Raw genomic sequence first — 144,179 nt, 5'->3', positions numbered from 1 at the left:
ACTCTGCAGTGCTTAATTTGTAAATTGCGAGGTCCCGGAACAAAGCGGGGTAACGGATCCGGCATGTGATTACAGGAGGGAGAGGTAATGGAGCACTCGCGCAATCACATTGGTCAGCAGTTTAAGTGATTGACTGCATGCATCAGTTGCTTTTAGGGTCTGTATGTTCATGAATAACATGGAAATGCCATGCAATTTTAAAACAACAATTTCCAGGCCTAAAAACGTTTTGAAAAAGTTGTGGAATTTTATTTTACAAATCCCTGTATAATAGAGTCCTAAATTTCAGTGGGGGACTGTGTAGCTATGTCGCATGGTTTTAATAATTCTCGCAGCTTTCAAGTTTATAATGAGGAAAATCCCTGCATTTATTCAACATAGCTTGTAGATTTGAATAATAAAATTAATCCACGCAAAATTTAAGATTAAATAATTCATTCGAAACCAGTCTTCGAATCCATGAACTCTCTCGCGCGCTTCTCATCAGCCCATCTCGTCTGCACAGTGACCTGCTGCACGCTGCGACACAAGACTTCACTCGCATCTCAGAATCGCTGACAGAACTGTCACTTGACTAATCGGGTCATTGTTGCATTGTCACAAAAATGTATAATTTGCACACATTTTTAAGTATTTTAAGCCATGGTACTCGCGCGCTCCGAAGGCTGTATTATGTGCCCTCACAGTCACATCCAAAGTTCACGCGTATAAAACCGCCTCGCGAGTAGCCTATTATATGAGTTATTTTTCATAGTTTGTTGAGCTTAAGCAATCAAATACACACATTATGATGTCTGTTGTGGGTGTTGACAAACAAAACTATTTCATGGCACACTCTACTTAAACACATGGGGAAAAAAATAAAGAAAAGGGGAAAAAAATCAATAATTAAACAACACTGAGTCGTCAGTGTTGGTATTGTATCGGACACTTGCACTTAACATGAGGCTATATGAAAAACAAGCTCAAATGGAGTAAACAGGTTTTTGCTGGCGAATGAGGAGATCTATGTTTTGTCTGTCAACAAAACGCAGGCATCTGAGGCAATTGCATCGCATTAAACGCTTTAATCAACTCTTACAGGTTATATAACGTTTATTGTTGCTGCCATAGTTTGACCAAACTCCCCGCCACAATCATTCCCTTTAAATAGATTCCATAATGGTTTGCCAGCTTATGATGATGATGATAACAATAGCCTAATAATAATAATAATAATAATAAAAAGAAAGAATAATAATAATAATACAAATTAAAAAGTTATGTAGGCTACTAGCTATTTTTTAGTTATGTTTTTGGCAGTTTTTGGCCTACAGAAATTTTTACAAAATTTAACAATAAATAGCTTAGATATTCGATCACTATGGTTGGTTACAAAGACTTTACTATTCTGAAAATAATAACGAGATACAAACCTGTAAATATTCAATCGACTTTTCTTAAATTCAAAACAAAATATTAATGCATTCGTAATTTCCATTTCTGAATAGTTGCTATATGGTCACGCAGGTTTGCGCATTAAACTCATGTCCCCGAAAAATAGTCTATCAACAATTATGTTGTTTCCCTGAACATGACCCCTCTCTGCCAACTTTTTGAACATTTGGTCATTTATTTATTATTATTATTATTATTATTATTATTATTTAAATAACACATAGGCCTAAATAGAAATTATCAGAAACAAATCCAAAGCTGATCCGCTTCAACACGTCAAGTTGTTTTTGATTCGGTGTATTTTAAGGAATCAAACGAGTGGATTGAACGCACGCATTAAGACAGTGTCTTTCTGCCACCTGGTGTCTGTTTTAGTTTCATATTAAATGTAGGTCTATCACTTCATTGATTCCATCATGTCATATTTATGTCTTCAAAATGTAAAACACTTCATAATATTTCTATGCACTTGTAGGCTAATTGCTGTGTAAATGCATTAAGATCTCTTCTGTATTAATGGCTCTGATGAAGCTCTGGTTGGATTTTAGTGGTAGGCTAACTGCCCTACAGTCTTATCCTCTAACTGAATTTATCGATGTGGATGAATGTGATGTTCATACATTTAATAAGGTTGCCCCTGGACATGAGTTTATGGAGGTAGGCTAAATATTACCACCGCTTAATAGAATAAAAAAAATGTTCGAAAGCATTGGTCAGTATGCTTGCGTCGACTTCACTGTAGCCTAAATCTGCCCTGCTTCCTTTCCGTGAGTTCTGACCGAAAAATGGAAAATATCAAGCGCTTCAGTCTCAGAGTCCCAGGGCTTAATTTGTGCCGCAACACGCTGGATCCGGATCCGGCACCTCCGAAATCCGATCCGGCACCTCATTTTGGCGGATCCCCCTCCTCCAGGGGCGGCGTTTCCATATGGCAGACAGAGAATAGCCAGATGTGCCGTGAAAAACTATCCAAAATTCATATCTCTATTATAATTCGTTATTATTATTTATTTTCTTTACTCAAACACTATGTCTGTAAAGGCTAATGTTTTTGTGTGTTTGAAGACTGGTTTTTCGCAAGCCAATATAGCCTACTTTTGTACGTTTTAAATGTCCTGTGCATAAGCGTTTAATCGTTTATATCATGAGATTTTGGCCAAGTGAATTAAACGACAAGAAAAACAAATCGCCCATATAGCAACAATAAATGTTATATAACCTGTAAGAGTTGATGATCAGTAAGAGTAGATATCACACTATAGAGACTGTGTCTGTTCCCCGAACTAGAAAATACAAACGTCCAAACCAAGTTAAGATGAACAATTTAATTGAGGTTCAACAAATAAAAAACAGAAGCAATATGGATAAACAAATGATAAAGCTTGGCTTATTGAATATCAGATCCCTTTCTACGAAAACACTTTTTGTAAATAATATGATCACTGATCATAATATAGATGTACTCTGTTTGACAGAAACCTGGCTAAAACCTGATGATTACATTATTTTAAATGAGTCCACCTCCCAAGATTACTGTTATAAACATGAGCCACGTCTAAAAGGCAAAGGTGGAGGTGTTGCTTCAATTTATAACAACGTTTTCAGGATTTCTCAGAGGGCAGGCTACAAGTATAACTCGTTTGAAGTAATGGTACTTCATATAACATTATCCAAAGAAACAAATGTTAATGATAAATCCCCTGTTATGTTTGTACTGGCTACTGTATACAGGCCACCAGGGCACCATACAGACTTTATTAAAGAGTTTGGTGATTTTACATCCAAGTTAGTTCTGGCTGCAGATAAAGTTTTAATAGTTGGTGATTTTAATATCCATGTTGATAATGAAAACGATGCATTGGGATCAGCATTTATAGACATTCTGAACTCTATTGGTGTTAGACAACACGTTTCAGGACCTACTCATTGTCGAAATCATACTCTAGATTTAATACTGTCACATGGAATTGATGTTGATGGTGTTGAAATTATTCAGCCAAGTGATGATATCTCAGATCATTATTTAGTTCTTTGCAAAATTCATATAGCCAAAATTGTAAATTCTACTTCTTGTTACAAGTATGGAAGAACCATCACTTCTAACACAAAAGACTGCTTTTTAAGTTATCTTCCTGATGTATCCAAATTCCTTAGCATATCCAAAACCTCAGAACAACTTGATGATGTAACAGAAACGACTCTCTCTTTTCTAGCACTTTAAATAAAGTTGCTCCTTTATGCTTAAGGAAGGTTAAGGAAAACAGTTTGACACCATGGTATAATGAGCATACTCGCACCCTAAAGAGAGCAGCCCGAAAAATGGAGCGCAGCTGGAGGAAAACAAAACTAGAGGTATTTCGTATTGCTTGGCGGGAAAGTAACATATCCTACAGAAAAGCATTAAAAACTGCTAGATCCGATTACTTTTCTTCTCTTTTAGAAGAAAACAAACATAACCCCAGGTATTTATTCAATACAGTGGCTAAATTAACGAAAAATAAAGCCTCAACAAGTGTTGACATTTCCCAACACCACAGCAGTAATGACTTTATGAACTACTTTACTTCTAAAATCGATACTATTAGAGATAAAATTGCAACCATTCAGCCGTCAGCTACAGTATCACATCAGACAGTGCACTATAGACCCCCTGAGGAACAGTTCCACTCATTCTCTACCATAGGAGAGGAAGAATTGTATAAACTTGTTAAATCATTTAAACCAACAACATGTATGTTAGACCCTATACCATCTAAGCTCCTGAAAGAGGTGCTTCCAGAAGTCATAGATCCTCTTCTGACTATTATTAATTCCTCATTGTCATTAGGACATGTCCCCAAAACCTTCAAAACTGGCTGTTATTAAGCCTCTCATCAAAAAACCACAACTTGACCCCAAAGAACTAGTTAATTATAGACCAATCTCGAATCTCCCTTTTCTGTCCAAGATACTAGAAAAGGTGGTATCCACACAATTATATTCCTTCTTAGAGAAAAATGGTATATGTGAGGATTTCCAGTCAGGATTTAGACCGTATCATAGTACTGAGACTGCTCTTCTTAGAGTTACAAATGATCTGCTCTTATCATCTGATCGTGGGTGTATCTCTCTATTAGTTTTATTGGATCTTAGTGCTGCGTTTGACACAATTGACCACAACATTCTTTTGCATAGACTTGAATACTTTGTTGGCATCAGTGGAAGTGCATTAGCATGGTTTAAATCGTACTTATATGACCGCCATCAGTTCGTAGCAGTGAATGAAGATGTATCCTATCGATCACAAGTGCAGTATGGAGTACCTCAAGGCTCAGTACTAGGGCCGCTACTCTTCACGCTTTATATGTTACCCTTGGGAGATATCATCAGGAAACATGGTGTTAGCTTTCACTGTTATGCTGATGATACTCAGCTCTATATTTCTTCACAGCCCGGTGAAACACACCAATTTGAAAAACTAATGTATTGCATAGTCGATATAAAAAACTGGATGACGAGTAATTTCTTACTGCTAAATTCTGAAAAAACAGAGGTGTTAATTATAGGACCTAAAAACTCTGCTTGTAATAACCTGGAACACTGTCTAAGACTTGATGGTTGCTCTGTCAATTCTTCATCATCAGTTAGGAACCTAGGTGTGCTACTTGATCGCAATCTTTCCTTAGAAAGCCACGTTTCTAGCATTTGTAAAACTGCATTTTTCCATCTCAAAAATATATCTAAATTACGGCCTATGCTCTCAATGTCAAATGCAGAAATGTTAATCCATGCATTTATGACCTCAAGGTTAGATTATTGTAATGCTTTATTGGGTGGTTGTTCTGCACGCTTAGTAAACAAACTACAGCTAGTCCAAAATGCAGCAGCAAGAGTTCTTACTAGAACCAGGAAGTATGACCATATTAGCCCGGTCCTGTCAACACTGCACTGGCTCCCTATCAAGCATCGCATAGATTTTAAAATATTGCTTATTACTTATAAAGCCCTAAATGGTTTAGCACCTCAGTATTTGAATGAGCTCCTTTTACATTATAATCCTCTACGTCCGCTACGTTCTCAAAACTCAGGCAATTTGATAATACCTAGAATATCAAAATCAACTGCAGGCGGCAGATCCTTTTCCTATTTGGCGCCCAAACTCTGGAATAACCTACCTAACATTGTTCGGGAGGCAGACACACTCTTGCAGTTTAAATCTAGATTAAAGACCCATCTCTTTAACCTGGCATACACATAACATACTAATATGCTTTTATTATCCAAATCCGTTAAAGGATTTTTAGGCTGCATTAATTAGGTAAACCGGAACCGGAAACACTTCCCATAACAACCTATGTACTTGCTACATCATTAGAAGAATGGCATCTACGCTAATATTTGTCTGTTTCTCTCTTGTTCCGAGGTCACCGTGGCCACCAGATCCAGTCTGTGTCCAGATCAGAGGGTCACTGCAGTCACCCGGATCCAGTACGTATCCAGACCAGATGGTGGATCAGCACCTAGAAAGGTCCTCTACATCCCTGAAAGACAGCGGAGACCAGGACAACTAGAGCCCCAGATACAGATCCCCTGTAAAGACCTTGTCTCAGAGGAGCACCAGGACAAGACCACAGGAAACAGATGATTCTTCTGCACAATCTGACTTTGCTGCAGTCTGGAATTGAACTACTGGTTTCGTCTGGTCAGAGGAGAACTGGCCCCCCAACTGAGCCTGGTTTCTCCCAAGGTTTTTTTCTCCATTCTGTCACCGATGGAGTTTCGGTTCCTTGCCGCTGTCGCCTCTGGCTTGCTTAGTTGGGGACACTTCATCTACAGCGATATCGTTGACTTGATTGCAAATAAATGCACAGACACTATTTAACTGAACAGAGATGACATAACTGAATCCAATGATGAACTGCCTTTAACTCTCATTTTTGCATCATTGACACTGTTTTCCTAATGAATGTTGTTCAGTTGCTTTGACGCAATTTATTTTGTTTAAAGCGCTATATAAATAAAGGTGACATTGACATTGACATTGATGAAAGCGTATAATGCGATGCACTTGCCTCAGATGCGATCTCCTCATTCGCCAGCAAAAACCTGTTTACTTTTTTTTCCCCCATGTGTTTAAGTAGAGTGTGCCATGAAATTGTTTTATTTGTCAACACCCACAACAGACATCATATTGTGTGTATTTGATTGCTTAAGCTCAACAAACTACGAAAAATAACTCATATAATAGGCTACTCGCGAGGCGGCTTTATACGCGTGAACTTTGGATGTGACTGTGAGGGCACATAATACAGCCTTCGGAGCGCGCGAGTACCATATGGCTTAAAATACTTAAAAATGTGTGCAAATTATACATTTTTGTGACAATGCAACAATGACCCGATTAGTCAAGTGACAGTTCTGTCAGCTGTCCCGAGATGCGAGTGAAGTCTTGTGCCGTAGCGTGCAGCAGGTCACTGTGCAGACGAGATGCCCTAATGAGAAGCGCACGAGAGAGTTCATGGATTCGAAGACTGGTTTCGAATGAATTATTTAATCTTAAATTTTGCGTGGATTAATTTTATTATTCAAACCTACAAGCTATGTTGAATAAATGCAGGAATTTTCCTCATTATAAACTTGAAAGCTGCGAGAATTATTAAAACCATGATTTAGGACTCTATTATACAGAGATTTGTAAAATAAAATTCCACAACTTTTTCAAAACGTTTTTAGGCCTGGAAATAGTTGTTTTAAAATTGCATGGCATTTCCATGTTATTCATGAACATACAGACCCTAAAAGCAACTGATGCATGCAGTCAATCACTTAAACTGCTGACCAATGTGATTGTGCGAGTGCTCCATCACCTCTTCCTCCTGTAATCACATGCATCCGGCATCCGTTACCCCGCTTTGTTCCGGGACCTCGCAATTTACAAATTAAGCACTGCAGAGTCCCTGTTTCATGTTTTTTTTTTTTCCACATTTTACAAATCCAGACCAAACGATGTTCTATGGCCATGTCCGGAATAAAGAGTAGCCTATCCATGTCACACAGTAAGATTTAGGATTTTGACCATATACCTCGCAGTCACAGACCGTATCAATGTCAGTGAGCTATACTAATTGTATTTCGCCACACAATAGGTGTCACTGTGGCCTCAACCCTTCGCCTTCGCTTACTCTGAGCTCGATTGCTATGTCTGAGGTAAACCACGCCCTCCTCATTACCCTACGCAGGAAGAAATGTAGAAATAAATAAATGAATAAATAAATAAATGTATAAATAAATAAATGTAAAAATAAATAAATGTATAAATAAATAAATGTAGAAATGAATAAATGTATAAATAAATAAAAGAATAAATAAATAAATATGGAAAAAAATAAATATATACATAAATATGGAAATAAATGTATAAATAATTATTTATTTTCGTTTTTTTGCTTTTCTATGTATATTTATTTATATATTTATGTATTTATTTATTCTTATTTACATTTATTTGTATATTTATTTATGTATTTATTTATTTTTAAAATTGGCAGCTTCGGCATTCCATAGGATGAAACTGAAGTATTAGACGCTGTAAAATCTACATTCGCTATTGTATTTCTATAATTTTATCTATTTTATCAGTGAAGAAATTCATAAAGTCATTGCTATTAAACGTTGATGGAATATTTGAATCAGGTGGCGCCTGGTAATTTGTTAATTTAGCCACTGTGCTAAATAAAAACCTTGTATTGTTTTGGTTATTTGGTCATGCAGTTCCTACAGTAGATCAATAAACAGCACGGCTTTTAATAGCAGTGGTTATAGAAGGAATGGTAATTATAATTGAAAGACTAATGAACTTTAATGAATTAAAGATTAAAACTGATAAACATTTCTATTAGAACATTTATTCAAAATTTGGTCATTAATTTGAAGCATCAAGCATTTCATATGTGAGTCATTGTACATACGTAACATAAGATAGTGTGTGTGTGTGTGTGTGTGTGTGTGTGTGTGTGTGTGTGTGTGTGTGTGTCATGCAGGGCTTAATTTGTGCCGGAACAAGCCGGTTCGGATCCGGCACCTCATTTTGGTGGATCCCCCTCCTCCAGGGGTGGCGTTTCCGTATGGCAGACAGATATGTGCCGTGAAAAATTTACCAAAATTCATATCTCTATTATAATTCGTTATTATTATTTTAAATCAGAGAGTTTTACAAATATTTAACCAATGATAAGTATTTAAAAGAGCTTGTCAGTAAAACTTCATTATGCCATTGGATCCTCAAGCTCTCGCGAAACCTCGTCACTCCCCCCGCCTCCACTCAGATTGACGCGCGCACAGCCTGGAGGAGACAGATCTCCGCTTATTCGCAAAGCAAGGGTAAACAATTAACTGTTTGAATAGTAGCTACTTCATTTTCTTTACTCAAACACGATGTCTGTAAAGGCTAATGTCTTTGTGTGTTTGAAGACTGGAGAAGTAGCCTACGTTTTTTGCCATCTAGCCAATATACTTTTGTATGTTTTGAATATCCTGTGCAAAATCATGAGACATTGGACAAGTTTACTAAACAACAAGAAAAACTAAGCGCCCATATAGCCACAATAAACGTTATAAAACCTGTAAAAGGTGATGATAGCATATAATGCGCTGCACTTTCCTCAGATGCGGACCAAACACAGATCTCCAAAGACCAAAGGCCAAAGACCTTGTTAACTCCATTTGAGCTTGTTTTTTATATAGCCTTATGTTAATTGCACGTGTCCGATACAACACAAACACTGACGACGCAGTGTTGTTTAATAATAGACACCCCCCCCCCCCTGTATTTTAGTAGAGTGTGCCATGAAACTGTTTTATTTGTCAACAACCATCAGACATCATATTGTGTGTATTTGGTTGCTTAAACTCAACAAACTACGACAATAATTATTATATAATACTCGCGAGTCCGCTTTTAAAAGGTGTGCAAATTATAAATTTTCGTGACAATGCAACAGTTCTGTCAGCTGTCCCGATCGAAATGCGAGTGAGTCTTATATCGCAGCTTGCAGCAGGTCGCTGAAGTGCAGACAAGATGCGCTGATGTGAAGCGCGCTCCGAGACAGTTTATGGTTTCGAATGACTGATTGAATCTTGTTTGTGTGGATTTATTTTATTATTTAAACCTACAAGCTATGTTGAATAAATGCAGGGATTGACCTCATTATAAACTTGAAAGCTGTGACAATTATTAAAACTACAGAAATGTAGGACCTGATTAACTATAACTATTACACAGAGATTTGAAAAATAAAATACCACAACTTTTTCAAAACGTTTTTAGGCCTGGAAATTGTTGTTTTAAAATTGCATGGCATTTTCGTGACCTTACAGACCCTAAATGCAACTGGTGCACGCTCTTAAAATCACTTAAACTGGTCCAGCAATGTGATTGCGCGAATGTTCCGTTACCTCTCCCTCCTGTAATCACATGCCGGATCCGTTACCCCGCTTTGTTCCGGGACCTCGCAATTTACAAATTAAGCACTGGTGTCATGTCAACCCCCTTCTACAGCCCACAGTCACGTGGTTGCAAGTTGGGATTGAGGGCCTGTTGCCACGGTGATAAACCAGGCAGTAATATCACTAAGCGCTACAGGGATTATTGTGCAGACAGATGGGTGAGAGAGAGCATCACTTCCTAAAAGATGAGCAGAGACCACGGAAGACTCACGCCGTCATAACTGTTAGCATCACCACCTGCAGCCACATGTATCATCTGATCTCCCACAGTAAAAGTAAATGTCACTTTACTCCATAGCTGTCAACATTGAACATTGAAAATAAGGGAGATTTCCCGAAATCCATCCCCAAAATAAGGGATTTTTTTTACACGATTCTTATCCACAAACTTTTAAAAAAAGCACTAATCATTAACAGTCTAAAGAGTTTGTAACTACACAATATATATTAAAGAATGACAGACCAATTGATATGTTAAGTGATTTATTTATGAACAAGGTAATATTATTAATAATTTAATATTAATAATAATTTTGTGCTGCGAAATGACGTTTTTCCTGACAACGACAAATTTAGCAGTAGGCATAATTTGGACCTACATGGCTGCTTGTCAGGTAGTGGAAGGTGGACTCCCATTTACTCAAATATCGGCATAATGTCCTAGGTTTTGGTTGGTGATTAATTCGGTGATTTTGGCATTCGGCGTCCTGATCCATCATCACACATCACACTCATTTACTCTACTCTCGAAGTTCACGTCCCGCTACTTTTTCCATCTTCCTCCCGCCCGCTGGCGCCACTGCAACTGTCTTCTTCTTCGATGGTAGCCTGGTAAGCTACTGTATACTGCCACCTGCTTTACTGGAGGTCTAGCAACCCAAGTGCAAGCCACTTCACAGACACAGATAGTTGCGTGTTCTGACTTAACACAAAGTGTAAAAATACGGGATATTTTACGGGAAAATACTACAACTGGAAGACAGGAGTAACTGGAAGACATCTCTCTTCATACGTTAATAGCATGGCATAGCTATCAATAAACTGTGCGCGTGGAGCAGTGAAATTATTATACATTCAGTAATGACATGTAGCTACATGCACTCTGCCTTCAGATACTACCTCTATTTGATAAACCCGTGAGCAAGAGAAATGGCTTCATTTGGAAGAACAGTTCTTGTGCTGGGGTCGAGGTGGAAGGCTCTGCCTGACAGCTCATATTTTCAGGACTAATAGATGACTAATAGATAGGTAATAGATGAAGAGGAAAGGGGTTTGCATTCTGGACCAAATGTTTTCTCCTACATGCAGAGTCTGTAAAGCCTGACATAAAAAATAATAGTTTGTGTAATTTTATTCAGAGGCCCGAACTGAGGGAAAATCAAGAAAAACTAAGTTGCTTCAGTCCAGGAAGTGTTCATCTTGAAACATTACTATGACTTGATTGCAAATTATTGCACAGATCCTATTTAAACTGAACTGAGATGATGACATCACAGAATTAAAATGATGAACTGCCTTTAACTGTCATTTTGCATTATTGACATTGCATTGCATTGTTTTCCTAATTCATGTTGTTCAGTTGCTTTGACACAATCCTTTTTGTTTAAAGCGCTATATAAATAAAGGTGACTTTACTTGATTAAAATATCAAATGTATTCTTATGTTTACTTCAATACAAAAGATTTCACAGACCAAACATAAATGTACCATACTTGAAGGTTGTCATTTTTACAATCACTCTAAAAGGCCTTTTACTTTAAAGTATAAACTTTTTAGAAGGTGACTGTAACAGAGGCCTACTGGTATGAGTCCTCTTGACCTCATAGGCTATAATGGTCTATATTGTCCTATATCTTATTCATAATTATTTATTGATTTTCAGATGAAACTGTGCCGTCCATATTTCACAATATTGACTATTTGCTGTCACACATTTATGAGCATGTTTCATGGTTAATCATAAACTCAGAATCAAATTCTGAGTTGACAGAGAAGACATATTATGTCTGTTATATATGATGTTTTATAACAAAGTTCGGGAGGAGCAGTCGCAGTTCATTAACCTGATTAACACAAGTGGAGACCAATCAGTAATCAACTCATGACAAGGTATAAATAACAGCAGAACCTACCTCTGTTCATTGACAGTTTTCAGCAGTCAACAGCTCTTCAGCTCTCCTCTCTGCAAAACCAAAACTAAGCTCTTCATCCGATGAAGAAGTAAACATCGCCCGGGATGCACCTTCGCATTCCGACGGCCACACGACCATCCTTCCTACGCCGGATGACGCACCTGAGCCCCAGTCTTCTTCTCGTGGCCGCACACCGGCCCGATCAGCCCTGGGCTCACCAAGATGACGAGGCCAGCCTTCACCACCCCCGGCAAGACTCCCATCTTCTCCGGCATCCTCCTACCGCTCAGCCACCCTGAAGATCCCACCTATTGGGAAATGGACCGTAGCTGGACTAAGGCAAGCGCTGGGGAATGCAGACATACAGGCTTCACGAAAATTGCACAAAGCGGAGCTGTATGATCTGTATGTTTCTTTACAATCAACACCCAAGACGACCCACAGCAAAGCAAACTGTTTCGTACTGCCCGAAACTCACCGGTCCAGTCACCACCGTAAAGTTCCCGCACAAGATCCAGCTCGCTTCATCAATCGACCCGCAGGAACAAGCCTTCAGCGAGCCCGGGCTGCGCCCCACAGTCCGCTATGGCAGGTCCACTTTGACTTCCCGACGAGGCCCAGCCATCCACCACTGCTTACGCCGCAGCAGCTCAGCATGCAGCCGGGCCCAGCAGCCCCCCCCACAGCTACTCGCTCAGACACTCCCGCTGTTCATAACCCTTTTCCCTTTCAGTGGCCTCCAGCTCCTTTCGCAGATGCTAGCGCGAAGCTATCGACGCTAGCAAGACAGGCTCAACTATGTCAACAATCCTACCCACCAGGTTACAACCCCACCCACTTCCAGTGGCCTACAGCTCCAGTAGCTCAGACAAGCGCGGGCCCGCCCCCGCCGGCAGCTCATGCCTACAATCCATCCTATCATCCTTCCTTTCCTCCACATCATCCAACTAACTTTTCTTTTCAAACCTCAACAGGTCATCAAAGCGTGAGGCCACCGACGACATTTAAAGACCCGGCGCATACCCTCCCCAGCTCTTCTCTCCAAACTAAAAATCAATATTCTCTTTTCACAGCAACACCAATGCCCATTCCGCCTAATGCTGTCGCAATTGGAACCACCTCCTGTGTCACAAAATATCCGGGCACAGATCCTCGCAGGTGCGGAAGTAGATATCTCATCTCTACTCTCTCTGCTCCCCGCAGCCCAATCAGACAGGCAAATAGACTGCAGGGATTTCTCCATCACTTTAAAAAACCCAATCACCCACTCATCCCGCCTTCTGTCATTTTCCGAATTTACAATCGCTTTCGCTCGATATACAGAAATTATCTGTTCAGCTTTCCCCCACAGGCAGCGCGAACTGAATGATTACTTGGCAATAATAGCAGAGCTCGCGCTGTCCTATGGGGGCGGGCATTTCTACACTTATCACAAACTCTTTGCAGCTAAGAGTGCAGTGCGTGTTGCCCAGTGGAACCAGTGCACATTCTGGGGGGCTCTCGACCAGGATCTCCATAGCAGGGTGTTTCTGGGCTGTTAAAACATTTCCTGTGCAGTCTGCAGGTCAGTGGCACACTCAACCATGTTGTGCTCCCAAGTTAATCCTTCTATTCCACCCTACCCAGGAACCAGCCAAGTGAGATCCACCAGCTACGTGCCACGTCCTGCAACCGCCGTAGCAAATCAAAAATTAAAAAAACCCTCCTTTGAAGGAAGCAGGCAGCCCTGCAACCAGTTTAACGCTGGCAAATGCACCAAATCGCGCTGCCGGTACCTACATGTTTGTAGTTTCTGCGGCGGCGCACATGCCCATTTCCTGTGCCCAGTGTACAAATCTGCTAATAAAAATTCAAAAAATTACTTATCGACTCCTGTAAATATTTCACATATGCACTCTGAACTAGCTCATCATGTGGACCCCGAATTTACCAAAACCTGCTGACAGGCCTCGAAAACGGCTTTAAACCCGGCTCAGAATGCCCGCTCTCACAGAACAGTATCTGTAATAATCTTCAGTCTGCCTTAACAGAACCTGAAGTCGTCAACAATCTGATTAAAAAAGAAGTCGAATCTGGTTTCATGATCGGCCCTTTCGACACTCCCCCATTCAACACATTTCGTATCAGCCCCATCGGAGTGGCTACAAGAAAATTTTCGAGTAAAAAACGTCTCATAATCGACTTATCAGCCCCGCATAATTCCCCGTTTCCAAGCATTTACAGCTTAATTCCTCTCAATGAATTTTCGCTTAAATATCAAGACATAGATCAAGCAATCGACATGATCAAAATCGCAGGTCGGGGCGCTTGGCTCACAAAAATCGACATTACTTCAGCCTCCAAAATTATGCCTATCCATCCGGATTCATGGCATCTTTTTGGAATACGCTGGCGCGGGAAATACTACTTTGCCGTGCGTATTTCCTTACAGTCCAAAAAGTCTTTTCCGAACTCGGAATTCCTATTGCACAAGAGAAAACGATGGGTCCCGCCAAATCCATCAAGTTTCGGGATTAAATTGGATTCAGACAAATTCCAAGCATCCCTGCTCAAAGAGAAAATCGACCGCATCATCTTAGTCTCATCTACCCTCCTTGACAACCCAAATTGTTCTAAACGTGAACTACTATCCCTGCTCGGCCACCTAAATTTCGCTATGCGCATCATTCTGCAAGGCCGCCCATTTATTTTGCACATCCTCTCGCTCACGTCCTCCGTCCACGCGCTAGAGGACCGCATTTCCATAACCCAAGCATGTCACAATGAACTAAAGTTATGGTTAACATTCCTAAACCAATTGAACGGCCTATCCTTTTTCTACCGCCACCTCGTTTTGTCCCCCGTCGATATCCGATTGTTCACAGACGCCGCCCCCTCAGTTGGTTTCAGAGAATTTTACAGCGGACGCAGTAAATACCTATTTGTCTCCTCTGTCAGTCCAGCGAGCACCAGTCTTCCAGCGGATGCAGAAATATCTATTTGGTTCCCCTGCCTGTCCAGCGAGCACTAGTCTCTCAGCGGGTGCAGTAAATATCTATTTGCTTTCTCTGTCTGTCCAGCGAGCCTTAGTCTCCCAGTGGATGCAGAAAAAATATCTTTTAGTTTCCCCTGTCCATCCAGCGAGCACTAGTCTCTCAGCGGACGCAGTAAAATACCTATTTGTCTCCTCTCTCGGTCCAGCGAGCACTAGTCTCCCAGCGGACGCAGAAATATCTATTTGGTTCCCCTGCCTGTCCAGCGAGCACTAGTCTCTCAGCAGGCGCAGTAAATACCTATTTGTCTCCTCTGTCAGTCCAGCGAGCACTAGTCTCACAGTGGACGGAGTAAACATCTATTTTGTTCCTCTGTCTGTCCAGCGAGCCTTAGTCTCCCAGCGGACACAGAAAATATCTATCGGTTTTCCCCTGTCTGTCCAGAGAGCACTAGTCTCCCAGCGAACACAGAAATATCTACTGGTTTCCCCTGTCTGTCCAGCGAGCCTCAGCCTCCCAGCGGACGCAGTAATATCTATTTGTTTCTCTGTCTGTCCAGTGAGCACTAGTCTTTCAACGGATGCAGTAAATATCTATTTTTCCTCTACCTGTCCAGTGAGCCTCAGTCTCCCAGCGGACACTGTAAATACTTATTTGTTTCCTCTGTCTGTCCAGCGAGCCTCAGTCTCCCAGCAGATGCAGTATGCATCCATCTCTTTCTGTTCTTCGTCCAGCGAGCCCAGTCTTCCAGCGGACGCAGGAATATAATTTGTTTCCTCTATCTGTCCAGCGAGCCTTAGCCTCCCAGCGGACACATTACGCATCTAGTCAATACATCATTACTTCTCGCAGGCAGACGGTGGAGCCTGTCTTCCCGACATCGCAACCGCTTCTTCCTCATCTATTAACCAACAGGGCCTGCCTGCTCCTTCGCTTCTGCCAGAGGCAACGCGAGATCTCCTGGTCAAACGACCACGCTTCTAAAACGTCAGCCCGCCAAATCTCTGCGTTTTTGGGGGGTTCGTAGTCCGGCGGCTGTCCTTTTGCTCTCTTGTTTTGGAGGGAGTACTCTGGGTTCAGGCCACATCCCGAGCTCGGAGCCCTCCACCCGAACATCACGCCAAATATGCATAACCTTACTGTATTAAATATACGTAGATGTGAACTTGTGAAATTATGTTTTATAACAAAGTTCGGGAGGAGCAGTCGCAGTTCATTAACCTGATTAACACAAGTGGAGACCAATCAGTAATCAACTCATGACAAGGTATAAATAACAGCAGAACCTACCTCTGTTCATTGACAGTTTTCAGCATCCCTCCTCCACCCCATTTCTCCTCACTTATAGATCCATCTACTCTTACCACAACCGGGGGGAGTACTCTGGGTTTGAGCCACATCCCGAGCTCGGAGCCCTCCACCCGGATTTATGACTGTCCATTGGTTCGATATCATTTTTAGCACCATTTTGTTGTGTATTTTAGTTTCTGCAAAACAATGAAGAGTTCTCTTTGTGGATAACTTTAGCACAGTGAAAGGTGAGAGACAACAAAGGGAGTGGAAAAACAAATGTACACAGAATAAATGGCAGGATCAACAAAGGCACCATGCTTAAAGCTTAAAATAGGTTGGTGGCTGGCATAAATAATACAGAGATGGAACAATTTGAGTTAAGAGAAGTTGAGAGATTTAGAAAGGCAGATGCTAAGAGAAAAGTGGATTTAGACCAAAAGAGCTGCAGGTTAAAAGAGACTGAATCAACACAGCTTCAGCTGCAAAATGGATTTTATTGGCTCTGTTCCAAAACCAGTGAGCTGCCTCACTGCCTACTGCCACAGACAGCTGTCTATCATAACTAAAATATAATTTCATAAGTGACCGATTTGGAATTCTTTGTAGGCAGCAACTGTATGTAATATAAATTGAATTTACTTTTTAATAAACATTTCTTTCTTTCTGTACATTTCTTCTGCTTTGTCTGCAATTTTGGATAATTTTTTATGGATATTGGATCTGCTTATTGCTTTCTCTACAAAGGAAACATTTGATGATGCATCAAAATGTAGCCAAAACAATGTTCCTTTTAACTTTTTGACATTTTGGAACAGCCTTTGGGTTAATTCAATTCAATTCAAGTTTATTTGTATAGCGCTTTTTACAATACAAATCGTTACAAAGCAACTTTACAGAAAATTATGTTTCTACAATATTTAGTAGTAGCTAGTAGTTTGTGCACGTTTGACAGGCTTTTAGAAAAATAAAAATAATAATAATAATAATACAAGACGTAGTCAGCTAGATGATGAACTATCAATATTATTAATTAATAGTAATTATAGGATGCAGTCACACATGTAGCAATAATTGTTAGTTCTGTTTGTTTTTTTTTGTGATCAAATGTTTATTGAAGGAAAAAGAACAACAAGATATTAAGCATTTTAAAAAACAGAAAATATGTATATATATCTATATATACACACATGCACAAAAACAAAGTATACACATACATTGAAATATACATAAAAAAACAAACAAACAAAAAAAACCCAAAAAAAAACCCCCCCCAAAAAAACAAGGGGAATAACTCGATTTCAGGACCCTGAATTAATGAATACACAGAGTAAACCAACTTGAATAAAATGAGATAAAGAAAAGAGATCATCTCACCCAGGCTTTTAGTGATTCAGAAACAGTATACCAGTTACAGAGAGCCTTTTCATTCGCACCATTAACTCGAGCAGTAGACAATTCTAGAAGAGTCACGTCTAAAAATGTAAGAATCCAACATTTAACAGAAAGTGAATGAGGAGGCTTCCATCTCAATGCAATCATTTTTTTAGCAGCTGTGAGGCCAGCTAGTACAGTGCGCTTATGCTGGTTATTAAGGTTCAACATTGTTAGGTTATTCAGTAACAGGACAGGCACCGTTACAGGTATCGTTGCTGAAACCAGATCGGATAATCTGGATGCCACCTGAGTCCAAAATTGAGCAACAGGTGGACACTCCCACATCATATGTAAGAAAGTGCCTGGAACCTTCAGAACGCATTGGGTACAGGTTGGATCAGTTAATCTCTTCATTAAATGGAGTTTACGAGGTATTAAATACGTTCTATGTACAAAGTTGAAATGTATCTGCTGGTGGTCAGGATTACGAGAGGCCTCCTTTATATTTACCCAAACATCCTCCCAATTAAATTCTGGATCCAAATTTGGGCAGTCACGTCTCCACAGCCTATCTAAAGGCAATTTGGCATAAGAGGCCTCTAATATAAAGTTATATAATATGGACACCAAGCCCCTATTATTCCCTTGAGCAATAATCAACTTATACAATGGGTGTACAAGCAAAGGTTGCTGCCAAGGAACACCATATGCTTTGAGGGCCGATCTAAGCTGTAGATAAAAGAAAAATGAGGATGCTGGCAAATTGAATGAGTTTGCAATGTCTTGAAAAGAGCACAAACCAGAATCATTATAAATGTCTTTCAAATGACGAATACCACTCCTACTCCAATGTGAAGGAGGAATGGGTCTGCCTCCAATTGTCAATCCTTTATTACTAAATATGGGAGATTGTGTATGCCACTTGCAAGAGACCTTGCATCTAGATTCAACTAACCTCCAGGTTTGAATAAGATGGGAAACTATGGGACCAAAGCGCAGCCGACATTGCTTATTTGATACATTAGAAAAAAGGATGTCTTCTAGATTCCATGGATGCACAATATGTTCTTCTATCTTGCGCCAAGAGACAGGAATATAAGGGTTAAACCATACAAGCAAAGGCCGAAGTACAAAAGACCAAAAATAGAACTTACAATCAGGCACTGCCAAACCTCCATCTACCCTCTTCCTTTGTAAAGTAGTCAGTTTTAAACGTTGTCTCTTTCTATTCCAGATGAATTGGGAGATATTACCATGGATTTTATTCCAGAAGTTGACAGCAGGGGAGAGGGGAATCATAGAACTAAAAAAATTCAATCGAGGCAAAATATTCATTTTTACAATAGAGATTCGAGCCTGCAGAGAGTTGGGCAGATTGATCCATCTGTCCAAATCTCTCTTGATGTCCTTGCCTACTTCTGAAAAATTGTGCGTCACAATGTGGTTCAAAGAGGGAAAAATTTGTATCCCAAGATACTTAAAATGCTGAACAACAGCGATAATGGAAGGGTACTGCAATATTTTAGCAGACTCATTTAAAGGTAAGAGGGCAGATTTAGACCAGTTAACCCTGAAACCAGATAAATGGCCAAACTCTTCACAAACAGCCAGCAGGCTAGAAATAGACTGTACTGGATTTTCCATGAAAACCAGAACATCATCTGCATATAATGCTACATGATGCAAAGTATTGTGAATGGAAATAGGTTTTATCTCAGTAGATTGTCGAATCATCTGGGCAAGAGGTTCAAGGGAGAGGGCAAAAAGAGCTGGACTTAAAGGGCACCCTTGTCGTGAAGACCTAGTGATAGTAATTGGTGAGGAAAGTAATTGTCCTGTGAGTACTAATGCTGTGGGATTAGAGTAAAGAACCTTAATCATATGTATAAAACCCTTACCAAAACCCATATTTTCCATAACAGACCACAAGAAAGACCACTCCATCCTATCAAAGGCCTTCATTGCATCCAGGGACAACACTGCTGAAGGAACCTTAGCATCCACTGCCGCATCTATTATATGTAGAAGACGCCTGACGTTATCCACTGCCAGTCTAGTTTTAATAAAACCTGTCTGATCACAATGGACTAGCAAGGGCATGTGATCCTGAATGCGCCGGGCAAGTACCTTTGCATAAATCTTTAAATCGGAATTTAACGGACTTAATGGCCTATAGTTTACGCATTCTGAAGGATCCTTATCTTTCTTTAAAAGCAGAGATATTAGGGCAGTATTGACATCTCTAGAAAAGCTGCCTTTTTCAATTGAAGTCGTTATCATGTCTAGAAGCAAGGGACCTAATTTATTCCAGAACACAACATAAAACTCAGGTGGTATCCCATCTAAACCAGGTGATTTATTCCTTTGCATAGCAAGGGCAGCCTCGTTCAATTCTTTTAAAGAAATGTGGCTATCAAGTAGAGTGGAAGCATTTGTTGCTAGCCATGGTAGATGTAACTTTTTAAGAAAATCACTGCATCTATTCTCTTCAGGCTGAGACTCGGATTTGTACAAATTGGAATAGAAGAGACGAAACGTCTCGTTAATTTGTTTGGGTTCAGTTGTGATAATGCCGGCTGAGGATTTGATGGAGGAAATATCGGCAAAATGTTCATTTGACCTAATTTTCATAGCCAAAAGATGACTAGGTCTGGACCCATGGAAATAGTAACGCTGTCTAGTTCTATGGATTAAAAATTCTGAGCGTTGCTTCAGAATATTATTTATTTCTTTCTTAACAAGGTCCCGTTCCACTGCTATCCGTGAAGAGTAATTGCTCTGTAAAGTGGAATCAAGTCTAACAAAGTCTGCTTCAAGAGCTTGCAATTTGGCAGATCTGGCTTTGCGAATATTTGAGCAGAACAGTGTAGCATTGCTTCGTATAAAACCTTTTACAGCCTCCCATAATATTCTGGGGTCATCAACGGAACCCACATTAAACTTCAAAAAATCCTCTAATTGAGATAGGAATTGTGTCTTATATTCATCATTCACCAATAAGGAAGTATTGAATCGCCACCTAGTGGCTCGCTTGGATAAACAGCCCAACGTAGCGCAGCACCATATTCCTTTGTGGTCCGAGAGGGCTATAGGCAATAACCCAGCATAATCAATTTTCTGGAAAAGTTTAGGAGATGAAAACAGAAAATCTATTCTTGAAAACGTTTTATGTCTGGAAGAGAAAAAAGTATAGTCTTTTGACGAGGGATTGAGAGATCGCCATACATCTACAAGCCCCAAACTTTTAGCCCACGAATGTAAAGCGGCAGTAGCCAATTCCTGGTCTCTGGAAGCAGTCGAATTTGACCGATCAATATTGACATCCCAGACTGCATTCATATCTGCTCCTATTATGAATGAATAATCAGTCAGATCTAACATCCTTTGTGTTAATGTATCATAAAAGCAATTATCAAATGTATTTGGTGCATAGATAGATACAAGAGCAATCTTTATGTCATACAGTTCCACTTTCGCAATAGCAATTCTTCCTGCTTCATCCGCCCATAAGTCCAACACCTTAATTTTGAGATTACGCCTGCAAACCATAGATACCCCTTTGGTTTTTGTACTAGCCGTAGAGGAAGCAATAGTATGATAATATTTATTAGCGATACGACCAGAATCCTTATTTAGCAAATGAGTTTCTTGTAAAAGCGCGAGATTAATTTTCTTTTGCCGGAGCAAGGTTAAGACACTTTTCCGTTTATGTGGTGCATTCAGCCCATCGCAATTCCATACAAGAATAGATAATTCACCCATAATCATCATGTACAGTTCTCACAACAACCACTGGCAATCTAAATATAAATTTTATTTTGCCAGAAGCTACACTCACTGAAATTGCAATAAAGGTTTCCTCACCAAATATTGCTAAGCGACGTGAATATACCCCAAAATACAATATTAATACAAAATCCAATGAGTTTCCCCTATAACACAAATACATCAACAACAAAAACAGTGAGAGAAAATAGGACAAAACAAAATCAAAGACGTAAATAAGAACCACATACAGATCGTATTGATCCGTGACCATTTATGGGTACGGGGCAGCAAAGATAATTCAACCCAGAATTGTGTAACCATGAAAGAACCGTTGAAAATACCAAGATTTCTTGACCACATAATAGTGCAATAGTACAAAAATAGGCTAAGTGAAATACATCACTATACTACTGAGCTTGTAGGCCTACCGGGACTAACAACTGTGAACAAGTGAGCTTACACTTAAGTTGTAGGCCTACATTATTAGAAACATATGTACAATAAAACAAAACAAAAACAAAAACAAAAAAAAAAGAAAAAGAAAAAAAAAACAAACAAAAAAAAAACAAAAAAAAAGGAGGGGGGGGGTAGTTGATCGCAGAAATTGCGTGTGCAAAACAACTTAATCCACGGCCTATACATAAATTAGAACGTCTAAGGATGAATATTCAAATAAATTGTGTAAACAGAATTAAACTTGAGTTTAAGGCCACTTATGGAACTGCTTCAATATAATAATCAAAAAAAAAAAAAAAAAATTCCAAACGGTCTACCCCATCGTTTCTGCAATTGTGTAACAGTGGCCCAAAAAGTAAGTTAAACAACAATACGGATCCCGACAAGACTCCAGCTTGAACAATCACTGGTCGTTCGATTCAGCATTTGTGCCTTCAGTTTCCACCGGGACATCGTCTGCATTCGAGGAAAGGGGAAGCACTGCCGGTAATGTGTGGATAAAATCCTCAGCATCTGTCGGAGACTGGAACGACTCTACTCGACCTTAATCTTCAAAACGGCAGGGTAGAGAAGGAAGAATTCCACGCCTTTGGCTCTGGCTTTATCCATTGCTTGAGAGAAGGCTAGGTGGCGTTTAAGGGTGTAGCTGCTGTAATCAGGTAAAAATCTCACCCTCCGACCATCAATAGTGAGAGGGTTTTTCCTGGCAGCCCGAAGAATTTCTTGACAGGTGGTAAATCGAAGGACATTGATAATCATTGTGCGGTTGTTCGCTCGACTCTTGTTGTCATTATACACGCGATGTGCGCGCATTATTTCACCCCGGAGGCTACCGAGGGAGGGAAACCACTTAGGGAGCGATTGCGTCAGGTATTGCACTGCATTAGACCCTTCCAGACCCTCTGTCAGGCCCGTGATCCGAATGTTACACCGTCGACTCCTATCCTCCATGTCCGCCAACTTGAGCTGCATCTGTTGTAACGTCGCTTCTTGAGTGGCTAGTAACTTTGAGTTTCCTTTAACATCCGATCGTATTTTCCCCATCTCCGCATTTATGGTTCCAATGCTGTCAGACAAAGTCACCAAATGGGTCTGAATAGCACACAATTTCCCTTCCGTATCCTTTCCCATTTGTTGAAGTTGGTCAAAACGTGATTCAAGATAGTCGCGCTGTCTCTCCAACACTGATTCCGCAATGGCTTCCATATCAGTCCGATTTCCCTTGTTCTTAGAGGCATTAGACGCTGATTTTTTGTTCGATTCAGCCATCCTGCTCCAAGGGTAATTATTATTCAAAAACGGTATAAAAATAAAATGTTTCAACGGAGAATTACCGACCAAATGAACAATTCTGGGTGAGGAGAATCAAACTACGCCGCCATCCTATCCAGCTGATCACGTGACTCGTTAGTTCTGTTTGTTGATTCAAGGTTAGCATCATCTGGGGTCCTCTGAGGGTCAGCATCATCTCTTCTCAGGTGTTCTGGATCCAGACTGGAGCTTGTGTAAATCCTAGTTACCACGGGATGTAAATCCCGTGGCAAAACATAGAAACAAAATAGAGACATCATTAGCATAGCTGCTGATCCAACAAAGTAAAATTAGTTTAACCCAAGCTAAAGAATAAAAATGCAGATGCAACTACACTCACAATTTAAGAGATACATTATTCGAATGCTTGGCGAAAGAGATGCGTTTTTAATCTAGATTTAAACAGAGAGAGTGTGTCTGAACCCCGAACATTATCAGGAAGGCTATTCCAGAGTTTGGGAGCCAAATGTGAAAAAGCTCTACCTCCTTTAGTGGACTTTGCTATCCTAGGAACTACCAAAAGTCCAGCGTTTTGTGACCTTAGGGTGCGTGATGGGTTGTAGCGTGGTAGAAGGCTAGTTAGGTACGCAGGAGCTAAACCATTTAGGGCCTTATAGGTAAGTAATGATAATTTGTAACTGATACGGAACTTAATAGGTAGCCAGTGCAGAGACTGTAAAATTGGGGTAATATGATCATATTTTCTTGACCTGGTAAGGACTCTAGCTGCTGCATTTTGGACGACCTGTAGCTTGTTTATTGACGAAGCAGGACAACCACCTAGAAGTGCATTACAATAGTCCAGTCTAGAGGTCATGAAAGCATGAATTAGCTTTTCTGCATCAGAAACAGATAACATGTTTCGTAGCTTGGCAATGTTTCTAAGATGGAAGAATGCGGTTTTTGTAACATTGGAAATATGATTTTCAAAAGACAAATTGCTGTCCAATATAACACCCAGATTTCTGACTGTAGAGGAAGTAACAGTACATCCGTCTAGTTGCAGATTGTAATCTACAAGATTCTGTGTGGTGTTTTTTGGTCCAATAATTAATATCTCTGTCTTATCCGAATTTAATTGGAGAAAATTATTTGTCATCCAATCTTTTACATTTTTAACACACTCTGTTAGCTTAGATAATTGGGAAGTTTCATCTGGTCTCGTTGAAATATATAGCTGAGTATCATCAGCATAACAGTGGAAGCTAATTCCGTATTTTCTAATAATATTACCAAGGGGCAACATGTATATTGAAAATAGAAGGGGACCTAGGACGGATCGTTGTGGCACTCCATATTTTACTGATGATAAATGAGATGACACCCCATTTAAGTAAACAAAATGGTAGCGATCGGACAGGTAGGATCTAAACCATCTTAGAGCCTGCCCTTGAATACCTGTATAGTTTTGTAATCGATCTATGAGTATGTCATGATCTATGGTGTCGAACGCAACACTAAGATCAAGTAAGACTAGAAATGAGATGCAGCCTTGATCTGACGCAAGAAGCAGGTCATTTGTAATTTTAACAAGTGCAGTTTCTGTGCTATGGTGGGGCCTAAAACCTGACTGAAATTCTTCATACAGATCATTTTTATGCAGGAAGGTGCTCAATTGAGCAGACACAACTTTTTCTAAAATTTTAGACATAAATGGAAGATTTGAAATAGGCCTATAATTTGCCAGTACACTAGGATCTAGTTTTGGTTTCTTAATAAGAGGCTTGATAACCGCCAGCTTGAATGGTTTTGGGACGTGACCTAAAGATAACGACGAGTTAATGATATTGAGAAGCGGTTCTTCGGCTACAGGTAACAGCTCTTTTAGTAATTTAGTGGGTACAGGATCTAATAAACATGTTGTTGGTTTAGATACAGTGATAAGTTTATTTAGCTCTTCCTGTCCTATATTTGTAAAGCACTGCAGTTTATCTTTGGGTGCGATGGATGAAACTGAAGTGTTAGACGCTGTAGAATCTACATTCGCTATTGTATTTCTAATGTTATCTATTTTATCACTGAAGAAATTCATAAAGTCATTACTATTTAACGTTGGTGGAATATTTGAATCAGGTGGCGTCTGGTAATTTGTTAATTTAGCCACTGTGCTAAATAAAAACCTTGGATTGTTTTGGTTATTTTCAATGAGTTTGTGGATATGCTCTGCCCTAGCAGTTTTTAGAGCCTGTCTATACATGGACATACTGTTTTTCCATGCAATTTTAAAAACTTCCAAGTTAGTTTTTCTCCATTTGCGTTCAAGACTACGAGTTACTTTCTTGAGAGAGTGAGTATTACTGTTATACCATGGCACAGTACGTTTTTCTCTAACCTTTTTCAATTTGATGGGGGCAACAGCTTCTAATGTATTAGAGAAAATAGTGCCCATGTTGTCAGTAATTTCGTCTAATTCATGTGTATTTATGGGTACAAATAGCAGTTGAGATAGATCAGGCAGGTTATTTGCAAATCTGTCTTTGGTGGCTGGAACAATAGTTCTGCCCAGACGGTAACGCTGAGACATATAGTTAATATCAGTTATACGCAGCATGCACGATACAAGGAAATGGTCTGTAATATCATCACATTGGGGTACAATATCTATAGCAGTAAGATCGATTCCATGCGATATAATTAGATCTAGTGTATGATTAAAACGATGAGTGGGCCCGGTGACATTTTGCTTGACTCCAAAGGAGTTTATTAGGTCAGTAAACGCAAGTCCTAATGTATCATTTGCATTATCAACGTGAATATTAAAATCTCCCATGATTAGCGCCTTATCAACTGTAACTAGAAGGTCTGAGAGGAAATCTGCAAATTCTTTTAGGAATTCTGTATACGGCCCTGGTGGTCTATACACAGTAGCCAGAGCAAGAGATACATTAGATTTCTTTTGCATGTCTGACAGTGTAACATTTAGCAGAAGTATTTCAAAAGAGTTAAACCTGTATCCTGTTTTCTGGGTAACATTGAGAATATCACTATATATTGTTGCAACACCTCCTCCACGACCAGTCTGACGGGGCTCATGCTTATAACAGTAGTTTGGTGGAGTAGACTCATTTAGACCAAAATAATCATTTGTTTTTTTTTAGCCAGGTTTCAGTCAAGCAGAGTACATCAAAACTATTTTCTGTGATCATTTAATTTACAATAACTGCTTTGGGTGTGAGTGATCTAATATTTATGAGCCCAAACTTTAAAAAAAACTTTAAAAATTGTTTTTGTTCATTTACTTTACATTTTTCTGGTTTAATTACGATAAGATTTTTTCTAGATCCTACATTATATTTTGACCTCACTATTCGGGGAACAGACACAGTCTTAATAGTTTTTACAGCACAAGTACTTTTATCATTTAAGCGGGTGGAACAAAACTCATCATAATAGTTATTAGAGAATTGTCTTACTAGTCACATGGAGCGAAGTGTCCTGGAGATGTTGTCAGAGAGCATCTCCGATCCGATTCTGCTGGGGTGTAATCCATCAGCGCGAAACAGCCTAGGACGCTCCCAGAAAAGATTCCAGTTATTAACAAATAGCAGTTTCTGTTCTTTACACCATGACAACAGCCATTCATTTAAAGCAAAAAGTCTACTGAACCTTTCGTGTCCTCGTCGATACGTGGGCAGTGGTCCTGACACGACGATCGTCGCCGCGGGCGTCGTGCTGCGAACCGTCTCGATCAGGCTGCTGAAGTCCCTCTTCAGCGTCTCCGTCTGCCGCAGCGTGGTGTCGTTAATCCCGGCGTGAAGCAGACCGCTCTGGGGCTCTTGTCGACCTTCAGGATCGCGGGTATCTGCGCAGAAACATCGAGAACACGAGCACCAGGCAAACAATGAGTGTGCACTTTACCTTCGGCTAACGTAGCACTTACGTGTCGGACGATGGAGTCTCCGATGATCACAGCGTTAAGAGTGAACCTGTGATTTCTTTAACTGCTGCATAAGTGACATGAGTAGTATTAGCTTTAGGCTACGTTTACATGACAACGTAGTCAAAAATGTAGTCAAAAACTGAAACGTTTTTTTTTCCCTTGCATTTTTAAAAAGTTTTACGTATGCACAACAACATTTTGAAAACGATTCGCGTTTACACATATCTGCGAAAAACTGTCAAAGATGCTGTATAACATATGCCAGGCCAATAGTTGGTGCTGTTACCTTGTTACTAAACAGTACCTGTAGGGAAGTGACGATTATATGTTGTATATGATGCGACTCTGCTGTTGGTTGTAATATTCCACACTTTGCTGAAGAAGCGTTAGCAAACCCTTGAGTAGCAACAACAGAACCATGTACTCCGCCATTGTTGTGTATGTTTGTTCACGTTTACCTTTAAAATCGACATGTACTGTGCATGTCTACAGTACATACCTAACACGTACTACGCACACGCAAGATGTCAGTGTTTTCAAAGATTACTGTTTTGGGTGTTTACACGGAAACAACAATGGTGGCGTATTCAACAACTTGCACTTTTAAAGAGATATATATTGGCTTTGAAACTTGTTTTCAAAAATATGTATTTTCAGTCCCCCAAATGCCGTTGACATGTAAACAAAGGCAAAACACATAGAAAGTTTCCCGTTTTTGACTGAAAACGTTGTCGTGTAAATGGCCCCTTAGTAAACTAGTACATGCCAATCAAAAGCAGTGTAGCATGCCACTCGTGCCTCACACACATGCACACTTCCCCCAGTCTGGCAGCTTGGCAGCAACACTATCACACAACACTGCGATGTGGCCATGTTTGGCCTGCAACACTTCCCAACAAAAGTAAAGCAGAACCACAGTGTGCAGTGGGCATGCCAAGACCCGGGTCACTCAACATCACCATCACCAAAGCCCTGAGCCATCAATATAGTTACAGTGACAGCCATAGCAGAGAGTGCACACAGGCTCTCCTGACAACAGTATCCCTTCCAGTCTGACGCACACACACACACACACACACACACACACACGCACACACACGGTTATGTAATCCTGCCTTTTACAAAAAAAAAATAACAATAATAAAATCCTGTCATTATAAAATAGTATAAAAGAAGTCTTTATGTAAGAGAATATGTGTGTCCTTGACTGTATTGAACTCACAAACATATGTTGACCATCATTTGTAATCCTTTCCCATTGAAGTCATTCTCTCAGGAGGACTAACAACAGTTGAAACAAGGACTACATGTCCTGTGTGAACATAGCCTAGGAGCTTTTCTGTTCACCTCTCACATCATTCATACGTACATGAAAATCTAACCACTGAGCAATGACACCATTAGAAGCTAAAGTGAACAATACTTTTTTTTTTTGGTTTACCTGTAAATAATTATTTAAAAGAGCACAATTGTATAAAGTCAAAAACACTTCTACAGTATTTATCTAAGCATTTGGACTGGTCATTTCTACCAAAAACATTATAAAATGCAGAAAAAATCTCATAGTCAGCCAGAACACCACCTAGAAACTACCAAGAATATCCTAGCAACACCCTAGAAACTGCATACCAATGGGCTGGCAACCACCATCAACAAACTACCATTGTAGCAGTGTGACCTTCACAGAGAAAAAAACTCTACTCACATTTTCAAAAAAAATAAATATTATTCAAGTTTTATTGTAACTTAATGTTGTCAACCAATATGTGCTCTTTACACTGTATTTTACACTGTATTTTACACTTTACACTGACTTGAGAAGTTGCGGATTGTTGGGCGTGGCCCACGGTAACTTGGTTCTGGAACGCTGTAGTTATGACCCTGTGTCCCTGCCATGCCTGGATGTCGCTGTAGGGGCATTTGGTTGCAGCCAAGCTCAATCAGCTGACCACCATAAGCCGTAGGGTACCTGGGCTCAGCTATAGGTAATCCGTGTGGCTGCGGCATAACCAGTATGGGCTTGAACCACGGCGGTGGATGACGGGCAGTGTCTTTCAATGGCCTGGCGATGGGAAGGGCCCCACGTGCTGAGTGATTAACTTGTGGCTGGCCCACAAACATGGCAGGAGCTGGGGCTGGCAGTGCTTCTTCCTTAATTATTGGAACCTCATCTATTCTACTAATAAGTGATTGTGCCATCGGTGAGTCACTAGGGAGACCTCATAATCTACCTATTGCACAGGTGGGCGAATGTGCCGTTTGGGTCGTGCACTGCAAGCATCATACTCTGGATGTAATTCCATCTCTGAAGTAAACCCAATAATCCAGCTCGAAGGACCATCAATGAAGTAAAGGTTATGGGTAGACGCTCAGTCTAGGTGCTAATTCTGTGTTTATCACCAGGTTCACTCAGGTGTGTCGGCCAGAACACCACTTAAAGCCAAATATTCCAGAGTATGAAATGAAGATCGGAGAAATAATTCTTATTATTCTGTTTATTCCTTCCTCTTTCTTGTATGAGTGATTTTAAAGGTGAGTATAATTTGAGTGTGGTTTTTTTCTCATTCACGCACACTCTGAGGAAAAATGTCACTCACAATTATAATCTAACCGACCAACGATCTCTGTCATACTAACTACTAAGTGTTTGACAACCGACTGACTATCTCTATCGTACTGCATACTAACTGCGGGACGTCAGATATACTATACAAACCGGCACGCGCTTTTGCTACCCTGTTAAAAGCACTGAATAAACGGAGTAAGCGTGAAACATAAAGCACGATATGGTCAACTGTACTAAATAATAGCAACACTAACATAACTTTGGGGCCTTTTCTACAAGCTGGTAGTCATAATTTGCTAGTTGTGCCACCCAACGCTGTTCTACTGCCCCCAACTTGGCGGTCTGCAAGTATACTAACGGATTATTATCTGTAATCACCATCACCTTGGCTCCCCACAGGTAATCTTAGAACTTCTCCACCATGGGAAACCAAACGGGGTGGTGAAGGCTGTCTTCTCTCTATCTCGATCGTCTACCTGCACCTGCCAGTATCCACTCGCCAGGTCCAATGTTGAGTACCACGCCGCTTGGGTGAGACTGGTGAGTGAGTCTTCAATCCGTGGCAACGGGAATGAGTCTTTCTTCGTTACGCTGTTAAGTTAGCGGTAGTCAACGCAGAATCTCCAAGCTCCCGTTTTCTTCTGAACCAGAACGATTGGCGCTGCCCACGGACTACTGCTCTCTCGGACGATTCCTCCCTCCAGCATCCCTTTCAACAGGCCGCGGAACTCGGCATAGAGAGTGGGTGGCACCGGAAGCAGACATCTTGATGCTCGTAAACCTGGACAGGACATACCGAGGAAATTTGGACCAGACGTTGGTGTCGATGAAGGAGCACGGGGTAAGGATGGGCGTTCCGCACCTTTACTGAGACTCGCCCTTGATGGATGACCGCCAGCCCATGAGCCACTTTGATGGGCTGACAGTCCTCATGAGGCTCCACCAGAACACAGGTACCCGACCCACGGGGTCCTGCAGGCACTCGGACCCAAAGAACGGTCTTGCTCTGAGCTGGAACAGACAAAGCGTACCGACAGGCAACTCGACTGATGTCTTCTCTCTCCTCCACTTGAATAGCTGCGTGCACTCTTCGGCAATCGGCCAGAATTCGGTCCCAGTCCTGCCTCGCCGATGACAGAGACGTCGGAGCCGGCCGGCCCCGGAACAATTCCTTGACCCACAGTGGCCGGTGGGACTAAAAAACCCCTTGAGAACCCCGACGGAGCCCACACTGACGTGTCCTGGATCTCCGCAATTAATACAGATGGGCCTCCCCTGGTCATCCCACTGGAACCGGGGGCCCATAGGACGTAGGGGGCGGTGCACAGGATCTTGCCCCTCCTCCGAATACGACCTCTCTCTCACCATCGATCCGCCCTCGACCCCGACGGAGTTCACCCAACAGGTTCCGAGATAGTTCCGCCATCTGTCCCTTGACATCCGGTGTACGAGTCATCTCTCCCTGATCGAATTCCAACGCCAAGGCCTCTTGTCGCAGAGCCTCAAAGGTCATAGTGGGGTCTCGTCGTAGCTGGAGTCGTATGGCCTGACGTACCGGCCCCTGGCGCAGCCCCAAGACAAATTGGTCTCGTAACAAGACATCTCCTTCACCTCCTCCATGATCCTGTCGTCCCTTCAGCTGGCCAAACTGCTCCCGCAATTTCAGGGAGTATGCCCGAAGAGCTTGCTTAGGCCCCTGTTGACAGTTAAAGAACTGGGCACGAAGAGTGGCCACCGGGGTAGTCTCTATATAATCCTGACAAGAAACCAAAGATAGTTTTCGCGGTAGCCCGTGTGGCTTCTGATGCAGAAAGAACTTCTCTTTTGGCTTCTCCTTCCAAAGATCCCAACACAAACTGTACTTTCTGTGATGCACACAGTCCCTGTAACCCAGCCAGATATTCTGTCTGCGCCTTCCAATCGTGCAAGCCTAACTCCGATCTTGGCCCTCCATAGCGCTGTGCCCAGGGAGCTCCCATAAAGATCGGCATGACTTGCGGACGAACCGCTGGTGCCTCTTTGTCCACCATCGCGTACCTGTGGCCGCTACAACTCACGGTGGGAACCCTGCCGACTACGCCACTTTATGTCACCGGGGCGGACTCGGATGACCATCCACCCCTGACTTAGACACCACCGTGAGGAGCCGACACCACAGGTCCGCAACAGATGGACAACGTAGACAAGAGATAATTTCAAAGGAATAACAATCTTTATTGAACACAATATATCAATGAGCACAAGCGTGATAGACTTCAGTGTCCTCTAGGTCTTCTTCAGCTATGGGTAGGTACTGATAGTACGTCGCAGTTTCGCCCTGATGGCGACTTCACCAATGGGACGCCTCACTTCAGGACTCAGGCAGTGAGTATACAGGTAAGGATGCTTCTCAGTTAAGGATACTTGCGTTGATACACAGTAGTGAGACAGGGGTTTAAAAGCTTACTTCACCAGCAATGCTGCATACTTCCAGGACTCAGACGGTGAGTAGACAGGTAAGGGTTCCTCACAGTAAAGAATACTTTCATCGGGCACATTTGAGAAAGAGTGATTTAAAAGCTTACTTCTTCAGCGATGCTGCATACTTCCAGATTCAGAAGGTAAATAGGGAGGTAAGAAGTCTTCCCAGTACAGGATACTTATGTCAGTGCACGTGAGTGAGACAGTGGCTTAAAAGCTTACTTCACCAGCAATACTGCATTCTTCAGGACTCCGACGGTGAGTAGACAGGTAAGGATTCTTCGCAGTACAGAATACTTTTGTCTGGACACATTAGAGAGAGAGTAATTTAAGAGCTTACTTCCTCAACGATGCTGCATACTTCAAGACTCAGACGGTAAGTAAGAAGGTAAGGATTTTCCCACAGCAATATGTTCCTTCCTAGAGCTCGCAAACAGAGAGTGGTTTAAGAGGAGATTTCAGCGAGGCAGTATAGTACTCAGAACTCAGACAGCCCAAGAGAGGATAACGCAAGAAGATACCTCTCCAGCTCAGCTGTATCACTCTGGGATTTTAACGGAGAGCAGGTATCATAACTTTCCACAAACGTGTAAGCAGGGGTTGGGGCTGCTTCTCAGCAAAAGCACACCGCACTCGTGTTCACTACAAATCCACAGCAATGAATCAATGTGTAACAATAAGGCAAAAGCACTGCAATTCACTCACACGATAGGGCTGATCAGAGGCCTTAATCCATTCGTTACACTCCCGTGGGGGATATTCAATCCTCAGTTCCTCTTCAGCACACTCTGAAACACATAGCTTCCCCAACAGTCGGATTTACATTCACTGCATCCTCTTCAAGCTTTTCGAATGTTTGTAAGTTGAAATCAATTCACTTATCTCTCTCTCTCCCTTCACAGTGCAGATCCAATTGATAAAGCAGTCCAGCAGATTCCCACAGACGAACTCTGTTCCAGCAGACATCAATGGGCGGCTTTCACCCCAACGAGGATTCACCACAGCCGATTACACTCCCAATGCAGACAACTTCAATAGGGAACCTTTTCCCCGTAGACTTCAACAGGAAACCTTCACACCCAGACAGCTCTTTTTTGATTTAATATAGGTTATTTGGTTATGCATAGAATAATTTTGGGAATAATATAGCAGCAGCCTATTATTGAGGGAGCGTCAGGTAAATGTAAATGATATGATGCCCAGTTTTATGTAGTATTTATTTATTTCTGTAAATTTTTTTTAAAGAATACATTTTTATGCTAAACCTGAATTAAATTCTGAATTAAACTGAATTAAGGTCATAAATGTTAGTGATACACATTACACAATGCCCTGATGTCATAATGAAGAAAAAAATTAATTATAAAAAAAAACCTTAAGTAGTTCAGTAGTTCAGAGAAAAAAAAACTGCTTAATTGCTTATTATTATTTGGGAAAAAAAAGTTTATATGACAAATCAAAATCTTGTGGTGCAAAACAAAACAAAGCAGGAAATAATATCATAGAGTGGAACTATGCAGACAGTGTTAAGTTCCATAAGTCCCTAAATATGGTACATATACAGGTGCTGGTTATATAATTAGAATATTCTCAAAAAGTTGATTTCACTAATTCCATCCCAAGCGAAACTTGTATATTATATTCATTCATTACACACAGACTGATATATTTTAAATGTTTATTTTTTTTTAATTTGATGATTATAACTGACAACTAAGGAAAATCCCAAATTCAGTACCTCAGTAAATTAGAATATAACTTAAGACCAATACAAAGAAAGGATTTTTTGAAATCTTGGCCAACTGAAAAGTATGAACATGAAAAGTATGAGCATGTACAGCACTCAGTACTTAGGTGGGGCTCCTTTTGCCTGAATTACTGCAGCAATGCGGTGTGGCATGGAGTCGATCAGTCTTTGGCACTGCTCAGGTGTTATGAGAGCCCAGGTTGCTCTGATAGTGCCCTTCAGCTCTTCTGCATTGTTGGGTCTGGCATATCCCATCTTCCTCTTCAAAATACTCCATAGATTTTCTATGGGGTTAAGGTCAGGCGAGTTTGCTGGCCAATTAAGAACAGGAATACCATGGTCCTTGGAAAATGAAATCTGCATCTCCATAAAGTTGGACAGCAGCAGGAAGCATTAAGTGCTCTAAAACTTCCTGGTATATGGCTGCGTTGAACTTGGACCTTGGAAAAAACAGTGGACCAACACCAGCAGATGACATGGCACCCCAAACCATCACTGACTGTGGAAACTTTACACTAGACCTCAAGCAACGTGGATTGTGTGCCTCTCCTCTCTTTCTCCAGACTCTGGGACCCTGATTTCCAAAGGAAATGCAAAGTTTACTTTCATCAGAGAACATAACTTTGGACCACTCAGCAGCAGTCCAATCCTTTTTGTCTTTAGACGCTTCTGACGCTGTCTGTTGTTCAAGAGTGGCTTGACACAAGGAATGCGACAGCTGAAACCCATGTCTTGCATACGTCTGTGCGTAGTGGTTCTTGAAGCACTGACTCCAGCTGCAGTCCACTCTTTGTGAAACTTCCCCACATTTTTGAATGTATTTTGTTTCATAATCCTTTCCAGGGTGCGGTTATATCTATTGCTTACTTTTTATACCACATCTTTTCCTTCCCTTCACCTTTCTATTGATGTGCTTGGAGACAGAGCTCTGTGAACAGCCAACCTCTTTTGAAATTACCTTTTTTGTCTTGCCCTCCTTGTGCAAGGTGTCAATGGTCGTCTTTTGGACAACTGTCAAGTCAGCAGTCTTCCCCATGATTGTGTAGCCTACAGAACTAGACTGAGAGACCATTTAAAGGCCTTTGCAGGTGTTTTGAGTTAATTAGCTGATTAGAGTGTGGCACCAGGTGTCTTCAATATTGAACCTTTTCACAATATTCTAATTTCCTGAGATACTGAATTTGGGATTTTCCTTAGTTGTCAGTTATAATCATCAAAATTAAAAGAAATAAACATTTGAAATATATCAGTCTTTGTGTAATGAATGAATATAATATACAAGTTACACTTTTTGAATGGAATTAATGAAATAAATCAACTTTTTGATGATATTCTAATTATATGACCAGCACCTGTATATAATGTGGTATGGTAATAGTGGTATTAAAATAAATAGTATATTTTTCTTTTTCAATACCATACAAAACCAATATATAAATAAATAACAAGTACATTTTTAAGACTTTGGCTTTTCTTTTCTTTTTTTAGCATTGACACTTTTATATGTTTTTGATTCTGAAATGTTTATGAACTCATTCAGCTTTTTACTACTTACTGGGTTTACTACCTAAAGGGTGCAAGTAGACATGGTTAAATTATCTCCATTGTATTAGGCTTGTGTCTATAGATTTGCTGGCCAGTCCGAATGGTTTCATCCAGACTCAAGAGGAAGATTCTGCTATGACTTCATGAGCACACACCAGACACACAAATTGAGGAAGTGGATCTGAGTGCCACCATAATAAACCATAATGGGCTTGAAAACCTTGGTAATCAACTCGTTTTATATAAATGAACACGTTTTGCATGAACTGTCATGCTTCTCCCGATGTCTAAGCCTTTGACCAGTCAATTATGTCAGTCTTTATTTGTCTTTATCCCGCCAAGCCAAATTTTAATCTTGTCCCATCTCGTCTGTCACAACTCATTTTGTGAGTTCCAGATCAAACCCATACCAAATTATGTTTATCTGTGCCACTTCTGTGGATTCAATTTTCTAAAATGTAAACATTACCTTATTCGGCTATCCTTGGCCTCTCCTGGCTTATTGCTTATAGGAGATGACAACAGTCATTTCTGGGACATTTTGGCTTATATTTTCTACTGTGGAAATAGATAGAGACATGTGCCCATCTTTGCATAGACCATAGAAGCATTCCCTTAATCTAACAGAATACAAAACATATGATAAAGTAGTGATCTCACAGCTGCCACTTGAAACATTTTGCTAAGGTGCAGTTTGTTCCCTGGCTCACACAAAGAAAATGTCTCTTCTCAGTGAAACAGAATAAACTTCAGACTCTCTCTCTGTGAGGATGTCCTGAAGTAGATGACTGGTTCATTGCATGTCTTCGTGTCTTTGGAGAAAGTCTGGTGGAGTTCGACCCGTCCGACTGCTCTCGAATCACTGTGGGAGGCCTCGCTGCATTACAGAACCTCAGGTCATTTAAACAGTCTTTAGTTTTTCTTTCAGGGCAAAAATTAAACATAATATATATATATATATATATATATATATATATATATATATATATATATATATATATATATATATATTTTTTTTTTTTTTTTTTTTTTTCCTCACATTGTGTTATTTTTCCCCCTCCACCTTAAACCCTCAGAAAGCTAAAGCGGTTGGATATTTCTGGACTTCCACAGCTATAGAATCTAGGACTGAATCCAGGGATTCTAATGGAGGAAATGCTGCCACACTGCCGGGTCAACTGGAGCTGAATACGAGCAGGGCCTGATCCAGCCAGACAGCCAAGAGCAAACAGAGGACCTTCATGAAGCTTCCACACACAGTGGACTTAGACATCTATGAACAATGTTGCTGCTGACAGTGGAGATTCTATATTATTGTTCATTATAATGCCAAAACCTGTGATTTTAAAGTGTTGTGCTCATGTTTTGTATATGTTTCTGTTTTCACTATGTATTGGATCATTATTTGAGAGACAAAAAAAAAAAGTGACAGGTTTCAAATCTGATTAGTCAGACTAAATCCTGTAATCCTGTTTATGGAGGTGTGAGGATATTCGATATTCTAAGTGTTGGAATTCTAAGGTGGATAAAGAAATTTTACTTAAGGTAATGTTTTTCCTTCATGCAAATATGTAAACGTTGACACAGACACTATTGTATTAACATTGCATTGAAAGACATGTTTTGTACAAATATAACAGTGTTTCCACCCAGTAGATTTGATCTACATGGTGCAGAGAAATATTATATAGAAATGTTATAGAATTGTATATAAACGCAATTTTCAGGAATGTCCAAAACGGCCAGGCATGCATCATTTTACTTATTTTTTTACACAAATAGTAAAATTGCTATCAAATTTTAACCGTGTCATTCATGGGTAAGTTCTTTAAGACTATCACTTAAGCAGCATCATATAAGCAGACATTATCATGCCATATGTAGCAGAGCGGGAGGAGATTAATATAGGACCCTAGGAATACTAAAACCCTAAGGTTTTATCAATGCGGACTACGCCACCCCTTTAAAGTGAGGGGAACTAACAAATTAACAGATTTTTAGACACAGGTTCATTACCAGGTAGGGCAGAGACTAGAAGGTATTAATGCACATGTTTATTAGGTTTACAATTATCAGAACACTTAAGACTAAAAATATAGCTCAATAGAGCTAAACAACTACGACTCAATACAATACACACAAAACAAAATGACTAAAACTTACCCGTGGCCAGGTAGGCTGGCTGTAAAGGGATTTATTCTTACCACACACACACACACACGTGAGGCAAGTGATCATAAGGGGCAATCCAATCTCAGTGCTCTAAACACCACCAAGGCTCTAGAACAGCCAGCCTCCTGACACCGGGCCTAACACACAGAACACCAATTATATAAAACATACACAATGCTTAAAAGCAACAAACAATTGTCACATATAGCAAACAAACAAAGCAACAAAACAGCAACGCAATCTTAATGTCGCTCCATATAGGAAAGGATCATCCCAACCACCATAAGATGGAGCACTCCCAACAGACATTGTTCGTCTTGCTAAAAACAAACTATTAAAAACTTACTTAAATCAAATCACTTATTTGGAAAATAAATTAATCATACATACCGACAATTAGTCAGCAAGACAAGTTAAATGGTTGATCACAGAATGAATCTTAGCAGTTTACTCAATGACTTGACAATCATATTCAGGTGAATAAACCAGGTGGAGGGTAATGACAGCCTACACACCATCGCGAAGTTGCGAACAAGATCCAATTCCAACTACAATAAGTAAATAAAATCATTTGATATGCACAAGTTCACGTCACATTTACCAAACAGCTAAAAACATACCTTTTAGGCGGGGATGGCTCCCAAGATGGCAGCGTTGTAGTAGGACGTGTGCTTGTCGCTCTGCGAGCAATTTCGAAGGGTTTATGATATTACTGCCATTTTTTTTTAATAATTTGATGGCAGAACCTTAAAAAAAAAAAACGAACATATAGCAAGACGTAGTAATTGTAGGCTACCACGAATGCCCAAGTCTAAAAAGAAAAAGAGGAACACTGAAAGTTCAACGATCTCTCTACATGTGCCGCCAAACATGGAAGATAACCAGTCTCAAGAGTCGGTAGCCCAGAATCCTTTGAGTGGAGACGAAATGTGCTGCTATGAAACCACCCCAGAGCCATTGTCAGACACCGGTTTATTTCCCATTTTGGCGGTGGAGACACCAGAGAAGCCTGCCAAGAAAAGGAATCGTGAATCTCAATCAGGTGGGCGAAACTGGGAGATGGCTAATGCTGAACTCATGGAGGCGATACGAGCCATGACCAGCAAGCAGGATGAAACACTCCGCAGAGTCTCTGGTATAGGCATAACTACTGAAGCTACTTCCAAACGTGTTGAGGAGCTGACAACAACTTTCAAACAGCTGTCACTGGATGTTCAACAACACAAGCAAAGACTGGAGAAAATGAAAGTTGCCAATACAAAGCTCCAAGAAGAAAATAAGCACCTGAGAGAAGCTGTTGCTGAGTGTCAACGCTTCAGTAGAAGGTGGTCGCTTAAGATGCACGGCGTAAGGAAGTCAAGGGATGAAGACATCAGAGGCAAGATAATCGACATCCTTGGGAAAGTGGCACCAAAGCTTTGTGAAGACTTGAAACAAGGCATTGACATCATCCATCGCGTGGGGAAACTGAGAGATGACGGCGCTGCGAGATCAACTATAGTTTTGTTTGCTTTGCGTCGCCTTCGTGATGCCGTCTGGAAAGAAGCTAAAAACTCTCAGTATTTGCAAGAGAATCGTCTCAGGATTACCGAAGCTCTTTCTCCGGAGGAAAGAGCGGCTCGGGAGAAGCTCTGGCCTTTGATCAAGAAGGCGCGTGATGAAGGGAAAAAGGCTTCATTCCGAGGTGCTTCGGCTGTCATCAATGGAAAAGTTATTGACTGTCCGGAATAGCCTCGTTGGCTGAGCATCTTCTTTTACCAAAGCCATAGGTAGGCATGAACACTCTGCCAGCGCCCGTTACAGACTGAGATGGTTGAGCACTTAATACTAGTGCTACCTTAACAGATTTTACTTTGTTTATTTTTTTTTCTCGTCATACAACTATATACGATCTCCTTGTTGGGCTTTAAATGAGATCATGCTAGTTTCATTTACTATAAGTGCAGCCGTCTCGAACATTCTTGATTCTAAGTTGAAGGCTACTTGTACAACAGGGTTCTTGCTATTTTAAGGCAGGTTATCATCACCTTCTTGTAAGGTCTTTGCATACTTTTTGCTTTCAATACACTTTCAGTTAATTTCTGTTCTATATCTCTGTTCCTTTATGGACTTTTTGTTTAAACGTTTTAACGTCTTGTCTTTAAATGTGAGAGGTATTCGGGACTTAACAAAAAGGAAAGCATTATTTTTATTCTGTAAAAGGTCTGAAGCTGACTTGATTTTATTACAGGAAACGCACTCTTGTGACTCTGATACAAGGTTCTGGTAAGCTCAATGGGGTAATTTTGTTCACTTTAGTCATGGTTCTAATCATTCTGCTGGTATCTCAATCCTAGTGCATGGTTTCAAAGGGGATATTTTGGAAGTTGTGCCCTCTAGTGACGGAAGATGGATAACAATAATAGTTAAGCAGGACAATACAGTTTTCATAGTTTGCAATGTATATGGATTTAATTCACACTTTGACAACAAAAACTTATTCAATACCATTACTGGCAAGCAAAGGGATTTGAGGGGAAAATACGTAAATGCCTTTATAATTCTTTCTGGGGATTTCAATGAATGTCCTAAAGAAATAGAGGATAGATACCCACCTAGAGCAGCTCGCTCCTCCCAAGGAAGCGATTTAATCTCTTCTCTGTGCTCAGACCTATCCTTGACTGATGCTTGGCGTTTCTTTAACCCAGACATCCAAGATTTCACCTGGAGTAATAGAAGTCTGACTTTGAAGTCGAGAATTGATTTATTTTTAGTTTCTTCTTCTGCTCAATTTGCTCAAAAACAATTTGTTAATGAGGTTAAACATGTTTGACCCGCAATCGAGCATAAGAGGTTATTGGAAGTTTAACAATACTCTTTTGAGTGATGACTCCTTAGGAAATAAAGAAAGAAAAATATAAGTCAGAACATGTCTTGATGAATAAGTTAACTCAATTAATGTCAAAAGGAAACATTAACCCAGAAGAAGAAATTGAGCTAAAAGCCATCCAAATTCAGATAGACCAAATATATACAGAAATGGCAAAGGGGGCATTTATTAGATCAAGGGCTAAGTGGCTGGAAGAGGGCGAAAAGAACACCAATTATTTTTTTGCTTTAGAAAAAAGGAATGCTAAAAGAAATTCTGTAACTGAGCTCTACATTGATGGCACCCTTTCTAAGGATCTTACTCACATTTCTAAATTTGTTAGCTCGTTTTATGGTAAATTATATCAGTCTAATTTTAACAGAGAAGAAAGTGTAAGTTTTTTAAAAAAAATTCAGCACAGTATCCCTATTATTAGTGAAGAATATAAAGCATCTTGTGACGCTGATCTCTCTTTAAATGAGGTTAACCCTCTCAAGGCAGGCGTTGCTGATTTGCAACAGTTAAAAACTAAAAACCTTAGTACTCCAGATACATATTTTATGTATCTGGAGTACTAAAAACTTTACTAAAGGTTACTAAAGTTACTAAAACTTAATTTGAGCCTGAGAGGGTTAAAAATGCTTTGTTTGATATGAAGAAAGGAAAATCTCCCGGGATAGATGGGCTAGGAGCGGAGTTCTATATTTATTTCTGGGAGCTTATTCAACTCTCTTTAATGAACATGTATAGGGAGTGTATTGATCAAGGGGAAATGACCACAACAATGAAGCAAGGCATCATCTCCTTGATCCCGAAACCTGGTAAAGACCCTCACTTAATTGATAATTGGCGTCCAATCACATTATTAACTATAGATTATAAAATTCTGGCCTCTGTATATGCAAACAGATTAAAATCGGATTTAAATTCAATAATTGCAGAACCTCAAACGGGTTTCATGAAAAACCGCCACATTAGCAATAACATAAGGCTCGTTTTAGACTTGCTTCACTATGCTGACAATGTTGATTCTGATGCCTTAGTTTTGTTTCTTGATTTTTACAAAGCGTTCGACACAATCGAACACCCCTTTTTAATACAAGCCATCAAGGCATTTGGTTTTGGAAGCCCTTTCATCGACATTGTCAGCATGTTCTACAAAGATATAAATAGTTCTGTTATAATTAATCAAAATACTTCTCCACGACTTCAGATTAATAGGGGGGTCAGGCAGGGGTGCAACATTTCTCCCTTTTTATTTATCTTAGTAACCGAACTACTAGCTATACACTTAGTAAAGGAAGCACATTTTGAAGGAATAAAGATTTTTGGAAAAGAAATAAAGATCTCACAGCTGGCGGACGACACCACCATTTTTTTGAACAACAAGGACCAGTTGAGCATTGTCTTTGAACTGGTGGAGAAATTCTCTTATGCGTCTGGTTTAAGGCTTAATCGATCCAAGTGTGAGCTGTTGCCACTTCATTGTTGTAGTGACTCTGCTATTGATAACATTCCAGTTAAACAGAATGTAAAATATTTAGGTATGCATGTATGTAAAAATATTATAGTTAGACAGAACTTAAATTTTTTGAATAGGATACAGAAAACCAAATTAATATTCAACTGCTGGCTACAAAGAGACTTGTCCGTCTTAGGTAGAGTATTACTCTCCAAGGCAGAAGGCCTTTCTCGCTTTGTTTACCCTTCTTTGTCTCTATTTGTAAAGGACTCAACTGCTAATCAAGTCAACAAGACTTTTTTAGATTTCATTTGGAAGAACACGTCTCATAGGCTTAAAAAGAATGTTCTCTCTAACCCTAAAGAAAAGGGAGGTCTAGAGATTTTGGATTTTATAGATGTGGTCAACGCATTCAAAATTAATTGGTTAAAAAGATGCATTCGAAATCCTGATTCTATTTTTTTCTTTATTCCGAACTTTATTTTTAATAAGCTGGGTGGGCTCTCGTTTCTTCTAAAGTGTAATTTTCTACAAAATAAACTACCTATCAAACTGTCCAACTTCCTTCAACAGTCCCTCTTGGCCTGGAAATTATCCTTCAATCACAACTTCTCACCACACAAATCTCTCCTTTGGAGCAGCAGCGACATTCTTATTAGGAATAAATCAGTATTCTTCCCTAAGGGTGTACTCACACTAGCCAGTTTGAACCGTGCCTGAGTGCGTTTGACCACCAAAGCGTGGTTCGTTTGACTAGTGTGAGTGCTCCGTACCGTGCCCGGGCGCGGCTCGATTGGCCGGCCCTGGCCCGCTTGGAAGAGGTGGGCCAGAGCACGGTTCAGTTGGACTCGGGCGCGGTTCGCATGCAGTGTGAGCGCTAACCGTGCTGGAGCACGGAACAGGACGCGTGGCGTCACGGTTTTGCGACGCTCCAAAAAGCTCAGCTGGTAGCTGGGACAATCGTACTCGGGCCCGGTTCATGGCAACCGTGCCTAGTGTGAGTACACCCTAAGTGGTTTGATAGAGGAATTAACCATGTACTCTGCTCATTTGATGATTCTGGCACCATGCTCTCTTATGAACAGTTTATGGAAGCTCATGATTTCCCAATACCTTTTAAAGATTTTAAATCTATCACTGATGCCATCCCTATTGGAATTAGACAATTAATTAAAAATCGTCTGAGCTATGGAAACAAAGATATCAGACAGCTTTCACTTATGTTGGATGGTGTAGAACTGTCTGATAAAAAATGTAACAATAAGCATATTCGCCGACATTTGCAAAAGAGTAACTCCATTGCTCCAAGGGGGATGTTTTATTGGAATTCCTTAATAAGTGAAATAAATTGTAAAAAAACATGGTTGATTCCTCACAAATACTGTATCTCTAATAAAGCTAAAGAACTTTTACATAACAATTACCCTACAAATTGTTTTGTTGCTGAGTTTCTAGACATTGACACATGCTGCAGCTTTTGTAAACAGGACACTGAAACCATTCCTCATTTATTTTTTAATTGTCCAGTTACCAAAAGGTTTTGGGAAGATTTGGGTACTCACTTTCTCCAATCTCAAAACATAACTCACTCATTCACCCTGAAAGATATTATCTGTTACTTTTGTTTCCCACAAGATGGCACCCTGGAGTTTGTATTAAATTGTATAATCTTATATGCTAAGTTCTTTATACATGAGCAAAAATTTAATAAGTCTTCCTTATGTTTTAAACATTATATTTTGGAACTTAATATGCTTCTTAAATCACACAAGCTTGTAAAGATCAAGAAGAATGGAAAACTTTTGTATAAATATTATAACCTATTTCCCAAATCCTCTTAATATTCTTATTTTTCCACCTCTATTTAGTATGTATGTTTTTTTTTTTGTTCTTTGTCTCTGGTATGGTATGTCTGTATAAATGTTTGATTGTATTTTGATGGTTTTACACGTTTGTTCCCAATGTTACCTTCAATAAAAGATAAAAAAAAATAAAAAAAATTAAACAAAAAAAAGGGACACAAAAAAACCAAAAAAACCTTTTAGGCGGAAGCCCGCACTCCCCAAGGGGCGGAGCTAGCAATGACGCATGCTAGGTGGCCTACTCCCAGCCCTTATATTACACATACCTGGTTCTGATTGGCTGTCATTTTAAATGCAGGGGAGGGAACTTAACCAATCTGCCACACATAGTTATACTTTTCTCATCGCTGTAAGAAAGGACCAATCACAGTCATTTGTATTCTATTTTTTTTTTTTTTTTTTTTTTATAAACATTGAAAGGGCATACTTTGTATGTCAGGCACCTATTCTTTACATGGATACATTTTAACGAATAAAGAGGTTTCGTCTGCAAGATAAAAATCGGCCTGAGATTTGAATGCGACTCAACGGAGGATTCGGCTCTCTGTCTGAGCCTCTTGCGCCCTCTCGAGGAAACTGCATATCCAAGAATGTTTACACCTATCAACATAAGCTACCCAATGAAATATTACTGACACACACAAGTTATTGTCCCTTCAATAAAACAGTGCTATCATCTCTAAACTTCATGTGTTTTAGAATTTTAGTACTATTTGAAAGCGGATAAATGTTTGTAGGTAATACTATGATTGTGTCTTTGTTTATATGAGTGTTATCAGACACAGTTAGTAATTAGCAAAAGAGAAAGTAGAAAGCTAATTGTGTTTCAGAAGTTTTTCCACTGTTTTAAGTCAAGTCAAGTCACCTTTATTTATATAGCGCTTTAAACAAAATACATTGCGTCAAAGCAACTGAACAACATTCATTAGGAAAACAGTGTGTCAATAATGCAAAATGATAGTTAAAGGCAGTTCATCATTGAATTCAGTGATGTCATCTCTGTTCAGTTAAATAGTGTCTGTGCATTTATTTGCAATCAAGTCAACGATATCGCTGTAGATGAAGTGACCCCAACTAAGCAAGCCAGAGGTGACAGCGGCAAGGAACCGAAACTCCACCGGTGACAGAATGGAGAAAAAAACCTTGGGAGAAACCAGGCTCAGTTGGGGGGCCAGTTCTCCTCTGACCAGACGAAACCAGTAGTTCAATTCCAGACTGCAGCAAAGTCAGATTGTGCAGAAGAATCATCTGTTTCCTGTGGTCTTGTCCTGGTGTCCACTGAGACAAGGTCTTTACAGGGGATCTGTATTTGGGGCTCTAGTTGTCCTGGTCTCGGCTGTCTTTCAGGACTGTAGAGGTCCTTTCTAGGTGCTGATCCACCATCTGGTCTGGATACGTACTGGATCGGGGTGACTGCAGTGACTCTCTGATCTGGATACAGACTGGATCTGGTGGCTACGGTGACCTCGGAATAAGAGAGAAACAGACAAATATTAGTGTAGATGCCATTCTTCTAATGATGTAGCAAGTACATAGGGTGTTATGGGAAGTGTTCCGGTTTACCTAATTAATGCAGCCTAAAAATCCTTTAATGGATTTGGATATTAAAATCATATTAGTATGTTATGTGTAAACCAGGTTAAAGAGATGGGTCTTTAATCTAGATTTAAACTGCAAGAGAGTGTCTGCCTCCCGAACAATGTTAGGTAGGTTATTCCAGAGTTTAGGCGCCAAATAGGAAAAGGATCTGCCGCCCCCGGGGTTGATTTTGATATTCTAGGTATTATCAAATTGCCTGAGTTTTGAGAACGTAGCGGTCGTAGAGGATTATAATGTAAAAGGAGCTCATTCAAATACTGAGGTGCTAAACCATTCAGGGCTTTATAAGTAATAAGCAATATTTTAAAATCAATACGATGTTTGATAGGGAGCCAGTGCAGTGTTGACAGGACCGGGCTAATATGGTCATACTTCCTGGTTCTAGTAAGAACTCTTGCTGCTGCATTTTGGACTAGCTGTAGTTTGTTTACTAAGCGTGCAGAACAACCACCCAATAAAGCATTACAATAATCTAACCTTGAGGTCATAAATGCATGGATTAACATTTCTGCATTTGACATTGAGAGCATAGGCCGTAATTTAGATATATTTTTGAGATGGAAAAATGCAGTTTTACAAATGCTAGAAACGTGGCTTTCTAAGGAAAGATTGCGATCAAATAGCACACCTAGGTTCCTAACTGATGACGAAGAATTGACAGAGCAACCATCAAGTCTTAGACAGTGTTCTAGGTTATTACAAGCGGAGTTTTTAGGTCCTATAATTAACACCTCTGTTTTTTCAGAATTTAGCAGTAAGAATTTACTTTTTTTATTGATATTATGACATTCGCAAGAGTGAGATATGTAATTGTGTCCTGCAGAGGCTACTAAAAGGGCAGAGGAGGAAGCTGACGCACCAGATCTCGAGGTAAATGAAGATACAAGTTAATTGTAACACTTACGTATAGAAATAAACATGAGGCTATAAGTAATATGTGTGCATAACATCAGACAAACATCAGACGCGTCAAACAACACGTTCATTAGACTTACCATAGACATGTACCATAGTAGTATGTACTTTTGGACTTGTACAAAGCTAATACCATGTTTTGTTTTGTTTCGTTGGACCTTGGAAGTGGCATGGTTCTTTTAAGTTCTCTATGTATTTATCAAAATACCATGGCATTACCATTAGACATTACAATAATAATGCATTATTATTATTATTATATTTTATGTAAAACCATTATCAGCTAAAATAACACAATAATAAAACTGCATAATAAATTATTTAATAAAATAGCTTCAGCCTGTGCCAATAATTTAAAAAAGGCCAAATGTCAGCTGCTATATTAGCCTTTTCTTATGTTTTTCCCCCCTCAACAGTATTTTTATTTTATTTTTTTTTCTGAAAAACATATGCATAGATAGGAGATGAATATGTGAACATGAGATATAAATGCTAGATATGCAAATATAGTAAACATCCACCATGTTCAGCATAGAAAGTAACCAGTTCATATCTATATCTTTACATAAAATAATAAGAATAATAATTATAAAAACAATATTATTTTGATATGCTTTTCTGCAGGGTGAGTCTGATGACAGCAGTGACGAGGGCAACACTTCAGGAGACACTGTGAGAGTATGTGTCAAAGAATCTGTCCTCAAAGTAAATTTAAATAAATCATTTGATCTTAACTAAAGTTAGATATGCTCCTTTTCAGTGGATTTCTTACACAGTCTCTTCTCACGAACTGTTGGCCTGAGTCCTGGAGAGAAAGTCTTGGATGAGCTGACCCTGGATGTGGTCGCCCGCTACATCCTAAGTGGCAAATGTGAGTTAACTTCTCCGATGAGACCAGTCTTTAAAAGTGAAGTGTGTCTATTTTCAATGTTAAAATACTTTACTACATTCAATTCAGTATGTACAGTCTGCTGCAAAAAGCCATTTGTACTTTGGCTTCCTGTCTAAACACTGTGGTGAACATATTGCACCTTTGTCTGAGCAGGTTATTTTTGAGTCAGCTAGTGAGATACTGTTCAGTAAATTTCATGTGTTTGTCTGTTTTAACAGGCAAGAACATTATCTGTATGGTTGGAGCTGGAATCGCTTCTCATAAAAAGCAGTTTTCTTAAATTAAGCACATAAATAAATAATATCTTTTCTTACAGGCAAAGCCTCTTTAAGTATAAAGTCTCACCTCAGTCGTGTTATTGAGGCTGGAAGAGAGCGCTGTACATTCACTCCATGCTGGTAGACTGAAACCTGCAACCCCTGGGTTACAAATCCAACGCTCTTATCATTAGGCCACAGTTGCCCAATATATAGCATCCTGACTATTGTTTTTTTTTTTTTTTGAAAATTTTATTTAACTTTTTTCAAATACAATAACAAACATCCAACAAAACACTAATGAAGCAACAGTGACAACAAAAACCACAACAAAAATAAAAAAAAAAGAATAAAAAAAAAAATAAAAAATACAAATAAAAAATTACAAATGGAGATACAATGAAAGACAGTTAGAAAATTAACTATGAAATCAAGACATGTGGTATATTTATATAATTCAAAAAGGGTTTCCAGATTTTATAAAATAATTCACCCTTGTTTCTCATTGAATATGTGATCTTCTCTAAGGGTACACAGCTGCAAATCTCCGACAACCACATTCCAATAGGCACGTCAGTGTCTGCTTTCCATTTCAAAGCAATACATTTTTTAGCTATTATTAACAACATTTCAGTAAGCTTAATAGCTTGTCTGTTTCGGAGATTAGAATTGGTAAAATTGCCTAATAAACATACCTCTGGATCCATTGGAAAGTCAATTCCATGAATCTGTGATATACTATTACATACTTGTACCCAGAACACCTTAACTTTAGGACACAACCAGGTGGAATGCAAAAATGTCCCTTCTTCTGTACCACATCTGAAGCAGAGGGGTGAAATACTGTTATTAAATGTATGTAATCTAGATGGAGTATAGTAAAGCTGGTGTAAAAAATTAAACTGAATTAATCTATACCTAGAATTCAAGGTTGATGTGACCCCATCTTTACATAATTCACCCCACAGGTCTGCATCTATTCTTACCCCCAAATCCTGCTCCCATCTCTTTCTGGATTTATCTAGGTCGTCTAAAGGCTGATTTGAGATAAGAGCTTCATATATTCTAGAGATAGTTTTATATAGTGGTTTATCGGAGTAACAGAGTTGCTCAATAAATGTCAAATCTGGTAATTTAGGATAAGTTTTTGCTTTGACTCTTAAACAATCTCTTAATTGTAGATAACTAAAGAATTCTTTATTACTCAAATTATATCGATTCTTTAACTGTTCAAACGACATTAAAACATCACCATCAAAACAATGCTCTAACAGTGTAATTCCTTTATCTGCCCATATCTTAAAATTTTTGTTTTGATGACACATTGGTAGCAATCTGTTCCCCCATAAAGGTGTTTTAGGGGAAAGAAAATTATCCTGTCCCAGCAGAGACCGCAGTTTTTTCCAAGTCTGAACTGAATGTCTAATCATGGGATTATTAGTTCTTGTTTTAATCAGTCTATCATCCCATGTATATAAAATATTGGCAGGACATTCTTCTTTTATCTCAGATATCTCCATATTCAGCCAAGAGGGAAAGGGGGTATTAGCAAACATCTGAGCTAAGTACCTGGATTGGGCTGCCCAATAATACATCTTAAAATTGGGAAGTCTCAGTCCTCCTTGCTTATAATCCAAAGACAGTTTATCAAGGCTGACCCTAGGTGTTTTACGATGCCAAATAAATGATCTTATTAACTTATTAAGAGAAGTGAAAAATGAATTAGGGATTAATATTGGAAGAGATTGAAACATATATAAGAATTTGGGCAAAATATTCATTTTAACAGCATTTATTCTACCAAGTAATGTGAGTGGTAGATCCATCCAGTTGGTTAAATCTCTACCCACCTTCTCTAAAAGACTGGCCAAATTGAGTTTATAGAGATTCTTTAAGTCACCATCTACCTGAATACCCAAATATTTAATTCCAGTAGGAGAGCACTTAAAGGAAAAGCCGTCCAGTGCAGTAGAGTCGAACCCTGATAATGGCAAAATGACACTCTTGTCAATATTCACTTTGTATCCAGAGAAAGTGCTATATAATTGTAACACACTCTGTAGATTTGACAAAGAGTCTATGGGGTCAGTAAGAAATAAAAGAATATCATCTGCAAATAATGATATTTTATGCATTTCAGGGCCGATTCCAAAGCCTTTTATATCAGAGTTGCATCTAATAGCCTCGACTAGAGGTTCGATAGCCAGTGCAAAGAGAGCTGGGCTTAGGGGGCATCCTTGCCTACATCCTCTGTACAAGGGAAATGTAGCAGAAGTAATTCCATTAGTAACTATTTTTGCTTTAGGAGATTTATAAAGTGAATAAATTAGGTCAATATATGCAGCTCCAAATCCAAATTTTTTTCAGCACTTCAAAAAGATATGACCACTCGACGCGATCAAAAGCCTTTTCGGCATCAAGAGAAACAGCTACTCCCGGTATGCGTTTTTCTTTAGCAGTATGAATGACATTGAATAGTCTCCTCAAGTTGTTTGCTGAAAGTCTCTCCATTACAAAACCAGTTTGGTCTGGGTTAATCAGCAGAGGAAGACGGGTTTCTAACCTCTTGGCTATCATTTTAGTAACTAATTTATAATCCACATTAAGGAGAGAAATTGGCCTATAGGACGCACATTTCAGCGGATCTTTACCTTTTTTATATATTACCGAAATTATTGCATTGGAGAAAGAGTCTGGAAAACACTTGTCCGTCCTAGACTGGTCAAGTAGTTCCATCAAGTATGGCACAAGCAAATCTTTAAAAACTTTATAAAATTCGGATGGGAAGCCATCTTCACCCGGAGATTTATTATTAGGCATTATAAGAATGGCTTCAGTCAACTCAGAGGCAGAAAAAGGCTGATCCAAATCAAACCTGTCCTCCTCTGAAAGACATGGTAAGTGGATTGAGGATAAGAAAGAATCCATTTGTGTACTATCTGTACTTGCCTGAGAAGTATATAACTCTGTGTAATATTGCTTAAATGCATCATTAATCTCTACAGGAATATATGTTTCCGCGTTACCTGTATTTATAGCATTTATCGTTCGTTTCTGTTCATCACGTTTTAATTGCCAGGCCAAAACTTTATGTGCTTTCTCGCCAAGCTCATAATAACGCTGATTAGAACTAATAATAGCCCTCTCTGCCTGGTAGGTGTTCATTTTATTATACTCCATTTTTTTATTAAGTAATTCCCTATAAACATCCTTATTCTGATCCTTATGGTATAGTTTTTCAAGTGCTAAGATTTCGGATTCTAGCTCATTCAATTTGGATTTTTTTGATTTTATTAACCCCTTAGTATATGCAATACAATGGCCCCTAAGATAAGCCTTTAAAGTGTCCCATAATATGAAGCTATTAGAACAAGAACGTTTATTTGTAGACGTAAAAACATCGATTTGTTCTCTAATAAATTTTTGGAATTCCAATTGTCTAAGAAGAATTGGATTTAGCCTCCACCTATAAGTTCGTCCTATTTTTTCTGGGATGGACAGTGACATTACAAGGGGAGAGTGGTCACTCAATAAACGAGGAAGATATTCAACATCCATCACACAATATAAAAGTTGGGTGGATAACAAAAAATAATCTATACGGGTGTGTGTATCATGAGGATGTGAATAAAAAGAGTAATCTCTATCTTGTGGATGTTCATGCCTCCAAACATCAGTTAGATTTAAATCTCTCATAAAAGCAGTGGTTGATTGAGCTGCTTTAGAAAGAGGCAATGGTCTGGTTGAAGATCTATCAAGTACATTATCAAGACAAAAGTTAAAGTCCCCACCTACCAAAAGTGAGCCTGATGATTGAGCGATTTGAAGGAAAACATTTTGCATAAACAAGTGATCATCAATATTTGGCGCATATATATTTAACATTGTCCACTGTTCAGAGTACATATGTCCTTGTATCATTACATATCTTCCTGACGGGTCGAGTACCGATTTTGAAACTGTAAAAGGGATATTTTTATTTATCAGTATAGCCGTTCCCCTTGACTTAGAATTAAACGAGGATGCAAACACTTGACCTACCCATTCTCTTTTTAATTTTTTATGCTCAGAATCCGTTAAATGGGTTTCCTGCAGAAAAACTATTTCTGCCCCCAACTTCTTAAGGTACATATAGACTCTTTTTCTTTTAACTGGACTATGTAGACCCTTAATATTAAATGTCACAAATTTCAAAGGCTTTGTTGTCATGTATAATCTATGGTATCAAAATCACCATATAAAACACCCTTATAAAAATTAAACATTATCCTGATTGATCCACTGTCACCCTGTATTTTAAATGTTGACATGTATCTCTCCGAAAAGGAAATAAATAAAATAAACATGATAATAATAATAAAAGAAATACACATATAAACACAGAAACCCTGCTAAAGCTGCTGAACCAGAACTATCAGCAGCTGAGTGGAAAAAAAACCCGTTGAGAAACGAATAGCTCGCACTTCCTTCCCAAGCAAAAATGAAGGGCTACCCCCGAGCTCCCTTTATATTTAAAACACACTGATATAAGCAACAGTCATTTATAATAATGACCCAAACATATTGAACTCTATTAGCTACAAATCTAATCAAGTGCAGCCGCCCGTCAGAGAAAAACTGTCCAAGTCTGTTTTTTTTTTTTTCAGTCCATTATCAGATGAAGCCCCTCACTGATATTGTACAAGGAAAAGAGAAAAACAAAATACAGTAGGCCCAACTCAATACTTGGGGAAAATAAACCAAAATAGGCCTTTACCCATTCAAAAAATAAAAATAAATAAATCGCAGGCGACCAAAGAATATTAAGTAAAGTTCCCAAAATATCAGTTTAACAATCACTCACCCGTCCAGATCTAACAACTAATCGCTGAGTCAAATCGATCTGGGACAAGTATGAGACTGTATCCATCCCAAAACGTCGCACACTCCGCCACGTCAACTACAACTTCAGTCACGTTCCGACAGAAACTTGAGGGCTTCGTCCGACGTGTGACAGAATCGTGTTCCACCATCCTCCGTAAAAATACGAATACGAGCGGGATATACAAGATGACAATTGACATTCTTCTCCTTTAATGCCTTAAGCGCTGGAATCATCCCTCTTCTGCGGGTCATCACGTCTGATGAGAAATCCGGGAAAAAGCTGACTCTCTTTCCATCAACAGAAATTGGTGCTTTGTCTCGGGCGATACGAAGGATACTTTCACGGTCCTGGAATCGCAGAAGTCGAATCAGGATGGGCCGCGGAGCCTTTCCCGAGACTCGCACTGCCGGAACGCGGTGTGCACGCTCGATGACAATTGGAGCGCCGAAGTTCTCTTCTCCCAACACGCTCGGCAGCCATGTCTTAAAGAATTCAACCGTTTCCCGACCTTCAACTCCTTCACTCAGTCCAATCAAGCGGATGTTATTTCGCCTGTTGTAGTTCTCTATATATTCCAGCTTATTTCTGAGAACCTCGTTTTCTTTTTTGATGAGATCGAGAGACCGCTCACTTCCCGAAACTGCATCTTCCACATCACTGATTCTTTGCTCGGCCGTAGTGATCCGGCCTTGCATAGGCGAGACAGACATGGTCAGGGTATCAATTGAACCCTGAATGCAGTTGCGAAGTTCCGACATTTGAGAGATCAGCTCTTGCTTAACACTCCCAATGATCTCCCGAAACTCTTTCAGCGCGGCGGCGAGAACCCCCGCTGAACTTTCCCCCTCAGAGACGATCCCCTCAGCAGCCATTTGCGGAGACTTTCTCTCAGTAGTTTCGGCGGCTTTATGCTCATCTTTCCTGGGTTTTGGTCGACGCTCCATTGTTCCGCGTTGCACACAAGTATCAGATATTTTTCAGAACTATTTGGGCAATGCTTCAGTGTTTAATTCAACATATATTAGGTGATTTCTAGAGAGCTCTCTTGGATACGTCTAACTACCTCGAGCGCATCACGTGACTCCCCCTGACTATTGTTATTATTGTTATATAGGATTAGTTTTTAATTATTGTCTTCTATGTTAAATTATTAGTTAACCTAATAATTAATTATTCTTTTTCACATTAAGCTGCCGGAATCCCAGACTTCCACTCTCCTGGCACTGGTCTGTATGCCAGTTTGCAAAAGTACAACCTGCCTTCCCCAGAGGTCATCTTTCGGATTGACTATTTCAAAGTCTGTTTGTGATTCTGAAGAAGAGCTTCAGCTGCATTATTTGTTATCTAAGAGGACACAAACCAAATGTTTCATGGTCTCTTTCCAGAAACATCCGGAGCCCTTTTGTGCTCTGGCCAGAGAGCTCTACCCAGGACAGTTTAAGGCAATTTATGAATCTTTTCTGACATACATGGCTCACCAATTAAATTATGTTATGAATGAAATCAAACCTGAGCCTTTTCCATATCCCTTTGACTTAAATTGTTTAATTTCTGCATAAAAATCAGTATAAACAATCCTGCAACATCAGAAATCAACAGCTGATTTGGCATTGACAGCAGTGTGGAATAAGTCTGTTTTTTAATAAATATGTCTAAATAAATAAACAAACATCTGTAATTCATAAAATAAAATAATAAAATAAAATAAAACAAATAATGACCCATGTATTGTTGTGTTTAACTCGTGTATGCTCTTCGGTTTCTTTAGCCCACAGTATGTCACTATTTCATGAAGATGCTGAAGGACAAAGGTCTACTGACTCGCTGTTACTCTCAGGTAAAAAACTGTTTCTGTTATTATATGTTTGTTATTTTATGCTATTATTGAATATGAATAATTATTGTATATGTACAACCCGAATTCCGGAAAAGTTGGGACGTTTTTTAAATTTTAATAAAATGAAAACTAAAAGACTTTCAAATCACATGAGCCAATATTTTATTCACAATAGAACATAGATAACATAGCAAATGTTTAAACTGAGAAAGTTTACAATTTTATGCACAAAATAAGCTCATTTCAATTTTGATTTCTGCTACAGGTCTCAAAATAGTTGGGATGGGGCATGTTTACCATGGTGTAGCATCTCCTTTTCTTTTCAAAACAGTTTGAAGACGTCTGGGCATTGAGGCTATGAGTTGCTGGAGTTTTGCTGTTGGAATTTGGTCCCATTCATCATATGTTGCTCTAAAACCTTTATATACCTTTCAGCATTCACAGAGCCTTCCAAAACATGCAAGCTGCCCATACCGTATGCACTTATGCACCCCCATACCATCAGAGATGCTGGCTTTTGAACTGAACGCTGATAACATGCTGGAAGGTCTCCCTCCTCTTTAGCCCGGAGGACAAGGCGTCCGTGATTTCCAACAAGAATGTCAAATTTGGACTCGTCTGACCATAAAACACTATTCCACTTTGAAATAGTCCATTTTAAATGATCCTTGGCCCACAGGACACGACGGCGCTTCTGGACCATGTTTACATATGGCTTCCTTTTTGCATGATAGAGCTTTAGTTGGCATCTGCTGATGGCACGGCGGATTGTGTTTACCGACAGTGGTTTCTGAAAGTATTCCTGGGCCCATTTAGTAATGTCATTGACACAATCATGCCGATGAGTGATGCAGTGTCGTCTGAGAGCCCGAAGACCACGGGCATCCAATAAAGGTCTCCGGTCTTGTCCCTTACGCACAGAGATTTCTCCAGTTTCTCTGAATCTTTTGATGATGTTATGCACTGTAGATGATGAGATTTGCAAAGCCTTTGCAATTTGACGTTGAGGAACATTGTTTTTAAAGTTTTCCACAATTTTTTTACGCAGTCTTTCACAGATTGGAGAGCCTCTGCCCATCTTTACTTCTGAGAGACTCTGCTTCTCTAAGACAAAGCTTTTATAGCTAATCATGTTACAGACCTGATATCAATTAACTTAATTAATCACTAGATGTTCTCCCAGCTGAATCTTTTCAAAACTGCTTGCTTTTTTAGCCATTTGTTGCCCACGTGCCAACTTTTTTGAGACCTGTAGCAGGCATTAAATTTTAAATGAGCTAATTAAGTGGATAAAAGTGTAAAATTTCTCAATTTAAACATTTGCTACGTTATCTATGTTCTATTGTGAATAAAATATTGGCTAATGTGATTTGAAATTCCTTTAGTTTTCATTTTATTAAAATTTAAAAAACGTCCCAACTTTTCCGGAATTCGGGTTGTATGTATACATAATTATTTCATATTATGCAAGTATTATTGATATTTTTTAAGAACATCAATACTTTAGAGAGAGTTGCAGGTCTGGAAGGAGAGGACCTGATTGAAGCTCAGTACATTTCACACCTCTCATTGTGTGAGTTTGCTCATGACATGGACTGGATGAAAAGTACAGTACTGAACGCTGAAAATTCATTTTCAGTTTTAAATTAGATAAACTATGAGTAAACTATTCACATTTCATGTTTTTGACTTTCTCTGAAGATATTCCTAAGTGTGATTCCTGCGGGAGTCTGGTAAAACCTGGTAAGAGCAATTATTTCTAAGAGTAATGTATGATTTTATTTTATGATTTTAATTTGATTTAGTTCTGGCCTCAAGACAGTTCATGGGAAAATGATGCTCTTTCAAAGCTGTATGATTTTCTATCTTCCATGAATCACAAAAGATATATTGTATAATCTCAGAGTTGCTCTTTAGCATAAATATAAAATATATAAATATAAAAAAGTGGTCCATAGAGGTTATATAATTCCTGGTCTTTTGAAATTATATAAGCATAGTGTGAGAAACTATTGTTTGATTTCTTTCATTGGTGACTACCCTCTACTTCTGTTGTGATGATTTTAGCTTCTTTGTGGATGTATTTCCTCTCCTATTTTAGATATTGTGTTTTTTGGGGGGGGAGAATCTATCTCCCCGGTTCTTCACTTCCATGAAAATGGTGAAGATTCAGCTATTAAATAGATTGTTCATCCAAAAAATAAATGTGATGTTTATCTGCTTACCCCCAGGGCATCCAAGATGTAGGTGACATTGTTTCTTCAGTAGAACACAAACAGAGATTTTTAATGCAAACCGCTGCAGTCTGTCACTCTTACAATTGATGTGAATGGGAATCATAGCTAAAACATACAATAAAACAAACAAACAATAAAACATACACAAATGAAACCCTGCAACTCGTGATGAAATATTGATGTGTAAAGACAAACATTTTTATTTTTTTTTACCTCTAATTCACGCAATGTGCAAACTGTTCGAATTCCCCTAATCACATCCTCCTGAGCACGTTCTCAAGGGCCCTGTCCCAAATGGCACCCTAAACCCTTGCGGTCTTCCTCTGATTCTGCACTTTCGTGACGTAATGCCGTTTTGACTTAGGTAGAAGTCTGCTGCAGATATCGCCCCAGTGCGGGCTCGGCAGAAGTGCATATCGAGGGCGCATAACTGCCGCAAAGGGGCTGCTTGTGAGCACCCTTTTGAACACTAAAATGACGGTTGGACAGTGTTTTCTCCACTTCCTGTTGGCCTTCTGTAGCAAATCGTAGCTCCGTGTAGCTGTTTTTATTTTATTTTTTCTCTAGAATCTTTATCTTACTATCACTCTCTGTTTTTTAAAGTGGTAAAATATAACTTAATTCACACCATATTTCTGATATTATCGATCAATCTTATCAGATTAACTTTGATCGTTCACTTTTATTTTATATCCGTGAGTGCAGTACACCTGCAAAGCGTTAGCACTCGTTAGCTTGTCATTAGCGTTTTCATTCGAACTTATCGCTGTTTTCTTTTCTCCTCTCGCTCCAGTTTTTCACAAGTTCATCAAAAAAACGCAGTAAGAATTTTCATCAAGCACGGTGAGTAATGGCTTCTCCCAACCTGGTCTCACAGAATTCCGTGAAATGTCCACGGGCCCTTAACTCAAAATCCGTGAAATCATCACGGAATTGCCCCAAATTCCGTGACGTGGCCACTAGGGTGACCAGACGTCCCGAAAAATTCGGGACAGTCCCGAAATCTAAGCTGCTGTCCCGAATCCCGAATCCCGCTCTAATTGTCCCGAAAATTATACTGAAGCAAAATCTTAATCCCAAATCCCACCGAAAATTATACTGAAGCAAAATCTTAAATAGTTATTGTCTGATAAAACATAAAAAACTGTCCGTGGAGCGAGGTTGAGTCATCCTGCAGCCTGGCAACCAGCCCCCGCCGGCTGCTCATTGGCTGCAGCATCTTGTTTTTTTTTTTTTTTTTAGATATACCGTAGGCGCGCATTAAGATATGCACTGATAAGCTAATTTTCATTCATGAAATTGACATGGCTGGTGTACCGGAACCCCAACACGCTGTAAAAAAGCTAAAACGTCTCTGCAGGTACCGGGAGGAGTGGGTGGGCAGGTATCCATGGATTGCAAAAGCCCTACATGATGAAAGTAAAGCGTTCTGCAAAGTGTGTAGGAAAGAGTTTGGTGTCTCTCACGGGGGGGAGGCAGATGTTAGGCTGCATGCTAGCAGCAAATTACACTGTACCAACACCGCGACAGTACAGACCAACACGTTGGTCTCGTCCTTCTTTAAGAAGCAGGATGATTCCATGTATAATAAAATAGCTGCTGCTGAGCTGACCTCCGTGTTCCACTGTGTGGCCCACCAACAATCATACAGATCGCTTGACTGTGCGATGAAGTTAACACCAAAACTGTACTCGGATTCGGGCATAGCTAAACTCGTTAGCTGCGGTCGCACAAAAGCTGAAGCACTGGTCACAAACGTCCTGGCACCCCTCGCATCTGACTTCTCCCAATGCCTCGAGTCAAAAGATATGTTCTTTTCCATTTCAACCGATGCCTCTAATAAAGGCAATGTGAAAACATTCCCGATCTCTGTGAGATTCTGGACTCCTGAGCAGGGCATCCAGAACAGAGTTCTTGATTTCTTTGAACAAGCAGCCGAGACCGCAGATGCCGTCACTGACACTTTACTGAATAAATTAAAGGAACACAAACTCAGCATCAATAATATCTCGGCTTACTCGGCTGACAATGCGGCAGTGAATTTCGGCAGAAAACACTCCATTTACCAAAATCTAAAAAAAATCAACAGCAAGATCCTTCCCGCAAACTGCCCAGCTCACATAATACACAATGCAGTAAAACGTGCCAGCAATGCACTGCAAATAGATGTGGAGACTATCGTCATAAAATCATTCAACCATTTCAGCTGTTCTGCGAAGAGAGTTTCCACCCTCAAAGAAATGTTTGAATTTGCTGACATGGAGTACCAAACACTGTTGCGTCACGTCCCGACACGCTGGTTGAGCCTGCACCCTGCAATTGACAGACTTGTCAACACCTGGCCAGCGGTGCGCAGCTACTTCTTGTCACTGGGACAGGAGGAGTGCCCCCGTGTCCTCTGGGATGCGCTCCAGGGTAACGAGCATGGAGAGGAAGATGAATGCAGCGAGCTGGAGGTCACACTCTTCTTCTTGCAAAACACTTTAAAGCTTTTCACTGGTGCTGTGCTGAGTCTTGAGAGTGACAGTCTCACCTCAGTTGAAGTATATACACTTATGAACGGCCTCCGAACCAAACTCCAGCAGCGCAAAAAAGATGCTTTTTTCGGAGCAAAAGTTGACCGCGTCCTCCTCTCCTCCGTTAATCTTAGGGTTGACAGGCTCAAGGGAGAATTCACAAATTTTTATGATATCGCGGAGCAATACCTTGAGAAATGGTTCAACTTCTCAGAATCTGGGCACCTGTTCAACATCCAGTGTTTCAATCTTAAGGAAAAGCAAGAAATCAGCTACAGGGAATTAACGGCCGCTGTATCGGCCCTTCAGATGGATGATGAACTCGACCTGGATGAGCTCTACAACGAGAGCTGTGTTCTGAAAGAGATATTGCCTCATCTGGAAATACACAGTCACCCTGTAGGTGCGCTTTGGGCCCAAGCACTCAGGAGCACGTCTGCGTTCCCACAGTATGCCAAGCTACTGTCTTTCATTTTGAGCATCCCCGTGAGCAATGCTTACTCGGAACGAGTGTTTTCAATAATGAAAGGTGCCTGGACCGATGTGAGAAACAGGTGCTCATTTAACCTGGTCCGCAGCGAAATCAAAGTAAAAATGAATTTAATGATGACTTGTGCAGAGTTCCATAAATACATCCTGGGAAAGACGGGAGTGCTGGCAGCAGTGAAAAGCTCTGCAAAATATGCTGATGTCGAGCCTCCACAACCTCGGTAGGCTATATAGCTCAAGTGTGAATTAAAGTTATATTGTTTCTATTAATTTATCTAATTCATCTAGGCTATATGCACAAAGACAATACGACCATTTTGTCCCTTTTTTGCTTTATAGAGTAGATGAAGAGAGCGCAAGTTGCAGCAGCCGTTAGGAAAGTGCAGGCAGAAGTCGCGTGAAGAAGTCAGACCGGTCGAGGGCGAGGCACCGTGTTCAAAATAATACTTCTAGGCTATAGCCTGCTACGTATTAGGCTATCAATTTATATGCATATGTACTTGTTAATAAAAATATGATTGGTTCATTAACTTCAGTTTGAAGTATAAAAATAGCCTAACGTTACTTCTATATTATATCAAATTATATGTATGTACTTATATTAATAAAATCATGATTGGTTCAGTCACTTTCGTTTGAAATTCCCGAATTTCAACCAATCTCATCTGGTCACCCTAGTGGCCACGGATATATCTCCAACGCAAGTCAATGACACTGACCTTCCGTGGTCCACACACGGATACCCGTTTCAATGACGGAGTACAGAACTCGCTCAACGGACGTGCTTTCTCATTTGGAAACGCAACATTTGAAGTATTTGTTTCTTTTCCAATGCCATAATGACGTTAACCAGACAGTTATTGTAGTTATTGCATTGTCCTGCCATCATAAAAATTCACTTTGATTCTGTTAGCCTAACTAAAATCTGTGATACGAGCACGGAGTCTGTGCTGAGATCACGGATAACTCTAACGCAAGTCAATGACACTCATCTTCCGTGGCCCACACACGGATGCAGTCTCACGGCAGTTCGTGATTTGGGCACGTAATTTAATCTATTTATTCGTGGCATGGACACGTTTATTTCGTTATTTTCGTGATTGCAGCACGTTTTTTTTAAACTAATGCATTTCAATTGGAGGCATCTTTCGTGCATCAGCACGATACTTTCTGATTAATTAATTTTTTTCCCCCACAGGACAACAGAAGAAACTTACTGAAACTTTTTTTTTTTTAAATCGGAGCTTAACTTACTGTAACAAAACTGAGCAACATACTGTATTGCTGGTGACAAAAACACACATTAAAACTTTTTTTGCTGTAAAATGCACAATGGTTCTTTTTTTACTTTTTTTATTGATTTTTATTTTTTTCATAGGCCTAGATTTTTTTTTAATTACAGATATCAATATCAAGTCCTTGACACATAACTGTAACACATTTTCACATTTAGAAACAATATAGTTTAAATAAAAAGAAAAAATAAATAAATAAATAAATAATCTAGCAGAGATCTTTTTTTTTTATTTTTTTTTTTTACTTTAGACTCTAAAGTTAAAAGTTTTTATTAAGGTTATTGTAAAGGCTGCTTAAAAATGCTGTTGCTGATGAGCCGCTGATCGCTGTCAGATTCTGCGATATGAATGTCCGCGTTGGATTGTGGCTAATGGGCTTAGAATGAGCCCCGCTCGGCCTGTGTTCTGGCTTACTGTAATATTTCACCGGTAATAAGACCGAAATAATATAATTAAAATAAAGAAATGAATGAATACAATGATAACATCTAAATAAATGTTGATAGATGTAGCCTTATAGTTTTAAAAATATCAATAAACAGCAAATCAACACAGCTTCGAAATAATAACCGAAAAAGACCTAAATAATAATAATACATAATTAATTTACAGCACCGCCACTTCCACCACGCGCATCACGCGCTTTGCGTCAACCCATTCACTCCCAAAGCGTCAAAAACTGAAGGCTGGTCAAGCGCCTCTAGCGTCACTGACATGAGATGTTTATCGCTATGAAATCACGTTCAAGAAGTCTCATTCAGCACACATCGCGATACTTGCCATCAGTTTACAAGAGCCGCAGGTGGGGTGAGTAGTAGTAAATATGCTCTTTTAATGCCTGTTATAAAATGTATTCTGTCTTCTTTATTAATCAGATGAGCGCCTTATGTTTACTCTCTGTATTATATCGGTCATCCGAGGCTGTCTTTGAGTTTCATTGTGTTTAACTAAATGAACACAGCTGCTAACTTTTTTTTTTTTTTTTTTTTTTTTTTTTTTTTTTTTTTATTAACAAAAACAGAACATACAACAATAACATGACATCCAAAAGATACAATCCTCACTATTGCATTAAGAATACAAAAGTAAGTAAAATTAAAAACAGAAAGAACTTAAACAAAATTACAAAATTAGATAACAATAGGGGCAATCTATTTATAATAAATAAAAAATTAGAGACCAGTAATTATAAAATTTAAGAAAACAGCATATTACTTTACTTTTCAATTAGCTTCAATTCTTCAGCAAATATAATTGTATCACTACATTTTTTGTTATCAATACCTTTGAGAGACTCAATATACAACTGAAAATCAGCCAAAAAAACCTTCAAACAAGGTTTAGAATTATTTATTCTACTCTTGTGAATATGAAATTTACCTAATAAAATCATAAGATTCATCATAAAATTAACCGAAACAATTTTTGAATCAAAATATATGATAATATCTTTGGATGTTAGTTTAGAATTGTAACCAGATTTTTGTTGAAAATGCAAAGATAGATCCTCCCAAAATTTTTTAGAATGATAACATTCAAAGAAAAGGTGAAGAATTTTTTCTGGCTGATCAGAACAAAAGGAGCAATTTTCATCAATATCCATAAATTTTGATAAAGCATAGTTACTAACGTAAATATTATGAATAATTTTCAAATGTATTTCTCGATGTTTGTTAAATATACAAAACCGAAAAGGAAGCAACCAAGCCTTTTTCCAGATAATCTCTGGGAAGCAAACATTCCAGAAAAATTTTCCTCTAGGCTGAAAGGATCTATTTTTATAAAATATATTCTTAATAAATTTATTGGTACACTTTTTACTGTGAATGTCCACCCCATTTAAATAAAGTATAGGTTCAATTCTACAAATACTAAGGGACAGCATATGACTTTTCATTAACAACAATAGACCTGCGGGAATGGCTTTTATCACAGAATGATATTCTCTATATTTAATAGGGAATGCCCATTTATTCATAAAATTTTCATAGGAAAGAAACTGAGCTGACTGATCTAAAAGATCAGATAAAAAGTAAATTCCTTTAGCTTTCCAGCTCTGTAAATAAAGAGATTTCCGATTTACTGTAATATAAGCGTTATTCCACAATATTGCTTTATGTGGGGAAAAGTTATGTACATAACATAACTTCCAGGCCTTAAGAGCTTGTTGGTAGAAGTTGGATAAACACAGCTGCTAACTGGGGTGATTAAACTCTGTCACGTGACGTGCCATAGACCTGGGATCCGTTTTATATTCATTTCAGGTTCAAAGATGGAAGTTGTATTTGTAGTAAAATCATGGTAACCATGACACCTACAATAGTAGGTCAAACCCAGTAAACAAGACATTTACCATGTTTTTTACCACAGTAACTGTAGTTTTACTATGGTTTCGTGATAGCACAATAATCACCAAAATAACTATAGTTGTACCACTGTAATGATAGTGTTTAAATGTGCTTTTATATGACATATTTCACAGTAATCACATTTACTGTACCATGCTTGTAATACCTTTCTAATGTAAATAAAAAAAAAAACAAATTTTTCCCATCTTGCAGTTCATTCATATTAGTTTATATCTTAAATATTTTGCTCACAGATCACTATTAACATTCTGTATATAATTCTGTTTTATTTTCTCTCCCCTTGTATTTATTTTTTAGCTGAAAAGATGTAAAGGAAGCAGTCAGCCCAGTCGTGTTTGTGGAGAGGTATTCCTTCAGAAATGGAGAAGACAGAAAGCTGCAGAGGCAGGTTGGTCTGTGACTGTGATAGTTTGTTCCTTTTATCAAACATTCCTGCTGTTATCATTTGCACAGCATTTGTTGTTTCTTAAACTGTTGTACGGTCCAAATACCCACACTTGCCATCTTTGCACATTTCCTTTATTTGGCCCAAGTGAGCATGAGGATCCCAAGTGTGTGTCGATCTTAACATGACAAAGTTCGTTTCAACTTTGCATTTTAAAATAAACTTCTAAATGTTTTTCCCAATAGTCCCTATTAAAGATGACAATTTAATTTGTGGTGCTTCTAATTAAGTGATAAAAAGAAGTTACAAATGATGTACAAAATAAATATACTTTTCTGTGCACCAAGAAATTATTCTCAATATCTAATTATTATTATTAATATTTCACATACATTGGAAAGGTTTGCGTGACCTCCTGTGAGATCTCTGCAAAAAGTCTCACGATTAATTCCAAAACATGATGCATGATGGGATACACTAAGCGTTGTAAAGCGCTCCGGAGCAGTATTGGAGAGGTTTAGTTTGTGTTAAGGATGCTGCGCTTTGGCATTATTAAGACCGGGGACAGTCTTGTGCATGCACTGTCACGTACACACACTCTCAAGGGACCTCAAGTGTGGGTATTTGGAAAGGGGAAAAGTCTTTAAAATGATCCCTAAATACAGTCGCACATCAAAGTCTTAATAATTCACTAATTCAATTTAACACTTGTATGATATTGTACAAGCCCCTGGACAATCTCATCTGACACTGTCACAATATTGGAAAATCACACAGTCAGAAAGTTTATATTGTTCATTGGCTTCTCATTAAATTACTTCAAATAAGCCCCATCAGTTCATGTTCCCACTATACGTGATCTCCACGAGTAGAAATGCTAGTTTAATGTGTCACGTGATATATATTAAATCTTTGATTAATTTGTCAGAACCAGATCAATTACACTACTGATAACAGCCCTATTAGCATGTATTAATTTTTAAACCAACTCATATGAATATAGCTTGCTATTAATGACTTATACAGCAATTAATTATACAGCATCTTTGCAGAGGATGCTTTCATGGTCTAAAAAATAATGTATAAGTAATGAATAAGTTGCATGTAATGAAATAATATTTCTGTCTTACAGGATTGTTTGCAGATAATGCTGCTCTTCTTTTTCAGAAGTTTTTGGTGAGCCAACCCTCACACACCTTCCTAAAAACTAAAAGAGCTATTACTGAGTCTCAGTGAATCTTGCCATGATCAGCTCTTCCCAGGTACCTTTTTTTTTTTAAATATTTTTGAATTAACATTTACTCATCAAATGCTCTGGTCTGAATCTTACTTTAAATTAACTTAATTATATGTTTAATGAGCAATATTAATTACACACAGAGTAAGTAGAGATTATCTTGTTTCACAGAAGAGAAGGAAGACCAAGGAAATGATTTGCTCAGGATGAGGAATGAAGACGGCCATCTTGTGCTCAAACAAACAGAAGTCCACTGGTATGTGTGTGTTGAAGCAATGCTGTGTTATGTGTTACAGCACTTTATGATGATCTCTCACAGGACTGGTCATGTCAGCCGTGATTATTCTTTCCAATGTTTTTATTGTTATGTTATTTTATTTGATACAGCTATTATAATTATAGCATGTTAGCAAAGTGTGACTGAAACATTTTTAATCTTAAGTTTTTAAAAAACACTACCTGTTTTTCTTAAAAGCATACAAGTGCCATAAAAGTGGTTTAATTGATATAAACACCAATTGACATTATCTCATTGTATCGTAAACGTTGTGTTATAAATTGTGGATTGATATTTGATTGGTTTGAAGCAAGGCCTTACACTCCACAGACTAAAACACATTTGTGAGAGAAGTCAGGAACTTTGGAGAGAGATTCTAGAGGAAGAAAACACATTTACTGCAACATTAGATCGATTCTAGAGTCTCTGAGAACTACACATGCTAATGGAGTCTCATGAGCAAGACCTTTGCCTCTGTAATTTTTTCTTAATTCTTTTATAATGAAATTGTTTATTGCAGTATTTTAACAATTTTACTTTGTACAGATGGTCTCATCAGCCAAATGAGGGGTTTTGACCAAGTGATGCTCTTGAAAGGAGTGAAAGAAGAGGATGTGGTAAATTGTCTTCAGAGAAAAGGCTTCTCAAAAGGTCTTAAAACAGCTTGAAGAATGGTAAGTGTACAGTACTACAAGGGTCATAGTTGCTCACCCTGCTAAAATCACACAGAACATAAGCTGAGCTCTCTGTCCATTAAACAACTTCATCTGGATTGTTTGTTACACTTTGACCAGGTCTGGGATCTTAGGACTGAGAGATCCTCTGGCTGAGAACATGCTACACCACATCGGTGCTGGATATCAACCACAAACTGTTTCCAGACACGAGAGAAGAAGATCACGATGGGGAGATGAAACCAGTTTAGATGTGATGATAAGGAATCATTATTTTCTGGAACAGTATCACATGTCTTATATGTATCACATGATCTGTATCACAGTTGACTGGATGGGACTGTGTGACTTTTAAGGACATTTCATCACTCATCTGTGTGAACTGATTAATATATGAGGTTAATGTATTTTTGATGATAAATAATTATTTTCCTTGAATCTTATTTGTCTTGATGCTACTTTTATCATCTTTATATTCTATGCTTCAATAAAATGAAAATGGTGAATATTGTGTTCTGAAGATTCTTGGTAAATACATCATTTTACTAGGTAGGCTCATATGTGTTTATTTTAGACTTGGAAAAACTACATATTATTAATTATCGGGATTATTTTTTACTTAAGACATAAAAATATTTGATCAGATTAATGACATCTGGGACATCAATACACCAGAAAGTTATTATTGTTTATATTTAGTAACAAATGCCAATTGTTTTGTGAAAGAAAGGGAGTTACGAGATTAATTATTTTGCATTACAAGATGTTGCCATGGGCTTTATTGTTACAAACACTTGAGGGATAACTGAGAATGTAGCAGGAATGATCAATGTTTATCTTGAACTGCATTAAAACCAAGAGCATGCACATTACTGATGTCCAGTACCTGAGGAGCAAGATAAGGGGGTGAGGAGGACATTTTTTACACAGATTTTTTCTAATTAGTTTTTCCATGTTTCATCAGATGGCCTCAACATGTCCTGTCAAAAGCTTTACTAGCCATGATGTTAAGATTAGAAAAGTGTGGACTGTGAAAACTGTCAGATATAAATGTGACTCAGCTCAGTTTGTTGTCCATGATGAGGAGAATACATATATGTAGGATTTACTGCCCTTCTACCCCCAGGGGCCCAGTAGCACCTCCTGGAAGAGCCCAAAACTGTACATTTCAAATGGCTGTAAATCAGAGTCAAATTAACATATCAAAGAGAAAATCAGCAGGATTACTACTTATGCTATGCTGATAAAATAATTTTGGGCACAGTTTTCAGAAATAAATGGAAAGGTGGCATAAAGGCATTTTAAATATTGCTCACTCTAAAATACTAAATTTCATCATGCCTCTCAAATATATCATAGATGTTTACACAGTGAACATATTTATATGTCCAGTTTACCATTAAATATATTATTTATTTCATTTCGTTAATAAAACGTTTTAAACTACATTACCCATAAGCCTCCGTCGTTCTATCTATGGAAAGGCAAAACTAGGCGCTGTTTTTTGTAGTTCATTGAAGTTATTCTTAGGGATAGGGTTAGGATCTCACTAAAAAGGTGATTTTTCTCAACATAGAAACACTTCATTGTTGACTTAATATATTTACTAATGTGATAATAGCAGCAAAACATACTTTTGTAACATGATGCGCTGTTTAATATGGGTTAAAAGATAGTCCAACCACAGACAGTCCTGCGGTGACAAGGAACATTCACAGCCAATGGCATCATAGCTGAGCAGCGTCATCACACTTCCTTAACCATGTATGGTCATTCATGAGCGCTGTCTTCCGTTTTTCGGCTAAAGGGATAGATTGGTTAACAATAAATTAAATTTGCCACCTATTAGATAGTGTTTTATTAACGTCTACACCTTCTTCCAACAATAATGCAAATACAGAAATTATTGTTATTCAGCTTGACAAAAATTAGGCAATATTGATGTGCACATGTGTATTTACAACTACACATGTGATGAGAACTGCACAGTCACAGTTGTATCTTATCTAACCAATAGATTCATTTCATTCAATTTAAAAGATACATTTTTTTCCTGACCAAAGACAAGTGCATTTACTAATAAAAAGTAAAGAGTGAAATTATTAAGTTATTAAATTATTCACATTTGTTTCTGTGATTTGCCTTGCTTTACCAATTGATCTCTAGGAATAAAAACTGAAAAAGCATAATGAACATACATAATTTTGTAAGAATTTTCCAGTATTTATTACAGTATTATTATTATGTCAAACTCATTTAAAGACAAAGAGCGCATATTACTGCACTGTCACCAAGCTCGTTTTTGAAGAATAAAATTATGAAGAATAAAAAGGCAGTTATGTTGTAAACGTTAACAATTTTCAGTATGCAAATACTTTTATTAAAAAATAAAACAGTATAAATACGGTATATGTCTTTCAGAGAACACCAGAAAAAGATACATTCTCTTTAAAAATTCTATTGACCAAAAAGTGATACAACACAATGTAAATGTTTCAAAATCACAAAATAACATCATGAAGTCATGCATGTCAAGTGTGCAATATCATCTATAAAACTCTATCAGCACATCATCAAATAAACACTGATTGTCCGAACAATGGAAGAAAGATAAAGTGTTCAGGAAAACAAACACCTGCTACATAAAAATGCAGAAATATACCTTTAACAATAACATCATTCACTTCATGACTGGAACTAGGGGATGGCTGTGTATGAATATGTCCTTTACTAAAACTCCCGATGAGAACTGATGCTTTTTTTATGATAAAAGCACCAGAAGTACAGTTTACTGTATGACGCTTGAAAAAGAGAACACAATGCTTTATCAATATGATAAATACTATTTTTAACTATTGTTATCATCACTGGTTCTGTATACAGTACAGTATATGGGTTACTGGAAGGTCACAATGTATTCATTATAAGCTTAATTAAAACAAAGTTACATCTTCTGCAAAAATCAAACCACTGCAAAGTCTTAAGTCACTGATCCAGGAACCCTTTCTGTCTGTGGGGGGGGGGGGATAAAGAGTTTTAGAGGTGAGTCCTTGTGCATGATGGAGAACTACAGTGTTATCTGCAAACAATCCTGGAAGACAGAAAGGAAGGAAATATTATTTCTTTACATGCAACATTACTGTGTTTTTTTTAGACCATGAAAGCATCCTCTGCAAAGATGCTGTATAATTAATTGTTAAATGCATCCATTTTATAAAAGCAAGTCATTAATAGCAATTTCTAATCATGGAGATCACGTATAGTGGGAACATGAACTGATGGGGCTTATTTGAAGTAATTTAATGAGAAGCCAATGAACAATATAAACTTTCTGACTGTGTGATTTTCCAATATTGTGACAGTGTCAGATAAGATTGTCCAGGGGCTTGTACAATATCATACAAGTGTTAAATTGAATTACTGAATTATTAAGACTTTGATGTGCGACTGTATTTAGGGATCATTTTAAAGACTTTTCCCCTTTCCAAATACCCACACTTGAGGTCCCTTGAGAGTGTGTGTACGTGACAGTGCATGCACAAGACTGTCCCCGGTCTTAATAATGCCAAAGCGCAGCATCCTTAACACAAACTAAACCTCTCCAATACTGCTCCGGAGCGCTTTACAACGCTTAGTGTATCCCATCATGCATCATGTTTTGGAATTAATCGTGAGACTTTTTGCAGAGATCTCACAGGAGGTCACGCAAACCTTTCCAATGTATGTGAAATATTAATAATAATAATTAGATATTGAGAATAATTTAGTAGTAAAACAAAGTGTTGCACGTTTTCTTGGTGCACAGAAAAGTATATTTATTTTGTACATCATTTGTAACTTCTTTTTATCACTTAATTAGAAGCACCACAAATTAAATTGTCATCTTTAATAGGGACTATTGGAAAAACATTTAGAAGTTTATTTTAAAATGCAAAGTTGAAACGAACTTTGTCATGTTAAGATCGACACACACTTGGGATCTTCATGCTCACTTGGGCCAAATAAAGGAAATGTGCAAAGATGGCAAGTGTGGGTATTTGGACCGTACAACAGTTTAAGAAACAACAAATGCTGTGCAAATGATAACAGCAGGAATGTTTGATAAAAGGAACAAACTATCACAGTCACAGACCAACCTGCCTCTGCAGCTTTCTGTCTTCTCCATTTCTGAAGGAATACCTCTCCACAAACACGACTGGGCTGACTGCTTCCTTTACATCTTTTCAGCTAAAAAATAAATACAAGGGGAGAGAAAATAAAACAGAATTATATACAGAATGTTAATAGTGATCTGTGAGCAAAATATTTAAGATATAAACTAATATGAATGAACTGCAAGATGGGAAAAATTTGTTTTTTTTCATTAAAAAGGTATTACAAGCATGGTACAGTAAATGTGATTACTGTGAAATATGTCATATAAAAGCACATTTAAACACTATCATTACAGTGGTACAACTATAATTATTTTGGTGATTATTGTGCTATCACGAAACCATAGTAAAACTACAGTTACTGTGGTAAAAAACATGGTAAATGTCTTGTTTACTGGGTTTGACCTACTATTGTAGGTGTCATGGTTACCATGATTTTACTACAAATACAACTTCCATCTTTGAACCTGAAATGAATATAAAACGGATCCCAGGTCTATGGCACGTCACGTGACAGATAGAGTTTAATCACCCCAGTTAGCAGCTGTGTTCATTTAGTTAAACACAATGAAACTCAAAGACAGCCTCGGATGACCGATATAATACAGAGAGTAAACATAAGGCGCTCATCTGATTAATAAAGAAGACAGAATACATTTTATAACAGGCATTAAAAGAGCATATTTACTACTACTCACCCCACCTGCGGCTCTTGTAAACTGATGGCAAGTATCGCGATGTGTGCTGAATGAGACTTCTTGAACGTGATTTCATAGCGATAAACATCTCATGTCAGTGACGCTAGAGGCGCTTGACCAGCCTTCAGTTTTTGACGCTTTGGGAGTGAATGGGTTGACGCAAAGCGCGTGATGCGCGTGGTGGGAGTGGCGGCGCTGTAGTATATTATTTATGTATTATTATTATTTAGGTCTCTTTCGGTTATTATTTCGAAGCTGTGTTGATTTGCTGTTTATTGATATTTTTAAAACTATAAGGCTACATCTATCAACATTTATTTAGATGTTATCATTGTATTGATTCATTTCTTTATTTTAATTATATTATTTCGGTCTTATTACCGGTGAAATATTACAGTAAGCCAGAACACAGGCCGAGCGGGGCTCATTCTAAGCCCATTAGCCACAATCCAACGCGGACATTCATATCGCAGAATCTGACAGCGATCAGCGGCTCATCAGCAATAGCATTTTTAAGCAGCCTTTACAATAACCTTAATAAAAACTTTAAACTTTAGAGTCTAAAGTAAAAAAAAAAAAAAAAAAAGATCTCTGCTAGTTTATTTATTTATTCTTTTTATTTAAACTATATTGTTTCTAAATGTGAAAATGTGTTACAGTTATGTGTCAAGGACTTGATATTGAATTCTGTAATTTAAAAAAAAACCTAGGCCTATGAAAAAAATAAAAATCAATAAAAAAAATTAAAAAAAGAACCATTGCGCATTTTACAGCCAAAAAAGTTTTAATGTGTGTTTTTGTCACCAGCAATACAGTATGTTGCTCAGTTTTGTTACAGTAAGTTAAGCTCCGATTTAAAAAAAAAAAAGTTTCAGTGAGTTTCTTCTGTTGTCCTGTGGGGGAAAAAAATTAATTAATCAGAAAGTATCGTGCTGATGCACGAAAGATGCCTCCAATTGAAATGCATTAGTTTAAAAAAACGTGCTGCAATCACGAAAATAACGAAATAAACGTGTCCATGCCACGAATAAATAGATTAAATTACGTGCCCAAATCACGAACTGCCGTGAGACTGCATCCGTGTGTGGACCACGGAAGATGAGTGTCATTGACTTGCGTTAGAGTTATCCGTGATCTCAGCACAGACTCCGTGCTCGTATCACAGATTTTAGTTAGGCTAACAGAATCAAAGTGAATTTTTATGATGGCAGGACAATGCAATAACCACAATAACTGTCTGGTTAACGTCATTATGGCATTGGAAAAGAAACAAATACTTCAAATGTTGCGTTTCCAAATGAGAAAGTACGTCCGTTGAGCGAGTTCTGTACTCCGTCATTGAAACGGGTATCCGTGTGTGGACCACGGAAGGTCAGTGTCATTGACTTGCGTTGGAGATATATCCGTGGCCGCGTCACGGAATTTGTGGCAATTCCGTGATGATTTCACAGATTTTGAGTTAAGGGCCCGTGGACATTTCACGGAATTCTGTGAGACCAGGTTGCTTCTCCCGTCATTGTTACTTGCACCTCTTGCCACATGTACAGTTTATCTATCTCTGTCGCTGATGAGGGATTCACATGTGATAAATGCAGGGAAATAGTTAGGCTGACAGAGAAGATTTCAGAATTAGAGACACACATCCAAACTTTAATTGAGGACAGTAAGAATGTTAGGTTAGATACGGCTTTGGATGCGTCTAGCTCAGGGATTCCTGTACATTGTTCGGTTCCGGAAACAGAGCCCCTGCAGCAGGGCAACTGGGTGACGGTGAGGCAGCGTAGTCGTGGGTCAAAACACCGCTCTTCTGTTCCGATCAAAACATTAAACAGGTTCTCCCCACTCAGTGATGCACCCACTGAGAAACCTGATGAAAGTGCTCTAGTTATTGGTGATTCTATTGTACGGAACGTGAATATAGAGACATCAGCCACCATAGTCAAATGTTTACCGGGAGCCAGAGCGCAAATTTAAAAGTGCTGGCTAATGCTAAACGTAAATACAGTAAGATTGTTATTCATGCCGGCGCTAATGATGTTCGACTTCGCCAGTCGGAGATCACTAAAAATTAAACATTAAAGAGGTGTGTGAACTTGCAAGCATGATGTCAGACACTGTAATATGCTCTGGTCCCCTCCCTGCTTACCGTGGTGATGAGATGCATAGCAGATTGTCATCACTCAATGGCTGGATGTCTAAGTGGTGCCCACAGAATAACATAGGTTTCATAGACAATTGGACGAGCTTTTGGGGCAGACCTGACCTGTTTAAAAGAGATGGTCTTCATCCCTCCTGGGGTGGCGCCACTCTTCTCTCTAGGAATATGGCAAATAGTCTTAGTGTTTATACTTGACTAACTGGGGCCCAGGTCAGGAAGCAGACAGACTGGCTAAACCGACCGTCTGCTAGCTGCCACCCGTCACAGAGGTCAGTTAATTCTCAGCACATAGAGACTTTTTCACCTAGATATCACACTATAGAGACTGTGTCTGTTCCCCGAACTAGAAAATACAAAAAACGTCCAAACCAAGTTAAGATTAACAATTTAATTGAGGTTCAACACATAAAAAACAGAAGCAATATGGATAAACAAATGATAAAGCTTGGCTTATTGAATATCAGATACCTTTCTACGAAAACACTTTTTGTAAATAATATAATCACTGATCATAATATAGATGTACTCTGTTTGACAGAAACCTGGCTAAAACCTGATGATTACATTATTTTAAATGAGTCCACCCCCCAAGATTACTGTTATAAACATGAGCCCCGTCTAAAAGGCAAAGGTGGAGGTGTTGCTTCAATTTATAACAACGTTTTCAGGATTTCTCAGAGGGCAGGCTTCAAGTATAACTCGTTTGAAGTAATGGTGCTTTATATAACATTATCCAGAGAAACAAATGTTAATGATAAATCCCCTGTTATGTTTGTACTGGCTACTGTATACAGGCCACCAGGGCACCATACAGACTCTATTAAAGAGTTTGGTGATTTTACATCCGAGTTAGTTCTGGCTGCAGATAAAGTCTTAATAGTTGGTGATTTTAATATCCATGTTGATAATGAAAAAGATGCATTGGGATCAGCATTTATAGACATTCTGAACTCTATTGGTGTTAGACAACACGTTTCAGGACCTACTCATTGTCGAAATCATACTCTAGATTTAATACTGTCACATGGAATTGATGTTGATGGTGTTGAAATTATTCAGCCAAGTGATGATATCTCAGATCATTATTTAGTTCTGTGCAAACTTCATATAGCCAAAATTGTAAATTCTACTTCTTGTTACAAGTATGGAAGAACAATCACTTCTAACACAAAAGACTGCTTTTTAAGTTATCTTCCTGATGTAACCAAATTCCTTAGCATATCCAAAACCTCAGAACAACTTGATGATGTAACAGAAACTATGGACTCTCTCTTTTCTAGCACTTTAAATAAAGTTGCTCCTTTACGCTTAAGGAAGGTTAAGGAAAACAAACATAACCCCAGGTATTTATTCAATACAGTGGCTAAATTAACGAAAAATAAAGCCTCAACAAGTGTTGACATTTCCCAACACCACAGCAGTAATGACTTTATGAACTACTTTACTTCTAAAATCGATACTATTAGAGATAAAATTGCAACCATTCAGCCGTCAGCTACAGTATCACATCAGACAGTGCACTATAGACCCCTTGAGGAACAGTTCCACTCATTCTCTACTATAGGAGAGGAAGAATTGTATAAACTTGTTAAATCATCTAAACCAACAACATGTATGTTAGACCCTATACCATCTAAGCTCCTAAAAGAGGTGCTTCCAGAAGTCATAGATCCTCTTCTGACTATTATTAATTCCTCATTGTCATTAGGATATGTCCCCAAAACCTTCAAACTGGCTGTTATTAAGCCTCTCATCAAAAAACCACAACTTGACCCCAAAGAACTAGTTAATTATAGACCAATCTCGAATCTCCCTTTTCTGTCAAAGATACTAGAAAAGGTGGTATCCTCACAATTATATTCCTTCTTAGAGAAAAATGGTATATGTGAGGATTTCCAGTCAGGATTTAGACCGTATCATAGTACTGAGACTGCTCTCCTTAGAGTTACAAATGATCTACTCTTATCATCTGATCATGGGTGTATCTCTCTATTAGTTTTATTGGATCTTAGTGCTGCGTGTGACACAATTGACCACAACATTCTTTTGCATAGACTTGAACACTTTGTTGGCATCAGTGGAAGTGCATTAGCATGGTTTAAATCGTACTTATATGACCGCCATCAGTTCGTAGCAGTGAATGAAGATGTATCCTATCGATCACAAGTGCAGTATGGAGTACCTCAAGGCTCAGTACTAGGGCCGCTACTCTTCACGCTTTATATGTTACCCTTGGGAGATATCATCAGGAAACATGGTGTTAGCTTTCACTGTTATGCTGATGATACTCAGCTCTATATCTCTTCGCAGCCCGGTGAAACACACCAATTTGAAAAACTAATGGATTGCATAGTCGATATAAAAAACTGGATGACGAGTAATTTCTTACTGCTAAATTCTGAAAAAACAGAGGTGTTAATTATAGGACCTAAAAACTCTGCTTGTAATAACCTAGAACACTGTCTAAGACTTGATGGTTGCTCTGTCAATTCTTCGTCATCAGTTAGGAACCTCGGTGTGCTATTTGATCGCAATCTTTCCTTAGAAAGCCACGTTTCTAGCATTTGTAAAACTGCATTTTTCCATCTCAAAAATATATCTAAATTACGGCCTATGCTCTCAATGTCAAATGCAGAAATGTTAATCCATGCATTTATGACCTCAAGGTTAGATTATTGTAATGCTTTATTGGGTGGTTGTTCTGCACGCTTAGTAAACAAACTACAGCTAGTCCAAAATGCAGCAGCAAGAGTTCTTACTAGAACCAGGAAGTATGACCATATTAGCCCGTTCCTGTCAACACTGCACTGGCTCCCTATCAAGCATCGTATAGATTTTAAAATATTGCTTATTACTTATAAAGTCCTGAATGGTTTAGCACCTCAGTATTTGAATGAGCTCCTTTTACATTATAATCCTCTACGTCCGCTACGTTCTCAAAACTCAGGCAATTTGATAATACCTAGAATATCAAAATCAAGTGCGGGCGGCAGATCCTTTTCCTATTTGGCGCCTAAACTCTGGAATAACCTACCTAACATTGTTCGGGAGGCAGACACACTCTTGCAGTTTAAATCTAGATTAAAGACCCATCTCTTTAACCTGGCATACACATAACATACTAATATGCTTTTATTATCCAAATCCGTTAAAGGATTTTTAGGCTGCATTAATTAGGTAAACCGGAACCGGAAACACTTCCCATAACACCCTATGTACTTGCTACATCATTAGAAGAATGGCATCTACGCTAATATTTGCCTGTTTCTCTCTTGTTCCGAGGTCACCGTGGCCACCAGATCCAGTCTGTGTCCAGATCAGAGGGTCACTGCAGTCACCCGGATCCAGTACGTATCCAGACCAGATGCTGGATCAGCACCTGGAAAGGACCTCTACATCCCTGAAAGACAGCGGAGACCAGGACAACTAGAGCCCCAGATACAGATCCCCTGTAAAGACCTTGTCTCAGAGGAGCACCAGGACAAGACCACAGGAAACAGATGATTCTTCTGCACAATCTGACTTTGCTGCAGCCTGGAATTGAACTACTGGTTTCGTCTGGTCAGAGGAGAACTGGCCCCCCAACTGAGCCTGGTTTCTCCCAAGGTTTTTTTCTCCATTCTGTCACCAATGGGGTTTCGGTTCCTTGCCGCTGTCGCCTCTGGCTTGCTTAGTTGGGGCCACTTCATCTACAGCGATATCGTTGACTTGATTGCAAATAAATGCACAGATACTATTTAACTGAACAGAGATGACATAACTGAATCCAATGATGAACTGCCTTTAACAATTATTTTTGCATTATTGACACTGTTTTCCTAATGAATGTTGTTCAGTTGCTTTGACGCAATGTATTTTGTTTAAGGCGCTTGTGACGAGTGGGGCGGGGCCGAGGGACATGGGAGCGAGGCCGGGGGAGTGATTGGAGATGAACTACACTTGTTCGTCCCACCGGTCTCGAGGCCCATGGAGGAGATGGAAGGATATAAAACTGGAGCGACGACAGTGAAGGACGAGAGAGGACCAGGCCTGGGCTTTTAGTTGTGTTTTGGTTTTTATTTTATGCGCACCAGTCGTCCGTGAGGGGCTGGTGCGCTGTTTTGTGTTTATTTTGTTATTAAAATGTTGTTGATTGTCCGCCGGTTCCCGCCTCCTTCTTCCGGATGAATATGAAGGTTGATATCGTTACAGTGGTGCCGAAGCCCGGGAGAAGGAGGGACGCGCTGCTGAAGATCCCTCGCCGCTGTGGTGAATCCGCGGTGCCATCGAGCTGGCGAGGAGTGTGCCGCCATGGACGCTCGAGGCGGTGGACTGGAGCGAGTTGCCGGGGACGGGCGAGCTCGCTACCGGCCGCCCACGATGTGGAGAGACGGCTGCCGTCCGTGAGGGAGCGGAGGAGTCGGCGCCGTTCGCCAGGTGGCCGGAGCCTGCTGCCTCCGCCGGAACGGGGAGGAGCAGGGAACGGGGGACTCCTGCCGGCTGCCCAAAACCGGAGGAGCCGTCGCCGTCCACCGGGCGGCGGAGGAGTGTCGTGCCGTCCGCCGAGGGCCGTCCAGTGCCACCGCCAGGCACCGCGGAGGAGATCACCCAGCTGGTGGAGGGCCGAGCAGCGGTGCGTCTGGGAACCGGAATTTTTTTTTTTTTTTTTTTTTTCCTCTCCCCTCTCTCGTCTCTGTCGCTCCTCCTTCCATCTCCTTTTCTCTCGCCTCGCCTGTCCTACCCCCAGGTTCCCGCAGGTCCCCGGGAGCGGCCCCCCCGGAGGGAGTAGAGCGCAGTCTCGGGAGTACCCCCCGGCCTGCGAGGGGCGATGGGGGTATGTGACGAGTGGGGCGGGGCCGAGGGACATGGGAGCGAGGCCGGGGGTGTGATTGGAGATGAACTACACCTGTTCGTCCCACCGGTCTCGAGGCCCATGGAGGAGATGGAAGGATATAAAACTGGAGCGACGACAGTGAAGGACGAGAGAGGACCAGGCCTGGGCTTTTAGTTGTGTTGTGGTTTTTATTTTATGCGCACCAGTCGTCCGTGAGGGGCTGGTGCGCTGTTTTGTGTTTATTTTGTTATTAAAATGTTTTTGATTGTCCGCCGGTTCCCGCCTCCTTCTTCCGGATGAATATGAAGGTTTATATCGTTACAGCGCTATATAAATAAAGGTGACTTTGACTTTGACGAATGGGACACACCACGGTCTCGTGGACTTAACGTACACATGCACGCAGTAAGTCCGCAAGACTGAGTGCACATGAAGTTTTCCATTTAGGACAGGCCCAAGCAGGCACGTGAGGAGTTGTCTTCTTCTTGCTTTATGGTGTTTTGTTTAACTGCCACCTATCTCTCAAATGGACCATTGACACTCTATCTTCAATCTCAATTAGGAGTGCCAGTGGTCCATTTCAGAGATAGGAGGCGGTAATACACTTATAAGTCTGCGATCCACCATAAAGCAAGGAGAAGAAAAAGATGCCTCACTCTCTGCTGAGAACGCGCTCAGGAGAGTTCGAAAAGTTTGCACATTGCGTGAATCAGAGGTAAAAAATATATATATAAATAGTGTTTTGTTTCTTCCACAGACCGATCGTTTTGTATCTTTATACATATATGTTTCGTCCCGAGCTGCAGGGTTTCATTTGGTTTTGTTTGTTTTTTTGTGTTTTTTTTTTTACTGTATGTTTTAGTCATGATTCCCATTCACATCGATTATATGATTGACAGACTGCAACAGTTTGTGATAAAAATTTCCTTTTTGAGTTCTACTGAAGAAACAAAGTCACCTACACCTTGGATGCCCTGGGGGTAAGCAGATAAACCTTTTAATTTTTGGGTGAACTATCCCTTTAAGGAATAGTTCCTTTCCAGTCAGTCCACATTCTCAGTTTGACTGATTCTATCATTCTTCTGTTTACTGCAGGACATTCCTCGAGGTGACCTTCTCATCATAATGGGCACATAGTTCAACCTGCAGGTTCATCCTTTTGCATCACTAGTCAGTAGATAAGATTCTCACTCATGTCTTCACGCATCCCTTGGGCCCCACTAAATTTGTAGATTATTTCACATTTTCTTTGCTGATTCTGGAGGAAATGCTGTAAAATCGATGTAAATAAGGTAATAGATCAGGATATTTTTTACTCTTTGATCTATATATAACATACTGTATATCGCAATGATTATGCATTTTTTCTGAATGGCTGAAAGCAACACTATGTACATTTTGGCACTCTAGCAGTTAATAAACAGAACTGCACGCATCCCTCGGAAGAACATTCTAACCTACTTCTCCAAGTTTATGTCTATGGCGATTCACGCAGGTATGTGTTACTCTGAGTCTGCAGCGATGACGACCCGAACAGGCTACAATAGTCCAAAATAATTACTTATTATAAATATATCATAGTGATTTTTGATAAGAAAAACATGGTTTGGTAGATGAATTTATGATGCACTCACTTATTATATACATTTGGCAAATTTTGAACACAGAAAAAGTTACATAGTGTTGCTTTACAAATGTTTTGTAATCAGAGGAACTGTTATTTTGATCAAATAGCCACTGTTGCTGAGCATGTAAAATAAATGCAGCAAACACACCTTTTTCACTAAATTAAATACAAGAAATAATGATGCTTTATTGTTTTTATTAATATTTACTATAACAATACATAGTACAGTAGTAAACAGCATAACATGAACATTTTTGAATGATGGGGCAAATTAATTGTTGAATCTGATTTGCCTCCTAATTGGCATTAAAAATATATGCTATTAAATATTTGTGTCATGACGTTTATATAATCAAGGGTCATGATGACACAAGGAATGGTCTGCTGGCACCTTCTGTAGGAGCTTGACTGAATTAAGGGTCATTAAATACTTGAAGAATTAAATAAAAATGTAAGATTTTTCCAGCAAATAATATTGAATGATAAATGTTTGAAGTTTGTGCAAATCTGCAACTCAATCATTGTCTCATCTGCAGAGTGTCGAACAGCTGTCCTAGACTGCTCATCAATATGGAGAAAACCGGACAGGTCTGTAATTGAATAAGTGGAAAATTATTATAAACATTTCAATAAAACAAATTCATTTTGTGCTTTAGTTTTCGCATTATGTGTCTATTTAATTTGGCATGGGATTATTCGGTTTTGGGGGAGGAATGGATTTTGACTCAGACAAAGCCTACAGGTAAGGCCTCCAAGAATTGTCATGCTAAACGGTTGGGTTTCTTGAGGCCTATTTACAGGCATTGTGAATCTTGCCAAAAAAGAACACCAAAAATATTCAAACTGATCCTGAAATTATTTAATAGGTATAGTATGTGTTATTCTTTCGAAATTATGCCATGTGTATCTGTCACGGTGCTTGGATCGGCTGTGTTCTCAGGTCCTGTGATTTGGTGTCTTTCATGTGGTTACATCATGCTCATTGGAATCAGCTGCTAATCAGTCCCCGCACCAGGTGTCTCACATTACCGTCAGCTACATATACTCACCTCATTCTCTCCTTCCTTGTCTGATAGTTGTTCCGGATGTTGGACTGTCTTGTTGGGTTGTCTTGGTCTTGTTCGTGTTGGATTGTTTATTTCGCCGTTGATCGTCACTGGATTGTATTCATCACGGGAGATTCACGCCACGTCATCACCAGCCATCAAGCCACTGCGCCACCCAGCCGAGAGATAACATCATCACCCACGGAGTTCATCATTGTCTTCACGGAGTTTGTGTTCACCGTATTTGTCGTCAATAAATATATGTTCACACTGCTTTTGCTTCCTATCACATTCATTACCATCACAGAACTATCAGACCACTTATGGAAGCAGCAGGCTCCACCCCACTCACGGCTGAGGAGGCTTTACGTTCCTGCATCTCTCGGCTGGAGACCCAGGAGAAGAGCTCGGCGGATACGGGAACAGCGATCCGAGCTCTTGTGGCGCAGGTATCTGAGCTCACCCAGCGGATGCAGAACTGGCAACAACCCACTGCGCCAACCCCACCACCCATGCCGCCCGCCCACCAGGAACCATCCGGGGCTGCCCAGTCACCCGAACCCCGCCTTCCCCCACCAGAGCTTTACAGCGGTGAGCCAAACTTCTGCCGGGCTTTCCTCACTAGATGCTCCATGCACTTTTCATTGCAACCTCGCACGTTTACCAGTGAGGTAAGCAAAGTGGCGTTCGCGCTCACACTGTTAACGGGGAAGGCGGCACTGTGGGGCACGGCGGTATGGGAGAACCAAGATCCGTGTTGTGCCTCGTTCTCGGCGCTCTCCGCCGAGATGAAGCGGGTGTTTGACCGCGCGGCCACTGGAAGAGAGGCCGCGCGGCGTTTGACGGATCTCAAATAGGGGGAGAGATCCGTCTCAGACTTTTCTATCGAGTTTCGCACCCTGGCGGCGGAGTGCCGATGGAACGAGGAGGCGCAGTGGGACATGTTCCTGCATGGGCTGGCTGACCGTGTCCAACGTGAGATCTACGCCCTGGATCTACCCGCTGATCTCAACGGCCTCATCGATCTGGCACTACGGGTAGACGCTCGACTCTCCCGAACCGAGCGGTGGTGTTTAACCGCTCGGTTTCCCCCTGGGGAGGGACCTCCAGTTCGAGCCAGTGGCAACGACGCGGTCGGCCCATTCCAGGATCACGAGCCCATGCAGGTGGGTCGAGCTCGGTTGACTCGGGAGGAGAGGGAGAGGCGGAGATCTCACGGCCTTTGCCTGTACTGCGGGGCGGCGGGACATTTCGCCTTTAGCTGCCCGGTAAAAGGGCCAGCCCGGCAGTAAGGAAGGGGCTACTGTCGGGTGGGATCTCCGCTATCAAGTCCTCGTTCAGATCTACCTCCACGCTCCTCCCGGTCAGGCTTAGATGGCATCGTCTGGACCTGCACTGCACTGCACTGTTGGATTCAGGGGCTGAAGGTAACTTTATGGATTCTACTTTTGCGCATCAAAATCATGTTCCCCTCCTCCCCCTCACCAGTTCTATTGCAGTCCACGCACTCAATGGTCAGACGCTTCCCACCATCACCACCATCACGGAACCCATCACTCTCACGGTATCTGGTAACCACCGTGAGAGCATCTCCTTTTACATCCTGGACTCATCCCACGCACCCGTGGTCTTAGGACATCCCTGGCTCATCAAACACAACCCCCGGATTGATTGGCAGCTGAAATCGGTGTCTGAGTGGAGCATTAAATGTCATGAGTCTTGTCTTGTGTCTGCCTGTCCGTCTGTATCTGAGTCTGTGTTGCAGGAGAAGGCGGCGGATCTGTGTAACGTGCCCGCGGAGTACCTCGACCTGAAGGAAGTGTTCAGTAAGTCTCGGGCTGCTTCTCTCCCTCCTCATCGTCCCTATGACTGTGCTATAGAATTACTGCCAGGTACGTCTCCGCCTAAGGGCAAGTTATACTCACTTTCTATTCCTGAGAGAGAGGCTATGGAGAAATACATTTCTGATTCTCTAGCAGCCGGGTTCATTCGATCCTCCTCTTCTCCAGCGGGGGCGGGGTTCTTTTTTGTGGGGAAGAAAGATGGATCTCTGCGACCTTGTATTGATTACCGAGGGCTGAATAATATCACGATAAAGAATACTTATCCTTTGCCGTTGATATCTTCAGCCTTCGAGAGGTTGCAGGGAGCATCGATCTTCACTAAATTGGACTTAAGAAACGCTTATCATTTGGTTCGCATCAGGAGGGGAGATGAATGGAAGACTGCCTTTAATACCCCCAGGGGGCACTTTGAGTACTTGGTCATGCCCTTCGGCTTGTCCAACTCCCCAGGTGTCTTTCAGGCACTCGTTAATGATGTGTTGAGAGATATGGTCGATCAGTTCATATATGTCTACCTGGACGACATATTGATTTTTTCTTCTTCTCTCCAGGAACATGTTCAACACGTCAGACGAGTGCTTCAGAGGCTGTTAGAGAATGGGCTTTTTGTCAAGGCGGAGAAATGCGACTTTCATGCACAGTCTGTTCCTTTTCTAGGGTACATCGTGTCAGCCGAGGGTATGCGCATGGATCCCGAGAAGATCAAGGCTGTGGTAGATTGGCCAAGTCCAGATTCCCGTAAGGCCCTACAAAGGTTTCTGGGGTTCGCCAATTTTTACCGGCGTTTTATTCGCAATTACAGCCAACTAGCCGCGCCTCTGACTGCCTTGACCTCTCCCAGAACGGCGTTCAGGTGGTCAGATGCAGCGGAAGCTGCGTTTGCCAACCTCAAACGCCGCTTTGTTTCGGCCCCCATCCTTGTTACCCCTGATCCGTCACGTCAGTTCGTGGTAGAGGTCGACGCGTCAGAGGTGGGGGTAGGTGCGGTGCTTTCACAGCGCTCACCCTCGGACGACAAGATGCATCCCTGCGCGTTTTTCTCTCATCGTTTGTCGCCAGCAGAGTCAAATTCTGATATTGGTAACAGAGAGCTGTTGGCAGTCAAGCTGGCATTGGAGGAATGGCGTCATTGGTTGGAGGGGTCAGGGGTACCCTTCATGGTTTGGACCGATCATAAGAATCTAGAATACATCAGAACTGCCAAAAGACTAAACTCTAGGCAGGCTAGGTGGGCACTTTTTTTCGGACGTTTTGATTTTACACTTTCGTACCGTCCGGGTTCCAAAAACATCAAACCCGATTCTTTATCTCGAATTTTTGACCGCTCCGATCGCCCGTCCACTCCCGAGAGTATTTTTTCTGAGACACTTATTGTTTCTACTCTCAGTTGGGAGGTCGAATCGAAGGTAAAGACAGCCTTACATGGGGTAACGCCTCCGGCCGGTTGCCCACCTAACCGTTTGTTTGTGCCAGAAAGTCTTCGGTCCGAAGTTATCCAATGGGGTCATTGTTCCAATGTGGCATGTCATCCAGGGGTAAGTCGCACCTTACATTTGGTCAAGCAAAGATTTTGGTGGCCACTCATGGCTCGTGATGTTCGCAGTTTTGTTTTGGCTTGCTCAGTTTGTGCCACTGGTAAGACTTCTAACAGACCCCCAGATGGGCTCCTACAACCGCTGCCAATCCCTTCGAGACCCTGGTCCCACATTGCGCTAGATTTTGTCACCGCCCTCCCACCCTCTCTGGGTAACACGGTAGTTTTGACCGTGGTGGACCGGTTCTCGAAGGCGGTTCATTTCATCCCCTTGCCCAAATTACCTTCAGCCAAGGAGACAGCGGTAACAGTCATTGATCACGTCTTTCGGTTACATGGCCTCCCGATAGACGTGGTCTCTGACAGAGGACCCCAGTTTGTGTCCAAATTTTGGCGAGAGTTTTGTAAACTTCTGGGGGCCACTGTTAGTCTCTCTTCGGGGTTCCATCCTCAAAGCAATGGGCAAACTGAGAGAGCCAACCAAGATTTGGAGAGAACACTACGATGTATGGTCGCTCGAAATCCTTCCTCCTGGTGTCAGCAGCTGTCGATGGTGGAGTACGCACACAATTCCTTACCAGTGTCTGCCACGGGCCTGTCCCCATTTGAATGTAGTATAGGGTACCAGCCACCTATTTTTCCCAGTCTGGAATCCGAAGTCGCGGTCCCTTCCGCTCACGCCTTCGTCCAGAGGTGCCGTCGCACATGGACCAGAGCCCGTGAGACTCTGGTCCAGGTGGGAGCGCGCACCAAGGCCAAAGCCGATCGCCACCGGTCGAGGCCTCCCGTATACGTCGTTGGTTCCAAAGTGTGGCTTTCTACCAAGAACATTCCTCTCCGATCCGTTGCTAATAAACTTGCTCCCAAATTTATTGGCCCGTTTTCTGTCACCAAGATCATTAGTCCGGTGGCAGTCCGCCTCAATCTTCCTCCAGCGTACAGGAGGATTCATCCCGTGTTCCATGTATCAAAAATTAAACCTGTATTTTTTGCTCGTATTAATCCGCCTGCCCCGGTTCCCCCACCGCCGCGGCTCGTAGACGGGGAACCAACCTATTCGGTCAATCGTATTCTGGACTCTAGACGGAGGGGACGCGGATTCCAGTACTTGGTGGACTGGGAAGGTTACGGGGAAGTTGGGTTCCTGCTAGAGATATATTGGATCACTCTCTTATTGATGATTTCAATCAACAGGTACAGGAGGCTGGGAACGTCAGGGGACGTTCCTAAGAGAGGGGGTACTGTCACGGTGCTTGGATCGGCTGTGTTCTCAGGTCCTGTGATTTGGTGTCTTTCATGTGGTTACATCATGCTCATTGGAATCAGCTGCTAATCAGTCCCCGCACCAGGTGTCTCACATTACCGTCAGCTACATATACTCACCTCATTCTCTCCTTCCTTGTCTGATAGTTGTTCCGGATGTTGGACTGTCTTGTTGGGTTGTCTTGGTCTTGTTCGTGTTGGATTGTTTATTTCGCCGTTGATCGTCACTGGATTGTATTCATCACGGGAGATTCACGCCACGTCATCACCAGCCATCAAGCCACTGCGCCACCCAGCCGAGAGATAACATCATCACCCACGGAGTTCATCATTGTCTTCACGGAGTTTGTGTTCACCGTATTTGTCGTCAATAAATATATGTTCACACTGCTTTTGCTTCCTATCACATTCATTACCATCACAGTATCCCCCTATTGATATAGCAGGATATTAAACTTATTTACATTATTTTATGAATGTAGAACACAAAACACATTTTTCAGTAATTTATAATTATACAACACATGAACATGAGGCACATTGTTGGGTGTTTATTTTTAGGCATCTAGCTGCAACATTCTGAGACTAGTGGTGGGCAAAGCGAGGCTTCATGACACACTGAAACAGTCGAAGCAAATGTGGCGAGGCTTCAAAACATGCTCACACACACCTCTACGGTCATTTTCAAGTATTGCACTGAAACAGCATAGGCAATGAATCAGTTGGACGAATTGACAAAGTATAAAGTATATGATAATAAAGATTTTTATTTAAATATATAAATTCTTCTGCTGCATTAACTCCACTTTTATACTTTACTAGAATTAAGTTAAAGACAGATGTGCGATTGTGTGGTTTGTTCCTGACCCTGTCGATCAAAAGCAGATTTGGGTCTCGAAACACTTGTGAAACACCCCAATGCTTTTGAATCGCTTTAGTCACGTGACGTGGGTGTTTCGTATCACACTTCAGAGCAGTGTTTCGAAACATCAGTGCTTCGGGATCTCGACACCGTGTTGAAACGTCATTGTCACGTCAGCCATCCCTATCTGAGGCAGCATCTTTCACACTGTATGAGACCCGCCAGAGCAGGGTTTCATAAACCCAGGTAAGAAACAGTGCTAAAAATAAGGCCAAAAATATTTGCTTCTAAATTAAAATAAAACCGTAAAACATTCCTCTACCTAAGGTTAAAAGCAGGGTTTATGATGATGATAACCTGTGGTTAAGTGCAGCATGAAAAGCCCTATTATTAAAGTCATTTTCAATCAATTTAATGCATCGTGGGTGAATCAAATTATCAATTTGTTTCAAAAACATAATGTCTTAATTAATTCTAACTTTTAAAATGACAGTTGGTGTTAATTAGCGTACAGGTGTTAAGGGGGTTTGAAAAGAATGTGTTGATTATTATTGATCGTTCACAGAGATGTGGCTCACCTGAGCACCTGTGATGACGGCTGCATGGCTCTCACCGAACTGCTGGGCTGGAAAGTAAATACAGGCATATTCACACACAAATTTGACATGTTATTTAAATCAATATTTATGTATTTGTCTTTCTTAAACTATGTTTATTGTCACCACTCTTGTTTCAGGAAGACTTGGAACAGATGGTGAAGCATGTACATGCTTTAATTGACGGCAAAGATGCCAAAAAGAAAGACAAGGAAGCCAATCAGAACTCCAAAAGCACTGGGGCGGAGGCTGCAAAGAGTGACAAGACAGAATAACCAGTCAGAACATGAAGAGGGTTTACATGGCAGCCCTAGATCTATAGAATCTAGGCAAGAATGGATCACCATCAGTCAGGATTTGGCCCAGAAACTAATATCCAGCATGCCAGAGCGAATTGCAGAGGTTGTGAAGATCAAGGCCCCCCCCCCCAACCCCACCCCATGTGACTATAAAGTGCTTTGGGTTTACAGCAATATAAATGCCATTCATTCATTCGATACTGTAAATATTAAATTATATATTTATTTTTATTTATTTATTATTTTGCCAATAAAAGCTTTAACTTATATGATTCTCATTATTTTTCAATGTCTTGTTAGCATGTGTATATAGTGGTTAAAACAACCTTTGTGATATTTAGTACCTGATTACAGACCGCATGGAAATGTTACAGCTTTCAAACATTTATTTAAACCTTTTAATGTTAATGTTTTTAGAGATGGCTATGGGTTTGACCTTAATTAGTGAATGTGGATTTTATTGTAAGAGGAAATTCAGTGAATTTCTCTCTTCACTTGAACTCAGTTATTAGCAGGTGATGCTCTTATACAAAGAAAAGTGGTTTAGTTTTTGGAATGCAACTGCTGGCTTGAGTAAAATGGAACTGATGTGAACTGAGCTACATGGTACTGTTATTATGAAAGTAACACTTATTTAGCTATATTCGTTCTGCTGTATGTTACATCCTACTTCTATAACTGTGTTCAAGTTTTCACTCTGAGGTTTACCACAACCATGAACGTGGGTGGAGCTTATGGTGTAAGAGACACACAAAAAGCATCATTAACGGTACTGTTAGAGTTTTCTGCTTGCTGAAACTGAACTTTAATGTGACTAAAATTGATGCCTTGAACATTTCATAATGGGGGCAAGAGTGAATCTCACTGTAGGTAACATGACAAAGTACAGGACATATTTGTAATGAGGTGTGTCAATTACCCCACACATAAAACTGCAGTGCGTGGAGGCATTTGGAGCTTTCAGAGATGTTTTTTCCTTATCTAGGAGGACATTTTGAAGACACGTCATGTGAGTTCAGCTCTGACTTTTCTTTGCATCATTACAAGTGAGTTACTTTAAATACATACTTCTATTTTCTACAGAACTGTAAAAACTACTGTTAGATTTAAAAAAAAAAAAAAACACTGCCATGAATAAAAGTATTAATACTGATATTAAACATGGAGTATAATAAATAGAGAAGATGGGCTGTTCAGCTCCTATAGATGACAACTGAATTTACAGTTCAAGCTGATGACAAAATAATGATATTTTGCATATGACACAAGTATTAAATAAAGTAATAGTGTTGGACAAATTACTCAAAAAGTATTTCAGTACAGACACCCGATACAAGAGACAAATGAAGCTAATATGAATGCCTATCTGTGAAAAAAAAACCTTGATCATGTTCATTTTGTCACAGAAAATTTAATTTACAATCACACAACTTATCACAGTTATGACTTAATTGTGGCTATGTTGAACTTAGTCTGGTACATATTTTAATTTACTTTGTGTTGTGTTCTAACGACGGGCAATTTTAGTACCTTGACATTGATAATGTACTGTAATAATTTACTGTTAAAATTCTTAAAAACTAAAAATTAGTATTTAGTAAAGTATAAAAAGTTTAGTATAAAAACAAATTAGTATTTCCAATTTTTAAAGTGGAGATGTTGCTATTTTAATACCAACAAAAAGTAAAATTCTGAGACAATTTATGAAAGAATCAGCTAACTTTTTTTATTATTATCCAGTTCGCACTGAATAAAAATACTTATTCTGAGTTCATACTTCTTGTTAATTTAACCATCCATCTATCCACAGTATTAATATTCTAAAGTGATAAATGATAGCAATAATGAGTAACAATGAGCAGGTGCGCTCAAATGTTTGACTGATATGTATTTCAACAAGTTGGAAATGTTTTCTTTTTGTCACAGCACACGGCCCTCTGTTTTACACAACAGATTAAACACCTCCCTTAGTTAAATAAAGAAAGAAAGAAAGAACACTTTACATTTCACCACTGATAAAACACATAAGCTCTAAGCAAAGTACTATGACAAAGAAAGAGCAAATGAAAAAAAAAAATTGGTGGAGGAAGGATGGTGGGCTGGAGAAAAAAAAAAGATTTCTTAATTTCCTTTGTTTCTCAATTTCCACATGTCAGCAGGGTTACAGCAACATAGTTAAAATGGAGGAGATAATAACAGAACAGATTCCCTGAACAGGTCTGCTATTCTGTTGGACCAATGATGATGAAAGATGAATTCACAACCAGTGAGAGCAGGTGAGAGAGAACATGTATACAATCTTCAGTAAATGTAATCACCATTTTATTTGATATGCATTAAAAAAAAAATACTGAAATGATTACAAATATTTTTTTATTAATAGAGAAAATCCTGCTAGCACGGTACCCAATGGGGTCTCCAGGAATGAAAAAAAAATCCTGACTCTGCTGCAAGGTTTACGGTTGAGTCAGGATGCCTGGGCTCCCAAGAGCCCCTGGGACAGACATGGGGCACATGCCGCTCTGTGGGGCAGACCTGCTGGGGTGGGTGCCTTTACTTCCTTTTTATCAATGCTTGCTAATTAAGTCATTCAGCTGTTTCAACAGTTTACATGCAAATTTATTTTCACAGCCGCCTTTGCTCATATTTACCAAGGTTGCCAATAATAGTGGATGGCACTATATATAAATATATATATATATATAGCGGAGCATTGCGAACCAGAACCAAAGCAATGTTCTTTTGTAAGATGCAAATTAAATTAAACAAGAAAATATTTTATTAAAACTATTGAAGAGCTAATAATTTGTGAATATATTTTACATCTGGGTTTACTCTTAAGTAATCCAAGATGTAGATGAGTTTGTTTCTTAATTGAAGCAGATGAAAATATAACATTAATTAGGTAATCTACATCCTACAGTCCATTGTGAAGTGGAAAGCTGTGTGTTTGTAGGGAACTAATCCATCATTGAGGCATATTAAGCCATTAGTCAATAATCCATAATACACACTCCATCCCCTGTTGTCCCCTTACTTTTAAATGGTACATGATAAGATTTTCTCTCCTGATTCAGATGAAAAAAACTTTTCGCTTCACACGACATGTATTGATGAACTGGAGTCATGTTGATTACTTGGATTATTGTAATATCGGCTCTCATTCTGACGGTACCCATTCACTGAAGAGGATCAGATATTGACCAAATAATAAAATGATAAATTTGCCCAAATCTGTTCTAATGAAGGAATAAACTAAGTAAATTTTCAGCAAACATTTATTTTTGGGTGAACTTTTCCTTTATGATTAACTTAAGTCCTTGTCTAGTGTTATTATTTGCGACCCTGTCTGTGAAAACCTAGCTAAAGCTTTATTTTTATTTTTATTTTTTTGTGTGATTTACTGTTTTCTACACAACATCATCCTTCATAAAGATGTAGAACATTCTGTGTAAATATAAACTTTTATATCTTTAATATTGACTAATTAAGGCCATTTCAAAGATTGAAATCATAGTGAAATATTTGGTTCAAAATCAAACTTTGATGCTTGTTATTTTATTAGAGTTTGAGACATTTTTGCCTGGATTTCACAGACAGGGTCACTTTTATATATATATATAAAAAAAAAAAAAATATATATATATATATATATATATATATATATTTATATATATATATATATATATATATATATATATATATATATAACTACTGTTATGTTGCAGATGATTGCAGAAGTAGAGTTAGATAAGCTGCATAAAGCATGACTGCAAGAGCGCTTAAAGAGAGGCAAAGAGGTGGTTAGAGACAAGATTAAGACCTATTCCAGAGTTTGTGGAAGTGATCTAGCATTATAGAATTTTACATTGTAGAGTGTTTTTGTTGGTTTAAATGCTCATTCATGTCTTTAATGATAATAATAATAATAATAATAATACAAGATCTGCATAACATAAAAAGAAAAGAAAAACAAAAGAAGATTAATTTTTCATCTTAATTTTAAACAAAGTATCCAGGGATCTATTGGCAAACTTTTCACAGACGTGTTGACAGATGTCTATGCCAGGCCAATGTACATGTGTGTGTCTCTTTTCTTTCTTTTTTTCACATTCAAATGTGAAATATGCTTTCATAGTTTCACTCTATATACGCAGTGAGTGATGTCAATTATCAGAGGCCTCGTTTCACTTCCTTTGTGGTCATTGTAAAGGACCAAAATCCTCCAACAAAGTTCTTTTAAACATTCTTTTTTTATATATACTTTGAATTTGAAAGAAAGTTAGCTGATGTCCAACTTTTGCCTATACTGACTACCTTTAATGAGAGTGAGCATTTCCTTGAATTCAGTGGTGGTTTTATCACGTATTTAAAAGAATGCTTATGTAATTAGTTCGTAAAAATATGACAATGATACATTATTCTCCGTGATATTTTGATCCTCTCAGTATAACCCTTTCATTAAAATTATATAACTGTTCCTTTACACAGAGTTTCTTGGTGGTCCAAGAGTCTTCATCTCAAGACCAACTTCTGTGTGTGTCTGTAGGGGACAGAGGGGAGCCGGTCAAAGAATACCCCATCTTAACCACTGGAAAAGGTACTGAAAACCTTTTTCATTCTTAATAGCCCCTTAGATTTGCTATACTAAGTTTTCAGTCACAAGTCAGAATTTAACACTTGCATTTGTCATGATCAACATGTTCTCGTGATGTTGTCAACTCCTCCCATATCAAATTATCTGAGCTATGGTGTCCACATTTTATAGCTGCAAACTATATTTCAGCAACTGTCTGAATATTTATTTATTTATTAGATTTGCATGAGAAACGCACACGTTTCCTGAAATATTAAGGAACAACCTCAGAGAGGAAATGAACAAGCTTTTAGGCATAGTCAGGCATAATACATTTCTAAAGCATGCACATTTTCTACATTTCCTGTTATAAACTGACAATGGAAGTACAGCATGGGAATCCATGTGCAAATAGTTGCAGTGTAAATGAGATGTTTGTGCAAAGTTCAGTAAAATCTTCAGCACAGTAGTTTGTTCCCTTTTTGGCATGCAGATAAATTGCACATTGTGAACCCTACAGTCTTCTATTTCCTCATTACATACGTGTTCTTGACTAGTCTGTCCAGTTTCTCTATTACTCATAGCGGTAGTCTGACTTAGTTTGCTTGTCTTTTTTTTCCCTTTCATAGCTCTTCACCTGACAGCATCTCATTTGGCTTTCCCTGATCTCTGTCAACTCCTGTACTTCTACACACTGAGCAGGTGGGATGAGATATTTTTATCTAGCACCTATTGATAAGGAAGAGTATCAGTTTTGCTTGATATCAGGAGGTTGTCACAGGAACCTCTGTGCACCACTGTGTTAGATAGTAAATTATATTAAATCTTCTATGCACTGTAAAAAACTGGTAACCTGCAATTATTAGCTTAAAGAGCTATTTCTACCTGATTCTACCCGTATTTGTTTTGTTGGTATAGATTAATGTATATATTTTGGTTGTGTGATGTTAAATATTATTTTTGACTTGAATAAAACCAGTAATTTTAGATGTTACAGTTTTTTGGTTATCTTTTTTTCTATGTGGGACAAACAATCTGATAAAGACAATTAATTATCTGTTTGTTTCCAGTATGCTAAAGTAGTAATTTGGCATAAGATTACATTGTAATAAGGGGCAAACTGTAATTGTGGGTGTAAATTAATATATTAAGGTTGGGTCAGTGGTATTTAAATATTTATATTTTTACTTGATTAACCCTTTAACTGGTGACTTATCCTGGGGGATACAAACATTTGAGATGCTGTAGGTCTCATTTCTTGGTTTCATGTTGAAAGGGTGTTTGTTGTGAATATTTATATATTGACTTTGTTCATACAGTCTTGGTTTAACTCACAGGAAGCATGGCTGCCTGTAGTGGAAAATCTACTCAACCCTCTGATAAAAGTTGATCTAGTTCATACATTTACACATGTTCTAGGGGATGTATCTGTTTAAAAAGCTGTTGTTCACTTCATCTACAGCGATATCGTTGACTTGATTGCAAATAAATGCACAGACACTATTTAACTGAACAGAGATGACATAACTGAATCCAATGATGAACTGCCTTTAACTATCATTTTTGCAATATTGACACTGTTTTCCTAATGAATGTTGTTCAGTTGACGCAATGTATTTTGTTTAAAGCGCTATATAAATAAAGGTGACTTTGACTTTTGACTTTGTTCAACATTAGCTTATTGAATTTACATTGACATTGTATTAATTCAATTCTTAAGGTTTTTTTGTAATCTGTCTCTAAATGTTTGTATCTCAGGGGATAAGTCACCTTTTTAGAATATTGTGGCTTGTGTTTTAGAAAATCAAATTTAAGTGTAAGCCAGTGGTTTGATCTCACAGGATCCATCATTTTTGTGATATCAACTAAAAAATTTGGAACGTAAATTGGTTAAACATATAGTTTTGATTTTATAGCAACTTTGAAGTGCAACATATTTTATAATATATTTATTTTATATAAAATAAAAAAATATTATATTATTACATTATACCTTTTTATACTATTTTTTAAATGCTTTCCCTTCAGCAATAGATAAACAAATGTTCTGTTTACAGTTAATGTATAACTCCAAATTGCCAACGTATCCTGTGGGATACAAATATTAAAATGTTTCTTTTTTTTTCTTTTTTTTTTGAGTGTATAATTCTAACCATATAAATAATTCTTAATCATATAAATAATGTGTTTGTTTGTTTGTTTTTTGTATACTGAACAAAATAATAAACGCAACACTTTTGTTTTTGCCCCCAGTTTTAATGAGCTGGACTCAAACATCTAAGACTTTTTCTATGTACACAAAAGGCCTATTTCTCTCAAATATTGTTCACAAATCCGAGATAATCCATCAACCTCACATGTGTAGAATATCAAGATGCTGATTAGACAGCATGATTATAGCACAGGTGTGCCTTAGGCTGGCCACGATAAAAGGCCACTCTAAAATGTGCAGTTTTACTGTATTGGGGGGTGCGAAAACCAGTCAGTATTTGCCTCACGCAGGGAAACTCTCTTCGCATAGAGTTGATCAGGTTATTGACTGTGGCCTGTGGAATGTTGGTCCACTCCTTTTCAATGGCTGTGCGAAGTTGCTGGAGACTGGCAGAAACTGGAACACACTGTGGTATACGCCGATAAAGAGCATCTCAAACATGCTCACTGGGTGACATGCAGGTGAGTATGCTGGCCATGCAAGAACTGGGATGATTTCAGCTTCACAGAATTGTGTACAGATCCTTGCAACAATGGAGCCGTGCATTACCATGCTGCAACATGTGTTGATGGTCGTGGATGAATGGCACAACAATGGGCCTCAGGATCTCGTCACGGTATCTCTGTGCATTCAAAATGCCATAAATAAAATGCACCCATGTTCGTTGTCCATAACATACACCTGCCCATACCACATCCCCTGCACCACCATGGGCCACTCGATCCACAATGCTGACATCAGCAAAAAAATACACGCTGTCTGCCATCTGCCCTGTACAGTGAAAACCGGGATTTTACCGTGAAGAGAACACCAGACACCATCGAATGTGAGCATTTGCCCACTCAAGTCGGTTATGTCAATAACCTGCAGTCAGGTCAACACCCCGAAAAGGACAATGAGCATGCAGATGAGCTTCCCTGAGATGATTTCTGACAGTTTGTGCAGAAATTCTTTGGTTATGCAAACCGATTGTTGCAGTAGCTGTCCGGGTGGCAGGTCTCAGACGATCTTGGAGGTGAAGATGCTGGATGTGGAGGTCCTGGGCTGGTGTGGTTACATGAGGTCTGCGGTGTTGAGGCTGGTTGGCTGTACTGCCAAATTCTCTGAAACACCTTTGGAGACGGCTTATGGTAGAAAACGGAACATTCAGTTCACGGGCAACAGCTCTGGTGAGCAGTCCTGCAGTCAGCATGTCAATTGCACGCTCCCTCAAAACTTGCGACATCTGTGGCATTGTGCTGTGTGATAAAACTGCACATTTTATAGTGGCCTTTTATTGTGGCCAGCCTAAGGCACACCTGTGCAATAATCATGCTGTCTAATCAGCATCTTAATATGCCACACCTGTGAGGTGAATGGATTAATTCGGCAAAGGAGAGTGCTCACTAACACAGATTTAGACAAATTTGTGAACAATATTTGAGAGAAATAGCCCTTTTGTGTACATAGAAAAAGTCTTAGATCATTGAGTTTAGCTCATGAAAAATGGGGGCAAAAACTAAAGTGTTGCATTTATAATTTTGTTCAGTGTGTTATCTGACATATGCTACCTACATGTATGCTTAATTTTCTCTCAGGGATGTTTTGCCTGTCTGTTTATTGGTTCCCTCATGGGTTTACACCCTTAACAATCTACCAGCTCATCATGTTCCTCTGCTTGGTCCAAGTTAGTACTTGCCCTCATTCACCAGTCTCTGAATACACCATAATTCTGCTGTTGTGCAAATCAGACTCTCTGAATTCCAGTGAATTGTGTGTTTGGTTTTCAGAGACCTGGCTTTGTCCCTCTTCAGATCCACTGATTACCAGTACGACTCCAGAAACACAAGGCATAACAGAAACGCCAAAAACAGTCATGTGCACTATACAGGTGATACAGATTTTCTGAGTCAGTGATCTCTGCTATATTTCTCTGATGTTTTCATTTTATTATATTTGTTCAGTGTTAAATAAGTAGTATATGTAACGGCTTCATTCAGAACTGAGAGTGCTTTGTAATTCTAATTCTATATTCTAATTTCTGAATTTGAATTGGGGTATAACAGAAAACCGACTCCCTACAAAGATACTGGTTATTGTCCGTGTTTTGTTTTAGTATTGAACTTGTTTTAGAGAAACTTACTAATCATTTAAGAAAACATAATTGGTATCACTTTATTTTACAGTGTCCTTGTTTCACGTTTCATCTGCTTTCTGTAGTAGAAACTATACCTTAAATTAAGTATGTTATCAATTAATATTATTTGGTCCTTATTTGTGTTATTAACAATAACGCTTAAAAATAAAGTGTAACCAAATATTTACATATCTAAGACTGTATGGTTCACATGAAATTTGATTTGCATAATCTAGACACTGACAATGAGTTATCTAAATCACTGTAATCTGTCAAATCAATTGGTAGGCATAAAACTTTGTTTTGATGTGATCTACAATTACTTATAGAACTGTATATTTTGCGTGCAATATCCAAACATTAATTTATGGTGCGGTAATGTAAGAACATATCCAAAACTGTGTAGCTGTAAGCAAGGACATTGAAATGTTCCACCTTGACTAATGTATCTATTACGAATCTATTCTTTTTAATCTTTGCGACTATATACTACGTATGGGAGGCAAGACCTTGAAATTATTTCTATTTGTTGGTAGGTTACAGCTGCCAGTGGTGCCATGTGCTTTATCAATCCTTTGTACCTTCAAGAGCACGGCGATGATTGGCTTGCTCATTCTTCAGCCAGCCAAATAAATCTTCCAATCAGGTTGAGGCGAAAAAGTACCACGAGAGCATGGGTAGGGAGAGGACTGAAACAGAAGTCATCTACACTAGCTGAAGACAACTCTAGCAGATTTGACCATGACAGAGGTACCGGTTTACTGTTTTGAAGTTCTAGCAGTGTTATTTTAGTATTATTTATATAATATTATAGTATTTATTAATAATTTGAATCATCTTTTATTTTAAGAATTTTTTATTTCTTTTATGTGCTTTTGTCATTTTTGTTTGATTTAGTTTTGTAGTTTAAATATTTCTATTTAGTTTTTGTTTTTAGAAATTTTAGTACTTCAACTTCAACTTATTTTATTTAAGTAAATTTGCAAGGCACATTTCTAATTATCTTTTAAGGTTTTTTAAGTTTAAGGTGAGACACTGCAGAAAAATAGTTCTGTTGTTGTTGTTGTTTTTCATGTCAGTTTTTAGATTTTGGGATTTTTGGCTTTTGGGATTTTCATTAAGTATTTTTTCAGACTAGTGGAAACAAAACATCCTAAATACACTTTTAAGTGTTTGTTTTATAGCACTTACCTATTTGCATCTTTATATTTCAATGACAATGTATGCCTTTGAAGCTTATTCTTTCAAAATGCTACATTTTCAAAAATCAAAACTCTAAAATATCCACTTACTTACATAAAACTTACAGTTTTATTCCTGTCTAAAAATTCCTTTTCTCCCTGGATTTTGACAGTATGTTCTAATTTATGGAGTGAAATCCAAAATACCCACTTTAAAAACCCTTAATATGTCAACAAAATGAAGAATTTTGAACCTGGCTTCACACAGATGTATGCAAATTAGTGCACATTTAATTAATCAGTCTCATTTTAAGAGACATATATGTCTCATTAGAATAAAAATATCATTCCAAAAAACTTATGTTAACAAAAAATGTTTGCAGTTCTTAATGTAATCATTTAACTGTAGAAGTGTGGTAATCTCTATGATTTTTTCCCCCATTAACCTGAGGTGATTCGCCTTACGTTTTTCATTCAATATTTTTATTTTAAATACTTTTAGTTAACAATAACAGCATTGATTTCAAGGACCAAACACATAATGTTTATATACTGCAACAGATTCTGCTGATAAAAGGCATATATAAAAGCTGATCTCAGTTAGTGTTATGTAAGTTAATGTATTTTGTTTCTTCTCAAAGGATCGTTTGAGAAGAATCCAGAGGCTCCAGCTACCCCAGGTGGAGTTATGCTTCGAAGGGCGAGTGGAACCAGCAAGGAGGACCCCATAAAAAGATCAAGTGTCGACTCCATTCAAACCCCTCTCCCTCAGTCACCACATCGTGTGTCGTGGCTAGAGGACAATAAGATATGGCTGAACTCATCACTTACTTCCTCTCTGCTTCAACCACCCGGCTTAGAGCTGGACTCCCTGTCAGTCAGCAGTATAGAGGAGGAGACTGAACCAGCGTTAAGCCCCTCCCCATCCCCCCGTCTCCACTTGGCAGATAAGATGATGAACCGTCTCTCTGCAGTGGGTCAGGCTCTAGGTGGACTTATGTCGCCACAGCGAAGACTGAGTAAACGTGTTCAGGAGATGGCGGAACGGAAGGGAGGGGCTTTTGCAGAGGCTGTCAGGGGGTTTGTAGAGCAAACTCTTGCATGTGGGGCTGGTCCTGGAGAGACCTGCACCGAGATGCTGCAGGAAGTGCGCTCATCCCTCACTGCTCTAAAGGAAACCCTGTTTGATTCTCCAGAGATACAAAGCATCACAGACAGCATTGGAGACACTCCAGATTTTGAGCTGGGTATGACCTGGAGATAACATTATTGCCACGCTATTATAATAATGTATCAGTCTTATCAGCTTATCATCTGTTTTATTTGATCAACAAATACAATTGAATTGCTCCAATTTTCATTGGTAGGGCTACACAGTGAACGTGGGCTTTCTCTGGTCACACTTAGCAAATGTTTTGCTAGTATATTAGTTAGTTTCTCATAAGAATCTTATTTGAAGGAAAGTGCAGGGAGATAAAATGGGAAATAATCGAAACATACAGTTTAATTAACAAGTATATGTGAACACAAGCACTTCAGCTGTTCAAAAATCATGTTGTTGTGTTACCACAAAGGCGTTTGCACCGCGCTCTTTCATCACTTCATATTTTATTTTAGTCCATCAATCTGTTAAATTGCTTGTTATTTATGAAAACATGATCCGCACTCAAAAAACTTTATATTTTACATTTATCACCAGCAGGACAAAACACAAATGTTTTGGATTAAGGCCTTCTTCAGTGCAATCAATAATTCAGTCCCTCCACCCACTTTTTAAATCATTAATTATATTGACTTCATCATTCATGTGCATTCCAATTGAATGTTCAACAATATCCATTTTTATATAACTCAGTTTTTCACATCTACCAATACAAAAAATTAAGACATGATTTAACCCATGAAAATACCATAAAAAGAAAATATATATATATATATATTGTACAGACCAAAAGTTTGGACACACCTTCTCATTCAAGGAGTTTTCTTTATTTTCATGACTATGAAAATTGTATAGTCACACTGAAGGCATCAAGGGCTATTTGACCAAGAAGGAGAGCGATGGGGTGCTGCGCCAGATGACCTGGCCTCCACAGTCAACGGACCTGAACCCAATCGAGATGGTTTTGGGGTGTTAATTTATAGTTTTGATGCCTTCAGTGTGAATCTACAATGTTCATAGTCATGAAAATAAAGAAAACTCTTTGAATGAGAAGGTGTGTCCAAACTTTTGGTCTGTACTATATATATATATATATATATATATATATATATATATATATATAAACAAAAAGTATAGGGAAATATTTTGTTATGTACAAATGGATATTGGTGAATATTTGAATGGAGTGCATAAGTGTGTATATGTGTAATCCTTTTTTCACCTCTACTAAAACTACATTCATTCATAAATCTGTCTTTCTCTCTGCTCTTAGATGCTGTGCTGGAGCTTGCTATTCATAAAGTAGCTCTGAAGCCAGTTTACTCTCACCTTTACGTGTGTCTAAAGACAGCTCGTAGGGATGACTGCACTCTTCAGCGTTTAGAGGCCAACAAGAGCACCCTGGAGAACCGCAGCCTGGAGGAGCTGGAGGGTGCATCAGGGGCCGGGGTACCTGATTCCAGCATGATGGAAAAGATCCAGCAACGCTGGACCACAATGCATGAAGCCTATTCACCCAGTAAAAAAGTTGACACCCTGCTCAAAGTCTGCAAGAATATCTACCATAGTATGAATGCTAATGCCAAGCCAGGTGAGTGAAGTAGTACTGTAAAGACATAATTCAGATTCTCATGGTTGACATGTTAAGTCTGTGAGTCATTCAACATTCTACTTCCTTTGAATTTTGAACTTGTATGTTCTCTGTTTATATACAGTATATACAGAAATCAACAATTCTGAGCATACCCATGAACCCATGACTACTGCAAGACATTTTAAGCATGCAAGGCACTGACAACATCTAAAAACCTGTAGACGATTTGAATATGTTCAATGTTTTATGCTAGGTACAGTTTTCGGGGCAGATGACTTCCTGCCATGCCTGACATGGGTATTGCTGCGTAGTGATGTAGCTACACTTCAGGTTGACACTGACTACATGATGGAGCTGCTAGACCCCATGCTACTACAAGGAGAGGGTAAGGGGTGCACACACATTCATACCCATAAACATAAGTATTTGCTGTACTAGTTTAATGTGCAGTGACATCTGTACATTCATACATATTGGTGGGGCAAACAATGTGATGCTTTCAAAGCATTACTTGGTCCAACATGTCAGCTTCTGGTTCAATGACTGTTTGTCTGAACCTGTAGAAATCTATGCATTGCATTCCCATTTATCTCAATGGCAGGACACCTTTTCTGTGCACAGTCCCAGGCTCTCTATTAGCAACTACCCTGAAGTGTATCATAATTATTATTGTGTAAAACTCTTTAAACTTGCACCAAAATACTGAATGCGCCTTTAAGATAGAGTGTCATAGGGATTTGAAAAAGCATGGGGGTAAATGCTTAAAGAATTGTCATTTTGGGTGAAGAATTTCAAAACATTTACAAATATATTAGTTGCATTAGAATATTAAAATTAATTACCATCAATGGATTTTTTCCCCAGAAGGATGGAGATTTTTTGTGTGTGTGTTTTCTAGTGTGTATAATGTGCATACTGTCTTCTGTCTTTCTCTCAGGTGGGTATTACCTTACATCTCTCTACGCTGCCCTATTTTACATTACCAGCTTCCGACCTCGTCTAGCGAAGCGGCAACTTAGTGCAGAAGCACAGAGATCTCTCAGCCAATGGCACCGCAGACGCACACTGCACTGCAACCAATCTCGGCGCAGCAGAAATCGTAGGACCATCCGCAGACATGGGCCGGCTGAAGAACAGAACTCTTTGAATGCGAGCACAGAGTCCAGCAGTCTGACTGACGTCATGCCAACCACCTCTTACGTGCACGAAACACTCCAGGGCTTAGATGAAGAATTAGAGGACCCAAAGGAAGAAGAGGACGGACAACAAATACTGTCACCAGAGCTGTTGCACATCACCACTCCTAAAACAGAGGGAAAAGAAAGAGCTGATGGAGTAAGCTGGACAGAAGATAACTAAAAATCACATGATTCTAAAGGAATGAGCAAATGGTATGAAAGAACTAAGCTTTGAACTTAATAGAGATGCTTGTGAAGGCAAAGTGTGTTACTCAAATGACACCTCAGATCATTCAACTTAATGAAAAGAATCCATGCTATTAATTCTCTCACCAAAAAACAGATTTCAGATTTTTGCTTGTAACATGATAAAATTATTGAAAAAACACATACACACACACATATATATTATATATATATATATATATATATATATATATATGTGTGTGTGTGTGAACAAAGTAAAGCCTATTTCTCTCAAATATTGTTCACAAATCTGTCTAAATCTGTGCTAGTGAGCACTTCTCCTTTGCCGAGATAATCCATCCACCTCACAGGTGTGGCATATCAAGATGCTGATTAGACGGCATGATTAAATAAAAGGCCACACTAAAATGTGCAGTTTTATCACACAGCACAATGACACAGATGTTGCAAGATTTGAGGGAGCCCTCAGTTGGCATGCTGACTACAGGAATGTCCACCAGAGCTGTTGCCTGTGAATTGAATGTTCATTTCTCTACAATAAGCCATCTCCAAAGGTGTTTCAGATAATTTGGCAGTACATCCAAGCGGCCTGCAGACCATGCAGACCTCACCTCCAAGACCGTCCAGCCACCTGCATAACCAAAGAATTTCTGCACAAACTGTCAAAACCATCTCAGGGAAGTTCATCTGCATGCATGTCGTCCTCATCGGGGTCTCGACCTGGGCAGGGCAGGCATATGTTATGGACAACAACCATGGGTGCATTATTGATGGAATTTTGATTGCTGTGATGAGATCTTGAGGACTATCGTTGTGCCATCCTCGACCATCACCTCATGCTGCAGCATGATAATGCATGGCCCTATGTTGCAAGGACCTGTACACAATTCCTGGAAGCTGAAAACATCACAGTTCTTGCATGGCCAGCACTCACTGGACATGTCACCCATTGAGCATGTCTGGGGTGCTCTGGATTGGCGTGCTGTTTTAGATTTTTGGAGAGGTGCCATTCCGAAAGCCCCTCCTGCTGGCAGGGAATGCATGTGCATTTTCAATAAGCCTGTTTTATTGGGTGTTCCTGCAATACTGGAGGACCTTATTCTTTATTATTATTAGTAGTAGTCATAGTAGTAGTATTATATAGCCTATGAAGGACAAAATAGTGAGTTTATAGTACATAAATACATTTTTAATAATTTGAATACAAATACTAGATTACAACATCCAGCAGCACAATGAACTGTTTTGCACAGCTACATAGGCTAAATGGAGATTGCTGACATCGCCTCACATAGTAAAGTTCACACCAGCCCTTACATTAAAAATAAGATATGGAAAAATTAAAAATGTACAGCTTCCTATATATATATATATAGGGTCCTAGTAGAACCAGGTTCCTGAAACTGCAGTATTGTAGGAACACAGTGTTGGCCAATGTACACACCAATTTGAAGATCAACCCATGTTTTTACCCTGCAAATACACAGAGCTGTAAATGTGAACTGGTGGATCGATAAGAAGATAAGGCATTATAAAAATCTAAACAGAAAAATGTATTTATATGTTATTTAATTAATATGATAATTTATTGATAATCATTGTTTTAAATTAATATAATAAATAATAATTTTTTGACTCATCCATTTTATTAAAAATGGTTTAAAGGCTGAAATGTGAAGTGTCGTTTTTGAAAAAGTTTTGATTTTGTGAAAACTTGTTTCTGAACTGTAAATCATGTCATCTTACAGTTTAATATGTCACTACAGACATTACCTTACCCCGCTCATGGTGTCAATTTTATTTGTGCAGGTCTTAAAAAGTCTTGAGATTTGAGTTTAAAAATCCTGCCAGAATCCATGTCTGTATAAATTGCTTTACTATATTAAATAAATTATTTCATTTTAATGATCATGTTGGATTGCTCTGTCAATTCTTCATCATCAGTTAGGAACCTAGGTGTGCTACTTGATCGCAATCTTTCCTTAGAAAGCCACGTTTCTAGCATTTGTAAAACTGCATTTTTCCATCTCAAAAATATATCTAAATTACGGCCTATGCTCTCAATGTCAAATGCAGAAATGTTAAACCATGCATTTATGACCTCAAGGTTAGATTATTGTAATGCTTTATTGGGTGGTTGTTGTGCACGCTTAGTAAACAAACTACAGCTAGTCCAAAATGCAGCAGCAAGAGTTCTTACTAGAACCAGGAAGTATGACCATATTAGCCCGGTCCTGTCAACACTGCACTGGCTCCCTATCAAGCATCGCATAGATTTTAAAATATTGCTTATTACTTATAAAGCCCTGAATGGTTTAGCACCTAAGTATTTGAATGAGCTCCTTTTACATTATAATCCTCTACGTCCGCTACGTTCTCAAAACTCAGGCAATTTGATAATACCTAGAATATCAAAATCAACTGCAGGCGGCAGATCCTTTTCCTATTTGGCGCCCAAACTCTGGAATAACCTACCTAACATTGTTCGGGAGGCAGACACACTCTTGCAGTTTAAATCTAGATTAAAGACCCATCTCTTTAACCTGGCATACACATAACATACTAATATGCTTTTATTATCCAAATCCGTTAAAGGATTTTTAGGCTGCATTAATTAGGTAAACCGGAACCGGAAACACTTCCCATAACAACCTATGTACTTGCTACATCATTAGAAGAATGGCATCTACGCTAATATTTGTCTGTTTCTCTCTTGTTCCGAGGTCACCGTGGCCACCAGATCCAGTCTGTGTCCAGATCAGAGGGTCACTGCAGTCACCCGGATCCAGTACGTATCCAGACCAGATGGTGGATCAGCACCTAGAAAGGACCTCTACATCCCTGAAAGACAGCGGAGACCAGGACAACTAGAGCCCCAGATACAGATCCCCTGTAAAGACCTTGTCTCAGAGGAGCACCAGGACAAGACCACAGGAAACAGATGATTCTTCTGCACAATCTGACTTTGCTGCAGCCTGGAATTGAACTACTGGTTTCGTCTGGTCAGAGGAGAACTGGCCCCCCAACTGAGCCTGGTTTCTCCCAAGGTTTTTTTCTCCATTCTGTCACCGATGGAGTTTCGGTTCCTTGCCGCTGTCGCCTCTGGCTTGCTTAGTTGGGGACACTTCATCTACAGCGATATCGTTGACTTGATTGCAAATAAATGCACAGACACTATTTAACTGAACAGAGATGACATAACTGAATCCAATGATGAACTGCCTTTAACTCTCATTTTTGCATTATTGACACTGTTTTCCTAATGAATGTTGTTCAGTTGCTTTGACGCAATGTATTTTGTTTAAAGTGCTATATAAATAAAGGTGACATTGACATTGACATTTATTTATTTTTTAAATCTTGTTGGACTAATGCAATGCCTTGTTGTGTGACTGACTTTTTTAATTCTGTTGTGAATTTAAATCAATGTCTCTCTTCCTATCTTCAAGTCTAGTTGTGTAGGCCTACTAATTCACTGCCGTTCATCGTGACCACTGCAGGAAGTATTGTACATCTTTTTCTATTCTTTTTTTTTTTTCCAAGAAAGATTTTGAGTTCACATTGTGTTCTAATATTACTTTGAAAAAGGTAGGTATTTGTTATTTTATATATATATATATATATATATATATATATATATATATATATATATATATATATATATATATGCCATTTAAATTCCGTTTTTTTATATTATATTTCGATTTTTGTAATCGCATCTTGAACAGACAAGACATTCTTAGACATGATGATCATCATACATATATCTTACAGATACATTTGAAAGAGCAGAGAAAAAACAGGGGTGTGTAATAATTCACATTATTTCTTTATAGATTCATATCACTGGGAAACATATTGTGAAAAGTGCAAAAAAAAAATAAAAATAAAAACAATTGTCAAAGGATTCTTTCAAATGCTTGTTTATATAGAATAATACATAAATAAACAGCCAACAAAAGCCTAGAGGAACAAGATTACAAGCCCCATTATGTATTCATCTGGCACTCAGTCTAAATTTAAATATTACAATGTATTAAGCCTGTTTTTCATCTGCAGCAACATTCAAAACTCTTAAGTCATAATTTAGAGATAAACAATATACCATTCTTTTCTCCCTCATCCAGTGGATCAAGTAGTCAAAAAATGCATCCAGCACAAGGCATAAATTAGATATATGAACTTCTCTTGTGTGTTGCTGAATATACATATGGTTAAAGCTATTTAAAGACTAAACATAACAAAGAAGAGTTGGCTGTCAAATACATTCTCTATTTGTGATACTATGACAGCTTAGTAAGTAGTGTGAGCTAGAACAAAGTTGCAGTTAATGGAGATAAAGAAGTGCTGGTGGCAAAATGCACCCCAACACTTTCAAACCAATTATTCTCTGCATTAAACCAACTGATGGATCATTAACAACCTGCCTGGAGTTTTCCTTTCTGACACTTTCACACTTCTTTTTAGTCACACACACATCTGTATCATTTGCAGCAGCTTGTTCACAACAATTTTGCTGATATTGTATTGTGAACAGTGACGTATAATTATAAAGTGGAGCTGCTTGAAGTGCACCATGTAAATACCATGGTAATAGGCTATATGACAATATATTCAATATGTTAAATGCTTTTTATGTTCAATGCTTATGCTTAATGTTTTTTTTCCACAAGTTTAATTACAACAGATTGTTAGCATAGGCAGGGCATGTGTAAGGCTGGAGTCCCCTGGCAATGGGGACTTGGGGCAATAATGCCACCAAATTGGACAAAAATTCCCCATGCACAATTAATCTAAATTTATAACGTCTGTTGTGAATAAAGTGAAATTAAAAGTGTAGATTGCGGCATTATATTAAGATCTGCTCAGGTTGCGCCATACTTATTTTCACGTGTTTTAACAGCGTTTCGCATTATAACCAATCACACGGTAAGTAACCTAACTTTTACTTGGGAAAGTAACCTATCCTACAGAAAAGCATTAAAAACTGCTAGATCCGATTACTTTTCTTCTCTTTTAGAAGAAAACAAACATAACCCCAGGTATTTATTCAATACAGTGGCCAAATTAACGAAAAATAAAGCCTCAACAAGTGTTGACCTTTCCCAACACCACAGCAGTAATGACTTTATGAACTACTTTACTTCTAAAATCGATACTATTAGAGATAAAATTGCAACCATTCAGCCGTCAGCTACAGTATCACATCAGACAGTGCACTATAGACCCCCTAAGGAACAGTTCCACTCATTCTCTACTATAGGAGAGGAAGAATTGTATAAACTTGTTAAATCATCTAAACCAACAACATGTATGTTAGACCCTATACCATCTAAGCTCCTAAAAGAGGTGCTTCCAGAAGTCATAGATCCTCTTCTGACTATTATTAATTCCTCATTGTCATTAGGATATGTCCCCAAAACCTTCAAACTGGCTGTTATTAAGCCTCTCATCAAAAAACCACAACTTGACCCCAAAGAACTAGTTAATTATAGACCAATCTCGAATCTCCCTTTTCTGTCCAAGATACTAGAAAAGGTGGTATCCTCACAATTTTATTCCTTCTTAGAGAAAAATGGTATATGTGAGGATTTCCAGTCAGGATTTAGACCGTATCATAGTACTGAGACTACTCTCCTTATAGTTACAAATGATCTGCTCTTATCATCTGATCGTGGGTGTATCTCTCTATTAGTTTTATTGGATCTTAGTGCTGCGTTTGACACAATTGACCACAACATTCTTTTGCATAGACTTGAACACTTTGTTGGCATCAATGGAAGTGTATTAGCATGGTTTAAATCGTACTTATATGACCGCCATCAGTTCGTAGCAGTGAATGAAGATGTATCATATCGATCACAAGTGCAGTATGGAGTACCTCAAGGCTCAGTACTAGGGCCGCTACTCTTCACGCTTTATATGTTACCCTTGGGAGATATCATCAGGAAACATAAAGTTAGCTTTCACTATTATGCTGATGATACTCAGCTCTATATTTCTTCGTGGCCCGGTGAAACACACCAATTTGAAAAACTAATGGAATGCATAGTCAATATAAAAAACTGGATGACGACTAATTTCTTACTGCTAAAATCTGAAAAAACAGAGGTGTTAATTATAGGACCTAAAAACTCTGCTTGTAATAACCTAGAACACTGTCTAAGACTTGATGGTTGCTCTGTCAATTCTTTGTCATCAGTTAGGAACCTAGGTGTGCTATTTGATCGCAATCTTTCCTTAGAAAGCCACGTTTCTAGCATTTGTAAAACTGCATTTTTCCATCTCAAAAATATATCTAAATTACGGCCTATGCTCTCAATGTCAAATGCAGAAATGTTAATCCATGCATTTATGACCTCAAGGTTAGATTATTGTAATGCTTTATTGGGTGGTTGTTCTGCACGCTTAGTAAACAAACTACAGCTAGTCCAAAATGCAGCAGCAAGAGTTCTTACTAGAACCAGGAAGTATGACCATATTAGCCTGGTCCTGTCAACACTGCACTGGCTCCCTATCAAACATCGTATAGATTTTAAAATATTGCTTATTACTTATAAAACCCTGAATGGTTTTGCACCTCAGTATTTGAATGAGCTCCTTTTACATTAAAATCCTCTACGTCCGCTACGTTCTCAAAACTCATGCAATTTGATAATACCTAGAATATCAGATCCTTTTCCTATTTGGCGCCTAAACTCTGGAATAACCTACCTAACATTGTTCGGGAGGCAGACACTCTCTTGCAGTTTAAATCTAGATTACAGACCCATCTCTTTAACCTGGCTTACACATAACATACTAATATGATTTTAATATCCAAATCCGTTAAAGGTTTTTTAGGGTGCATTAATTAGGTAAACTGGAACCGGAAACACTTCCCATAACGCCCTATGTACTTGCTACATCATTAGAAGAATGGCATCTACGCTAATATTTGTCTGTTTCTCTCTTATTCCGAGGTCACTGTAGCCACCAGATCCAGTCTGTATCCAGATCAGAGGGTCACTGCAGTCACCCGGATCCAGTACGTATCCAGACAAGATGGTGGATCAGCACCTAGAAAAGGACCTCTACTGCCCTGAAAGACAGCCAAAACCAGGACAACTAGAGCCCCAGATACAGATCCCCTGTAAACAGGGGCGTCATGCATTCATGATTTTTGAGGGGGCACATTTTTTTTCGGGGGGGTGGGGGAGGTCGGGGGTATAAGTCATTCTACGAAAGCACTGTATAACTGATATAGGCTTATTTTTTTATTATTTTTTTTCCTTTTTATTCAAAACAATTCCAAACATGCTTAATATATCAGGAAATATCTCGTTTCTCAAATATGTGTAGGTAAACGCGTTTTGCACCTTTATAGATTGCTATTTGATCAATATATGGAAATGTAGTGTAATCTATTAACTACAAATAAAAACCTGACTTTTTACTTAAGTGCCATATAATGCCATAAAATATTTTCAATACGACTGAATTTGCATTTAATGTAAATTTTAATAACAATATTGTAAGATACTTATTTTAACACTTTCATTTTACAGAGAGTAAAGAACATTTACATTATCAAAAAACATTTTCATTCAGTCTAGCCAGAGTTCAGGCACTCTCAGAAACTTCCATTAAAATCACTGAAGCACTTTACATTATGAAACGAATATCTTACTTACATTCGTACGCACATCTGCACTTTTTGTTGTTTCTGATGAGAGAATTCGCTAAATAATTCAGTCAGCGAGCAAGTGAACAAAACACTGCGTTTCAGTGATGACTCTTCTGGACGTCTCTGATTGGCCATTGCATCCATAAGCGCAACAGAATAGTTTCTGATTGGTTATCATGAAGCGTTGTACGAACGCGTCTGTCTCTGGCTCAGCACCAGCCAGCGAACGCAGATTTGAATTTAGCAGCTGATGCTGTGCAGTGAACGATCTAATCACACCGCTGTGATTGTATCAAATATATAAAAAATATTATTCTGCAATATTTTTTTTTTCGTTTGGAAGCTGCATTTAAAATCCACTTGGCCCAGAAATCTGAGGGGGCACGTGCCCCCTCACTTCGAATGGGCACGACGCCTCTGCCTGTAAAGACCTTGTCTCAAAGGACCACCAGGACAAGACCACAGGAAACAGATGATTCTTCTGCACAATCTGACTTTGCTGCAGTCTGGAATTGAACTACTGGTTTCGTCTGGTCAGAGGAGAACTGGCCCCCCAACTGAGCCTGGTTTCTCCCAAGGTTTTTTTTCTCCATTCTGTCACCGATGGAGTTTCGGTTCCTTGCCTCTGGCTTGCTTAGTTGGGGTCACTTCATCTACAAGAATATTGTTGACTTGATTGCAAATAAATGCACAGATACTATTTAGACTGAACAGAGATGACATCAATGAATTCAATGATGAACTGCCTTTAACTGTCATTTTGCATTATTGAAACACTGTTTTCCTAATGAATGTTGTTCAGTTGCTTTGACGCAATGTATTTTGTTTAACGCACTATATAAATAAAGGTGACTTGACTTGACTTGACATTGGGTTCTTCCTGTTAACCGTTTAGTGAACTCTGCCCCCTGCTAGCTGAATCTATCACACAAGGCTGGTTGGCAGATATGGGGGTGAACATGGAGCCAAAAATGCACTCATGCATAGTGAAAAACACTTTAGCAGAGATTTGTGATGACTAGGGAAGTAGGAGCCAACCCACATGTAAAAACTTTTATTTACTGATTGGTTTTTATTTTGTCTGCAATTTATTAACTTATTAATACCTTTTAAACAAAGAGATTCAATAGATAAAAAATGGCCCCATAATGCTGAAAACAACAAATAAACAGTAGTGATTTTATTAAATTACTTGCTTTTCTCAAATTCAAATGTCTTGTCTTTTTAGTCTTCAATCGTTTCATTGTATTTTATGTCAAACAATCTCACTTTTTTGTTGAATGGGTTTGTTGTGCTTTATAAATATGTCTGGGTTTAGAAATGCATCTAATTAAAAATGCATTACTCATTAGTCAACTTGACTTTAAATTCCTCCTTAAACTTTTAAATGGCCAAAAGAAGCAACGTTTGAACTTTACATTTTGTTGATAAAATGATATAATACCTTAAGTCATGTCATCATAAATACATCATCAACAGTCGTATAATATGTTTTAATGCAGACAGTGGAATGACAAAAACAGAGCTCAGGTTTCAAAATTGAAGTCCATTGCTTTCCAACAAATCTCCAAAAAGTATCATCAGAAATTCTTGTATTCATTAATACATTGGTACTGTGTGATGAGATTGGGTGAAATATTGATGGTAATGTGAGTCGGGTCCTTTAGGGCAAACCAAAAATGTGCCTGTCGGGACCTCAACAGGTAAACATTTACAAAACTTTAAATAACTTTAAATAAGAACATATTCACTTCTTTATCAAATCGAGATATTCAAAAAACGTGGCACTACTCAGATTATTGTACATTTTGGAGAAGCCATAGTTCTGACGCAGATAAATACAAAACAATTAACCTAAAAAATAAATTAAATCAGGTGTAAAAACTAAAATTGAGACTGACTTAGCAGAAGAATTGAAAGAAATGTATATGACCCTCAGCTAGGAAGACATAATCTGTTGGACCTTTAAGCCAAGAATCTCTCACAAAATCCCTCAAGAATATGTCGATATCTGTTTCACCCCAAAATCAAAATAAGATATATTCTTCTTCTAGGAAAATGGTTTTTTTTGTATTTTTGTATTACGGGAAACTAATGAAAACCACTATTATAAAGAATGGAGAAAGAGAGTTTTGTATAATAATATTGCATTTCTAATTCTTAATGATCTGAAAAAAATGAATTGATATTCTATAAATAGGTTTCTTGTGCACAATCTCTTGATTTTGGGGTAAAATGTGACGTGATTTCACGAGCTTCACCCTTACATTTTATTAACAATGTTCAGCAGTCAGGCTATAAGGATTTGGTGCAATTGTTCATCTCAGAAGACTATTTCAGGATTTTTGATATGTTTCGGTCCTGACTGAGGAGGTATATGCTGTATTTTTCCATTTGTGCTCCTCAAGACAGTTTTCAGAGGCAAGGCAAGAAAGGCAATGAAGGCCTTAATGTTAGATTATGGGAGATCTCAGTTCACCCCTAAGGCCATAGGAAGACATGGGTATATTCAATCAAACGAAGCAATGTGCATAAAAACTAGTAGATAGGTGTATTAAGTACAGTGCATTCAGATCATTGTCATGAGGAGAACAGATAGCAATAAATGGTTAAGGAATGTAACAAGTCTGTCAAGCATTTGAAATGAGCATTGCATGGAAGCTGAGTGCATAAAATTGACATTTTGATTCATGACGCCAGGTCAGTGCATTTAAGACATTTTCAGAGTCTTTATGTGTTGACCGCAGTGATGCCCTGAAGGTTTGGTGAGAGCGATGGGCTGTGGTACTGAAAAGTCCATTTATAATGTACCCTTCTATCCCATTTTCAGCGCACCCTCCCCAGCTCTGCTCTCAGTTAGTGGGCATGTATGTCAAGGCCTTGTCCTATGAGGGGTTCAGCGGGGTGGCTGTGGGATGGTGGATGGAGCAGCATGGCAGTGTGGGGGCCGGGGTAGGGGTGCAAGGATGGGCCGGCGTGCGAGTATCCCGGCTGGGGCAGTAGGGCACCAGGGTAATCTGTGGGCAGGGACGCTATTCCCTGAAGTCCTGACAATGGAGAAAGAGAGAATGTGAACGAAAGCCAAAATTGACAAATAACAGGTATTTCAGCCCACTCCAGAGCAATGTTTTGGTGTTGTAGCTAGGGTGATGCTTTCTCATACGCTGTTCTCACCTGCTGTCCTAAGACCTAAATGAGACTGTGCATCTAACCCATATCCTCCTAGAGCTGCCCCCTCCGGACTGTACGGGGTACTCTGGCCTGAGGAAACACACACAAACACAGATATGTGTCATTCAGTGCAGAAAGGCATGAATGTTCATTTACCATGCAATCAGACTGTAAAACAAGTCATACAGAAACAAACACAAATCCAGAATAACTTTATTTCACCTGAGCGATTTGATTGGTCAATCATTGGCTGGACTATTCTGCGTCTGGCATTTATAAACCTAAGTGGAGACAGCAAGAGCAAACACAAGATTAAGATCCATGAATGCATCACTAGGTATCTCAAGAACTCTAGCATTTAATGTTAATACAATTAAAATATTTGAACTTATTTTACAGTTCAAAAATGTAAATACGAAACACACGCACATATTTTAACTTTTAAATAAATAGCTCATTTTAAATAGATGAATATGATGGCAGATCATGAGAGAGGTTGATTACTGGGGAAAGAGAGTGATTACTAACCAGTTGTTGACCTGCAGTATAGTGAGACCAGTGTCTTGGGAGAGCTGTTTCTTCTGTTCTTCAGACGGGTATGGATGCTGAGACAGGACAAAAACGTTACCAGTGCTGGGGTTACCTATTTACATAATATTACTTTTTGGAAAAGTAGCAAATAAATAATAATGACTTTTTCAAGAAAATATATTTGAAAAGGAAGTGTTTTTTTTTTTTGTTGCAATAAATAACTATATAAAATGTATTTATAAGGTAACAAGTTCCTTAACACTAGTTATTGTTGTGCATCCCTCAGGAAGTCTGAGAATGCACTTTAATCATTTCTTTATTCACTAAAGTCTGTTTGTACGCACATTGTTTTTATTCTTGCTAAAAACCGTATCCAAACCTTTTATCATGTCTTCTTTTTCTAAGCTCTGAATTGTTTTTCTGCCACTAATTTTAGAGCCTAATGCTACTGTTTCTCTCAACCCTTATAAAAATGTACCATAGTAACCATATTTTTCTACATTTATGCTGTAGTTTTTTCTATGGAACACAAAAGAATAATGTTCAAGTATATTTTTAACTTTAAATGAGTTGGTTTTCTCTCTCACCGACAGGTGCTGGAAGAGCCAAGCTCTCATAATGTTTGTTGCGACTTTGGGAAAGATTCCTCTTTTCTTGTTTCGTCTGTCTCTATCCATTTCATCTTCTTCTCCAGTGCTGGGAGATGCTACACTTCCATCCAACCCATCACCTGACACAGCACAACACACAAGCATAATGAAATATCTTGTTGGATTGAACTGAAAATGCAAAACAATATGTTTTTATTTCCAAGATGATAACAAGATGCCAGTCGTTGAATTAAACATGAAACAATGTAGCTCTTATTACTGCATATAGTTTACACAATTCCCATAAGATTTTTATAAAACGGTATGCAGCATAAATGCTACACTTCACTATAGCACTTCATTTAGAACATTGTGTGTAAACTGATAAGTACCAGCATCGCTGCAGTTCTCTGCGCTGTGTGAGGTGAGGCCACAGGAGGCACTGGGGGTGCCTGAGGGGGTCGACACACAGTCATCCGGGTCTCGCAACCAAGATTGATTCTAGATCAGGAAAGACAGACATAGTCAGACACACACACCCAGCAAAAGGGAACAATTAGCTAGAGTACCTGATAAGTTTCCAATGGTCTACTGACTTACTTGCTCTGACAGATTGGTGCAAGAGCCAGTGAAATCTTCCATGTCAGATTTGGATCCGCCCTCTCGGTCCTCCAGCACCAAATCAGTGGGCATCTTGCCTTTTAGACAGGTGATGTACCGGTTGCAGAAATTATCACAGAGGTCATGAACCTATGAGAGACAAGTAAAGATGTCAGGCTTTCAAAGATATCACTGACATTTATAAAGCTAATGTTCATTGAGCTCTTTCGTATAAAATAAAAGCTGAGAGTACTGCGAGAATAGCCGTCTAAAAAGGAGTCTGGTTTTAAAACATGTGAGTGTGCTATTTTGTGTCACTGCAAGCAAACCTCCAGTGCCTCATTTTGTTTGGTAAGCACGGTCATGTTTGAATATAAGGAGGGATTAATGAGATTTTATGAAGGATATCCATTTAAAAAATGAAAAAAATTAAATTAAATTAAATTAAAAAAGAATAAACGAGGTAAGTAAATTATAACAGAAAAATCACACTCTAAATAAAAAATGTGTTATGACAATGCCATGTTTTTAGGACATGTACCTGGATAATACAAGGGTAAGTTTTAAAAACATACCTTTTCTAGCTCTAATAGATGAAACCTTAGAACCTGAATGGCTTGGATCATCTGTGCAAAGAGATCATGTGATTAAGAATAGTGAAAAATTACACAAAGCCATTTATTTAAAAAAAAAAGCTTACATATATCTTACCAGATTATCCAGTTCTGGATTTGATGAAAAGATAGGTTTCTCTGATCGAATCTAAAATAATTAACAGAAAAACCATTATGTACTGAATTTGATGCTTGATGTTTCTGCAATCTGTAGTAAAGCAAAAAAAAAAAAGTATACAAGACATAATACATAAGCCTGTTGTCTCTGATTTTAAACTAGAAGTTGAAGATCCAGTCCATTGTGCTCTCTGTACAAAAGGTCTTCAAAGCTTGTCTTGACAAACTTTAGCTTTCTGGTTCAAATGTACAGTTATATGAATATATCTGAACTTTCATTCATTAAATGCTACATTCTTAAATTCAAGTTTGAATTATAAGTCTGCATCTTGTGTTCTACCACAATGCCAATTCATTTTAAATTTAAGAATTTAATTTAAAAGTCATAAAGGTCTGTAAACAGCATGACAATGTTTGGTTTTGGAGTGTGCGCTTGGCTTTAACATGTTTGGCTTGGTTACTCACTTGTTTGGCAAAGGCTACAATATCATCATTGAACGATTCAGAGGAACAGACATCACTGTAATTGGTCATGTTTGACATGGAGGTGGAGTCTCGTGGTGAGCAGGTGGCAAGTTCACACTTTTCAAATACCAGAGCCAGGAGTGGAAACAAAGGATGACTGCAAATAAATACATATATATATGCTCCAAGTAAGAAAACACTGCAGGGTAAGAAAATGCTACACAGCTAACGCTGCCTAAGAATGACTGATATGAAATAAGAAATGAATGCCACCAAAATGTCATTACTACTCTGGATTTTCTTGAAAGGTGTAGTGTGTAATTGTTTTGGATTTATATCTAAGGTAAATGGTGATAGATGACTATAAGTAAACTATTTGTAGTTGACTGTTCTTCAAAACTGCAAATAAAATGACCCTGAAGCATATTCTAAACATTGCTATGTTTGTTTGAGTAGCCCTAAACCGCAACACTGGCTCGACCAATGAAGTGGGTATAACTGTTGAATATAACTTGAGTATAACTGTTTATCTGACCAATGGGAATGTTCAGACATTATTTTTTGCAATTCATTTGCAAAAAGTCATTAATCTTTCTCACTTTGCTTTTTTTAAATTGTGAAAGAAGAGTTTTGTTTTTTTCCTAAAAATAAATCTTTATGTGAGAAAGTCAAACATATAATTGATTCCATAATTATGATCTCTTACAGGAATTGAAGTCAATATATATTAACACATGCAGTGCTGATTCATGTTTTTAGTGGGAGGTAACAGATGGTTAAAGTAACCAGACTCTCACCCATAGATCTGGTCCCGGTGGTGTTTCAGGGAGTCAGGCACAACGTGGCCATAGTGAGGTAGAGGAAGTGACCTCATGGCATCCCTGTAGTCTCCCACAGGCATGGCGTCAGAGCCTGGGTAATGCACCAAGTCCTCATACTAGATAAGGAGAGATGTGACAAGATAATTTTAAAATAAAAGACGTTGCCTGATTCAGCCTTATGTTTCGTGAGATGCATTATTGCATCTTGCATTATTGACAAACTTTTTTTTTTTTTGGACTCTGTAAAGTTGCTTTGACACAATCAGTATTGTATAAACCACAATATAAATAAAGGTGACTTGATTTGACCTGACTAAATGTGCTGTGTTTGGGGGGGAATTTATTATGATGTATAAGTATATACAGGACTGACAGTACATGTGAGGAGGTGCGTTAGCAAGGGGCTGTTTGAAGTCTCTGCTAATTGTATCTCCTCCTTAATAAACATTGTTTGCGGGGAGGCTTTGATGTGCGATTTTTCAGCGCACCGAGCAACATTCACCCAGGGACATAAACTCCAAAGAAAAGCTTTCCAGCTGATTTATCATTAACAGACTAACATACAAATACATAAAATCATCCAGCCTTCATTCACACTAATTAGATGGGTTTACAGTCAGCTTTCTGATTAATGCTGTAGTCAGATAAATGATCAGAAAAACAACATAGAAGAAAAAGACTCACAAAAAGCTTAATTAATAATCTGAAAAAAATCTGCCTGCACAACTATACATTTTATTTGAGCCGTTTCCAATGACTGCTCACCTATTATTGAGAAGCAAGCTGTATTATTCATTACTAATAACATTACTTAATGTAAGCCACCTCTGCAAAGTACATTTTACTAAGAAATAAATAAAGGATATAATAAATCATAAATCAGGATTTTCTGTAGCATATAAACTCGATATTTAAAATTATTATAAGGCCTTCTATAAAGATGAACAATTTAAGAATTTAAAAATATGGCAAACACATAAAGACACAAAACATCCAAAGTGCATGTGATAAATTTTGTCAGTACTTTAGCACTTTATAATAACTTTAAGTAAAACATAATAATAATAATTGAAGTAACTAACATTCATCATATAATGCAAATACATATAAGAAAATTTGTGAACCAAAGTTTGATGATTTTTCTTTCTATTGATGAAAATATAATCAAACTGATGAACATATTTTGATTGATAATCGCATAATGAGTAGTAGTGTAAATTAATTATTATAGACAAACTACAACCAATTAAAAGCAGTAGAATTTCAAGCAGACTGAATGTAATTAAATATAAAAATAATTATTTATGACGTAGTGTTGCTTTTTCTAAATAAATGAGTACATGTATGTGTACTTCGCAACCTTAAGGATGCAAACATCATGTAGAAGGTCATAGAACATATACATAAACCCACATATTTTGTGGGACTTACAAATATAAATGTTTTACTTTAAATCTAACAGGCTTTTACTGGAAATAAAAACACCAATCAGTGTAATTGAATTTCTTGGATCATTTTACACAAGGAGGAATATTGCCGTACAGATAAAAGGGCTTATATTTGAGATTGAATAGACTTGATTCCAAATTAACAGGATCATATAACTACCACTTCTAAGTAGATGGAAAGCAACAATAATTTCCATTAGGCAGCTGACTGTAGCACAAAGGTTGACCTATACCTACCGACTTTGCCTTACAAGAGCCTGTTTGCTATTTTCTTACACTACTCCATCTGATGTTTGACTTTTATTATTTTACTGAATACATGTAATTGATTTCAATATGGATAAAACTGAACAGCTAAGCACTTTTGTTAACTTGACTGCCTTTCTAATAAATGTAAGCCCAGATGAAAATATATAAATTAAAGTTTAATCTATTTTTAACTATTTGAATGCACATTAACTAAAGAACATTAATTAAGCATTGCATAATGGAATAATGTTCATTACTGACTTGGAAGTTGGAAGCCTAGTGTCAGACAAAAATCTAACAATTACGAAATAAGATTATTATTATAATTTTTTTTTTAATACCATAGCTGCTTGTACACATCAAGAGTTATATTTAGAAATTAGTTTTTAATATCCACATGATAGCATCCTTCGCATCAAAGTAGCAGTAAAATGGACGGGAAAAAAATAAAGGGAAAAACAGGACCTACCCTCTTCTCCATGCGATACGGAAGCCGAGCTCACACACTCACTGACGGATGACAACACGCACCAGAGCGGCAGATAAGACACACTCTCTACAAGAACTAAAGCAGAAAAACATTGAACCAAAACTAAAAAAAACAAGCATGCATTGTAACACAAATATGTACTGATACCATATTCAAATTCTGGTCCAAAAGCATTTGGGGCATCATACAATAAATGCAAGAACATGAGTGGATAAGATTGCTTTTCTCTTTAAAAGTAACCATAAAAATAACAGCCTAAGTGGTGACCTAGAGTGAATGAGAAATCCCTATAATAACATTACCAGTATACACATACTAAATGTATAACAATTTATTATATCCATGTAAATTATGGCTATGGAAATTGGGTTATACAGTATAATGGTATCCTAGGATGTGATGAGAAGCCGTAAGGATACCCCACCTTAATAAGAATGTAGCAGTAGATGCGTGGACCGGGCCGAGTATCCAGCATTAGCGGCGCGTTTGATATATCGCGTCCTTTCCGCTCTAGCGATGTCCATGAAGCGACGCGTTGGGCTCAAATGTGTCTCTCCACAACGAGCGATGAAGCTTTAAACCAGAAAGAGAGAGAGATGGAGACTGGGAGTTGTTTAGGGGGTCAAAACACAACGGGGTCTCTCACCCCCACCTCCTTATCACACACGCTCGCGCATTACAAACACACACATACACACACGTAGAGTCTTTCGTTTTATCTGAAGGACTCTCTCTCTCGCACACACACACACACACACACAGACCGTGCTTACCGAGTTTCATCATCGTTATTCCGGTGTGAAATCATTATTGTCTGATTATAGGTAGGCTATATTGTGCAATCTGGAGCAGATCTGTTTTGAAGCATGCACTGAGTTGCACTTGTAAATTTACACTCTTGCGTTATTCTCCACTGCATACTCGTCAAATACCACAAAAAAAGTATAGATATATAATAAATAAATAAATAAATAAATAAAAAGTATTTGTGGACTTATATCGCTTTTTAAGTTGGATAGGATTCAAATACTACGTTTATTTATCTTGATTGTAAATAGTGGGTGAATACGTGTAAGAAATTAGTATAATACATGATCACCACCCTCCTGGTGGGACAGTAAAAGTTGTATGGATTCAAATGAAATTAATAAATAAAAACTGAGGTTGCAAAAATAAACTTTTAATATAATATAATTTGATTTGCATTTATATTGCATTTATATATTCATTATATACATTATTCCATATCTCACTTTGTTTTTCTTTTGTAGCCTATAAAAACGCTCAAAATGAAACAAGGTGAACTGGGGGAGGAGCTAAGGGGGGTTGATATGAAAGTGAAAGTGACGTGACATTCAGCCAAGTATGGTGACCCATACTCAGAATTTGTGCTCTGCGAAATGCACACACACAGAGCAGTGAACACACACACACACACACACACAAACTGTGAGCACACACCCGGAGCAGTGGGCAGCCATTTACGCTGCGGCGCCCGGGGAGCAGTTGGGGGTTCGATGCCTCACTCAAGGGCACCTAAGTCGTGGTATTGAAGGTGGAGAGAGAACTGTACATGCACTCCCCCCACCCACAATTTCTGCCGGCCCGGGACTCGAACTCACAACCTTTCAATTGGGAGTCCGACTCTCTAACCATTAGGCCATGACTTCCCCCCAAATATACAAAGAAAATCATTAAACAAAATAATGTAAACAAAATAATAACACTAATAAAGTGTTACAATTCACCCAGTGGTGGGATAGGATGTAACAACTGCATTGATTGCACTTGAGAGTAATCTAAAAGTTGAAGACAATTTTAACTTGTAGTAAAAATGTAGGAAAATAGAAAGATAGATGGGGCGATTAAAACTTAAAACGTTTTTACATTTACAGACTGCAAAAAGTGTTACTGAAATTCCATGTATCCTCTATATATCTGTAGAGTTAAACACCTACAAAATGATTTGAAAGTCTAGCTTGTGCTATCTTCCTTTAAAACAAATACTTTGTTTGACATCATTTGCAGTAATGGAATTCTTGTGTGTTTCTTAAGTGTCAAAATAATTTCAGGGACAACATTATGCTGCAGAAAATAGAAGAGAAATAAGAAAAAATGCAATCAAGTATCAATCAGCTGTTTTCACTGCCAATAACTGCCAATTGCCAATTTAACTTACTATAATAAATAACAACCACATTACCATGTAATTGCTTTAATTGCAGGAAATATTACAGCAATATGTTTGTGTTATTTATGACTGTCTTATTTATGTTATTAATGTTATTTATGACATAAATAAGACAGTCATAAATAACAAAAACATATTGCTGTAATATGTCCTGCAATTAAAGCAATTACATGGTAATTATACATGGTATATACTTCCAGCATTATATATATACATTTTTTTACTTTTTTGTTGTTGTTGTTGTTTCTTTAAACTGAAAAGCCATTAAATAGCCTAGAAAACATTTGAAACACAGTGTGTGCGTGATAAGTGAATTGAAACCAATGGGCTTTAAATATGTACCAAGCAGCAATCAGTTAGAGCAACCTGTAACAGGAAAACAGTTCCACGGCGTCGTCTTGTGTTGTAAATCACCCTTAAATAACATAATAAATATTCCACACGTCCCCCGAACTTTTCTCCCGCTGAGTGAGCCCTCAACAGGCGGTCAAGACTTCAATCACCGTGGCCCTCTCCAGCGCTGCGGCCGGACCGACGAGCTCGGTGGGCGGCGATCGGCGATCGGCGTGACATAAGCGAGGCAGAGGATCAGGCGATCTTTGTCCTTTCAACACCATGGGAGGGCACTGGCCAACAGAGATGATCATAGCTAAATAAAGGCATTAACAGCAGAACAACAGTGATTGTAAAGACGCTCAAAGGAGCAACGCCCTTTGAATGCGGCCTTTAATCGGGTCTTTCCACATGCAATTCGTTGTCATTTCATACGTAAATACAGTAGGCTACATATGTAATATGATCGGTTGACATGGTATGACAGGGTGTTTCACATTAATTGTGTGTTTTTGTGGGAGCGAAATTGAGGGCAGGTTGTGTTCAGAGAATAAGCTCATTAGTGTTCTGGTGTTAGGCATCTTAGTGTGATTTTTTTTGTTTAATGTGACTATTTGTCACTTCCTCTCAAATTGTGAATGTTTGTTCAGTGGCGTTTGTCACAGTATCTGTTCTAGGTGTCTGTCCCATATGAGAATGCCAAGGCATCAGGAGCCAAAAAACAACAACTAGTGACTACTATTTCAGATGCAAAAAAACTTTATCTTTCTCATTTATGCACTGTATAATAATGTTTAATATTTTTTCAGACCTTACTGATCTTATGGCCTGTCCATTTACAGTTTATGATGCTAAGGAACTGACTTCACAAAGTCACACAATCTCTTAGGCCTGACCTTTGACATCTGGATCTATATCTGCTGTTGTGAGCATTGTGTATCCCTGAGGGAGTCGTTCTATGGTGTCTGTTCACCCCAAATCCTCAGGTCAGGATCTCGCTGTCAATTTTTGGTGCCTTTTTATGCTTCTTATATACTGTAGCCCTTATGGCAGTGGTTATGTTACACAGCATGCACTTCGAAAGTTTGATTTCAGTAAAGCAAAAATCTGTCTTTTAAAATTTCCTATAAACATTTTGCAAGTCAGACTATAGCAGATAATGAGATTGTAGCATCTAGCATGCGTATATATTAATCAAACAACAATTGGCCTTGGCATTTGCAAATACTCCGAAATACAGAGGTGATGTGTGAAATTAATTTAATATTTCAGATATTATATTTAGCATATATTAATTGATGCATTGTGTCATGTACTGAAATGAAGACAGTAGCCCACCTACACAAACACACACAAAAAGATGATATTAATTGTAAACTTACTGACTGCATCATTAGGTTGAATCGCTTAGTAGCATTCTCTTTTTAAGAAACTGGCTTTAATAGGATGACACACAACAAGTGCTAGTAGCTAAACATTGTGACTTCTAAAATCACTTGTTTTATTCAAGTAAAAGGTTTTAACATCACAGAACCAACCAAGGAGTTAAATTAGACAAAAGTAGCTCTTTAAAGTGCCCCTATTATGCCATTTTTATGGTTCCTAATATTAATTTGTAAGTCTTCTACAATAGGTTTATGCATTAAAGGTCAAAAAACGCCTTTGTTTTCTCAAAATATGCATTTAGTATCACCTAATTTTCCAGCAACTCTCAAATGATTTGTTCAAAGTAGTTAAAAGATTTCATTCTTTCTTTCCATGAGCCTGCTCTGCTCTGATTGGTCAGATGGCCTAGTCTGTTGTGATTGATCTACTGCATACAGCGATGTCGGAAACAATACGCCTATTTCAATGGTTCTGTATTTTGAATGCTCTATAGAAAACATAACAAAACATATAACATATATAAACATACATTATTTATCATATTTACATGTTGTGATTCAGTGGAGCAGCTGGTCTAAATAAACAGTATACTGGTCCATCTTTCAGCAGCAAGTACTCTGTGAATCCCGTGTTAAACTCCCCAAGATTAGGGAAGCACTCTCTCGTGAAGCCCAAATGGAAGTGACTAAAACTGCAATTCATCGACTGGCCACTTGAGGCTGGCTGCAAAAGGGAGTCAGTCACATCGACGACTCATGTTAAAATGCCCAATTTTACAGCACAAAAAAATCATGTTTACAGCCTGGTGCAAATAATTATATTGGAATTTTACCCTTCATGACAACTGTGAGGGTGGTGAATTTTTTTATAACTCATCCGTTTAAATTATATTAAGCCTTAAAGTTCTGCATAATTAAGGGTGTGGTCACTTGAGTGACAGGTGGATTGCCGCCGGCCCACTCCACCCACTTTTGGTTTCAAAAACTCTCTTCGGAAGGGTGATGTCACGGACACTACGTCCATGTTTTTATAGTCTATGTGTGTTACCCCATGACGTGTAGCCATCACGGAAGTTGAATTTGAATGACTAACAACTCATCTAGGCTGTACAGAGTCGATTTGGGAGACAATACCTTTATTTATCATGCACTTTCAGCTTTACAACTTTGCAGATACAGCTACATCACACACTGCATAAAAGGCAATATTGGAATAAGCACTTTAAGGTAATAATTGCAGCTTACTACTTTTTACAATGAACAACACAAGCAAAGTACCCATAGCTTCCACCCAGAAACTACATAGCAGCACACTCAGAACTCCTAAGCATCTGGAAAGCAATTCATGGCGACCCATTTTTCACAATTTAAAAACCTAGTTTTTAAATAGAGATTAGAAGATTTGTTTAGCCTACTTGTGTAGTCTGTTCAATGGTCAATACTTTCCCTTTTCTTTCTTCTTCTGTTATATTTGTGTAGTTCTTCTTTGTTATTTCACAAAATTTAGAAGAAAAGAAGCCATGGCAGACTTTCTTGTCTTTTTCTAGACCTCTAAGTCTGTCTTTCTCTTCATCCGCAACTCTCTCAATCCCCCCCCCCCCTCCCTCCGATGGTCTTCTTGCAGATGGAGATTAACTCCGAGCCTGAGCACCATCCGTTTCCTTGACTGTTTGTTATTAAAGAGATGGATGGTAGCTTGCAGTGCCAGCCCGCCACAACCGCAATTACAGCAGGGCCCATGATAGATAGAGGGAGAGAGGGAGGAGATGGAGAGAAGGAGATAGAAAGAGAGGCATCTATCACGCCCCTTAATCTACCTGTCACTCCGGGGGGAGAGGCAGGAGAACAGAGCATAGGGAATGAGTAAAAGAGAGAAATAAAGAGGAAAGATTTTGGTCTGGCTTATACTGCAATAGTTCAGCTTTGCTTTGTATTCTATTTAATTGCAGAAAACATGTAAAATACCTTTAATCATAATCTTAATATTACATATTCACGTTACATAAACAATTATATGTAGGAAGCTGAAGGATCAGTTTAGATATTGTGATATTTTGTCACTAAATGCAAATAATGAAACACAACTAAGATCAACTTTTAAAATGGATAAAATGCTTACCATATATATGTATACTTTCCATACACACATTTATGGATTTACAAAAAGATTACAAAAATACTTCCCTCTTTCATTAATCTATGACTGACCAATATGCATTACATTGATTTTATTAGTTTGTATGTGTCAAAAATGTCTAAACCAAATGGATGGAATGCAAATGCAATTCAAATACATTCATGTAAATATTTGCAAGTGTATTTTATTGTTGACATCAGAGATTGTGCATTCAAACAAACTACATTTTGCACGTATCCATCTGTCCCCTGACAGAATCTTGCAAAATTGGGTAAATGCCAACATGGGATGGCTATGTTTTGTGTGGAGGTTCAAAACTTTGTTGTGATGTAGACATAGGGATGTAAATGCTGATTTATGATTATCAGCCTAAATATGGTCTACTTTACAAGTAGTGTCCTCAAAGTGTCTCAAACATAACTATTTTCATCAGACAGAATAAAATCTCAATTTCTCACACTTTCACATATTCAAACAATGCATTACATTTAGCTCTTTTAACGTGAAGTGAAATGTAATAATTATCTATTAAGTTTTTGACATTTTTGTTTACAGACATAAATGAAAGATGACATAATAATAATAAAGACAACAAAGAGGGTCGAGTTGGATCTGGAAACGTGAAACTAGCATCACCTGCATAAAAAAATAAAGCTCATGTCTTAGCACAAGTGCTAAACTCATGGCATCATTTCTATGGATATAATGGTATACCTTGATATAGTTTTGCAGACTTCATGATACGCCCTCAGACAACAGCTAACTACAGCAGTGAACCCAGAGCAGCATGTAACATATATGCATACGTTTGGTGTAATGCAATTCTTTTCTTTTCTTTTCCAGTGTTACAAAAATGTTATGAAAAAAATCCAAGGTTCTCCCATTCCCTGCTCTCCCTCTCATCAGTCCAGAGGAATGAAGGATGGGGTGGAGGGATTAAAACTCTTCCGCTGGCCACTGAGATGATGGATGGACAGATGTGGAGAAGGACAGAGGGAGGTAAGAGAGAAGGCCAAGGGAGGAACGCTAAGCCAAGTGCTCGATAAATCTAATGGAAAGGCATGCTTTGCATCAGGCACTGACAGACTGTTGCAGAGGTGATATGATGAAGGACTGGTTTACTGCTTGCTTATTGGACTGAATTTCATGTTTTTGCTGTATGTGAAGGAAGAGGAGCTCTCAAACTTTTGTCTTTGGGCTTCGTGTTTTACAGTGTGAGTTTATGAGTACACACAGATTTTCTGAAAAACCTGCTGACCTGGGAACAGTTTTTAATTGAGGAAGGGTTTGAAATGGGGCTGCAGTGTTTGAAGTTGCCAGCCAATAAATAAATAAATAATTGGCACAATACAGTAGGGATAGGAATTTTTCTAAATAGCTATTCTGATATTAGCATTTTTTGACTGGGGCATTACTGACAAAATCAGCTAATTTGATGCAGAAATTATTATGGAGAATGTAATACTGTCCAGTCTAATCAACAAAATTATTTTACAGTTGTTGTATGTTTTTTTTTTCAGTTGCTAATAAGCGTTTACCAATACTTAAATTACTTTTTCTAAACTCTTAACACAGCAACACAACTACAGTACATCACACGCTTAGCCAAATATTTAATTTTCTGGCCAAAACTACATTTTGTTAAATAAATACAAACTCTTTCAAAATGCTGAATACCTTTTCCTAACATATACTAACACTATCAAAACACAGCAAACACAATTCAAAATCGAGTCAAAATCGATTGCACACAGACTGAAGTAGTTTAAGTCTGTAGTTCTTTTCATTGTGATGATTTTGGTTCACATTTAACAAAAACCCACCAATTCACTATCTCAACAATACTACAATACTACATAAGATAAAAAAAATGATTTTTAGTGAATTGTTGGCCTTCTGGAAAGTATGTTCATTTACTGTACATGTACTCAATACTTGGTAGGGGCTCCTTTTGCTTTAATTACTGCCTCAATTTGGCGTGGCATGGAGGTGATCAGTTTGTGTCACTGCTGGAAGCCCAGGTTTCTTTGACAGTGGCCTTCAGCTCATCTGCATTTTTTGGTCTCTTGTTTCTCATCTTCCTCTTGACAACTGCCCATAGATTCTCTCTGGGGTTCAGGTCTGCTGAGTTTGCTGGCCAGGCAAGCACACCAACACCATGGTCATTTAACCAACTTTTGGTGCTTTTGGCAGTGTGGGCAGGTGCCAGGTCCTGCTGGAAAATTAAATCAGCATCTTCAAAAAGTTGGTCAGCAGAAGGAAGCATGAAGTGCTCCAAAATTTCTTGGTAAATGGTTGCAGTGACTTTGGTTTTCAAAAAACACGATGGACCAACACCAGCAGATGACATTGCTACCCAGTACATCACAGACTGTGGAAACTTAACACTGGACTTCAAGCAACTTGTGCTATGAGCTTCTCCACCCTTCCTCTAGACTCTATGACCTTGGTTTCCAAATGAACTATAAAACTTGCTCTCATCTGAAATAAGGACTTTAGACCACTGGGCAACAGTCCAGTTCTTCTTCTCCTTAGCCCAGGTAAGACGTCTCTGACGTTGTCTGTGGTTCAGGAGTGGCTTAACAAGAGGAATACGACAACTGTAGCCAAATTCCTTGACACGTCTGTGTGTGTTGGCTCTTGATGCCTTGACCCCAGCCGCAGTCCATTCCTTGTGAAGTTGACTCAAATTCTTGAATCGATTTTACTTGACAATCCTCATAAGACTGTGGTTCTCTCGGTTGGTTGTGCATCTTTTTCTTCCACACCTTTTCCTTCCACTCAACTTTCTGTTAATATGCTTGGATACAGCACTCTGTGAACAGCCAGCTTCTTTGGCAGTGAATGTTTGTGGCTTACCCTCCTTATGAAGGGTGTCAATGATTGTCTTCTGGACAACTGTCAGATCAGCAGTCTTCCCCATGATTGTGTAGCCTAGTGAACCAAACTGAGAGACAACTTTGAAGGCCCAGGAAACTTTTGCAGGTGTTTTGAGTTGATTAGCTGATTGGCATGTCACCATATTCTAATTTGTTGAGATGTGATTTTTGATTTTTGATGTGAATTTTTGTTAAATGTGAGCCAAAATAAACACATATAAAGAACCACTAAACTTGGTGCAGTCCTTCAGTTTGTTCTGACTTATATATTGTCTAACAGATCAGACTTTTTGGTTCTTAGTGCAGGGATCAAATGGGCCACATGCAACTATCTTACTCTTAATGCTGTATAACCTTGAAACTTATACTTTAGGATTTGTCAAGCCAACATTATTTTAAATTTTCTTTGTGATAGCATCCTACCAAACTGTTTCATGATAAAGTAAAGTGTAATTCAAATCTGTTAACTGTAAAAAACTGTAATATGACACAAGCAGATCTCTTCTTGACACGGGACGTGTCTGCACCACATATTTGTATAATGTAGCATGTCATCCCTGTTTAGACAAGTGAGTGTACTTTTGTTTCAGACCGCATGTGTGTTTTAAATCAGCATCTGTAGTCATCCGTAAGTGTTGTTGTGCTGTGACCTGGCTAAGATCAGATAAAGTATGGCTTCACCCTACCCCTCCTCCTGCCGCCCTGCTCCATTTGTTATGGAGTAGCTGTCGGTCGCTGTGATTGGTTGCTGTGGTAGACAGATAGCCGATAGGCCCTGATTAATAGTTGTGGCTCTGGCACTTGCTCATTGATCAAGGGAACAGGCTGAAGAGAGAGAGAGAGAGAGAGAGAGAGAGAGAGAGAGTTTTCTACAACAAACCCTTAGCTTCTGCTTATCTGGTTGCAGTGATGAGATAAAGCCTGTGTGCAGGCTGTTTTTATCAAATGTAATTCATAGTGATATATATTAGCATGTGTTTTGCAAACAAGTCTAAACATAATGTGTGGGATGCATACCTGACAAATAATCCTGTATATGTGCAAAGTTAGTCACAGTAAAGAACAATTAACAATTGCCTGTATAACACACTGAAGTCATGCAAACAAAAATATGCTAACATTATTTTTTGGAAACATAATACTGTGTAATATGCGGCAAAATAGATATTTTTATTATTATGTACAATTATTTATTTACAATATCTTTATTTTTAATTGTCAGTGGACAACAATAGAAGACAAAACAATGTATCTTAAACAATATTGTTTAAATGCCTTTAAACTAGACAAAACAAGCAAAAAAAATATTCATTAATAAGATCTAGAAAGAATTCATTGCAATGTAAAGTTTTTCCCTTATTATTATTATCAGCATTAATATTTACAGTATCATTACTGGTTTTAATGACACATTGAAAAAAGTAAAAGACAAAACATGATACTGTCAAATCTGAGCAATGTATTTTTTTTTAACAAATGACTGTGGACAGTGTATTGGCAAGTGTATATGTATCCATATGTCTGTCTGAAAGCGAAAGGGAGGAAAGACATCCAAATGGAGTGAATAGTGCATGTGTGTGTCTGTGTGTGTGTGTGTGAAGGCAGGGTGCTGAATGAGCTCTCTCAGAGGGGGGGGGGGGGGGGGGTCAGTGGTGGGAGGTCGTGACCTGGTCGACCCTGGGGGACTGGACATCATCAATCAGCGAGAGGCAGGACCAAACAGCAGGAGCTGAACACACCCCCTGTCCTCTAAACCTCCCCCTCACACACACACACACACAAACACACACACGCTGCCGCCAAGCAGATGGCCTTGCTTACCTTACACACACTCATACATTCACAGATTATGATTGATTTTCATTTCTGCTATTGTTCAGACAGCACTATTAGTTGCATAGAAACAATTGATTACTCCTGTAATTTACAGATCATGCCATAGGAATACATGAGAATACCAGCGTAATCTTTTTGATCAAAACATCATGCATCTCAACATATTATTCTTGATCCTGGACTTATATTATATAAATTGAATCTGCAATTACATTTGAAGCAACTGCAATAAATTATTACTAATTTAATTTATTAGTAGTAGTATTTTGAATACTGACAGATCAACCCTCATCTCATTTTTCTGGCTAGAAGAGATTCTTAATAGGAGTGGGAATACATTATACCAGTAGCACCTCTTTTTGTATTAAACAAGCTGGTTGCTTTTTATAGACATCTAGGATGGAAATTGCTTATTTATTTTTTTTTTTTGTTACATGCTGCTCTGGGTTCACTGCTGTTGTGTGTATTTAGCTGTTGTCTGAGGGCGTATCATGAAGTCTGCAAAACTATATCAAGATATACCATTATATCCATAGAAGTCAAATTTCAGAAGTTCAAATTTAAGCAACAACGACATTTTAGCAAGGCCTAATGCAAGAGCATTTGTATTTCCACCCCCTGGAATACACAACCAGTAATGTTTACCTCTTCAAAGGTGTGAAATTTACCACATCTGTATTTTACAAAGAGCACAAACACACATAAATTATTAATTACATATACATTTTATTTGTTAAAGTCTTTGGTTATAATATAGCGCAATTCACAGAACAGGAAAAAAAAGCCATATACAGTAGTAATACTGAGCCCACTTTATATTACTGTAGGTGTCTTTAACTACTTCCATGTACTTCCATGAACATTTTATTACATGAACAATATGAAATTATTTAATAAAAGTACTTGCATGTAATTGTTTTCAAAATTGCACTGATGACCAAACCCCAACACAAAATGTACCCCTGATACAAGCAAATGTGAATCTGGTTCGAATTTTGCAGAACAACGTGAGCATATATTATAGTAGTTAAAGATCCTGATGTGGTATAGTAATATTATCTTTCATGCAATTCTGAATTCAGCAGTAGTTTCAGGTAAGTCCTATTCAGCTGGTCATAGCATGTGATAACTACAGTATTTTTTAGATCACTTATAGTTAGCGGACATATTTTCAATCAAAAGTCCTATTTCAGACATTTTGTAAACATACTCCACCAATCTTTTGACTCCTAAAGAAGGTTCAGAAACCTAATATAAAAAAGATTTCAAGCACTCACGTATTTTTGCAAATTAAAGGACAAAGGGGAACTCAGTTGGCATACTTTGGTCATGTGATTATCAAAAAGACACGCTGATCAAATCTTATGGTGCCAATGCTGCACTTTTGAGCCACATGGCCCCACGTCTCCAAATCTCCTATGTGGATAAGGACATAAAAATTCTTATCCCCATAGGAGGATAAAAAATATTGAGAGAAATTAAAGTAAAATTAATTTTTTTACAGACGCTAGGACACATTTCTCAATACTTAGGTCACTTTTGCAAAACTCTTCACACAGTGAGCTCAACAAAAGTCTATGTGAGCTAAACTGAGGATCAATTATCATTGCTTTGGCACAAAATGCATTCAATGAAATATATTTTACAGTTTTTTTTCGATTGCTAAACGACAGTGAGCAAAACTTTAGCTACAAGTGCAAAACTCTAACTACAGTCTGCACTACCAACAGTCACCTGAGCTAAACAGTTCACATCACCTGCATAACTCATTCCAAGCAACACAACTCTTAACACATGGCTCAAAACAGGCTCAGTGCAGCCAAACACTACACACAAACCTCACTGAGAGAACACACACTGTCACTCAGAACAAACCGAGAGGAAAAACACTAGCATCAAACACCAATACAGAAAATACTCACTTTTCATCTTTACAGTTTGAACGGTTTCAGTGACTTCATATGAAGTAATATTTTCTTCAAAGAAAAGAGGGACATTCTTTCATATGATTTATTTACATTTTTAGAACATAACAGTTCTTTAAGGTAAATGAAAATTAGCAGTTTGCTTCAATAGTCTGTAGTAATTTATGGAATTACATTAATGAGAAAAAAAAGGTAGAAACTAAGAGTACATAATGTAATTCGAACAAATAATTGAGGGGCTAATCCTGAAATTGCAATCAGCAGTGTTTGAAATCTATTCTGTTTTACAGTTTTTTTTCAATTGTTTACACGCAATTTTGAAAACAGAGTTCTTTTTGTCAAAATATAAATCACAATTATCCAAACACCACAATCAATTAGCAAAATTACTAGATTGTTTGCAAAATGACACACTTCAGTCAAAACATATACACATATTTGTGAAAATGCTATTTGTTTTCATTTAACCAACACCGTCATCAATGATCATACACTATTGCAGCCAGTTTCACACTGCTGTGATAAATAAACACATTTGTAAAAAAAAAAAAAAAAAAATAGATTTTTGGCCAGACATTCTTATTGTATGTAAGAGATAATTTGGGTGACAAAAAATAGTGAGAAACTCACAACATTATTCATGATTTGTTTTGAGATATAAGGAGAATGTAGACAAATACTGTAGGCCTACTATAACCTTACCAAGCACTGCACAACACTTGATGCTGCAGACTGAATATTTCAAGTATTTGTTTCAATACTTACAGTATTTCTTACCATAATCAGTTACAGTAATCAACCAACAATGATATCAATTACTGTAAACAAATAAAATCTATAGACAAATAAAAATTACTGCATGAATTACAGTACATACACTTTGACTCTGAAGAAAAGTAAAGTAAAAGTAAACAAATGAAAGAAAACTACTGTAAAAGCAACAAGAATACTGTAACTATCCGTCTCTCCGTCTGGCTGGATCAGGCAATAAGATTTCATCCACATCACAGGCTATGTCTTCATTGGCAAGGCACCGTTGGAAGAATCGCCTTGTGTGACGAATCCACCCCTGCACTGAAGCTGCTTCAATTAGATCACATGCCTGTTCCATGGCCTGAATGAGGGGCAAACGCTCAGAAGGCCGCAGGTCATATACCTTCCACCGCCACGCTGAAAAAAAATCTTCTATAGGATTCAGGAAGGGGGAGTATGGGGGAAGGTATAAAACTTCAAAATCAGGGTGATCATGGAACCAGTTCTGGACCAGAGCAGCCCGATGAAATGAGACATTGTCCCAAACGACAATGTACCGGATCTGGTCCACTTGGTGTAATGCTGTGACAATCTCATGCAATCAGTCAAGAAATGCAAGTATCAGATTTGCATTATAGGGTCCCAGATTTGCATGGTGGTGGAGGACCCCATTTTGTATGATAGCAGCGCAAAGGGTGATGTTACCCCCTCGCTGCCCTGGCACATTGGTGATTGCCCTGTGCCCAATTACATTTCTCCCTCTTCTTGTTTTTGCAAGGTTAAATCCAGCCTCATCCACATATATAAATTCATGTTGAATTTCAGCAGCATCCATTTGCAAGACTCTCTAAAACACATTAAAGAAAATAGGATGCTATTCAATATCTATAGCACAGTATTTTTTTTGGTACCCGGTATAAATGGTACCCGATACAGTTGCTTCATGTATATTTGATTTTTCTTTAGGATTCAACCTAATGTTGACAGAGAGACTCGTTGGATGTTATTGAAAATATTGTCATCATTGATGATATTGGCTTGGATTTCTCGTAGCCTGATACAATTATTGGCCAAAACCATGTTCACAATGGCGGCCTCTTGTGCACGACTAAACATTGGGCCCCTTCCACCTTGGTGTCCTCGACCTCAATCCTATGTAAAAAAAAAAATAAATAAAATAAAAAAAAAATAAAAAAATATATATATATATAGATATATAGATATATAGCCTACTGTCAAATGTCACAGTAAACAATATTGATTATACAAGCTTCAGTTTCAATGTATACTGTGTGGTTAGCTTACCTGTTTTCTCGATGAAATGTCCGAATTACTGACGCAACAGTATTTCTGCTGAGATTTGGTTGAACTCTTTGTCCAGCTTCCATCAGTGTCAGTCCATGGTTGATAACATGGTCAATAAGTGTTGCACGGATTTCTCGAGTCAAATTTGGTCCTCGTCTTCTTTGTTCAGGTTCTATCACCTCTTCAAGTCCTTCTCTACCTCTTCCTCTACCTAGGTGTCTTCCTCTACCCCCTTCTCCTCTTCCTCTACCTTCTTCTCCTCTACCTATGCCTCTTCCTCTACCTTCTTCTCCTCTACCTATGCCTCTTCCTCTACCTCCTTCTCCTCTTCCTCTACCTTCTCCTCTACCTATGCCTCTTCCTCTACCTCCTTCTCCTCTTCCGCCTTCATCTCCTCTTTGAGCTCCCCCTCTCATTCTCACTCTTCTTCTTCTTCTTCTTCTTCTTCTAACTCCTTCCATTTTTGTTGAAGACAGGTGAACTCACCTGCAGCCTTTTATAGCACACCTGAGTGCTGCGTTTTCAAATTAGCACATGTGTGCTTCCACACCTGGTAGATGTGTTTATCCAATTCGTTCATTAGTGTGGTAATTGGCAATCCGGTGCTTTGTAATTACAAGGAAGTAACCTCACAATCCTTATCTGTGTCTAAGGTGTGAAAATGTGTGTAGAGTTTTACAAATCACTGTGTGTAATGTTTTGCAAAAAGGGTGAAGCAGACATTGTGTGTAATGTTGTGCAAATCTGTGGAGGTGTTTTGCTCATTGGAGTAAAATTTTGCTAATTGTGTGGAAATTTTAATTTTAGTGTGTAAACAATCGTAAAAAACTGTAAATGTGTTCTTCACAGTTTTGACAGCAGTGTGTTAGCATTTGAATAAAGTGCTGTAAATCCACAGTGTTGTGCAGGTTGTGGTTAAAGTCGTGGGATAAGTGTGTAGAGTTTTGAAAACTGTGTTCAAGCAATTAAAAAACGAACTAGAGTTTTGTCCACAAGAACTGCTGTGCAGACTGTAGTTAGAGTTTTGCACATGTGACTCCAGTTGCGCTCATTGTCATTTAGCAATAGAAAAAAAAATTAAATCTTAAAATTAAATGCTATAAAAACAATTATAAATATGACCATCCACATGATCAAATGTCCCTCCTGGACACAATGAATGCTGGATGCCTGGAGATATCAGCAGAAGATTGCCAGGGATGGATCAGGCATACCAGAAGATTCTTCCAGGTGTATTGCCCTAGATGACATTAGATGTGATGTGGATGAGAACCTGTGGCCAAATGGAGAAGACCGAGTAGATTAGCATTACTATTGTATCTGTATCAGTGGATAGTGTGTATACAAATTATTGTATTTTGGAATTACTCAAAATAAAAATAAATAAACAACATAAAATATTGATGAATTCTGCATCATGTCTGATTCATTCCGGTAACATATATTGCAGTGAATTATAAACCGAGATGTGTCCTTGTTTCACACAAGAAATCATTGTATAATGCTACAATACATGTTGTTAGTGTTTTTTAGGTCATTGTTTTGTGGATGACAACGTGTGTTTGTCGGCTGTCGACCTTTGCTAGTGTTCTGGAAGAATGAGTTGATTTGAGACTTGAATAAAGTGTTTTGGTCGTTGTAGTGCATTTTGAATGTGAAATGAACTGCTTTGCCAAGCTGAAACTTGGTTAGGAGAACTGTGTGAAGAGTTTTGCAAAAGTGACCTAAGTATTGAGAAATGTGTCCTAGCATCTGTACAAAACTGTAAACTAAAACTATTAATTATTCTATGTAATAAAAATTTTGTTAACACATTTAGATTTTTACCTTCCTGGCTTTCTGCAATGCAGGTTTATCTATTGATTTATCTGAGTTCATGTCCTCTAGTGATGTGTCGTTCGTGAACGAATCGTTCTTTTTGAACGAATCTTTTAGGTGAACGAATTGTTCTAGTTCACGCAATCCACTGACTCATATTTCTCGTTCACTGAAGTTCCTCCCTCCACAGCAGTGTGGCGCTATTAGCAGCGCATGCGCAGCTCGGTCAACCAGTTAACAACCATTTCATCCTGTCAAAGAATTACTCAACCTCGAGCCAATAGCCTTCGATTATGAGATGTGACAGAGCATGTGATTTGTTGAATGTAGTGAACGAATACGCCGTTCAATGAACTAGTTTCATATGAGTCTGAACGAGATCTAGCTTATCGTTCGTGAATGAAATGACTGAACTGATACCCATGTCGTTCGTGAACGAGTTGAATGATTTAGTATATCTCGTTCGTGAATGAAATGATTGAACTGGAACACATGTCATTCTTGAATGAGTTGAATGAACGGATACGTCGTTCGTGAATGAAATGAACTATAGCTTATCTCGTTCATGAACGAAATGAATGAGAGTAAACTGGGTTAGTCTGCCATTTAGCATGTCAATCTCGCAAAATGCAAAGAGCAATTACAGGTACTGTGCACATACGCTTGTTTTGATATTTAGCAGACAGAACTCCACGTTTAATCCCCGATTTATGAATGTGAATATATAATTTACAACCTATCTCATCAAACAATTAAAATGCTAATTAGGCTAGAAAACCTTGTGCTTTGTTCATCTGAACAACTTAATTAGACTTTATATATTGAATGCGATTATGCACACATTTTTATAAAGCCAGGTCAGTTTTTGTAACAACTGAATACGTTTGTTGACTTAAGACAAAACACATATTACACCCTTTTTTGCCACCTGCTGGCATATTTTGTGTAATACGAAAAAATGATCACTGAACGAATCAGTGAACGATTCTGAATGAATCATTTTGGTGAACGAACTGAAAATGAACGAATCTCTTGAAAGAATCATAATTTCCACCACTAATGTCCATACAGTGGGCAGGGCCATCAATGAGAACCACCACAGTGTCATTACAAACCACGCTTTGCTCCATCCATGGGTCTATGTTTCCTTGGTCAGAAAAACATGTCTTTATGAATCACATAATGTACTCTGAGCAGACAGCTCCACTTGTAGTTACATCTAAGAAATTTAAGTGGCCATTACAGTTCCTCTTCAGGAACTCGAGCTGCGTCGAGAACGAATGGGGAACGCGTCCAGCGTGGCGTCTCTGAATAACGTGTATAATCAGTCCAATGGAAGGGCGAGACGTCATAGGCGGGTGACGTCAGAGACCAGGAAGCATAGAAGCATGAGCGGCAAAGCCGGTAATCAGCCTTGTGTCTTCAGCAAGCGCTCTGTGTGTGTGTCAGTCGCTATCTGTTTGTGAGTCTTATTTATTGCCGTTTGTCCACTGATAAACTCCATTGTCAAAGCTTCAATCAAGAGAAGTTTTGGGCGAGAGCAGGCAGCGTTCAGGCTGTGTGTTTTCCCTGCCAAAAAAAAAAGGGTAGCGACACACATGTGTTGTCTGCTTGAGAGTGAAGCGCGCAGTGTCAGCTCTTGAGGGAGTTGACGGCTGCGATGCGAGCCTTTGCTTCACTGGTTTCACTGGTGTTTCTCGTGGCTTTCGCCGAGGCGGAGCGGTGGTTGTGCTCGCGGGATTCGCTTTCGGATCTGCTGGAAGGAATGAAAGACGGGCAAGTCCCTATCTTCTTTCTTAGCCACCAGATCCGGCGCCCGCTCTCGGTGGTCAGAAGCCCGCGTTTGCGGTACTTTCTCCCCGATGAGAGGGCGCGACGCGCTGCCTGTCTTTCTCTGAGGAGATTGATGTGGAAAGGTGTCGATGAGCTCACCAGTTGCACAAGCACCAGTCACACAAGCATATTATGCCTAATATTAACATAAGCAGCATTAATGAAGAGTGGAGCTCGCGCAATCAGCTCTCGGGGGGCTGATTGTGCTTTTCTCGCTGTTAAGCGTTCCGCTTTCGCCGGGCACGCTCTGAGGAGTGTGTCCGTGCGTGCGATCTTGCGGTCGCGGTCTAGCTGGTGCTGAGGCACGGTGGCGACCGCGATAGCGGGAATCGCAGATGATCTGGCGAATGGGTTGGAGACGGCTTTTCCTATCTCCACACGTGTTCACTAGATCTAGAGCTAGTTCTCGAGGCTTGGAAACCAGTGCTGCGGTTTCTTCGCCCTCTGAGACAGCTCGCTGCTGCTGCTGCATGCTCTCTTGCCGGGCACGCTCCGAGGAGTGTGTCTGTGCATGCAATCTTGCGGTCGCGGTCTAGCTGGTGCTGAGGCACGGTGGCGACCGCGATAGCGGGAATCGCAGATGATCTGGCGAACGGGTTGGAGACGGCTTTTCCTATCTCCACACGTGTTCACTAGATCTAGAGCTCGTTCTCGAGGCTTGGAAACCAGTGCTGCGGTTTCTTCGCCCTCTGAGACAGCTCGCTGCTGCTGCTGCATGCTCTCTTGCCGGGCACTCTCCGAGGAGTGTGTCCGTGCATGCGATCTTGCAGTTGCGGTCGCGCTGTTGCTGAGGCATGGCGGCGACCACGATAGCTGGAATCGCACATGATCTGGCAAACAAGTTGGAGACGGCTCGTCCTATCTCCACCCATGTTCACTAGATCTAGAGCTTGTTCTCGAGGCTTGGAAACCAGCGCTGCGGTTTCTTCAGCCTCTGATACAGCTCGCTGCAGCATCCATCTTTCTCTGAGGAGATTGATGATGTTTGTGTGACTGAGTAGCATAAAATAATATATATATATATATATATATATATATATATATATATATATATACATAAAAAAGAAAAAAAAAGACATGAGCGCTGCCGAGGCAACGCATGTATTACATTGTTTTATTTTTATGTGAGTTTTTTCTACACCCGACGGTGTTGACTAGTCTTGTTGCTGACTACATTTAATTCTAAGGAATAAAATGACATATTTATCTGACTATGTGAAGTTAGATGTACAGGGGCTTTAGGGATGTGATTTTTTGTGTGAGAACACGTGTGTACCGCTCTTCCTCTGAGGAGGTTGAGGTGGTCAGGGGCTGCTGGGCGGAGCAGTCCCAACCGTGTTCCAGCCCCACGTGCCGGGGGTGTCACTTTTGTACTCCGAAGACGCTAGAGTCAAAGTGGCGCTCCCAGGCAGAAGGTGGTCCCTCCTTGAGTTGCAGAGTCCGGGTCCTAAAGCCGGTACTTCACTGTTCCGAGGAAGGATGAGGTGTTGTGTCCTTTTCTAGATCTGTGCTTTTTGAACCTCTCAGTCAGGGGACTGAAGTTTAGCACGCCTGCACAAGCCAAGTCTGAGGACTGGTGTGTCACGATCTATCAAAAGATGCACTTATCTCCATCCTTCTTCATCGGAAGTTCCTGAGGTTTGCTTTTGGGGGCAAAAGCCTACCAATACGGATCTTCCACTGGCCTTGCACTCTCACCCCACACTTTCACGACTCAACCACATTGACGATTGGTTGATATCAGCTCAATCTGAGCAGATGATGGTTCGGCACCGAGGTGTCGTTCTCGCTCACATGAAAGAGCTGGGGTTAAGACTTAATGCCAAGAAAAGTGTGCTTTCTCCAGTTCAGAGAACCACTTATCTGGGCATGGTGTGGGATTCGACCACGATGCAGGCACCTATGTCACCTGCTCGGATCGAGTCGATCCTCAATGCAGTCGCGAGAGTGAGAGAAGGCCGGTCACTCATTGTCAAGCAGTCACGGAGATAGCTGGGTCTGATGGCAGCTGCGTCCAACGTGAATACTATTGGCCTGCTGTACATGAGACCCCTACAGTGGTGGCTCAAGACCAAGGGGTTCTCCCTAAGGGGAAACCCACTTCGCATGCTAAAGGTCACGCGGCGCTGCCTAGGTGCCTTGGATATGTGGAGGAAGCATTGGTTCTTGTCCCAGGGCCCGGTGCTGGGAGCTCCTTGTTGCCACGTGATGCTAGCGACGGACGCGTCCCTCACCGGCTGGGGTGCGGTCATGAGTGGCTACCCTGCCCGTGGTCTGTGGAGTGGTCGCCATCTGACATGGCACATCAACTGCCTGGAGATGCTGGCCGTGCTTCGTGCACTTCGTTATTTTCTCCCAGACCTAAGAGGTCACCATGTGTTGGTGCGCACCGACAACACAGCGGTGGTCTCTTACATCAACCACCAAGGAGGTCTGTACTCACGCCGTTTTTACAACTAGCGTACCAGATCCTTGTGTGGGCACAGGACGAATTCCTCTCACTCAGAGCAGTTCACATTCCTGGGCATCTTAATATGGGAGCAGACATCCTGTTGAGGCAGGGGCCGAGGCCCGGGGAATGGCAGCTTCACACTGAGGTGATGAAGCAGAGTTGGAGATGTTGGCCAGACTCGGGTGGATCTGTTTGCGACTCGAGAGACATCGCACTGTCCCCTCTGGCTTCCTCTGACTCATCCAGCTCCACTGGGGCTGGACGCCATAGTACAGTCATGGCTGAGGCTTCATCTGTACATTTTTCCCCCAATTGCTCTGCTCTCGGGAGTTCTGGAGAGAGTGCGCCGGGACGGAGTCCGGCTGCTGTTAGTAGCCCCGGTCGGGACGGGGCGGGTATGGTTTCTGGGCCTGATTTCTCTTTTTGACGGCACTCCATGGGAGGTTCCCATCAGGAGAGATCTCCTCTCGCAGGCGGAGGGTGCGCCCCCCGCATGGAGCTTAGAGGCTGTAAGTGTTGTCTCTGAGGAGGCACAACTCTTAGCTTCCGGTCTCTCAACCGAGGTTGTAAGACTGTTCTCCAATCCAGAGTTCCCTCAATGAGGAAACTGTATGCCTTGAAGTGGAAGCTTTTCACTTCTTGGTGTGGAGACCGCCAGCTCGAACCAGTTAACTGCCCGGATGGTAGAGTGCTGGAGTTCCTGCAGGCTCTCCGCAGGGTTGACCCACTCCACCCTGAAGGTCTACGTGGCGGCCATGGTGGCCTACCGCGCCACTCTTGGTTTCACATGATTTATTTAAAATGTAAATAAATCATGTGAAAGAATGTCACTCTTTTCTTTGAAGAAAATATTACTTCGTATGAAGTAACTGAAATTGTTCAAACTGTAAAGATGAAAAGTGAGTATTTTCTGTATTGGTGTTTGATGCTAATGTTTCTCCTCTCAGTGTGTTCTGAGTGACAGTGTGTGTTCTCTCAGTGAGGGTTGTGTTTAGTGTTTGGCTGCACTGAGCCTGTTTTGAGCCATGTGTTAAGAGTTGTGTTGCTTGGAATGAGTTTTGCAGGTGATGTGAACTGTTTAGCTCAGGTGACTGTTGGTAGTGCAGACTGTAGTTAGAGTTTTGCACATGTAGCTCCAGTTGTGCTCACTGTCATTTAGCAATCGAAAAAAAAACTGAAATCTAAGATTAAAGTACGTATATCTATATAAAAAACAGCTTTTATATATATATGTATAATCGTGATACCAGTATGATGAAAGTCGATGCAAAATGGAAAGAAAGATGGGGTTAGTTCGGAGATAATTTTTGTCTGCAGATGTCACTTGGTTTGATTTTTTTATTTTTTTATTTTTGTCTGATATCTAATATAATGATTTTCAGACAGTTTTGTGAAAGTACTCCTGGGGCTACTGTGTAGGTGTTTTGTGTAAGAATATCTGACCTCACAACATTATGCTGTATGTAACATTCAGCAAATGTTCATTTTAAATTAAAATCTAAGTAATAAAAAATGTCTTAACATTTGGCAGTTTGATTCAAAATAAAAATGATATGCTGCAGCTGATATTACTTCTAGCTCATTTATCACACTAGAAATGGATGGTTTAGTTGAACATATGGCATATATATATATATATATATATATATATATATATATATATATACTGCAGAAATAGTGTGGTAGAGTGCTGGAGTTCCTGCAGGCTCTCCGCAGGGTTGACCCACTCCACCCTGAAGGTCTACGTGGCGGCCATGGTGGCCTACCGCGCCACTCTTGGTGGCCAGTCAGTGGGCAGAAACCCTCTGGTTACATGTTTCCTCCATGGTGCGCTGAGGCTGAGGCCTCCGGCCAGAAGAAGCTTATGCTAAGCGGTGATCAGGATGTTATCCTAAGCCTCGAGTCCTCTAACCTCCCTTCTCCTGGGGGTCAAGACTCACTCCTTCTAAGTTTGGCCATTGGACGGGTTGTCCCCGAATTCTGTCAGGCTCCTTCTCTTGCTTTAGCTTTGCTCTTCCACACTAGGCAGAGATTTGAAAGTCTGGCGGCGTGGGCATTCTCGTTCCCCATTCGTTCTCGAAGCAGCTCGAGTTCCTGAAGAGGAACGTCTAAGGTTACGTATGTAACCCTGGTTCCTCGAAGGAACGAGACGCTGCGTCGCAGTGCCACACTTCCGGCATATCTGGCCGGCGCTTGCTTCATCCTTTGAGGCTGATTACCGGCTTTGCCGCTCATGCTTTTATGCTTCCTGGTCTCTGACGTCACCCGCCTATGACGTCTCGCCCTTCCATTGGACTGATTATACAGTTATTCAGAGATGCCACGCTGGACGCGTTCCCCATTCGTTCTCGACGCATCGTCTCGTTCCTTCGAGGAACCAGGGTTACATACGTAACCTTAGACGTTTTTTTCTATTGCTAAACGACAGTGAGTACAACTGGAGTCACATGTGCAAAACTCTTAACTACAGTCTGCACAGCAGCAGTTCATGTGGACCAAACTCTAGTTCGTTTTTCATTGCTTGAACACAGTTTTCAAAACTCTACACACTTATCCCACGACTTTAACCACAACCTGCACAACACTGTGGATTTACAGCACTTTGTTCAAATGCTAACACACTGCTGTCAAAACTGTGAAGCACGCATACAAAATAGGTATAGATTTCAGCCTTGTGACTTTCAAACACTGCTGATTGCAATTCAAGATTAGCCCCTCAATTACTTGTTCGAATTACAGTATGTACTTTTAGTTTCTACCTTTTTTCTATCATTACAGTAATTCCGCAAATTACTACAGACTATTGAACCAAACGGCTAATTTTCATTTACCTTAAAGAATTGTTGTTCTAAAAATGTAAATAAATCATGTGAAAGAATGTCACTCTTTTCTTTGAAGAAAATATTACTTCGTATGAAGTAACTGAAATTGTTCAAACTGTAAAGATGAAAAGTGAGTATTTTCTGTATTGGTGTTTGATGCTAATGTTTCTCCTCTCAGTGTGTTCTGAGTGACAGTGTGTGTTCTCTCAGTGAGGGTTGTGTGTAGTGTTTGGCTGCACTGAGCCTGTTTTGAGCCATGTGTTAAGAGTTGTGTTGCTTGGAATGAGTTTTGCAGGTGATGTGAACTGTTTAGCTCAGGTGACTGTTGGTAGTGCAGACTGTAGTTAGAGTTTTGCACATGTAGCTCCAGTTGTGCTCACTGTCATTTAGCAATCGAAAAAAAAACTGTAATCTAAGATTAAAGTACGTATATCTATATAAAAAACAGCTTATATATTATATATATAATCGTGATACCAGTATGATGAAAGTCGATGCAAAATGGAAAAAAAGATGGGGTTAGTTCGGAGATAATTTTTGTCTGCAGATGTCACTTGGTTTGATTTTTTTATTTTTGTCTGATATCTAATATAATGATTTTCAGACAGTTTTGTGAAAGTACTCCTGGGGCTACTGTGTAGGTGTTTTGTGTAAGAATATCTGTAGAGGGAATTTGATTGAACCTCAGAAATGAGAGAATGACTAAAAAGAGCACTGTAGGCTATCTACTCACGGAAGCCAAACTCAGTGCAGGTCTGTAACTGGATGTAGGCATGGTTTTACCAAGTTCAAGCTTTTCATGAGAAACATCCAGACATGGGACATTCTCTCTGGCACGGTACATCTGAATACATGGCCAAAAAATAAATAAATAATAATAATAATTAATTACAAAATAAATATGTCAATTGTATTTTATAGCAAGAGGTGACATTGTATGGAGATTTACAAGAATCAGGCAACTTTTTTAATAGTCTGTGATGCCCTCTGCTGGTTAGATATTATATTGTGCTTTTCATTTTAGTTTGGGAAGGGGTTACAGTGTGTGCAAAATTAAAACACTAACAGCATACTGCTAGGGAATACAGTGTATTCTGTCTACTATTTTTCAAAAACAAAATTGTTTCTTATGACCTCACAACATTATGCTGTATGTAACATTCAGCAAATGTTCATTTTAAATTAAAATCTAAGTAATGTCAATGTCAATGTCATCTTTATTTATATAGCGCTTTAAACAAAATACATTGCGTCAAAGCAACTGAACAACATTCATTAGGAAAACAGTGTCAATAATGCAAAAATGATAGTTAAAGGCAGTTCATCATTGGATTCAGTTATGTCATCTCTGTTCAGTTAAATAGTGTCTGTGCATTTATTTGCAATCAAGTCAACGATATCGCTGTAGATGAAGTGTCCCCAACTAAGCAAGCCAGAGGCGACGGCGGCAAGGAACCGAAACTCCATCGGTGACAGAATGGAGAAAAAAACCTTGGGAGAAACCAGGCTCAGTTGGGGGGCCAGTTCTCCTCTGACCAGACGAAACCAGTAGTTCAATTCCAGGCTGCAGCAAAGTCAGATTGTGCAGAAGAATCATCTGTTTCCTGTGGTCTTGTCCTAGTGCTCCTCTGAGACAAGGTCTTTACAGGGGATCTGTATCTGGGGCTCTAGTTGTCCTGGTCTCCGCTGTCTTTCAGGGATGTAGATGTCCTTTCTAGGTGCTGATCCAGCATCTGGTCTGGATACGTACTGGATCCGGGTGACTGCAGTGACCCTCTGATCTGGACACAGACTGGATCTGGTGGCCACGGTGACCTCGGAACAAGAGAGAAACAGACAAATATTAGCGTAGATGCCATTCTTCTAATGATGTAGCAAGTACATAGGTTGTTATGGGAAGTGTCTCCGGTTCCGGTTTACCTAATTAATGCAGCCTAAAAATCCTTTAACGGATTTGGATAATAAAAGCATATTAGTATGTTATGTGTATGCCAGGTTAAAGAGATGGGTCTTTAATCTAGATTTAAACTGCAAGAGTGTGTCTGCCTCCCGAACAATGTTAGGTAGGTTATTCCAGAGTTTGGGCGCCAAATAGGAAAAGGATCTGCCGCCTGCAGTTGATTTTGATATTCTAGGTATTATCAAATTGCCTGAGTTTTGAGAACGTAGCGGACGTAGAGGATTATAATGTAAAAGGAGCTCATTCAAATACTGAGGTGCTAAACCATTCAGGGCTTTATAAGTAATAAGCAATATTTTAAAATCTATGCGATGCTTGATAGGGAGCCAGTGCAGTGTTGACAGGACCGGGCTAATATGGTCATACTTCCTGGTTCTAGTAAGAACTCTTGCTGCTGCATTTTGGACTAGCTGTAGTTTGTTTACTAAGCGTGCAGAACAACCACCCAATAAAGCATTACAATAATCTAACCTTGAGGTCATAAATGCATGGATTAACATTTCTGCATTTGACATTGAGAGCATAGGCCATAATTTAGATATATTTTTTAGATGGAAAAATGCAGTTTTACAAATGCTAGAAACGTGGCTTTCTAAGGAAAGATTGCGATCAAGTAGCACACCTAGGTTCCTAACTGATGACGAAGAATTGACAGAGCAACCATCAAGTCTTAGACAGTGTTCTAGGTTATTACAAGCAGAGTTTTTAGGTCCTATAATTAACACCTCTGTTTTTTCAGAATTTAGCAGTAAGAAATTACTCGTCATCCAGTTTTTTATATCGACTATGCAATCCATTAGTTTTTCAAATTGGTGTGTTTCACCGGGCTGCGAAGAAATATAGAGCTGAGTATCATCAGCATAACAGTGAAAGCTAACACCATGTTTCCTGATGATATCTCCCAAGGGTAACATATGTGAAGTGAAGTGAAGTGACATTCAGCCAAGTATGGTGACCCATACTCAGAATTTGTGCTCTGCGTTTAACCCATCCAGAGTGCACACACACAGAGCAGTGAACACACACACACACTGTGAGCACACACCCGGAGCAGT

The 144,179-nt window shown here is 39.1% G+C and overlaps 2 protein-coding genes, 1 long non-coding RNA gene and 2 pseudogenes across 4 annotated transcripts; 4 read left to right on the top strand and 1 right to left on the bottom strand.

The window, feature by feature from the left end:
• Positions 1–31,994: 31,994 nt before the first annotated feature.
• On the top strand, positions 31,995–36,749 carry LOC132122991 (distal membrane-arm assembly complex protein 2-like; annotated as a pseudogene).
• Positions 36,750–46,151: 9,402 nt separating this feature from the next.
• LOC132123250 (NAD-dependent protein deacetylase sirtuin-2-like) lies at positions 46,152–86,515 on the top strand (annotated as a pseudogene).
• Positions 63,257–66,068, top strand: LOC132123328 (uncharacterized). Of its 2 annotated transcripts, none has more exons than XR_009426497.1 (5): positions 63,257–63,428; positions 64,558–64,687; positions 64,837–64,918; positions 65,486–65,613; positions 65,734–66,068. It is a non-coding gene; the product is annotated as an uncharacterized LOC132123328 (long non-coding RNA). The 2 variants fall into 2 exon arrangements; XR_009426496.1 differs by having other exon boundaries at positions 63,262–63,428; positions 64,834–64,918.
• A 779-nt stretch (positions 86,516–87,294) lies between the features above and the next one.
• On the top strand, positions 87,295–100,922 carry LOC132122959 (ras and Rab interactor 3-like). Its single transcript, XM_059533487.1, has 12 exons — positions 87,295–87,516; positions 88,667–88,783; positions 88,891–89,050; positions 90,999–91,107; positions 91,713–91,785; positions 94,873–94,961; positions 95,065–95,165; positions 95,948–96,161; positions 97,234–97,839; positions 99,028–99,345; positions 99,602–99,733; positions 100,286–100,922. Exons 2-12 carry the CDS (start codon positions 88,746–88,748, stop codon positions 100,705–100,707), a joined length of 2,262 nt encoding a protein of 753 aa, XP_059389470.1. The 5' UTR covers positions 87,295–87,516; positions 88,667–88,745; the 3' UTR covers positions 100,708–100,922.
• Positions 100,923–109,873: 8,951 nt separating this feature from the next.
• On the bottom strand, positions 109,874–118,186 carry LOC132122963 (homeobox protein meis3-like). Its single transcript, XM_059533495.1, has 13 exons — positions 117,920–118,186; positions 117,475–117,570; positions 115,285–115,424; positions 114,488–114,644; positions 114,003–114,053; positions 113,867–113,917; positions 113,292–113,441; positions 113,084–113,192; positions 112,689–112,831; positions 112,099–112,175; positions 111,793–111,851; positions 111,574–111,660; positions 109,874–111,446 (listed from the first exon to the last, which is right to left on the bottom strand). The coding sequence occupies exons 2-13, from the start codon at positions 117,484–117,486 to the stop codon at positions 111,256–111,258; spliced, it is 1,227 nt and encodes a 408-aa protein (XP_059389478.1). The 5' UTR covers positions 117,487–117,570; positions 117,920–118,186; the 3' UTR covers positions 109,874–111,255.
• Positions 118,187–144,179: the final 25,993 nt, after the last annotated feature.

Source organism: Carassius carassius, chromosome 41, assembly GCF_963082965.1.
Source record: "Carassius carassius chromosome 41, fCarCar2.1, whole genome shotgun sequence".
NCBI lineage: Eukaryota > Metazoa > Chordata > Actinopteri > Cypriniformes > Cyprinidae > Carassius > Carassius carassius.
Note: the sequence above shows the minus strand (reverse complement) of the source record. Positions and strands in the feature narration are given on the sequence as shown.

Coding starts and splice junctions, on each gene's coding strand:
- LOC132122959 (XM_059533487.1), top strand. CDS start 88,746: ATGATGATGAAAGATGAATTCACAACCAGTGAGAGCAG. Junction 96,162..97,233: donor CAGATTTGACCATGACAGAG/GTACCGGTTTAC, acceptor TTCTTCTCAAAG/GATCGTTTGAGAAGAATCCA. Junction 99,734..100,285: donor CATGCTACTACAAGGAGAGG/GTAAGGGGTGCA, acceptor TCTTTCTCTCAG/GTGGGTATTACCTTACATCT.
- LOC132122963 (XM_059533495.1), bottom strand. Junction 112,832..113,083: donor AGAGAACTGCAGCGATGCTG/GTACTTATCAGT, acceptor GTGCTGTGTCAG/GTGATGGGTTGGATGGAAGT. Junction 111,661..111,792: donor TGACCAATCAAATCGCTCAG/GTGAAATAAAGT, acceptor GTGTTTCCTCAG/GCCAGAGTACCCCGTACAGT.